Genomic DNA, 121,896 nt, shown 5'->3' with positions numbered 1-121,896 from the left:
CCATTTGATTAATTCATGATGCATCTTTGGCCTCACAGGAATACAGATGTTGTACGCAAACGGCCACAAGATGGCGCCTAAAACTCACGACGGTGGTTTGACGTCTGTCTGTGGCAAATGAAGTGATGACAATCGCTTATAAAGAGCTGGTACTGACAGAGTGGAAATTAAAGATGCATGTATTTTACTTTTGCTTTCTTTTGACATCAGAGGCTCCGCAGCACGGCTGCCTATTTATTTTGTGTGGGTTTGTGTCTCCATCATGTGAGGGCATACTGTAAATGATGACACAGAGTTCTGATAGTTCAGAAGTTGTTGCATTGAACGTGTTAATATTTCTTTCTGAACTAAACATTTCTCTTCTGTTGTTGCTGGCTTTTCTTTTTAAATGTAGTACTTCAATAATACTTGGATGAATTGAGTTGTATGCTTTTGCTCTATAATTATGGCCATGATGGTACTGTTAACATTACTGCTCTTGCCTGGCTAATTAGCTAACATTTCTTTCGATCTGATTATATTTTTTCTTTCTGGCGTGTAGAGGACAACAGATCACTCCTATTTTAAGAGAGTGGTGCTTAGGCAGAGGGTAGCTTCAAGTCCATCATCATCTCCTCATTTCCTGCAGCTATTTAAGACTATGCCTTTTCAAAATAGGCGCCCGATGACCGCAGACGAAGCTATCTGAGGACCTGCTTTCAAACTAATTTGAGGATATTAGGATGTCTCAGAATGTTTTGTTTTGACATTTCTATACCATCGTCAACCGTTGCGTACAAAGCGTGTGCCATCTGACTTAATGCCACTTTAGAAGTCATCTCTGATGTTTTAGGTTTCCATAACTATATATTGTACAGCTTGAGTGCTTTATAATTTCTATGCTGCACATTGTTATTTTGGAAATGTACTCGAAACCCAAAGTAAGGTTTAACTGACAGACAGGTCACACACAGACACACACACACACACACACACACACACACACACAAAGTGCAGCTCAGTGAGCCCAGACCTTCGACATCCCGCCCAAAGGTTATATTCTATTCGAAATGTTGGGTGTGTAGTAAAATACATGCTCCACACTGTCTGGCTCTCCTAATGAAGGGGTTTATGACTGGTAGTCCTGTGTTTGTACCATGTATCGTGCGCTGCTCTATCACTGGATACAAGGTCAGATTATATCTCATCCTATATCTGCCAGCAGTGCAAGTCTGCAATGAGAGCTCAGTTTATTAGACTCAGTGGCGACATTATTCCAGAATATGAAGCCTCTACCATATAAAAAAAAGAGATAGCTTTTGAGGCTTACACTTATATTTGAATGCTTTTTCTCTGCTGACATTGTTCATGACTTTATAAACAACACATAATATAGTTCTTTTTTACAAAAAGCCTCTCTTGTGTTATTCTGAGACGCAGCTGTACGTGGCTAGACTTGTCAGACTGAGAGCTTTCAGCACCCACAGTGTTAATGTATAATGTCAACGCAGTAGGGAGCCTTGTTAAAAAGCAATTAAGCCAAAATGATTTAAACATTGTGCGGTTTGGCCAATGGCGAGCCTCGAGGTACACACTGTGTTGTTGTCTTAAAATGAGAATTTCACTGTCTGCTCACACTGAAAACCGCTATTTGTGTGAGTGTAGCTCTAACCACACTTTCCCACACCCGCCAAACCATACCAAACCACAGACTTCAGATGAGTATGCTCACCACACACACTCACACAGAGACACACACACACACACACACACACACACACACACACACATACACACGCAGTATTCACATGAAGAGTAATTGAGGGGTTTGACTAGTTTTTGGTGCATTAAAACAGTAGCTGTTTTAAATGACAGGGGCTGAGACATACTTGCATTGATGTCTGTGAGGCTGGTAAAGATGGCTGATTACTCAAAGAGGACGTGGCATTCAGTAACTCTTATTATATTCCTCTTTATTCGGTGGAGTTTGACTGAATCAGACTGTTTAAGCTGTTCCTGACTGTATAACATTCTTAATCCAAGGCTTTCTTGCAAGGTACATTCGGTGCTTGAGTGATTTCAGGCACAAGCCTTTCTGCAAACAGTCTTGGTCTTATTTTTGATGAAATTATTGCTGACAGTTAAGAGTCTTCAACAGGCAACCCAGAGCTGTTACGTTGTTTGCCCTGTTTCCAAAGCAACAGCTCATCCCATATTCCATGTGATAATTTGCCATTCTGTGTGTAACTCTCAGTAAGTCTACCAGAGTTACGTAAGCAGCTTCAATTTTAGTTCCAGTGGCCGTTGTCTTAGACTTAGATTAGTGCTAGGCCATAGTCAGACACATTTTAGCTGTTGGCAGATTGTTAGCTAACACTTTGTGTGCAAATGTGCTCATCACAGCCAGACGGCTTGGATGTGGTTTTGAACATCTGTGTGGTCCCCACTCAGAAGAAGACAGACAGGAGAGAGACAGAGTGTGAGGAAAGGGGGAGGGGAGGGGTGGTGGGACCCCAGGGCTGCTCAGAAAGAAGCCCTCAGTTTTTCCATCGATGCTGTCGCCACCACCACGGTGGCTGTGTTGCCTGTGAGCAGAGCCAGGGGACAGTGTGTGGCAGATGCAAAGTATGTGTGTGTGTGTGTGTGTGTGTGTGTGTGTGTGTGTGTGTGTGTGTGTGTGCGTGTGTGTGCGCGTGTGTGTGGGAGAATAAGCGAAAGAAAGATGGAGGAGAGAAAGCAAGACGGGGACAAAGCGACTTGTGGGGAACTGTCAGTCTAGTCGATGACTGATGAAGTTGAAGGTTAGGTCTGGCAATTCATGGAGCTGCTGGTGGGGGCGGGGAGAGGGGAGTTGAAAGGAGCCTTGGTCCAAACCTGTGGTTGGCTCCCCCACCAGCAGCAGCAGCAGCAGCAGCAGCAGCAGCAGCAGCAGCACCACAGCCCAGCTCCCTGCCTGTATGCGTGTGGTGTTTATTTACGAGCCTGTTTAACCACGGCGCGGTCCCTGTGGTGGACTGACACAAGATGACAGCAGCCTAAATGTCTTGCCCTTTAAATCCAGCCTAATGGTCGCTTAGTGCTATGTAGACAGGCACTGGGATAGGCGCCTGGGGTCTTTTCATAGGGGCCCTCTGAGTAACACATCAGCTAACACATCTATGGGCCACCATCCAGAGCCTTATTACTACCTGCTTCTGCGGCCATGGCGCCACTGATTTAGCCATGGCTATGTGTGGGGGGGTGGGGGGGACAATGCGAGCATGGGAATAGACACCATCCACCTATTACAGCTGCTCTAACAATGATTTTGGATTTGAATGTCTTTTTAATATCTGTGCCTGTGGTGTCTGGGGCAGTCTGAATAGCCACTGGATGCCTGGTTATATGTAGAGTAAAAAAAAACAGCAATTTAATATGACGTTCAGGACGTCTGCGTTCCACAAGAGCTGAATTCCTAATTCCAAACCTACAATTTCATTTTGACAGCAGAACAAATGCAGTTTTTTATCGTTGTTATTGTTGTTTTTGTAACATTTCACTGCTGTCCAGACGAGAACACAAAGAGTTAAGTTTGTTGTGCTTTTGCCCGAAGTAACTCTGTGGTAAATTAATGGCAGATGTGAGTGTTATTGGGCAAATTGTTTGCAATATGAGAGCAAACATACACTTCACATAAAAACATCCTCCGTAAACACACCATTCATAGCTGCGTACCATTCTGTGTGGGCTTGCCTGCCAATGCAATTAGACGCTTTCTGAGAGGAAGAAAAGATTATCATCCAAAACCTTGTGCCTAGCTCAATTCGTGTGAAAAGAGAGATGTTTATTGTGAGTCAGAATCTCCCTGTCAATAAGCCACTTCAGATCTTAGTTAAAGTCATTCTGATCACACCTCTGGGATCTATGAGAGGAAATGGGCAGAGGGAAAAAAGTTGGCCACAAATCCCATGGGAATCCATCTCTGCAGAGAAGTCTTCTCCTGAATCACCTGTTGGCCTCGCTTTATGTTACCCCAACCTCAACGTGTGGCTCAATGAAGTGCACACACACACACACACACACACACACACACACACACACACGCGCACACACAAACACACACACACACACACACACACACATATACACACAAAGGCTTTGAGTTTCAATCTGCATGCTTCGGTCCTGTGCAAACACAGATCAGACCATACTCATTGGGCCGTGTCTCTAGCACTCATCGGGCTGTTTGTACTGCAATTTCCTCCCCGCTCTTATCCATGTTTTGTCCACTGTCATTCCAGCGGGATTATGGGATGCTTTCATCATGCAGGAACCTCAACTGAGGCAGTGGGGGAAATGCAAAGAAGGCATGTTGTTTTGCTCCTCTCATCACACGTAGTGTTATCATCACTTGCCTTAATGAATGCTGTAGTCTGGAGTTTTCCTTTGAGCTTATTATTATTGTGTTGCTGCTCTCCTGTCCATCTAAACAAATACAGTGTTTGAAGCAAGTTCATATTCACTCCACCTCCTCCAACTACTGGCAAATGCTGAATGTATTGTGCATGTGTCCTTAAAAGCTACAGGTATTATAGGTATTAGTGCAGCAAGAAAGATTAATACTGTACTAATACAATAATGATCAACCCACACATACATGTTTTTTTAGCAGCAATCATTCCAACATATTGGGCCTCATTCATCAAAAGGTCGTACACACAAATGTGATTTTGTGGGATCCAGCAATATTTTTTCACATGTTTAAAAGGCAGGAACGCAATTTTTCACTTTGAACCCAGAAACATTTTGGCTACCTTTGACCTTTCAAAGAAAGTACGTTATTACCAGCCATGACAGCTTGTGGCTGGTTATGTTGTCACCTTGTGTGTGTGTGTGCATGTGTGTGTGTGTGTGTGTGTGTGTGTGTGTGTGTTTGTGTGTGTGTGTGTGTGTGTGTGTGTGTGTGTGTGTGTGTGTGTGTGTGTGCGCGTGAGTGTGTGTGTCATCATGGCAAAATGTGGACACATCTCTGTTGGCTACAAGAGCTACACATGTATTTAAATATTCTGGAGACATGGTTTTGTGCAAAAATCTACCTTTGTTCTTACTGTCAGTTGTCAGCTTATCTCTTGCACTATTTGTAAAGTGCTGTATGCATACATTATACAATGTTTTTTACGGAAGCATATGTGCACCATTTGTGATCTTCTTCCTAAACTACAACACTGATGTCAAAAATCCTCATCTGCAAATTCTTAGAATAAATCATCAGTGTAGATTAAAGCTCTGTCTAGACACAATCTGTGGTCCGTGTTGTGTTTTCTCTTCACATTAGTTAAGGCTTTGGTGAGGTTAAGATTATCCAAAGACAGTGCTCCGAGGCTTCGGCCACTCGTGGCTCTAATCTGCGGAGGGACAGTTTAGTAGATTTGAGTCTTTGATGAGGTGCACTCCGTCTCCAATACTGATGAGCTGTTAGTCGTCACCACTGCCCAGCCTTGCTGCTGTGGTCAAGGCCTGCCGCCTCCCTTCTATCAAAGAGCCTCATTCATCCCAAGACAAACAGACACAGTCATTACAATTAAGCAGTGCTATTAAAGGGACAGGCAACTGGCAGATTAAGAAAGGAGAAATGAAGTGGATCTTTGTGTTATTACAAGCAGTCAATGCTTTAAAGTTGTGTTTGTTTGTCCTTAATTCTAAGGAAACTTATGAGCTTGCGTGTTGGGATGTGTGCTCCTGTCATGCTCCTGGAAAAAAAAGAAGAAGCTTGCACCGCTTTTGCCGCTTTATATCTCAAGAGCAAATGAAAACAGGCCATCGGAGACACAGAGGGCTCAGACTTGGTTCTTAAGGGGCCTTGAGACTTGAAGGATTAAGTTTTTGGGGGAGGTTCTTTTAAATGACTGATAGCGCAAAGTGAGAGAGGGAGTAAGGAAGGGCAGGGCAGGAGTCTGTGTGGCGGACCAGCAGCAGCTTTACTCTTCAATCAGTGAGATGAAAATTGCCACCCCTGTCAAAGTAGAGGTGTTTACTGAAAGGAGGACAAGGGAGAAAAAGAAATAGAGAGAGACCTTTTGAGAGGGAGAGTTATGCAACCTGTATGGTCCAGGGTTCTTATAGCGCAGGGCTGCTAAATTTGGCCAATCAGGGCAGAAATAGCAGAGGTGTCGAGAGGATTGGGTATGATCCTGCAATAACCAAATTGCACATCTGTGTGCAATTTGTGTGGCTAATGTTTTGTGGCTAAAATTTGGCAAACAGAATATTCTGGGAATACAAGTGACGCTTCGGGTGTTGGACAGCTGTAAGACACTCTATATCTCTTTGAGAGAGTATTTTCAAAGGGAAAGTGAGGCAGAAATGAGCCTTTCTTACTGTTTAGGGAAAGAAAGGCTGTCAACATGCAAATGACCTAAACTGTTAATCATTTATAGGGGTTTGGGCAGAAGGGATTCCTATTAGAAGTAGCCTAAATCTAAGCCTTGTGCAGTTTGGTATCATGGTGGTCTCAATGGGGATTTATGAGACAGTAGGACCTTGCGGCTGCGCGACCCGCGGTGTATTTTGAGTCTTTTGAGATTTCATTGATCAGTGAAGTGATGGAGCGATGCAGTCAGACCTCTTTGTCAGGACGGGATGTCATTGTTAGGGCGCGCCAGCAGTGAGGATCCCTGAAGTTGTATGACCTCTCTGGCTTTATGGATTTATTGTTTTAAAAAATGTATTTTTAAACGTGGGTTTCATTCAAATTCAAACTTACTTTCAAACTCTGCCATCACGTAAAAGAACTTTGCGGCCTCCATAATTCAGAGCAGTTTGCAATTTGATGTCACTAAGAAAGGCCGCTAGATTAAATGCTCGTTCATTTGGCTTTTGAGGGATGGAGTGGATCATATTTTTGTGGAGTGCATTGTGACATCTTCATAAATCAGCCTAACCATAGGGTTGTGGTACACCCCTGCTTTGTTTGTGTCTTTGTTAATGCCATGCACATGTGACCAATGACATGCTTGCATAGATGAGCGAGCGCCAGCGTGCTCTTTCAGTTGGAGAGGCGGTTTGACGTTTGCTCGCGTTCAAGAACATATTGTAGGGGGAACATGCCAGACGTTGTTTGGATGTTTTGCTGTGGGCTCTGGCATAAAGCAGTACTCCACATCTTAAAACTAACCCCGTATAATTTGTGCCTACATTTAGGCTTGAACTTACCTTTGATCACCTATAATGTCTACTTTTCTTTACATGCTGGCTCCCTACATGACTTGGTATCATACATATTTTTGCCCTGTTGTTGTTTCATACAGCAGACTATATTAGTTTATTCTCATAAAAGCACACAAAGAGCACCTTTATTGCAGCAATATATTTTACCAGGAAGAACTTGACTTGCTTCAGGCTAAATGCAGCTGGGCACCACATGCCTCATATCCTTGGTGCGGTTCATGAACCGATCAGACAAGATACTGCTCTCGTCTTTGTTTCACTTCTCGCTTATTCGTGTCTCTTTCCCTTATCCAAAGATACATATCATTCACTGTATCTACATGCTGCACCTATCATCAGACACTGCATTTAAGTTCTCTTTAAATACATCCGTGCTGCCTAAAGTGGAAGCAGGCCTCGTTTGTTTAGCAGCTGATGAACGCCGGAATGCTTTTGGTCTTATCACGTCGTCGTCACGATCGAGCCACAGCAGGCCGAGCCCGAGCGACGCACAAGCGAGACACGATGTCATCATAAACTGTGAGTCACGCTTTAAATCAACATTTGCCTCTGCTACTTTTACAGCTTCAAGTCACACACAAGCAACTCCTGTGAGAGCAAGGGTGCCACTTTTCATTTTTCGATGGATTCCTGCAGGAGCATCTAATTTATGTTTTTGTGTTGAATTATGGCTCATTTATGGTTCACAATCAAATAAAAATAGTTCCTTTAAATGTTTGCCATTTAAGTGCTGAAAATGTGTATTTTTTTTATTCTATTCAGATTATTATTTTTGGTTATCTTTTCAGGCTTGTTATGGACCTGTCTTTTAGCTCTTCGGTATCTCCAGCTCTGTGTGCTTGTCCCCTTTTTACTTTCAGTTGAAGAATCCATTTTTATAATGTTTTCTGCACAATGTTTCATAATAGAATGTTACTGCAATCCCTAATCCTAGTTAACCACATGAAGAAAATAAAATGTGAAATCCAGTGGGTGAATACAGTTGAACATTGTGGTTACCATCGGCCCAGTCACTTAAATATAGCTAGCGTTTTTTTCATACCCAGAGCACTGGTGACACAGGCAACAACAGTACGACTGGCTGTCTGTCAAAGTTTCCAGCGGTGGCTTGTAGTCTACGGTGAGCACAGATCTGGTTGTGATTACTATAACAGAGACAGTAAATCATGACGCAGCAGGAGACTAATTTGTGGTGAGGAGAAGAAAAAAAGACCCGGCCCTTTCTTTATGGAGTCGCAGTTAACTTCAAAAGACACAATAACGTGTGCAAAAGAACATTTCAGTTGAAAAAGAGCAGCCATGAAAATATCTATTATTATTTAATGCTCATGAAATAATGTACAGACAATTGGAGGAAAATGCCAACATCAGGCGCCTAGGAAAGGTTCTTCGCCACCATCACTGCCCATTAGCATGGATCCAACACGTCTGTGAACTCTACTCAAGGGAGGAAGACCACATTTTCAAGAGATATTCTCACATTTGATGTTTTGATGATGGTGAAGGAACATGTTTGTTAATGGGCTATGTTGGGGTTGTAACACATAACACACAACATATTACATAATGTAAGTTACGCATCCAACAAAGACCCTTTGTGTCCTGTTTATTGTGTTTCTCCTCATTTATGCAGGTTTGTCCTGTGTGTGTGTGTGTGTGTGTGTGTGTGTGTGTGTGTGTGTGTGTGTGTGTGTGTGTGTGTGTGTGTGTGTGTGCGGGTGGGTGGGTGCGTGTGCGTGTGTGTGAGTGTGTGCAATTAGTTTCGATACACCACTCAATCTTCGTAATCACATTGCAACCAACAAGAAGAATTGTAAAATGCAGAATGAGTCATCTTTGTTTTTTAGGTCACCTGGGTGGATGTTGTGGATTTAAACAAGAGTCCCTCTGTCTCAGACGCAGATCTAACAGTATTAAAGTCAGAATTTTCCACTCTGGTTGGAGGCCTAGTGAGTCAGCATCAATAAACTTTTTAGGGCCATCATGCTCTCTGAGAGCCAGAACGCTGCGCTGCAAACAGCAAGCAGATAAAGTGGGATTGTCTTGCATATCATCTTCCTAGGACAGCCTGGATGGCTTATTAGGACACTAAATCCCGGTCTGTTTGTTTTGGAATAAAACATGTTATTTTTTTTCAACTTTTTACTGTACAACCACAAACTGTTTGACATACTCCCAAAAAAGCAAGCTTTCAGTGAGGCTATGGGGCTATGAGATAACTAATAGGCATTGTCAAGACTCCTTAATTTATCGAGTCTCCCGTATGACACAAACAGTGTTTAGAAGTGCTCAGTCTGCCCCTTAATCGTTGGCTGTTGAGATGTTTTTGTCTCTCTGCTTTTCAGTTTTAACTCCTTTGAATCTTCCTCTCTGGGTCAAATGATTCCCTGGCTTCACATCAGTTTTGTGGTAGCTCCACTAATGGTGCTGTAATTTTGCATCTCTTTGAAGTTCTCCCCGACCGTTGTGTTACCTGAAGTCTACGCTTCTCTGAGGTTTTGGGATGGGGCAGGGTAGCTACCCTCTGCAGCCTAATTAAATGTAATTGCTCCATTTTGTAGTGGTGCCCGTGTGGAGAGGGGAAGCCTTGTAATAAGGGAGATTGCGTGAAGGGTCCGAGGATCACAGACGCCAAAGAGGAGCCAAGAGGAGACGATCGGAGACGCTTCCCCCTCTGTCGCCTCCTCTGTCCTGAGCAGACCTAGTCATTACCCCCTCCACTCTTTTCCTTCTGGCTCTGTCTCTCCTTTCCTCCATTGCTCTCCTGCTCCTTCATCCTCTCTGTCATCATCACTCTGTCTTCCATTCACAGTCATGCATAAACACAGGAAGCCCGTTTTGAATATTTCACTCAAAAACACGTTTCATACGCAGTTCATTTGTTGAACACCCTCATTTGTGTTATCTGGACATGAAAGAGATGCAGGTTGCTGCTGGGGGATGAATCTTGAGTGTGCACAGGAAGTGTCTGGTATGCTCTCTATGGCATTCCCTCAGGTGGCGTCACACTTGTGGGTGCAAAAGCAGGAATTCATGGAATCCTTCAGGCACCTTTGGGACTCCGTAACTGAGTCAGACACCAAAATGGGCTGTTTAGCCCCCTGACACTGACTGGCGGAGCGACAGGAGACACATTCTTTCCGGTAAAAGAGGAGAGGGAAGAAAGGAAATTACAGGAGAGAGACAACATGACACACAGAGAGAGGGAGCGCCAGCTTGACCGTGACCCTGTTGGATGACAGGCTGACAGGGGATGTGTGATGATGTGTGTGCTGTCGGTACAAAGGTGGGTACAAAGGTGGGTTAGATCGAGGGATAAGCATCATTCTCCCTCTCTGTTGTGATAATTTTTGTGAGGGGAGGTGTGGGAGGTGGAGGGGGAGAAGGAGAGGGGGGGGCCAAATCCCTCCTGTGAGGAAGATGGCATTCCTTTCTGCTGCTGTAGCATCACATACTTTTCCTGCGTCAGGCTGTCCTGCAATTTGCCTCCCTTGTCTTCCTCCTCCTCCACCACCCGACTTCTCCGTTCTGTGGTGCCAGCGCGTCTGCCACACGGCCCGTTAAGGCTAATGCGACACAGGCTCCGGATCACATTTCAGCCTCACATGAGCACCCCCCTCCTTGGTCCCCCCCCTCACCTCCCGCCCTCCTTTCCCATCCCCGTCCTCTCCACACCCTCCCCATTTCCTCTCTTCCACGCTGACCAGGCCTGACACAGGAAGGATCCATTTGATCGGAGCTCACAGATCAATAAAAGAGCAGGATACCAAAGCCTACATTTGGTGTTTTATGATCCAGGAAAGTGTCCGCTGAATGATTTCTCTGCTTGTTAAAATAGTTTTGTGAAGCTGGAAATGGATGGCAGTAGCCAAGCCTCTGCTCAGATGAAGCAGGGTGTGTGTGTGTGTGTGTGTGTGTGTGTGTGTGTGTGTGTGTGTCTGTGTGTGTCTGCTTTCCCTGACAGTGAGAGTAGGGGTCTCTCAAGGAGCAAAGATAAAAGTTGAGGAGGGAAACATCAAGAGTGCGGTGGGGAACGAGTGTGGTGAGATCGCACACAGTGCCGGGCCTGCTGTCTCTCTCATGACCTCCCTGTCATGTGGCTTCCATGAGAACCAAACATCCAGCCACAGTTGTTTCCATGCTAAACCAAGCTGCTTTGGTGATCCTAAAGCTTTTTCTTTTTTCTTTTTGACGACCACAAAGCTAATCGTTTGGCTGCTTCTGCACCACTGCGTTCTTCATCTTATCATGTGTGAAAGTCTCAGTATCACACACGGTGGCAGATTTTTTTTAACATTCTCACTGTTTTGCAAATAGTCACAGCTATCTGTGTAACCTCTTCACTGTGAGGCAAATGCTCTGTGCTATGTGGTCAATCCCTACATCACACATACTTATTCTGGTAAGCACAGTTGAACGATACCGGGAAAAAATCGCTTCAAAACATCAGTGGTGTGTATGTGTGCTACTGCTCCATAAATCTGCCAACCTTATCACGCTCCTGTTCTAAACAGGGGGCATAACCAATTAACGAGGCCTACACAGTAATTCGCTGTCTGCATGTTGAATAACTCCTCAATCCCAGTTCCCATTAGTGGCTTATAGCTGCAGAAGTTCATAATTATACCATGAATTGTATATGTGCTTGATTTGTAATTATACCATCTGTGTAATTATAGATTCAGGCTTCCTCTGCAACCTGTTTTGACACATATTTCTTGAACTCTTGTGATCAGAGCTATTAGTGTGTAAATGTTAGTGAGTCAGGGATCGCAGGAGATCTTTTGGCAAATGTTTTTGTTGGTTAAAAAATGTTTTGGTACTAAAAAGTGGAAATGCTTCAACTCCTTTTCTCTGAGGATGAGACTTACCATCCTTAAGAGTCGAATGGTTCTGGCTTATGAAAAGAGGACAATGCCCTTCACTTATTTTCTATTTTCAGAATCAGAATCAGCTTTAATGGCCATGTCAATTTTCCCGTACATGGAATTTGATTTCTCTTTGCTCTTCGTACAAATACAAAAGATAAATGTAAAAGACCAAAAAAAGACATCAAGAAAACAGAAAAACAGTAAACAGTGGTCCAGAAAGTGCAGATAGTGCAGGTGGAGCCAACGAGTCATGTGTTTAATTCTTCCGGGGTGACAGAACGGCAGCTAGGAAGTACTCACAACATAAAACTGCACATGTTCTAACCACGTGTCTACTCTACGTGTCTACGATGATTTTCACTTCACAGCCATATAGTCGGTGCGCTGGAATCAATGTAATTGTTTGATGTGTAAAGGGTAAAATCAGCATCAGATGAAATTCATTTTTGAGTTTATCAAATCCAGATGGAGCCATATTTTGCTCAGCGTGATTCAAATATCCATCTCTTTGAGTCTGCTTGCTATTAAACCATTCAGTGAATGTTTAACAGTCTGAGAAAAATCCAGCCTTTTGGAATCAGTGGGACACAAAGCAGGGTGAGCCGTTAACACCGGGAAAGACCACCCCTGATTTTGACTGTAAATGATATTATACGTCCGTCAGGGCTCAAAGTCCTACATCAAAGCAAAGCAGCAATACAACTGTGACTGGTTTTTGGCCTGTGTGAAAAAATCAGGAGTGTTTTGAGTGCTGTAGAGTAAATCTCTTCTTTGGATACACAACAGTGATGGCATTCCTCTGGAGGTACACTGTATGAAACACAGCCAATCAGGTGAAACATGGAGACAGAGCCAGCGGACAAATAAAAGTGCATTATGTGAAACTCCAGATGTTCTGTGAGATCGAGAAAACAAGAAGAATCCCTGTCAGAAATTGCCCCCGGCAACATGGGGTTGTAATTTCAACCCCATTAAGATGCATTAGTGTTAATTTGTTTAAAGACAAGGAGCTGTTGTGTTGTGAGAAGAAGGCCTATTGTGCTGAGAGTGGGTTGTGGACAGCGCCCATTAGATTTATCTGCAAATGTTGGCAAATGAAAACGTCAATCTTAACGAATGGAAAATGTCTGTGTGCAGTTGATTAAAAAAGAAAACCCACAGATACAATGAATCAAAATTGTGTGTTTGCGGCTCAAGAGTAGAAAGGCCAAGAAGAAGGGAAATAGTTTAATATCAAAGTGTAAACTAAATGACAGAATGGGGACTGCCTGTGATACAAATCATCTTAACCACATAATGAGATGGTATAAAAGGGTTTCTTTGAGATGACATTGCTAATCCTGAAGACAGCAAATCTGTTGTGTATCTTTCTCATGAAGTTCAAAAGGTAAAGCTGCTGATCAGGTGACAGGTAGCTTAAGGGGTTGAAACCTGCATTAAAGTCTCACTTTTTATTTCCTTTCACTTTCAAACATTTGCTGCCCCAAAATGGAGGATAAGGGTAACCTGAAAAGGAGAAATGCAAAATAAGGCAGAGGAAATCTGATATTTCATTTTCCTATTTTTATTAATAGGATCAGAGATTATTTTTGAATAAAATAAAAATGGACCATTTGATAGCATTTGGACTGAGTAAGTTCCCCCTAGGGACACATGTGGACCACTGAGCACTGGATAAGCATCACAGGGGTCAAAGGGGCAACATTTAAATGAGAGAAAAAATAAAATACGTTTCAGCCTCTCTCATTAGAGTGCAGTGCACCATGGGGACTTCCTGGGTTAATAACTGGGATGGGGTTTGTATTACTTTGTGTCTCAGCGGCAGGAGAGGAACACAACCCTTTAATACAGCAGCTTCAATTACACCACATCAGGAGAACGATGTCCCTTCAGATCCCATTAAGAAAAATAATACGTGTGTGTCTGGTGCCGTGTGTGTTTGTGCATGTAGCACACGCTGTGTTCTTTGGTGACTTAAATATGGCCCCTCAACTGGTACAACTGCTCCAGAATTCATACATTTGTCAGAACTGTCTTTTAGTCAGCGCTGGAAAAACTAATGTGTTTAAAAGTCCACCAACATCTGTTAAATTGCTGCCGTTGATAATCATCTAAACTACCGGCAAATTGCTGCATCTTATCGTGGGCAATTAACAAAATACGGAACTTCTAAAACACCCTCCGGCTGTCTTTTCTCTTCCTGAAATTCTCTCTTTCTTTTTCTCTCTCTCTTTCAGCTGCTCAGACATATGTGGCCTCATGTCAGGGGATGCCTCTTGTAGTGAATGCCCATTGAAGGAAGCTATTTTGCCAAATGCCAAAGCCATTGAGTTGCTTCATATCCTGTCAGATAAGCGGCCACAAAGAGCTCTCTTTTTTTTCACCCACTTCCAAACCTAACATCTCAACATCCTCCCCTCTTCCTCCCCGCTCCCCTCCTACTCCTCTTGTTAGTTGATAAAGAGCGTTGTAATGTCAGGAAGGACACACATTCCTTACAATGTACTCACAGATCTCCAAGGAGCAAGGGTTAGCTTCCTCGCAATGTGTGTGACAGATCAGAGGCAAGAAGGGAAGAAATAGAGAGACGGAGATGAGAGGAGCAGCAATATACAAGATTTGAGGGTAACTGTGAAATACATGAGGCGATAAACTTAAAACACATAACATTACCTTAGCTTCATCATACTTGAGCCAGTAAATCTTTTTTTTCCTTCTTAATTGCATCAGTTATTCTGCTCTGTGGCAAAACTAAAGCTTCGATGGCCACTTGGAATGAAATGTCTCACAGCTCCAAAGTGCACCAAGTTAAAAAAAAAAAACTTAAACTTTATGTGATTTTACCTCAGGAGTCAACAGTAGCAAGTTCTCTAATTCCATCAGTTTGATTGTAAATCACATGCATAGCACAACAAAACAGCCTCTGTGTCTCCAGTGAGCCAATGTTTCAAATTCTCCCTTGTGGCAACATTTGGACACTCCCCAAGTAAACGCTCAATAAAAAAGCAGACTTGGTACTCTGCCCCAAACCATTAGTAGTGAGCTGAGTCACTCGACGTGGTACACAGGCGTTAATTGCCTCGTTGCCTGTAACTTTTTTTGGAATCCTTTTTTAACGCTGTTGTTTTTGTAAACAAGGTTGTTTGGAAGAGATCGTAAACACCTGTGTGCTGGGAAATATTTTATGTGATCGGAATGCTTGGATGTTGGACAGTCTGTCTTGGGCAAATAAGTGAAACGCTACCAGTAATTGTTTGCAGGCTGGTGGTTTGTGTTATCTCACAGAAGCTTGTGGTTCTTATTGTGCAATCGAGGATCTTTTATCACTTTATTTTCTTTAATCTTGAAACCATGCTTTGGTTTCTTACACATCTTCTATTCCAAACCTGAAGCTGATCTGTAAACTGTCTCCAGATGCTCCAGTTGTTTCTGACTCTATTTGTCAAAGCAAGAAAACAAGAGGAAATTGCACAAATAACAATATGAAATGGCATATATGTATTGCACAATTCAGTGTTGTAATCACCATTCTTGAAATCCTTATGATAATAATATGTTTTTAAAGTTTTACTTTTCTTTCCATTCCTGCACAAGTCAACCTTTGCCTTGCTCATTAGATTTACAATCCATAACATTTTACAGTCTATGACTGCCTTGTGCTTTATTTGCACATTTTCAATTTGTCAACATGAAGTTTTTCAATTTAGTCGCCCTGCTGACTCTGCAAAAAAAATCCTTCTATATGTAATGCTAGCAGAAACAGTATGAAGCCTTCCCAGTTTGGCTCCTATCAAAATGTTTGAGATGCTTGTGGCTTTGTGATTAAGCTGCTGCAAACCACACAGCCCAGGGAAAGTAAACCCAACATTTAAACCAAAACCCAGATACAGGCAGCTTGGGCAACAACAGTGGCATATTAGTAATTACCCCAAGACAAAATGTCCGTCATTTGTGTGTAACCCACATTCAGGCAATTCAGCTTCTCAGCACATGGAATTAAGTTTAGGAGGCTTTCGGGGGTTTGAGGGGAGAATTATGCAGCAATGAATTGTCTGCGGGAATTAAGAAAACTGCCTCAGATGATTAATGTTGAGATTTTCTGCTTCACTATACTATCAATTTCTTGCATATTTTTCATTGTTCTCTCTTACGGTCTAAATACAGATCACCTTGTAGTTGGACTTCAAAGCAAGCAACAATTGGAGATCAATGGCATCATTACTTCCCAAGTCCCTGCGAATCCCTTTCTGGCCAGTGGGACCTTTTCTAGATGAGAAAAAAAAACCCATCTGTCCGGCAAATGCTTCCATATGGACACAAAGAGAGGGGCACATTCTTGTGGAAATGAAAGCAAGTCCTTTAATCTAAGAGACATAATCAATAAATGATAAGGCCTCTAGCCACAGGGAAAAGCAGTAGTTTGAAGATAACTAAAGACAAGATTAGTGATGGGACAAAACGGGGTGGTGGTGGGGGGGATGTTGAATTAAAACATTATGCATGGAGGACTGGACTTGCTTGGTAATCACGGGGTCCTATCAGCTTTTTAGATCACTTCCTGCAAGCTTAGCTCAGTCGTAGTCAAGTGATCATTGTTTTATCTGGAAGGAATGCTAATTGGAGTTGTATGGAAGCCAACCATTGCCAACATCACCAAAACACATTACGTGATCAGTTTAAATGAGACAATACATACATTCACAACAACTATTATGCAAAGGAGACATTGGAGTAACAATCCATCTAGCAAATATTTACCAACAGCCAAAAACGAAAAAGAGCCTAAAAGACAGCAAGTTAATGGGTATAGAGAAGGGCTGAAATGTACATTTCAGTAACAGGGGTTTAGACTGAGGCTTCTGAGCACGATCCAAGCCCCTCGGGAATGTGCTGTGTTAGACATTTAATGATAACCAAAGATAACCAAAGTAGTGGGCATTTTAAATCAACTTGGGCTTAAAGACCAGAATTATATTTACGTGCCAGAAGAGTTTGTTCATCTCTGGAGCTGTTTCTAATGATATGGAATGACCCAGACGCGTTCTACTGGTCTTAAAATCCCTAAAAATAGAGATGCTTATTTGCAATCCCACATTTGGACCATGCACACAGAGAATGGCAAGCTGTGACACCAGGCAGGGAGTCTAAGTTTACCTCTTTTATTGCTGAGTATTTGCTCGAGCAAGTCTGGCAGCCTTTTAAATATTAAATATGGAAATATAGCGTTTGACGTCTGTATTACTGGTAAAGAACAGCAGCAACACTGAAGGTCTATAGCTCTTGACATTTACGTTATGCTTTAATCTAGAATCATTCAAGGAAACTGTTCCACTGTCCCCTGTGTTTCTTTCTCTTTCATTCAATACAAAATATATCCACCTAGTCTTTTCTCTAAAGTGATTTATGCTTCTTCGGGAGGGGCGTTAAATGCAACAGTGGCTCTTTCCAACAGATGCATGTGTAGTTTGTGGTTTATACCAGCAAGGGTATTTGTGAACGGATCCTTTTGATGTCAACAGTTTATAAAATTAGTGGATAAGATGTCACATAAACATAATCCTGTGTCTCTGACTGTGGCTGACAGTGGATGCTTGAGTGTGTGTGTGTGTGTGTGTGTGTGTGTGTGTGTGTGTGTGTGTGTGTGTGTGTGTGTGCATGTGTGTGTGCGTGTGTGTGATTTATACCTTTCTCTAAAATGTCAGCTGTGAGAGTGACAGTAATATGACGTTTCCCACCCACAACGCAGGAACACACACATACGCATGTGCGCACGCATGCACGCGCACACACACACACACACACACACACACACACACACACACACACACACACACACACAGACAGCAACCTCAACACGGCTGTTTGCTAAGACTAGGGTGTTCCCAATAATTTTCTTGCCCACAACATAGACAATGAGTATGCTGCACTATTTAGGTTTGGTCCTGTGAGTGGATGAACCAGGGAGGTACATGAGGAAATAACGCAGATTTCAGCCTGTTATTTCTGGAAATCTTGCAGGAATTAACATCAAGACTTTTAAACTCATGCACTTGGGTTGGGTTTTACAGTAAATGTTGACAGTGATGAAGGGAAGAGCTGTGCAAACGTCTGTAGAAAGTCGTGAACTTGACCACTTTGCTTATTCAAATCCACTGGGTGTTGCTTTTTGTCAGCTCATTTAGGCTCCTCAGATGTTGGTGTGAACAAATCAACATTTAGATAGCGTACTAATGTGCGCCGAGAAGACCTCTGAAGATAACTACCTTTGATATGACCCCCTGCGACTCACACTGTCCCCAGCTTAGCCCCACCAGCAGGGGCAAGACAATCCAATCCATTTGCCCCCCAGAGAGATCAAAGCCCCAACCTCCTCCTTTTCATTCTTTTACCAAAGACTCCACCTTTGCAAAGTCCCGACACAAATGAGATTGTGCATCAGCCATTTTCTTTGGTGGGGTTAAGGACAGTGTTTTTGAAAGGACAGAAAACAAGCAGGGACATTAAAGACTTTGGATGATGAAGGAGAAGAGATTGACCGGGGGGAGGAGGGCGGTGTGGCATGAAAGAAGACGGCAAGTGGCAAGAAAAGGCTCTGATTAAGTCCTGTTGACTGTTAATGGGACAATGGTTTAACCGCTGTGGCCATTGTCTGATAGGGTGCTTCCCTATTGTGTTAAGGCCAGCCACTACACAACATTTGGCTTTTGATGCTCCTGCTTAAGCTCATTAAAGTTCGTCTTTATCCCAGACGGCCTCATCTCCTGTTGAGGACGTCTCACAAAATGAACCGAAGGATCAGGGACACCTATTTCCTGCCCCTCATAAAAAGTAGTCTGTGCGGAGCATACTGGATTAGGCATGGTAACCAGCAATGCCTATGGATGCCTTCCACTCATACTGGGGTTCGCCAATCATTGGTTAAACTGTCTCCCCATAGTACTATAAGGTAGTTTTCAAAGTATATGGTTTCTGTGGTCACCTCTATTCAATCAGCTGTGCTAATTGACTGTGACTCCAAAAGCCTGCCATCTTATATAACTGCATATAACTTTTTTTTTTTTTTTACTGAATAGCAACTCAGTCCGTGTTAGTTTTCCATCAACTGTCTCACTCTGCAATATATATTATTTTTGACTTCTTCGAAAACTACGTGAATAATGAGTAAATTATATGTGTGAAGCAGCTTTGCGCAATGTGGTTGTGGCTGAGGCAGACTTAACATAGCAGCCAGGAACTGAGCCAGCTCTGGCCCTGGCCCTTATCCGAGCCCCAGCCCCAAGCCGCCAGCATCAAGCTTCTGGACCAACCATAATGAAGAGTAGGCATTTTCGTCCCCAGCTGTACCTCTGCCACCCCTCCTGGTGCATCTGTTCGTTCCCACTCTTCTGGCAAAGTGGGCAGACATGGCATATTGAGATATTATTTGTTTAAACAATGGGCAGACTGTTTGTTTGCACTGAAGTGGTCGCAGCTGTGTAAGCACTGGGATCTGCTGCACATGGAGGGACTGGAGAGAGTGAGGGAATCCACCTGAAGGATGCAGGTGGTGGAGGAGGAAATGAAGTGGTCCTCAAGCCCTGCCACCCTCGGCTTTGGCGGAGAAGCTAAAAGCGAAGGGAAAATAAACATGTGCACGAATCCAGAGAGCAACGGAGCATGGCAAAACACATGGTATTGCGGTCAGGTATCTCTTTACTTCCCATTACACAACTTAATATGGCCATTTGTTTCTGTTTTAGTCCAACACCGTGGGCCAACCGTGGGCCTTTACAGTCAGAGCAGCCGAGTTACCTTCATGTGGTAAACCGGGACTCAAACATGGTATGACATCATCTGAGAGGGACCTGAGACCACAGAGGAGGTGTCAGCTGCAGATGGGAGGAACACCAGGATGGATCAAACCAGTCATTCATGAGCCTCCCCTGGTGAGCAAGCCCCGTGTCAGGGCTCTCTCCTGGGTAGAGCAGTCAGTTGGGCCTTCAGCGCCACACACAGTTCTTTCATTAAGTGGAAATGGTTTCAAAGCATCACAGAGAAGGAATAGTTCAAAGATCTTCGAAATAAGATTTTTCTCAATCTTGAAAGGAAGCGTATTTCCAAGATGTGTTGATTCTGAGGAAGATGAAAGCTGGTTCACTTAGCTTAGCATAAAGTCTAGAAACAGGTGGACACAGCTAGCCAGGCTCTGTGTGAAGCTGCACAGAAGTGCTGGATGAATTGTTAAACCGCTAACAAACAAAAAAGAAACAGCTCCCCCCAAAAAATATGTAGCCAGAGCCAAGCTAGATGTTTCCCATTGTGTCCAGCCTTTGCCGTAAGCTAAGCTAAAGGCACCCTGAGTCTCGTGAATGGTGTTGACGTTATCAGCTCACTCTGGGAAAGATTGATTTACCTTTTAAATAAAGTGCAAATATATGCAAAGAGAGAGAGAGAGAGAAAGAGAGAGAGAGGGGGGGGGGGGGGGGGGGAGTGAAATACAATATTCAAAATACGTAAGAGGTGAGTGAGAAATTGTCACTAGTGAATTACAGGGCATGTAACCTGAGACCCAATCGCAGTACAGTACGTCATCACCAAACCCCTTGTTTTTCTTGTTGTGTTGCCATCATCTAGAAGTTAAATAAGTGGAGCAAACCTGTTCTCCACCTGCATTCACACACTCAACGTATTGTGTTGAACGACTTCTCCTTTGTTTAATTATTATTTCCCAACGACAGGGAGATTTCCCTGTATTGCTCAATCGGGCAGAGATGAGTATTGAGATGAATGGTGAGCTTTGTGCTTTCTCTCCTGTACCCGTTTCAAAAAGTTTGACACCTCCCTGTTTCCATAACAATTTGCTTTTGATCCGTACGCTCATTCCAGAACTATGACATCTCCTCATCTGACAAATTTACGTGCGTTGCCTCTGTGTGTACACGGCTTCCTTTCTTTACCCTTTCATCTCTGGTGGTTCACTCATGACTGTTAAGACGGGGGTGTCTGTCAAGGGTGTTTGGCAGCGATGCTGGAATAACAATTGCAGATATGCCAGGTATATCCAGCATACTAGAGAAAAGCTTTATTGTACCTCTCTGACGTGAGATAGCAGATTTTAATGCAGCGGTATACAGAAATACATTCCGTGTTTTATTGCCCATTAAATGTTATCATATAACATTTCGCTTGACAAATATAAAACCAACTAAATCCGAGTATGGTTTGTGCTATGTTTGCAAAAAAAAAAAATACAATTAAAGTTAATCAGTGTTTCCTTGAATTGTAGCATGCATGCTTGAAGCTATAGCTGTATTTTTTTAGGTTTTTAGAAGCGCACAGTTGCATGAAAAAGCATGTCGATGGATATGCCAATTCATTCTTGCATTATGACAACACTAAATGTTGTCGGTAAGGATGCCTTTGTTTTGGCGGGCATGTTATTCAAAACACCTCACACTCTAAGAATTGCCCGGGCAGTATAAAGGTGTGTACAATGTGTGTGGTACGTGAGTAAACGTGTTTGTATGTGTGTAAATGACGTGAGGTGGCATGTGGGGACACGGTTGTGTGCGACTGCTATTGTGGATGCAGTTGTTGTTGCTGTTGTTTCTCTGAAGTCCACTCAATGTACCCTAGCTGTGCGTGTGTGAGAGTGTGTGTGCGCGTGCGTGTGCATGTGCTTGTGCTTGTGTGTGTGTGGGTATCACACACCCCAGCCTTTCTGGAGTTCGGGCACATGCTTGTGGCCTGTGGTTGGTGTAATGATGACAGGCTCACACACACATGCACACACACACACTCACACTCACATTTGGATTCCAGGACCCCCACAAACATGACTTGGCCGAGTCTGCATGGTATATTGTACTGCTGACAATGCTCCCATTACTCTTAATTACTCTGAAGAATGGACACTAAATTGTTTAAATGGAGTGTGTCTCTGTGTGTCTGCCTGTCTCATTGTCAGCACATTGCTTACATACATTCAGTTCCCCTACGTCAGAAAGATTTTCAACAACACAATGTATACAATACTCTAGTAAAAGTCGTATTTGTAACTTCAGTGATAGGTTTAAACATATTCAGCTAAATTAGTAGTATCATATTCATTACGCAGAATGGCTCTTAGCAGGGTTATATTTTTTTAATATGTTATAGTGTTGTGTCATTATGTCATATATATATGTACAGCAAATTTCAACTATTACTTTTATTAGTGTTGGGTATTTTAATGTGCTGTAATACAATGCAATGTATTTTATAGCCTCATTATAACTTTTCTGAAAATCTTTATCTGCTAAGTAACTGGTAGTAGCAGCTGCCAAACAAATCTTGTGGTTAAAAAAAGTACACAGTGCAATGTAGTTAGAAGTAGCGAAACTAGGAAATACACAAGTTAAGTACAAGTACCTCAGAATTATATTTAATTAAAGCACTTGAGTGAATGACATAAGTGACTTTTCAACACAGATCTGCAATGACAGTCAGACTTAACCTCACCATGTCTTCCTTTGCCAAACTTCAGACTAATGTCTGTGGAAGTAAACAGATGAAGAGGTTATCTGGCTCGGTCAGATATCAACACCGTCTTGTGCTCCTTTTGATCTGACATGAGAATCAGGAAGAAAGTACAGTAATTTCCTCGACATCTTCTAATCTAAACAGGTCTAATTACAGACACCAAGGTGTATTTGGGTGGATTCATAGCCTACACATTAGACACAACGATTGCACAACAGCCAGGAAATGGGGTGTGCTGAGCAAATGGACCGAATAAGAACCAAGATCTTTTTGTTGTTGTTGTTACATCACAAAGACTGCGGTGCACCTCATTTCATGAATCCTTGTGTAGATTGAGTAAGATGAAGTAATTAGAGGCTTTAGTTTGGATAACTAGCTATCTGCTCTGCTGCACATGAAGGCAGGGAAGTAATAGTATAATTAGAAACTAGCCAGCAACACCAAAGGGTTGTTAGGTGGCAAACACTGGCCAGGAGGACACACACACTTGGTTATTACCCCTTTGCAGTTATCATTGGATATGGCAGCATCCTGTCTTGTTTGTTTTTTTATCTTCGTCTGAAGACGGAGCCCTGATGGACCATCATCTGTTTCTATCGCAGGATGTGGCCCGTTGAGGCTCCAGTAATGACTCAAAGTTTGTTATGAGTATGTTTTTTTTTCTGAGTGTGTATCTGCACATATTCCAGCAACTGTGTGTTATGAGTTGGAGAAGCATATCTAGGCCAAACATTTAAACCAGCCACTCAGCCTCAACCACTGATTTGAGAATTCTGGGCTGTGAGCTAAACACCACCAAGTGATTGTTCAAATAACTCTTGCTTTCCAGAAACGAGTGGTTGTTATTTTGAAAAAAAAAAACATTTCTCACTTTAACTAAATGGTTTGGACCTTACCTGCTGCAAAATAGTTTACGTTCAAGACACTTTGAGTGAAACCTCAATCAAATAATTTCCCCAAAAACACGTATTTTGCAGCAAAGTAGATCAGAACACCATTGTCAATAAATGATTGTCAGAAAGAAGAAGTACGGTTATCACATGACGTTTAATAAAACAAATATATTCAAATTTTCTATTTATAACATTTTCTTATAAAAACAATATACATAACACATTTACAACACATGCAGCACCATGTCTTTATAATATTGGTGTTGACAGAATTCAATAGCTCAATTAAGTGCCACCTTAAGGATAATATTTACAATACAGTAATTTACTGCAATAACTGAGGCTTGAAGTTCCATAAAAAGAGAAACAAAACAGCTCTACCATTACCGACGACAAGTATCGATCTTCCCAAGACTTTTGAAATGTCCCTTCCTAACTTCCGACTCCTCATTTGTTGATGGGGAATTGGATCAGTCCATCTTGCACTGTTGCATCCCTCTGGGTGGATCACTTTTCCAGGAATCACGTCTATCCTTCCGGGGCTGTTTGTGTCAGCAACTTTGGCAGGAAAGAGTGTCTTAGGTGTTGGGTGTCTATGTGTATGTGTGTGTGTCAGCATCTCTGGTGTGTGGAAGGCTGAATAGTGTGTGTGTGTCAGTGTCTGTGACTGATTTGTGGGTTTGCTGGATGTGTGCGTGTAAGTATTCTCTGTGTGTTGGTGTCAGCGTCTCTGACAGGTGTGTAGGTTCCGGGCTGCTGTCCTGCTGATGCTGTGGTCTCGCTCTCCTTTCTCTGGTCGGCAGGCCAGACCGTTGCCACAGTCACAGCGCTGGAACAGCTCCAAGCCGTGGGTGCCTTTCCTGCGGTGGCGCGTACACACCTGGCCCTCCGTCAGCACAGGCTTACAGATGCGAGACCAGAAGTGTCTGGCGCAGCAAAGACCCTCAGAGCAGTCAGCAGATCTCAGGCAAGTGTCCCCCTCCTGGCCTGGGGAGAGAAGAGAATTTAAAAGTATGTTACCCAAAACTGACTTCACTGAAAACTGCATGTTTTTTTTTTGGGTGGAATGTAATAAAGATAGATGATTCTGAACAGGACGCTCACCTTTTGTAGCATGAGGCTGATTGTTGTGGGAAGTCAGAGGCTTCTTGCTGTGATGCTCCATAGTGTTGTTGTGTTTGTGCCAGCCAGTGATGATGGACGCATCTGTACCATCGATGTCATTTGCCTGGCAAACACCTAGAATGGTCAAAGGAGAGAAATTTGGTTAGGCTCTGTATTTACCAGTCAGTCAATATACAGACAGTGTGGCTACAAGCAAACTACGCCCAGCTATCAGAATGACCATCAACAAGATAGATATATAGATAGAGCCTCAAGTAGATCATGAATTATCTCAGTCATTATCTCAGTCAGTCATTATCTCAGATGGGGATGCCTCTGCTCACCATTGCTGCAGCGGTTTCCTGCGCAACACATGGAGTCCCGTGCGCAACGCTTCCTGCTCTTACGGCAGGGCAGGCAGGCGCCACGGGCGTCGTTGCAGAATTCATCACCTCCACAGTCTTCATCATCCGTGCAAACACCTGACTGCTAAAGTGTGATAGGAATAAAAGCAGCGTGTCATTGAAGTATTGAGGTAATACATATAAAAGATACAAAAGCGTAACTTTTGTCATGGTGCGCAGAACCGACTTTTACGCACGGGGAAGTTAATTACCTGCAAGGTGTCCACGGGTAATTTGTGCCCGACGCTCCCGGAGGGGGAGGTGCGCGGACTCGCACTGACGGTTTCGACGCCTTTGCCACCCGAAGCACCGGGCAAGTTTTTGATGGCATTGGAGTTCACCAGGACTGTCCCCGCGTAAACGTCCCCAAGGTATCCAAACAGCGTGAGACACACAGCCATGAAGCGACGCGCTGTCGGTAACTGCATGATTCTCCTGTTAAATTCGGCTGTGTTGCCAAAACACGGAAAAAGATCCCGTCTGTTTTGCTGTAAAAGTTGCAAAAAGGCTGAATGACTAAGTCCAAAGGGCCCTTGAATCCGGAATCACAACCTTTCCAGAGTGTTCGGCACGATGCTGTCGGAGCCTCCTGACTCTGAGCCCTCGGATGATCTCTTTATACATGTGGACCTGTTTGTCTTCCCGCCCCCTCGCTGTGCACAACAAAGGCGGAGGGGTGGAATTTCAAAGAGATTCTCCCCGCACAATGTTTGTGTAATGATAATGACATGCAAAGTCTGAATGACCACCGATGAGTTACGCATTCTGCGGAAAAATGAAAAAAGTATGTGCAGACAAGAAAAATAAAAAAAGTATTAAAACAAGTGTCATTTTCTGTCAGGTCCATCAGTTTGATGCCTTCTGCTGTGTTTCAACACTGACATAAGAGCAGTGCTGGAAAATGCATGTGATACCACATTGATATCACTCCTTTGATATATTATGGTTGCTTTTATTTCAAAATAAAACATCCACGATACAAATAAATACCCCCCACCCGTTTATTCAAGTGGAGCTTTTTCATTTGTTTTTTTTTCCAAAAATTAAAGCCAACAAGTTCGCCATTTATTAATTATAGTTTATTTTAATGTCTTTCGGACTAAAAAAAACGAAAACTATACAAATGCATCTGCTGCAGCACAATTCATCTTATTCGAAATTTCTCTTTAGAGCTGTAACGGAAACTCAACATTACGGATTGTTTCTTTCTTCATGCGCTCTGTTACGCTTCTTTATAAAAAAGAAAGCTGTTTGGTTCTTCCCGTTTCTTTGACATTCAAGTAGCCTACTACCCTTTGGCTGTGTGAAGACAGCGATTGAAGTTACTCGCGTCGATTAACTGGGTCTCCTTCATTTGATCCTTCTGATTGCAAAGGGGCCAATTATCCTCCAAAGTGTGCTTGATTACACCAGTGGCGGACATCAATGTGTGGGATATGCAGACCATTAAGGGGTGTGAAAAGTTTACCGAATTAATGGACTTCCGTGGAGAGGCCTTTCAGGGTTGACTGGCACTTTGAGATTAAAGGCATCTCTGATCTGTCCCGGTCTCTGACCCTTTGGGCTCCTCCTCGGTAAGACATGTCCACTCAAAGGGGAGAAAAAGTCCTGAAATATTCAAAAATAAGTCTTCAAAGTGTCTGTTTGACTCCAGTCCACCAACCGCCTATCAGAGCCAGACCTCCCCCTCCCCCCTCTTGTTTTTATCAGTACACAGTGGCCTAAATATGTTTTCTTGAATTAATTCCCATTTATCTGAACATCTAAATTGATGTCAAATCCCTGACTTTGCTACTGGGATGTCGAACTGCATCCGAGGACTCGATTTGTTGTTTTTTTTATTGCTTTTATTTCCAATATGCTGAGGAACACAGGTGCCGTAGTCCGGGATGGAAGCGAGCTCTTTAGTGTCTCTAAGAAGATTTCTTGGCACTTGGACGTCATCTGCTGGACACGTAGCTTTCGTTTGAGTGTGAGGATGTGTGTGCGTGTGCGTGCATATGCGTGTGTGAGTGTACGTGTGTGTGTGCGTGCGAGACAGATAGACACCTGACACACACACACACACACACACACACACACACACACACACACACACACACACACACACACACACACACACACACACACACACTGTAGCACTGTGCGCGTTTGAATTGCTGTATATCTTTTGAAGTAGAGCTTTTATCTCCACTTTACTAAATGTCAGTGCTGGTAAGGTGAGCTCCTTTGATGCACTTTGATCCCCTTTGATCTCGCAGAGGTGTCACCCTGTTGTTATGACTGAAGCCATTTCCCTGTCCCCCAAACAGATTTGTTGTGCGAATAACACTGAGACCAGAGAAGTTGAATCATCTGCACTTACCAGTAAGTGGAGGACATTAACTCGAGGACCGATTATTAGATCTCAGGCAACCTTAAAGCGGTTCACGTCAGGCTGAGCTGATCTATTTTACCTGCAGCTCCCTCTAGTGGCAACGGGCACACGGTGACATCTCCACAGTCACTCCGAAAAATAACTAAGAGACAAGCAGCACTCAAAAGTAATGTTTTTACTCTATAATTCTTTTTTTCAAAAATCTTACAGGTGGCACTCTGCAAAAACGACTTCACAGAAGAATACACAACATAACACAAGGCAAATATCAGGTCACATTGCAGAAGGCGGTCGATATAAGACTCAAAACCAGTGGTTTGTAAAGTGATGGCATACATAAGGCTTCGTGATAAACATAACCTGCCCTTAATACAGCAAACATACTTATGGTTTATCAACAGAAATATGATTTTCTAGCTCTCCATCAGCATCATTCAGTGATACATATACATATGCTATATATATATATATATATATATATATATATATATATATATATATATATATATATATATATATATATATATATATATATATAGCATGTCAGTGTGTCGGTCCGTTTGGCTTCCTGGGATGAAACATGAGTTAAGTTGTTATAAAATGATGATTTGGATGATACATGATTAATGCCAATATGTCATCATTTCCAATCTGTGAAATGTTTCAAACTGCAAATCATTCTTGCTATCTCTACATACTCAGATGTCCTGACACACAGGTGATGGATGGATGGTCCCTCCAAGCCTTGATTTACAGTTTATTATTCATCAGGCAAGTTGTGATTGACTTCATGAGACCATTTTACACAGTAGAGACCAGCATGTCATTGCAGCCGTATCAGGTGTGATTTATTTCTTTCCATAAATGAATATAATAATGTTCCTGTGAGAGAAATAAAAAGCAGGAAGCAGGTATTATATTTCATATGCAGTTTGGTCAGCCATCAAATGAAATTCTCTTTCCATGGTGATTCATGTATTTATTAGATATAACAAAGGATGAGAAGCAGCCATCTAAGAGGACACATACGTTTTTGAGGTGTATATGTGTTCATGCAGCATCGAATAGGACTTATGATGTTAAATTTGTATGCCATTGATTAAAGGCACTTACATTTCTTTAAATTTTATGCTCTGATTTTTGGACATGAGAGGTGCTCAGCTGGGTGAGAGATCATGGAGTTGAATTTGTGAGTTTAACACAATATAATCTGCCTATCATTCTCTCTTCTTTGTTTTTAGCAGACATTTTTCTCAAATATCCGAAAGATGAAGTTAAGTCAAGATAGTTATAATGTGAATCTGGTCTTTTGCCCCTCAAGACAATGATTGTTAATGTATATGAATGAACTCAACCTGTTTAAAAACCTTGAGAATACCACTTTGCACAATGTAACACAGTGCCACGTGATTCAAAACCAATCTTCACTCAAGTTTACAAAGTGACTCCCAAGTCTCCAATTTTCTAAAGAAGGAAGTCAAGTACGTCACAAAGGAATCAAGCACAAAAAAACACTTTACGAAACAAAAGCGTACTGTCATTTCACCATCGCTTATTATAATTTATCAATAACAGCACCAAAGACATTGAAACCATGTTCACAGTTATGTCAGAACTATACAGGGGCGAATTGAGGACGAGGCATTTGGGTGATTTAAAAACAAAATTAAGAAGTATGTATGTAGAGAAGCATTCATATGAGTGAGTAAAAGCATATTAAATAACCAAAAATAGACTGTAACTTCATTCAATGAAGCTTAAATTAGCTGTAACTGCTAATTTATTTTCAGTTAATGGTCTTAGGTGCATTATTACACATTTCTTTATGGAAATACGAGCTGATATTGTTTGTGTGTTGGTGTGTGATTCATTAAATATTAAGCAGGGCACTTTTAGAGTCGAGCCTCTTTCCACTGAATGCAGTGTTTGTGCTTTTCAAAGTAGGTTGATCTTAAACAAAGCATTTGATTTTGTTGTGGTCGTGTGTGTGAATGTAAATTCAAATACAATGCATGCTGTATGTCATAAGTATGAGCAATACAAAGAAAATTAGAGACATTCAGGTTAGTCTTGAGCACTTGATACCAGTTTTACTTGCAAACTGTAGTGTGTTGATCTCTGGAAAGTATCGGAGATTGCAGCAAACAGCTGCATGTCACACACCAGGGAGCAACTGCAGTGACATCTTAAACCCTCCACACATTTCACCAAATATTGCGGAGAAACAAACACGCACACACACAAAAAAAACAATCAGCCTCTCTTTTTGAGCAGTCCACTCAAAACCTTTCACTCTTATTTATATTCAAACCAAAACTTAGACAAACTATCCAACATTCATTCACCCGCAAAACATCTTTCCCTGTTTCAAAGGGAAAACCTGGCTCCATTATCAGCCTGTGTCGTGTTATGTGTATATGTGTGTCCCTGCACTTTCTCTGCTTTTTGAGCCAAGTGTAAGACAACACTGAAGAAGTGCTACAGCAGTCCCATTATAAATGCTTGATCCAGAGCCACAGTGAAATAAAGGCATATCGGTGACCCAGAGGGTTTGCCATCCATCCATCCGTTTATCTTCTTTTCCATATCCTCTCTTTCTTTTTAAAGCAGTTTTTTTTTTTTTACAACACAGCCATGTCCTCAAGACGGCCTTCAAGCCAACAAAAGAAGTGTTTCTTTTGGTTTTGAGTCGAGAGGAGGACTTCAAAAATCAACGTCCCAGCCGGAGTTGTCATCAGGCGGCGGGTCCTCGTTGTCCTCTGGGAAGCTGTCAAAGTTACTTGTGTCGACGGCTGATGTGACCTGGTGGAAAGACAGAATAATTATTCACAGGACGACTAAACAAGCAGACAAAAACAATTATTTTTAATATGAGATTGATTACAAAAGAGCAACTAGAAAGAAAAGAGTATCAGCAGCGTGCACTTACATTAGGGATGATAGGAGGTGTCAATGTCCCCTTCTTCAAGCCCTCCCAGTTAAAGCCCTCGAACCATCTAAAGGAAAAACAGCATTGCTTTTTAATTTAATGATTTACTGCACATGTATACTGGGAGAAATGGATAAATAAGATGATCATAATAATTTAAAGACATGCTTACTTGTGCTTTTGAATGTCTTTGACACCATTTTTCAAGTTTCCCAGTCGTTCAGAAGGATTATCTCTGCAATAGAAAAAAAAGAAACACATGATGATTCAGCATACAGACCAATTAAGTGAATAACTCTTGAGCTTCAACTATAGCTCGAAGCGTCGACACTTACCTGCATAGCTTTTTAATTAGGTTGGCAGCATTTTTGGTAATTTTCTTTGGAAATTCGATCATGTCGATGCCTCTCAAGATGATGTTGTAGGTTTTCATAGGATCAGGGCCAGAGAAGGGAGGGCTACATAACAGAGCAAAGATTGTTGTCTTCTTAATAGCATTTCATTCGTTGTAGATTGTTATGTTGTTTTGTATGATATTGATACCATACATGCCATCACAGGGAACACTAGCAGAGCGTAGGATTTGGTGGCATCAAATGGTGAGGTCGCAGATTGTGCCCAACTGAATACCCCTCCCCCCTCTCACCTTTACAAATGTGTCGGAGAACTATGATGGCTTTCAGCTACTGTTAAAAAGCCAACTCCCCAATCGAGAGCCAGTGTTTGGTTTGTCTGCTCTCGGCTAGTGTAGAAACATGGCGGCGACACACGGCGGACTGAGTACCTATGTAAATGTAAATGGCTCCTTCTAAGCGACAATTCAGGTAATTATATTCTAAGGAAATACAGTAGTTATCAATACAACTGTATTTCTGCCAGCAAATGCCCCTAAATCCTGCACACTGTTTCTTTAAGATATTAGTTTTATAGACATGTCCAGGCTTGTGTGTACCTGCCAGTTAAGAGCTCAAACATGAGGATTCCTAGAGACCAGTAGTCGGCTGAGATGTCATGGCCCTTGTTCAGAATGATCTCTGGTGCTACATACTCCGGCGTCCCACAGAAGGTCCACGTTTTCTTTCCAAATCCGATCTTCTTGGCGAAGCCAAAGTCAACCTAAGAAGAAAGTAGATTTTGATCTGTCAGTCAGATGAAGGCAACACAATGTCAACCTAATTTGTGTCAGATTCTTTACATTCTTATGTACAATGATGGCAAAATTTGTAATGGTGTAATTATTTCAGTATTACAGTGTTCATTTGATGCTTTGACATGGTGAAGGAAAGAGTTGAGCAGCCGGTTGCTGCTCTGCCAAAAGCAACAACCTGGTTTCTCCAGCAGGAGAGAAGGGAGTGGCTGCACCCCAAAAAACACAGAACTCGACTAAACCTCAATTAAACTTTTCTTTATACTGTAATTATGCTTTTATGTAGTGCCAACATGAGGCAAGTGAACACATTTCATTTGATCCTTCAGGGTAACATCAGGAAGATGAAATGTATCTCACAAAAGACACAGAATACACAATGTATTTGGGTGGTCATCCCTCTTTGGTCTCTTACCAGTTTGGCATATCCCCTGTGGTCCAAAATAAGGTTCTCTGGTTTGAGGTCTCTGTAGATGATTCCTTTGGAATGCAGGTAGGCAAAGGCCTCCACCACACAAGCCGTGTAAAACCTGGTGGTTGAGTCCTCAAATGAACCCCTGGAAACACAGCAGGACAAGAGATACTTGAGATTTTAGGACCATTACTGTCACTGAAACTCTATTCATGTTGTGGTACTTACAGTTAGTATTACTCACAGTAACAGGAATTTGACACAGGAAAAATAATTCACTCATATCACATCTGGTGAAAACGAGCTTACCTGTCTCGAAGAATGGTCCACAGCTCTCCTCCTAAACAAGCCTCCATCAACATGTAGAGGTACTTGCTGTCCTTGAATGTCCTGTACAGTCTAACAACGGAAAAGGTAATGTTAAAACAGCTTTTAAAAGAAAAGAAAAAAGATTTGGTGAACTGTCGAGTAGGAAAAGTGCAATTTATTATTATTCCAAAGTTAATCTCTTATAAAATGATTACTGACACAAATACGTTCACAAATATGTATGCATATGTATTCAAATGTGATTATTTTATTAACACAAATACCATTTCCAGTTATGTTTTATATCAAAAAACTATCTTTGTATGGCCAGAAAGAGAGCCGTTTTGTCGATAACACGAGACCTTTATACATGTGATATCGAAATAACAATAACTCTCATGTGCCTTCATATTTTCTTTCAGGGTCACAAGAGATTCAAGCGTCTTCCAGCATCCATAGAGCAAACTGATAAAGCATTGATCCTTGTGACATGAATGGATAAAAACAGCCAATGGATGAAGCTGCTCGGAGGGTGTACCTAACAATGAAGTCAGAGTGGGCCTCCTGCATGATGAGTTTCTCTGAACGAATGTGCTCCTGCTGTCTCGTGTCGACAATGTGCCGCTTCTTCAGGATCTTCATGGCAAAGGTTTTGTTCTCATCGCTCTTGAGCTGAACCTGCAGTGACAAAAGAAAGAAATTCAAGAACAAAGATGGGCGGCACATTAACCCCCACAGTCCGTAAAGATGATTGTGAAGCTGTTACTGTCAACGTGCAGCGGCCCCTACCAACTCAACGCGGCCAAATCCACCAACTCCAAGTGTGTCGATGATGTTAAAGTCGGCGAGGTTGAGGTTGAAGAAAAACGCATTCTCTGCTTCATATCTGTGGTGCCGGGACAAGATGGGGGGAAAAGACAGAATAGGAAAAGGATTAGCGATGATCTGAAGGATGAAAGAAGAGATAATCCACTTTCAACAACCTGAGACATAATATCTGTGTGCTCATTTGTTTGCAAATCTTAGAGGATTTAACTCAGAGTAATCTAACAAGGATGTTATGGAGGATGTGGATTGTATCAATGGGAACAGGATGTGTTTGAGAATAGTCCTCTGGTAAACTACTTTGACCTGTCTATGAACACATACTGTCTGTCCCCAGTCTTAATAGAAGAAAAACAAAGCTGGGACGTCCGGCACAAAAGCTCACTACTCATCTGGCTCTGAAGACATGCGTCGGCTCCGCCACCAAACACCCCAACATGGCATGGCAGACCTGCACATGCCGGCAGAAGAAGATTGCTTCAACGTGTCCAACCCGTACGCTCAGATGCCCTGTGTCTTTCCTCTTTGTTTGAAATGGACAGAGTCTCATCAGCTCAGCCTCTGGATCAGTGGGCTGAGGACAGTTCTGAGCCTCAACAGCCTTTTCTGGGTCAGTCAGAACAGACTATGGCCTTCAATGTCATGGCTTTCCTCGACCAGAAACAGCACAGCCGTCTTCCATTGGACATTTACCAAGAATTTCCCTACAAGGAATACTTGTTTAGATCAGTCAGAAGTCTTCCATCACGTTGCAGCAGGGACTACGTTTATTTACATAAAAGTTAAACAATGACTCAGTTCCGGGTTCAAATGTGATAAATGAAATGGCAAATGAGACCGTACTCTTCTGTGGCCATTTGAGATGTGGAAAGAGGATTTTACTCAGATCACCAGACACATCAGTTACACTGCAAGTCGGAACAACAAAACCTTTTCCCTAAGCTGCATACCAGCGGGCACCGTGAGGGCATGTGTTGGCAGGTTACTGAGCCACGATGTTTCGCAGAAACACAGTGCGTTTCTAGGACAGTCACTGTTTATTAGTGTTTAAATAGGCACTACTGCTAGCATGTAAGATTTGCAGGTGATCCTTTCATCTTTTTCTCCCCTCCAATCACCTGGAAGCAGGCCCAGAAAACACTCCAAATCCCTAAATGCTCGAACAAAAGGATGGAGAGATGCGACCGAGAGTACATGCATTCCTGTGTGTGGGACAGGATTATGAATAAGGTCGTGATGCCTGACATGTGCTCACACACATAGACTTACGACTGCTCTTAAAGAGGGAGGTCTTGTAAATTATGTCTCGATACAAAGGAGTCCGAAATGAGGGGATCCTTTTACATCATGCAGGACATAAAAACATTTTTTAAGTAATGGTATGATTTAACCAACAGATGGCAGCGTTGCTCCATACCGAGTATCAAGGTAAGGAGCAAATGTTTGTTGATGTACAATAACTTCAAGCTCCTCAAAGATGAACCGCAGAATGCTATTGTATTAAGTAGACAACGGAAGAATCAACCCATTTAGCCGAGGCTAATAGATGAACTCTTCTTTAAGTGAGACAACCTTGAAACCAGCTGGTGAAGTTATCAGAGCATGAACTGTCATGAATAGCTTTGTGACAGGAGAAATATTTCCCTGGGCTCAATGTATCAGCTGAGGACACAAACACTCGTACAGATTTTTCCCGATAGAAGCAGAACATCACTCGTCTATGTCCATGGACGAAGAAGCACTACGGGATACGACAGTGGCGAGTAAATGCAGTGTGACTGCAACCATACAGTAGATGTGATCATAATCTTGTAAAGCTAACACAGAGCTCAGCTGCATCGTACAACAATGCAAAATAATCTAGTATGTTTTTACGATAGTGCAAACTGTTTATTTATAATTATTCTTGGATTTCTAACAACAGCAGGCAAAGTAACTGCAGATGAAAACTAGTCTTTCAGCTAACTCGGGTACATTTACATTTATATGAATGTGGAATAACGCACCTATTGTCCCTATTCCAATAAAGAATATAGAATTGAACCGTGGTAAGTTACATTTTGGCTTTGTTCATTTTGAGATGCTTTACAAGAAGTTGGAACTGTAGCTTATTACTGTAAATCTGTTACTAGCACTGCAATACAAGTGTTCCTATACGGGTCAAATAGTGCCCTGGTGGGTGATAATCTGTATCAGTGAACGGATGAGATCATAGAAAATGACGCAATCCCTGTGTGTCTAAATGTGTGCGTGAGAGAGAGTGTGTGTGTGTGTGTGTGTGTGTGTGTGTGTGTGTGTGTGTGTGTGTGTGCACTATTGTCCTCATTTACTTTGGTCTAGCCTGACTCAGGGGACAGCATATCTGACCTTAAAGCTGACTCTCATTAAATGTCCCTATTATTTACCAGTAATTCTCGCTTATTGAACTGATACACCTGATCAACAGACACTGGACGTGCCGTGTCCTTCTGGGTTCATATGTATATCTTCATCATGATAGAAGGGCTACGATTAGTAGTAAGTGTAAAGTACAGTATTTATACTAATCTGCAAGTTTATCACAAAAATAATGGAAAACAAAAGTAGCTGTTGAGCCATCAGAGGACAGTTTAAATTACCTGGTTCATTGAAGAACCTGGAAACAGAAGTTTAAAAAAACATCTTGATGGCATTGTATGCCATTGACAGATGACAGAGGATAAGGGAGGGAGAGTTCAGGAAGAGAAATGCAACAAGATCCCTAACCGGATGCAAACCAGAGACGTTGCAGTTTAAGGTAGGAGGAGCTATAACTTGCGGCCTGAAGTTTTAAAGACTTTTGCAACTGTATTCAAAATATGGGAATTTAGATAAGAAAAAAAACAATTCTCACCTACAGACTCTCATCTTGCCTTCCAATAAACAAAATATTTAAATCTATGCTTTATACATGCAGAAATACATGAAAAACATCTCAACAGAGACAAATTGGTATTGGCTTTACTTTAAGTAGCAGGAAGCTCCTCTTGCAGAGAGAAGCAGCGTCTTGATCAAAAACAATGTGCATATGTAGCACACAGCAGTGAGGTAGGCTTTGAAGAAAAGATGTGTCAACCTCACAGAGAGCAGCTGTATTAGTTGCTGTATAGTACTGCTGCATAGTGTTTATCCGCTGTGACCAATTAGAGGTAGTTTCCATCACCATGGGATCCTGACTCAGGCTTTCCTTACGAAGAAACAAATGGGCTCTGTTGGGCGGGGAGCATCAGTACAAGATGAGACACACGCGGCGGCAGAGAAAGCTACCTTAATCAGGGTGGAAACGGCTTTGATGTGACAGATTTTAGGGAACAGAGGAAGAGAGTGGCTTTAAAAAAAAGAAAATGTGATAAACTTCTGTAGCTAATGGGGTTGATTATAAGGTTACAAATGACCATGATGTGTTGCATATTTGCATGAAATCAGTCTTAAATTAGCTTCCCTACAGACCGAGGGAGGGATGGGGTAGAGAATGCACACTGCCAGTCTCTGTCTAGTCTATCACACATCTTTGCTGGCAATAATCAGTGGTAGTGAGCCATAAGGGGGACCTGGCGATGGATGAATGCCACAGGCAAAAACTAATGAGGCCACTCCCATTATACCCGCCCTAAAAGTCTTTTCTCTTCCTTAAGTGCCTCTGTCCAACACACAGGTGTTATGTTCCACTCTTTGCTTGCTGAACTCCACTGGTTTGCAAAAGATGACCGACGCTCTCGGCACTCAGCTAGAACTCCAAAGCATCGAACGGAAGTTTGGTCTGCTTTGTCACCCGTGTTCTGTCTTTCCTTTGGCCCTCCATCTACATCTCTCTTCTCCTTTCTGGGGCGATAAGCTGTCCCTTCTCTCTCGCTCGTTGTAATCTGTATTGAGCAGGTGCTTGTTTCAACCCACCTTGACTCACAACATATCACCGGGTGAGCGAGGTATTAGATTATGCCAATATGTAGCTGCCTGTACCCCAAGATGCCCATTATTATTACCTCATTGCCAAGGTGCCTTCTATAGTGCTATGCTCTTGTTTCCATAGTGATGATATAATAGAGTACATATCAGTTCCTCCAGAAATAGAGGCGAAGGTCATAGCCTCTGTTTCTGGCCTGCCACATGGGTATTGTCTTGTTATGTAAAACACAATATATTAACAGGTGGCCTTGAACACATTTTATCATAAAATGTTGCCGCTGGTCGGCAGTCACATTATGGTACAATTCGTTAGGCTATATTTAATCTAACAATTACTTTGCTAATGTAATTGCTTGAAACTACATTGAAAATAAAAATAAAACCTAAAGCAAGCCCTAAGCAAAAATGTATATTTGCATTGTGGGTATTTTAATTAATTTGTGCATACAATTATAATTATCTTACCTGGCTTTGACATCAGCATCCTCATGGCCTTTAATGGACACATCCTCGAAACCTCCAATCATGTGCTTGAATGAACTGAAACACAGACAGAAATGGTTAAAACAGCAAACGTGTAGGATTTGTTTTGTTCGAGAAGTCACAGTATGTAATCAATGCAGTTTGCATACGGCAGGCGATCCATATAAGTAGCTCGCGCAATAAATGGCCTGCCTGTCATTAAAAACACTGCCAGTTACTATTAAATATTCATCAGGCTGCATTTAGAGACGAGCCTCTAAAATTCACTGTGGGAGAGATGAGAAGACGGAGCGACCTCGAAGCGGTGTAAAATAGTGTGATAGCAGACGTGGGATGAGTGGGAGTTTCGGAGACCAAAGTAGAGGCTGAGAAGAAATGTTTTAGTGAATGAATTATAGAATAAAAAACATACTCTGCTGAGAAAAGAATTCACTGAGAATCATGACCAGTAGACATGCATTTCCATAAATGTATTTTACTGAAAGAAACAGCACATTATTACAATTACAGTAGTTAATGAAACAATTTAATAGGTTGACTGTAGCATAACAAGCTACATAATATGCTAATTTGCTGAAATAAAATCCTCCAAAGTTGCACTCCTGGGGAGTACATGTACATGAAAAATAATAACTATGCTTGGGTTCATTTCTATCTGAAATATGACTGTCTAGAAGAACATCTAACTGAGCTAGTGTTCATGCGGGGCTCATCAAGCTGTCAGCCAGAGGATGTAATACATCTGGTGTTTTCTCCTGTTGAGACCATATTGTCAGTAAGCTGGGACTGCTGCATGCTGAGCTTTTCTTTAAAGTGTTTGGCTGCTTACAGTTTCAATTGCACGAGTGAATTGTGACTTCCTGCCGTTTGTTTTCATTCCCCATCTCTTTCCAAATGTCTCAATCTCTTTCGTTTTCTGCTGCGATTATCCTCATTTTACCTCTTAAGTTCCACTATTTTATTTGGATGCATCACAATTGAAGAAAACAATTACATGCACACAAAATGTTTAAATAGTATTACTTAGAATCTGCACTAAAACTGTCTTGGCAGGACACACACACACAAACACACACAAACATACGTGTAATAAGCTAGTATTGGGGGCAGCGAGAGCATTGGCTGCTCGTATGACAGGCAGAGTGAGAAGCAGTGATAATCTCTTGTGCTCGATGACTCACTCACTCACTCACTCACTCACTCACTCACTCTGAGGATGCCGTGCTCCCTGAGGCTACAGGGAGGCCCTGGGTAAACTGATACCATCTCCTGCCTATGCCCAATCCATCTGTCTCTTTATTCTCACCACAATACTTAATCCTTAAGATAGTGAGTGACCTCAGATAAACTTATGTGGATCGACATTTTTAAGTACCACGAAAACATGATAAACATTGTGTTCAAATGTTAAACCGTGCCACTGCAATGCAACGCTAAAAATTTGCTTTTGCTCTTTGATAATCTCCTGACAAACAGCAAAAGAAAATTTGCCCTTGCAGAATTTGGCTTACATTTAAATTCTTTGCTGGAGTTGATTTACAATTCAAGACATATGCCTTCTTGATGTCACTTAAAAGGTAGATCTATTAATTTTAGATGTTTGAGTGATTAGCAAACATTGACATGAGAACTAGGTGAGTCCTGAACATAGAAGCTGGTGATGACGTGATTGACTCTTAGGACCCCCAAACGTGAGCAGACAATCAAACAAGACAGCGGCGGTGAAGTGAAAGAGACGCATCATCCTGGAAATGCACAATTTATGGCTTACATCACATTTATTGAATTTGCAGGGATGTAACATATTGAATCATGCAGGATACATTTATTGAACTATTGATTGAAAGTACCGACACTAAATGTGTCGTGTTCATCCAAAAGGTCCAGAAGTGGGTTAATGTTGATGTGTTGTCTTTGTCTGATCATTATGAGCAACGCAGAATTTGTGGGCTTGTTTAGCCTGGATGCTCATGGCGGACCACTTTAATGCTAAATAATCAATAATGTATAACAGCCATTATGTTTTGTGATGGAAAATCTTATTCATACTCACTCTCTATCGATGACTAGACAGGTGACTGCCTCTGCTGCAATGACGTTGGCTGTCCGGATGTCCTCCCTGGACAAAAAGATCATACAACACGATCAGACATAGGAGTAACATTGGCACATTTCATCCAATAAACGCACGCTGCGGCTGTAATTGAATCACATTATCATTGGATTGAAATGCTTTATCAGAGCTGTGATGATGGAAACAGTCAAAACTTAACACATGCCTATCAATTATGTCTTATTCAACTCCATTCATTCCATAAATGCCACTGGTCCACACTGGAAACTTTACTCTGAACAGGCAACACACATCACTGCATGATCGACATTACTCTTTATTATATTTGACATCAAGTTTGTCTTCCTCTGATGACGATGCTTCTTCAGAGGAGTCGCCCCAAACGCAGTCCTCAGAGTCTGTATCCCGAGAATCCATCCTTCACTGTGCAAGATTTTCCCACAAGGGATGAGCTCTAACTCTGAACCAGCACACTGCCCAGAGCAGCTCTCCAACTGAAGACACGGCTGTCGTACTTATACATTAATCTCCAATCCAATTGTAGTGTTATCCACTTTAACACAGACTAAAATATTACAAAAAGACGGGAAATTCTTCAAGGGATGTCCCATAAACAGATTATGCTGTGCCCCATTTCTTTGAAAAAGACAAAAATACACACTCTGGACGAATGTAATATCCCAGTGGGGAGCAAAAATGAAATAAAAACAGATTCTAGATATGAAAAGTTGATTCAATTAAATTTAAGTGCTGACAGTAGCTGACAATCACTCTCTGCGTCTGATCTGAACTCAGACACATGGCAGCCTATTTCAATGAGCTGAGGTGACAATTCCGCCTCATGGCATGTCAACTGCCTCTGCCTCCCCTCCTCCAAACACACCCCTTCCCGAGCACAAACTCACACACATGCACTCACTCTGTCTGCTGACCCCTTTGAATAAAGGACACAGCTGGTGGGGGAACAACACATTTTGAAAGGTGAGGACCAGAGAGGAGATGAGTGCAGAGGAGTGTTTGTCAAGGGGCAAAGGATACATTGGAGCCCATGCGCTATCATTGTTGTTACAGTATTTCACTCACTGTCTGATAAGCTCCTATGGCCTGCATCCATGCTCTTAAAACACAATACCCTGGCAAACACTGTGCCACCTGTTCTTGTTTGCCCACAACAGAAATCAAAACTATTTGAATAAGCGCACTTACAGTTTAACTAGGCTAATGGGTGAAAGCATGTAATGTCCCTGTTTGGATGAAGACACCATGTTACACAACGTGGTTGTCATTAGTGATTATGTGAGGATTTGTTTGGAACAATAGGCGTGCTGATTGACAGTCAGTGGGAATTATTTTTGCCCAGCCTTACACACACACTATGTTCATATTTTTGCACGTAAATACAAAGTGATCAGATTAAGATAATTGATTGAGACAAGTGCAGTGGGGTATCCCCATAAGCAGAATTAATGAACAATAAAGCTAAATTAATGAACGTGCGGGGTCCAGCCAGCAGCCTCAGAATCCCCAAAGTCCAACTTGCAGCCTCACTGCAGCTTCCAGATTCCCCAAAGTCCAACTTGCAGCCTCACTGCAGCATTATGAATCCCCGGGTCCAGCCTGCAGCCTCACTGCAGCCTCCAGAGTCCGGCCTGTAGCCTTAATGCATCCTCCGGAGTCCCCGGACTCAACCCACTATTCTGTCATATTGCATTTGAATCCTTTCACCACCCGTTACATAATTGGTTGATTATTATAATATTCAGAAACTGAATAAGAAGTGAACTTGCTCTGTTAAGGGCTGTTGAGGCACACATGCTTGTGACGTCCCAGCCGTGAATCCGCCAGCTGCGGAGTCATTTTTCAAAAGATTTCGCCGTTACTTCTCCAAATTTGCCTGCCTGTCAAGTAATTTGAAGAAGCTTTTTTAATTCGTGTCAAATATTGCATGTATTACACCCACAATCTGTTACATGGGTTAATGTGTCTCATAAAAGAGAGCATACAGTGTTGGTCTCATTGACTTACCATGGCAATAGAACAAAGCAACACAACACTTTGGCTGTATTGAAATAGTGATTGAGCATGAATTATCCTTTAGAGACCGCAAGGGTTTCATGTTTGAGAGCAGCTTGTTACACCTGTCCCCTGCTGCTCAAGTGTGGCTGAGAAAAACAACTTAGTGTGCCATTGCGTTGCGATGTTGTATGCGAAACACAATCGCTTCACAATATGTGTCAGAATGATTAATTTACATGCTGCTGAGCCTAAGTTATCCACTAAGCCAAAGAAGGCTCTGCACTTGTTAAGTGCAGCGCAACAAGAAACGCATTGAAAAAAAACGACACACACACACACAGATGCACAAGCAGAGACGCACTAAAAGCAGCTGCATGCTGTGTCTGAAATGTCCTTTGGATGACGTACACAGAAGGAGGCCTGCGGTGTTGATTTCCAGTAGATAGTTGAAATGAACCAGGTAATTGAACAGTGATCTTGTGTCCCGGAAGAGGGTTATGAAAATAACGTACAGGCTTGGAGGCTGAGAGTGGGCAGTAGCTACGAGGCTGCAGTGAGAAGATATAAAGCCCGGGTCGGGCCCGGGGCGAGAACAAGAGGTGGCTGTGGGATACACAGCCAATAATGTGCTTCAACTCTGTGACTGAGAGAGTATTCAGGTGGGCCTGGATAGTTGTTTCACAGATTTCTATTAAAGCACTTACGTAAATGACTGTGCAAGTGTTTGTGCAGCTTTTTTCCATTAACTACAATATTGAGCATTTCACACTTAACTGCAAAGTATGACCACTTTCCACTTTTGTATTAATATATTTATCCTACTCTTCCAGGCACCCACTTTCACACGGGCTGGAAATTATTCATTAGGAAAAACCAGGCGGCAACCTCATGTTCTGCCAAGCGAAGCCATGACCAGATGTGTCTTAAAACTTGCATTCCCTCCACTGACTAGCAGGAGAGACTCGCAAAACAAAGTCAGATTGTATTTAAGGGTGACGACGAAATAGCTGAACTCAAGGCTTAAAAAACGGCAGTCCACAAATCAATTGGTGACATCCCAATGAGGACGTCAGCTTCTTATATACAGTCTGTGGAAACAACCCCTTGATATGCGCCATCTCATTTACAATCAGGTCCTCAACAACAGTACCACAGTAGCACATGAGCAACAGTACCACATAAACACAAAACTACATAACTAGAAGCTACAAATGTGACAAAAATAAATAAACAAAATGAACAGATATCAAGTCAAAAAGGTCAAACTGGGAATGGAACATGCATTCATAGATCATAGGAAAGTATTAAAGTAAATGATCGCATGAGTAATACAGTTATAAAACATAGCAATAAAGGTGTTATTATTGAAATATGCACAAGTGATCTAATAATAAGAATACTTTTTTCCCCATGAAGTGGAAAGAGGCTTTCGGATTGAATATTTACAGGTACATTATTCCAATTACTTAAAGATTTAAGTGTTAGCTTATGAATAATATTTCAGGAATACGTTATGTTGTCGATAAACCAAACACACAAATGATAACTTTGAAAGGTTACTCTTGAGTCTCAAGGGCTTGCCACAGACACATGAAAACATTAACAGGGAACCAGTGTTTCTCGTGTATGGAAATGATTTCTATCTGACATAATAGGGCATACTTGTGAAATTGTTAGTTATTTTGTGAATTCAGGGCACTAGCTGAAGCTGACTCTTATTTCCTTATACTGTTTTTACTTCTCAATCCCCATCTTCCCTTGGGTTTCAACACCTAAAATACATATTTTGGCCTGAGGGAAAGTCCCTGTTTAAAACTGCATCTCAACACAACAATTGTGCATTTTTCCAAAACAAAAAAGGGCAACATGGGATTTACTCTGACAAGTGCTTCTCAAGCTGTCTGAAGAAAGCTTCACATCTTTGGTGGTTGATTTGCATCCTGCGACAGTATCAGCTGTGAGCATGTCTTCAGACTAAATATCTATGCTTTGAAGAAAACAAAAAGTATACACAGGATATGGACAGGAACATACAGCAGCAATGAGAAATATACAGATTTCTAGTTAATAACAGATGGCAGAAGTTAATGTTTTTACTCGTGGAGGAAGAGCTATTAAAAGACTGAGGGTACGGTTTGAACTGCAGGGAGACGGGGGATTCTACAAAGCAGCATTGAAGCTGACGAGCACTTCATCAAAACATGTAGCATTGAGTCAGACCAATGTGTTGTGCATAGCCAGAAAGGATGTGCAAGGCACGGACCAGGTAAGATGAGTCTCTACAGTCATGCGATCACCTCTTTTGGGTTGAGCTAAATGTTAACATAAGCATGCCAACGTTCTTAAAATAACAATATCTACTAGTGGTGGAGCAGATCATGAAACTCAGATCGTATCACGAATCAGTCACGGTTCGAATCACAGATCGGATCAGCACAAAAGAATAAAGAATACATAACGTTTAGAGATCCCTGCTCTCGTTTTCTTTTTTTATGCTGATGCTAGTTGTTGATCATTGATGATTCATATTGATAAATACCGATCCCTTTTGTTTGGTTAAAGCACCTCGTCTAAAAGGCTTCCGAGAATCTTTTTTTTTTGTCATTTTCCCAAAAATAATTTCCACTTCTCTAAATTCAGTGTAAACCATAACAAATACAAAATATTATCTTTTTACTTTGTTTTAGTAATTTACTCTTTTTTTAAAATTCTAATCTTTATAAAAGCACACAGTTCACAGCCTGAAAATAATTTTGTAAATGATGGTTCCATTTAATAGATGATAAAGAAGGGTACGCTTTGGCGATTGACAGATTACTACCAGAGCTGGATACGCTGGTTAAACCACAACATCACTCCTCCGCTGTGCCAATATGGTCACTACCATTCACTAATTGCAAAAAACAAAGATGGCGACCACAAAAACCCACGATGGCGAGGCTTCAAAACCGCAATCCACAAACCAATGGGTGACGTCACAACGACTACTTTAAATTCTCATCTACAGTCTATGATACAACCAATGTTTGTCTCGTCTTCTCACCAGTACCTACAGTACCAAGTCAACACTAACTCAGCCTCTCAGGGTGATTTATACACCAAGTACACACCAAGTACACTTGGGCAAGAAGGCCAGGGCACATATTGTCTGTGCTACAGATGGCTCTACACCTCAACGGGGAGTTCACACTTCCCCATCACAGGAAGAGTGTGACATGAGATATGCTGCTGGTCCACCATTTCCTGGAACATCCACCTACAGTACGAAAGTATTCATTAAGGGCCATCCTTGCAGAGAAAACATGTACTGGGATATTTTTTCTGCTGCTATAATGAACACACGGGCTCGAACAAAAATAATTCCATCTGTCACCGGCAGGAGAACAGACTTTGATTTGTAAATATGTTGTTCTCACAGATCAAAGGCAACGTCTTCAGATGGACACAGCAGCCTTTGAGTAGGAGCTATTGAGTTTCATGAGCAAGGACGGACAGTTAACTTTGGATTATAAAGATGACCCTGCGGAAGAGCCCTCTGATCAAAAGCCTACTTCCAAGATGGCCAGCATCGCAATCATGTAAATTAACGAGACATGCTTGACTATCAAAGGTGTAGTTGAATAGGCTTCTCCCGCTCAAGACACTCCGAGACAAAAGGCGGCGAGGCCAAAAGATGATTACAATACCAAGCGGATGCAGAGGTGGGGATCGCACTTTGTTTCAGTGGGATGTGGAAACGGTATGGTTGTCTTGCTTAAACAAAGCATGAGATGCTCTTGAAGGTGCTTTGAAGAGATTTTTAAAAATGTTCCATTCTGGGAAACGCTAAATGTATTGGTATATTTAAGGATATGTGTGATATATCATGTATTTTTGATTCCATCTGTATATTTTTTCCATCTGTATAATTTATATACTTTATTCCATCTGTATATTTTATTCCATCTGTAAATGTAATATTCCATCTGTATAATTTATACCATCTGTAAATGTAATATATATATTTTTTTTTACTGCTATTTTTCTCTTCTTAAATATTTAATCTGTTTATTACCATTCTACTGTATTTATATTACTTGTTTCTTTTATCTTATTACTTATGACTTGGGAGCAGTGCTATGGTAATCCTGTAATTTACCCACTGAGGGACTAATACAGGGTTATCTTATCTTATCTCTTATCTTATTTATAGACGCATACAGCATGCACATGTGTGTGTATATGACAAATCAGCATGATATGTCAAGACTTTTAGGGTCTTTCTTTTAAATAACAATTCTGTGGAAAATTAAAAGAGTTCAACACAAAAGTAGCACAGCTGCTGAATCCATAATAGATTAGTAGTTTGTGTCATGATCTCATTCATCAAACAGCACATCTCATCGGGGTAAAGTATTGAATATCTGTTTGGAACGACCTACTCCTCCCACTGCCAAGAGATCAAGCTTCCCATGCCTCACATGTTCTGCATGCATATTAATGCTCTGTCACTTTTTATATCCTATGGTTGTTAACTTTAACTTATGGGAAGAGGCCCAACCAGCTGCGCAATTCCAGCTGTCGCCTGAATCTCACATCTAACATCTGGAGTGTACTTGTTCAAAAATAAAAATAATGATTTACAGTTTTGACTGCTGCTATGTATTTTTTCTAGAATACTGCTTTGGTATAATTAAGGTCTCTTTGTGTTTCAAGGTGTTAATATATGCTCTTGAGACGTGCTTGTTAAGGGCTTAAGATTTAAGATTTCACATTTATCAGCCACAAGATGGCGACATCTGCATTTTTTTTTATGTTGACACATTGTCTGTGTGCTTGCACGCATTCAGATGTTCTCTCATGAGTGCATATGTCCTCTGTTTCTACCTGACCCCTCACAGGTATAATACACTTTTCTCTTGCCTCCCTCGGTTTAAATAAAACATTGTGCACAGAGGCACACACACATGAAAAGACAAGACAAACAGCAGGGTAAAAATATCCCATCAGGGCACCGGGCTTTGATTCCAGGAGCCATATAAAATGTTTTTATTACACTGAAGTGTCCTTTCAGTGAGAGTATTTGAGAGCTTAGATGCCACTGAACGTTAGCAGTACAGCAGCAGTGAGTCATCTAATCCCTTCAATCTATAGAGCTTGGTTACTTTATACTTGCCTCAGAATATTTTCAGCGCTTGACATTTCTCGCCGAGAAGTATAAAGTGTGATGTTTGTATTACATGTTTTCCTCAATTAAAAAAGGCTTCTGTGTAAGTCAGAGCCACCATGCTCACATACATAACACATATGTTCATAAAAGATAGTGAATATTACAGTCTGGGACACCATAAAGATGTCCATGGCCCAATCACAATGTTCACCCAAAGGCCATAAGCCCTGAACCCTCAGGAGTTTAACTGACTGTCACCTAGTAAATGGTGTGTGAGGCAGTTAGGTCATGAAATGGTTTAAATATGAGTGGGACAGCACTGTGCAGCCACATACCCAACACCATGACAACATCGTAACACATGGTATGTACAATTGTGGGTTTTTTCTTTTATGTTTTGAAATGCCTGATGTGAACATCTTTCATGTACTTGCTTTATGAGACAAGAGGCATTTGTCAAATAATCAATGTACTTTGTCAAAATAGCTTGAATAAGCAAAAATATAAGAAATGGTTGATGAAGAAACCAGGTGTGTAATATAGCCTCTGCTTGCATTCATATAATTTCAAACTTACATCCTTAATGTTAAGGTGTCTGTGTAAAAGTATTCCAGGCAGAACACCCATGTGCCATCCTCTTTGTTTACCTTTTCTTTCCCTTATGCTTTCCACGTTCCCCCCGGTAACATAGTGGTTAAGGTCACAATACTATGAGTTGCTGTATAAATGCGGACTGAAAGATCAAGATGTCTGTGAGAAAGCCCTCAAACACCTGACGATTCGATAGTGGGACAACCCCAAGCCCTCAGGGACTTTACGGGAATGCGTCTGAAAGTCTGACTCTGTGAGTGTGGAGATACGGATTGGGCGCTTGATATGGCAACCAAGACATAAAATGAGAAGAAAAGACAAAATGATTGAAGAGACATATTGTTATTATTGTCGAAATGAAATGGAATAAGCCTCCAGCTAAGGGCACACTATACGACAAACACAAAAGTCAACTCAAAATAATAACTTTTACCCTGACGTTTCTGTGTGACAAGCTGTTTGCAAAATAAGCGCAGACGGGTTGTGAGGGATCTCCACTGTCCGCTGAACATTCACACTTTTTTCTTCATTTCATTTGGGAGACATAGACAGCTTGAGAAAGAGGAGCATGCATCAATAATTGTATTTGCCCTCATTTTTACTTCATCAAAATAAGCTCGGAGGTAAAATTGCTGCATCTGTAGATATTTGGCTTATATAGTTTCAGCAGGGAATACAATGCCATACTCATCATCATTCATAAATGTCTGCTGCTTAAAATGTATGTCGATGTATTTGCAGTTGCAGAACAAAATAAAATAGGACATACTTATTAAAAAAAAGAAAATTTGTGTTTCAATGACTTCTTCAATCTGATCAGGTCAGACGAAAACTTTTTCATCTGATTCCAAGATAGAAACACTGTGTCTGGAATAGCTACAGTAAATCAGGCCTGTTGCGTAATGTGTGGCTCGGCTTTAATTTCCAAACACTTCACAAGTTATCATGCCTCTCAGGACGAGTGAGTGGTGGGAAAAAAATCAGGACAGGCTAGAGCTGGAGGCTGATGCTAGCAAATTAGAAAGGATAGATGTACGTTAAGTACAAGAGGGAGCATATTAAAGAGAGGTTGCGAGTGAAAACTAGAAGGTGTCAGAGAAGCAGACAGAAACAGCAAGATAACAGAAGATTTAAATTGGAAGAGGCATTGTTATTAGAAGCAATCTTACCCTTGCAGTGCTTTCTCTCCAAACCAGTCTCCTTTTCCGAGGCTGCGCAGGTAGACAGGCTCTACATTGGGCAAGTCTTCCCTGGTCACATTAACCTGGCAAAAGGAAGAAAATGCAGGCGCAGGAGAGTTAAACAGAACAGCAGTGTGACAGGGAGGAAGTTGCGAAACCAAAGAAGGCTTGATGTATTACTGTATGAAGATGTGTGCAAGTACAGGAGAGGACATTTTTATGTATGTATTACTCAAAATGAAAGTCATAGTATATGATCTCTCACTGTGGCAGGTAAATCACACTATTACAAACAGGAGGCGGATATCTCTGTTCATGGGTGGTCTGTCACACATTGGTGACTGCCACTTCATTAGCCAGATGACATGTGAGTGATGGCACTGCGCCGTGCCAGTTGACATTACAAATCAAAGTGCTGCTGCGTAGATTTTAGAGGAAGTGAATAGAGACGGTTGTTTCGCCTAATGAAGGATCTTGTCTTCATCAATTAGTCAGTCCTGCACAGGGGTAGCAGCAGCGTATCCAGCACCAGCACACTGACATGCTGCCAACACCTGAGTGACAGCATTGTTATTCATGATCTAATATGATCATGTGGGGGCGGGGAAAAAAATAAAATGATGCTAAAATGTGTCGTCTGAAAGCTCGGTTGTGAGAGATGCTGAAATTTGAATGAATGAAGTTAAAAAACGATTTGGGTGAAATTAAGTTTAAAAAAAAACATGTGGTTGTGGAGATAATCAAGGAAAAGTTAAAAGAAAAAAATATATACATTTTCGTCCGATAATGGACGCGGGCGGGTTTTGGTGGGCGTGGTTCAAAAAAGGTTGAACCAACAGAATTATGTTGTTATGAATGCAGATAATGAGGAGGAGGAGGAGGAGGAAGAGGAAGAGGAGGAGGAGGAAGGAGACTGGAGGACCAAAATTAACAGTAGAAAGAGGATCAACAAGATGAGAATGAAGAGCAGAGAGAAAATAATGGAGGAAGCATTGCTGCATCAAAACATGTTAACAATACACATGAAAGCCCACCAATGGTCGAGACAGCTCGTCATCTGTGCTTGGTATGAAAGCCAGTATTAATGACAGAAAGGTGAAGTAAAAGGGACTCCACCCTGCTTTCTAGATGCGCCAAAAGCATCTTCAAGAGATGATGACAGACGCAGCTTCTCCTTTAGCTTGAGATGATTGATGACAGCCAACTTTCACCCAAAAATACTACCACTTTGGTGGTCGGCTTCAAGGACTGTTCTCACCTTTCCCTTACTGATGATGAAGAAGGTGTCTCCTCTGGCTCCCTGTCTGATGATGTACTCTCCATCTCCATAATGTGTCTGTCAAAAGAGAAGACCAGAGAAGAGAAGTGTTATTCAGGCACGCTGTCATTCTTTTGTCTCCTTTCTCACATTGCGAGTGAGACCTCTGTCACTCCAGACCAAAATGTACCCTTCAGAGGAAGTGAGGCTGAATTGGGTGCAGTGAGATACATTACAATTAGATGTTTTTCCTTGTTAATAGCAGAGGGGTTCTCTGCTTTTCAACCACTGCTTGCTTGGACATGGACCGTGACCTTGAATGAGCAGGTACAGACAAGGAGTGAATAAAATGAACAGTACTGCATCTAATCTGAAGGCAAATCACATCTTCTTTCCAAGAGCAAAACTTATATATACAGCCATCAATCCTTTTTCTACACCAAGTATTCCTGTTGAGGATTGCTGGTGCCGGAGCGTATCCCAGCATGCATTGGTTAAGCAAAGAAAAACACTTTCACACACACACATATTCCTGTATAACCTTAAGAACCTGATAAGGAAAGCATTTGCTTGCCTGCCTGATGCGTGGGATGTGACATAACTTCATGTGATGTGAAAAAACCCTTGTGCCATGGATAAAACTGGATACCAAGGCATACCATGATGATGAACCAAGGCACAAAAAGCGAAACAAAGTCACCATAATGTTTATACCGAGGGTTAACAAGCATCTGTTTTTGATTTTCATAATGCAAGTTCTGGTGGGATTTTGACATTCCCAGCTTAATATATACACAATATGCTGCACTACGCCTAGACTGAAGACAGATCTCACTATTTCCTGTCCAATCATAAGCAGACTCCACACTGTACTTGACATTTGCCAGGTTTCTATACTCACACAATTTCACCTATCGTGCCTCACATCTTAGTTCACACTGAGCAGTGAGTGTAGGATTAATTTCTGATGTGTGTCTCTGAAGAGTAGAGCTTCTTGTTAATAGTAGGTTGCAGGTATGATGTTTAGTTCATCTCTATTTATATGATGTGGCACCTTTTCTCAAGCACGTTTTCAAGGAGAGGAAAGCTGAAGAAATAAATAGCAGTCTAATCAAAAATCAATCACAGATCAAATTGATCTATTTTCGTGGAGGACAAGACATAGGACAACATGATGGATTTAGCCATATGTGCTCCACCAACCTATAGGACCTCTGCTTGTGTGCACGGGCCAAGGTAAATATCATGGTAGATTGTTCATGGGGTGACAGCAATTAAGCTAAAAAATAAAAAAAAATTCAATCAACTTCCAAGCACTTATATTTCTTCAGTCAACATTCCAAACGTATGAATCAGAGTACATTTAAAAGGCATTTCAAGAATGCCATCCAAACCATCACATCTCCTAAGGGTTAATTAGCATAGCGCATTCTCCGAGCTCACTCATACGTGTCCTCCCTGTACTAAACCAAAATGATTATCTCATTAATTTTATTGCCGGAAAAATAGTTTGCACTGTGGCTATGGAGGATTTGATTATGGAAATGTGAAGGTTGTCTGACAAGACTGTGGGTCACTCGCCTTATAGCGTCACACAGGCCTGTTTTAGTTAGACACCAACAGAGATCTTGAAAATCCAAAATCTGTGTAGCTGCTTTATGTTTGCTTGGATTACCCACATTTCCTTATCGCTTTCCTAACAGTGTTTCTCCTATTTTACACTTTGCAATTCAGCCACGCACACTGTTTTGATGTGGGCTGCATAGCTTGCAGCATCCCCCCCACCAATGTACTTTCCCACAACCTTTTTCGTTTCCTACATGGAGTTCTAGAGGTTGCTATGTGGATGCTCATAGATTGCCTTTTCTTGCTTCTCTTGCCTATCAACACCCCTGCTGCTTCATCCTTCTGAACTGAACTCCTTCCCTTAAGTCTCTTGCTCTACTGACCCTTTTAACCGATAGGTCTTTGAATTATTTTAAATTTTACCTTTTAACACTTAGAGCAATGTTCTTTACTGCAACGGTCTTTGTGGTTGTACATTCAAGTATATAAATGATGTACTTAGTATTCACCATGGCATACATACAACATAATGGTATTAGCCAAGGTCTAAGTCACAACACTGAGCTGTGACATGGACGAGTATGTACTGCCATGGTACAAAAAGTCAAACCACAGCAGTATGTATGTTCATATGCAGTAGATTTTGCAGTGGTGCTTTATTGATGAGTGTATAATTGACACCGTGTGTCATGTTCTTTACTTATGTAGTACAACATGGTACATGTATGTTACATGACTATATGTTTATCAAGTTGCTGTAAACGGATAAACTATTTTAATAATTACATAGGTGTATGGTTTGTTTACAACCCCACCTGATGGCAGCAAAATAATAGGTTCTAGTCATTAAGTAATTCTGTATCAATGCGTGACATAGCTAATACATCCTCAGATCTTGCTTTTTATTCATAGTTTGTCTACAATCTAAAAAAAAAAAGTGTTTTAATTGCACTTAACTTAAGAGGCTGTTATGAGTGGATAGTCTCCCACACAATGTCAAGTGCCCAGAGTGTGTGAAAACAACAACATGCATGCCGAAAGCCATTGACAATGAAAGCGCTTGCCACAGATTTTATGCTATTGGGCTGATTACCAGTGGCCTCCTTGCAATTTAAGAGGCTATATGCCAAGTAGACTGTTGTCGACACTGGCAGTGGGGCATGTAGTAGCGAGAAGTTAGAATGTATTTTCAAAGAAGATAGATAGCGAGCCACGGGTTATTGCTATAAACCAAACGCCTGGTATAATAGTAATACATATATTTTCTAAATACTCAAAAACGCTTTTCATTTTTTTATTTATATATAAAGTATAAGTAATCAGATTTGAAAGGTAATTAAAAGTATTCAAAATGTATTTAAAAGGTATTTAAATGTATGTCAAAGTATTTAAAGGTATAAATAATCAGATTTAACGTGGAGTGGTTCTCCAATAGTTAACTGCTGGCTTGTCAGAGAGGACGTTTCCCGTACGTTATTGGAAAGGCTTGGTGCCTGGCTAAACAACAGACTTTCAGGATCTCAAGCATTTTTTTGAGAAGATTACCAAACTTGAAAGCAGCAGGACGATGTAGTGAAACTTGGCTTGCCTGGCAGAGCAAACTTAGCAAAGAGCTACACAAACTGACAACACATGCAAACGGTTGATTGAGCAGTATAACAACAAGCTGAGGGGAATGAGCCCAGTCAGACTCACATATGTGTTAAACTATGAGGGAAATAGCATATTATGTCAAATTGTGTAATGTTCTGGCTTTGCATCTGTTTAAAGTTGTTGTTTCCACTGTTCCACTATTATGATTTGATACAAAGATGATATGATAACATGAGGAATTTAATTGAATGCAATCTTTTCGTTCATTGGGGAACTAAGTGCAAGTTCAAAATGTGTCTGTGTGTCGGTTCTTAAGGTTAGCGGTAGTCACCGTTTGGCGGGAATATTTGCAATTATTTATGTTCATATTAAAGAACAAAAGTACAATAAATCTCTAATTTGCAGACTACACAACTAAAAACTCCTACCCTAAACCAGCATGAACATCACATAGTCAAATTGCCTCTGGATGAGTCTAATATTTAAAATGTCTACAACAGATTGAATAATCAATGTTTTTTTATCGTTTCAAAGCAAAAGTATCTGGAACAAATGAGTCGTTCATACTTGATTGCACCTATAAACACATTGACATTGATTAACATAAAAAAGTAGGAAAAAGGCCGTATTCGAATGCAATTCAACATATTGAAAGCCTCAATGTTAGCAGCACACATCAAAAGTGTAAATGAGAATGTGTTTGCATAACTAAATTATGCTGGCAAACACATCAAACGAAGCGGTGTGCACATGGACAGAAAATGTGATATTGAGAAACATCTCAAAACACACATCGAAATCAGCATGGAAAAAACATGCTGCTGTTAAGAGGACTACTAATTATTCTGCATATCTTAGACATATTACAGCTGCTGTCCATTTGCAAAGCGTTGAAGCCTTTCTTTGAGAATTGGTTTGGATTACATTACAAAATACATTGTTCACTTTGCGATTATTAAGTGGTTTTAAAGTAGGTTCCCGTGGTGATATTTAATGAATGCCAACATACTTTATTAAATACAATGGAGGGCCCCAGCTTGCCCCTTGATACCTCAAATGCTTCTGGCAGCAGTATACTGACCTCCTGTACAGGTTCATGAAATTAACTGTCAGTTAGTAGGTGGACTATTTGGTTTAACATCACAATGCTGAGCACATACAGAAAGAGCAACAATTACTCTGAAATCGCAACTATGCACACTTCATCTCCCCCTCCCCACACACACACACACACACACAATCTGCACCTGCCTTCACCCATAGTTTACTATCTGGATTATGTCTTTATTCCCTCTCTGACTCATCGCTCTCACTGCAATAAAGGCAAAGGCATATATGGAAATCTATTAAGATGTGTGGAGTAGGCTTGTGACATCTGCTTTGTGCTGCAGGTGTCATCGGCTCTAGAACAAGGCACTTACCTCCTCAAGGACATCGGCAAGCTTGCTCAGAATATCTTCCTGCAAGTCGTGGAATGTGGGAACACTGCAGGAGAAAGAAAATAAAGTGCTTTTAGATTGAATATGTATTATATGTCATATGTATGAACCATACAGACGTATATGACTGATTAAGACTTTTTTGTTATAAGAAAAAAATAGAAAGCAGCGTGGATGGCGGCTTAGTATAATTATTGGCTTTGAAAGTATTGATGGCAATCAAAGCAGGCCTCTGATCTGTAGAGAATAACATGACAACAGGCAACAGGAACACGTAAAAATCAATATGATGATATGGCAGTTGGTCTGTATATTGTATTACAGATGGTGTATATAAATATTTCAGCATAAGCTGGGCAACGTGTCTGGTTACGCAGCAGGGAATCAGATCCTAGGTTGCATACACCAGTGTGAGGCCCACATGTTTGTTGTGTTTGCTTCCTGGCAGCCTAAATGAACGCTATCTGCCTCTTATCTAGCCAACTAAATAAAACTGGCCCAATGTTTATAAAGGAGGAAATAACCCTTGTTGGTGAACAAAAGGCATATCTCCCTGTATCATCTCTCGCTGTGTGTATTTCTCCATCTCCCTCTTCCCCCTCATTTTCCATGCTTTATTACAGTAATCTGAACCATCTCGCCTTGGCCCCCAACCCGGGCCCTAGTCGCTATGTTCATCTTCAGGTTCTCGCTTCCTCCACAGAGGCCCGAGTTAATCAGCTGACCCTACTTTAAATAAAACATATGGAGTTTAAATCCCTTGAGCTGCGAAGCTGTTGACACAAATGAAAAGCCTCGGTCAAAGTAAACTCCAATCCAACAACTCAATCGGGTTGTAGAGAAATTAATTAATTATACAAGGCCAGTGGGGAAATACAGCTTCACTAATGTGGTGTTTTTGATCATTTGAAAACATTCTAACATCATTACACTCATAGCACTGTGCCACTGTGAGCAAAGCATAAGACAACCATAACTAATTTTAGCTGGCAATCCTGGAAAGCGCCTTGAGAAACCAGCACTTCCTTGGGGTCTGATTAATGCTCTCCAATTCTCATTTCCTGCGTCCTTTCACATATTGTTTAGCAGATGGCTGCCTGCTTTGATGCCATGCCTTATAGCTAGACTCTTACCCAAAGTGGAAGGGGGCAGAGAGTAGATTAATAGCCCAAAAATCTTTTGAAAATCTAATTTCACAGCAATATTCATTTTGTAAATCTAGGGGATGTTTGTCAGTTCATCACACATTACCCTCTCAGTTGCTCTTCTGGAGCGATGTGATCCGTGATTTCTAAAACATTACAGAAAGAGGTAATAAAAAAGGTCTTCACACTCACTCACTTCCTGTATGTAATACCATGTGGGATTTCCCTGTCAGATTCCCCTCTACAACTTGTGAGAGCTACTATATAGTTGCACAATTTCAAAGTAGAAAGCAGAAATAGGGACCAGCGTGTTTGTGCTTACGTTTAAATTAACGACAGCTCTTTTATTAGACATGCTTCTTGGAAGAAGCACATATAATTATTTATATTACAATAACAAATTATGCTATAAATAGCTAATCCCCCTAGATACCTCTTTATAAACCAAACACACATAGAGTGAGCCCAAACCAAGTAATATCTATTAAATATTTACTTCTCTGTTGGACTGTTACATAAGCGCTGCTGAGAGGCAAAAGCTGCCATACAGGACATGCTCACATACTCAGTGAAGAGATAGCAAGAGTCTTTCTTTAGTCAAAGCCATCACTAAAATGGCTTCAGTCTAAGGACAATAAAGTAAAATTAGTAGATTGTTTTTTTTATGTAGTTGGAAATATATTTTAGGAATAAAATGTCTTCCTTTGTGGCGACATGGTACTGAAGAATGTGATTTTATTATGAATGCCTTGCAAATGTCACAGACTGTTTATACTGTCCAGGGAGACTGTCGTGCCAGAAAAACTAAAGTGTTAGTCATGATGGTCAAACATTTTAAGCAACCTGTATTTATGTTTCCCAAACCGGCAATATCTTACATTACAGTGAATATTACAGCCCACTCGCAAAAGCAAAGGCAGAGTCAGTGTGACATTGTTATACTGCTGCACAAGCAAAGGAGTTAAAATTGAGTTTACCCTCGCCCTTACATCGAAGGGAAGAGGTGAAAGTGAATGGCAGGGGTTTGACTTTACAAAGTAAACAATGGAATCTTTAAACCACGTCTGTGATCTTTCCATATCATTAATAAGCTAGTATAATTTCCAAAACATAACTATACCTTTAAGGCTGCGTATCACATAACCAGAATAGGAATAATTTCTGGAACAGTCTAACGAGTTGTCTTGGAAGGTACTGACATACAACCTGTTTTGTAGTGTAGGTTTGATGATGTGTTGGAAATACCGAGTGAAAAGTTGGCTTCCTGTCTGCCTTGAACCAACTCTGTCAAAAAGTGTCAGAGTTTGATCATGATCACAGCTATTCACGAGGCCTCACACAGCGGAAAAAAAGCTCCTCGGCAGAGTGTGTGTGCTCATTGGCTACTTTAAACATAAACAGAAATGTATGAGAGGAAGTGAGAAGACAATAGACTAGCTTCTAATATGGGCCATGAAACAAAGTCATGAGAAAATGATGTGGCATTTGAAATGTAGGGAAGAGGTGATATAATATGCATAATTGGCTTGATGAAGACCAAAATGGACGATAGAAAAATAGGAAAGTCGAACAGAAATAAAGGAAAAGAGAGATTTATACTGCAATTGAATCCCCCATGCATCCTTATCACTGCACACTGCTCTCTGTGGCGGATACATTATTTTATTACTCTGGTAGTCTTTCCTTTTATCCAATACTCCATGTAGGCCTTTTAAGTGATTATAAGCTTCTGGTGGTTAGGCTGCAAGACATTAAGCAGCCCTACATACAGGAACGAGGTATTTGACACCTTCAGTAACAAGATAGCAATTCATTTAAGTTAAAGAATAAGGAATCCTCAGGGAAACGGCTCACACATATTCCCCTTTTACCATTCAGTTAATTCATTCATGGCATGTCAGATCAAAATCCTATCCAGGGTCATTTGTCGGTTTTGTAGGACAATAAGGCTTCCTCACCTTTTCAGAAACTCCATATACTCTGTGTGCTTGATAAGACCCGTCCTCATCATGATCGTCTGAAAACATTGTCGGTCGATGGCCCACAGCTTCACATTTGTTAGCGCTGGAAAGAGGAATACACAAGAGAATGTTATGAAAGACAGTTTTTAGCCTCAGGCATTCAGATTACCAACACATTTTATGCAATATACATTAAACATCCACTGCAACAGCGAACTGTTGCTTTGTACATGAAGCATTTGGATATAGTGAACATCATATGCACCTTAAAGCATTTTATGTTACATTTGAAATGTGAGAATAATCATAGTTGTATCATGGCATGGAGCATGTGTGAGTGAATTTAAACTAAATGCCATCTGAAGTCACTGGTCAGAGACAAGGTGGGGGAATCTGTGGACTTTTGTGTTTAGGTACTTTTCTCTCGGCAATAACTTTCATCAAAATGTTTTCTTTGGCTGCTGATCGGGCCTTCAAAGCAAGCTGGAGGGATTTGTGATAATCAGTCCTAGTCTGCGGTTAGAGTTAATTGGTATTATTGGAATACTTTGCATGGGTGGCTTGCTTGAATTCACACTACAGCAATGTAATTGGTTTAATGTCAGGAGTCTGACTTGATTATGCTCAAGTCTTTTTATTGGGTAAGCCCCTTAAGTTACTAATTGCTCAGTGTATTATTGACAATTATCAAAGTGTGTGACAAAGTTAAGTTTCAAAACACAAACAGCCAATGCTGATTTGTCTGTACAATTTCTTACAATTGTTCCACCACTGACTTCAATCTGTGTTGGCCTTGAGGAACCAACTCCATAACCATAATACTCTCTATACTTTCAGGAAATGGAGATTAAAGAGTTTTTCTTTGTTTCAATATTGCACGGTGTCTCATAGCATTGTTCCATGAAGCAACCAGACTACTACAATACTTTGTCTTTTGAGAGCAGCGGTCTCTCTCACGGGCAAACTCATGTTTGGTGATTTTCTTATTGTGGAGTTTAGTCCGTGCTAGAGATGCCCAGAATGCATCGCTGTTACGCTACATTTGTTTGACACCTCCTTGAATAATAAAGGTCTCTTGCAGCAATCCTTACCCAGTGGCTCAAAGATCAGAAATAGTGCTGAATTTCTTGCATTTCTTCCCATTCTTTTGCTGTACTGGTGATTGATGGAGGCAGGGGTCTTTAAAAAAAATTCCCTTTCTTTCCATTTTCAGTGATTTTGAGCCTCAACAGCTTTGAGGTTCCTCTATAGTCACTTTTAATCAGAATATGTTTCACCTCAATAGATCTCTGTGGTGAAGAGCCTCTGTTGGAACCAGTCCATGCAGGTTTTCATCTGGGCAGTGGACCTCTAACCCACACCTGGATGGCCATGATATTTCCGAGAAGAAATTGGCTTGTTGGAGCATAAACTTTATAACAAAACATGTCAAAACCCCAGATTTCATTTTGCTGAGCCAAATTGGAAAGTAACTTCCTGAATTCAGTGGTTCACTGTGTTAATAGCAGTTCACTATAATTATATGGAAATACTTTGGAGTATTTCCCAGGGTCATTAAGACATGCTCTCCTTTTAACTCCACGACTTTAATTTTGCAGTTTTACAGCTGACTCTTAGGCAGAATGAAAAGAGAGAGGAATTATCCAGTGTGACCCCAAAACAAATCTGGAGATTTCCACAGAGGCTTGTGTCCACAGGGACGTGTTGTAATATCAGAAGAAAATTCATCAGATAAGAGTCAGACTGCTTGGTATTTTGTCTGAGCGTCTGTTGCAGAAGCTCTTCCTTCTATCTCAACCTCCCAGTCCGACTTGTGTTCATCAATAGTCTTTAAGATAATATATCCAGTGTTGTCAATATCAATGAGTTATGTGTTGATCATAGGAGAATAATTTACCTGTCACTTGGAGTTTTTCTGTCTTTTTGTCTTATCTTAGTGTTCATCGAGTGCAAAAAGGACCAAGTAAGACTGCGACATCAAATCAGGAAAAGCAGACAAAATCAATGGCATTGACCAAGAAACAGCCACAAGCCTGAAAACCAAACTTATATTATAAAAAACGATTTATATTAGTTATACTATATTAACTTAAAAAAAAAAATTAAAATTACAGAATCGTATCCATCCCCTTCCTTTCAAATACAGTTGCAGCACCAACCTGACGCAGGGCAAAACGTGTTCACTGTTTTTATTCTTTCTCAGTCTCAATATGATCAAATGTTTGCATTATGAGTATGTTGTGGTCTTATTGTTTTTAGTGTGTAATGTCTGAAGCACTGGAACCAAACCAATTTCTCGGTGTCGGATGGTGAAGCTGATGTGAATCTATCAAGTCACAGTCCAGGCTTAGCGACAATAAAAGGACATCTGCAGCTGATGGGGAATCAGAGTGTCAGTGCAGGCAGATGGGCCTGGCCTGCAATTTAATTCATTCCCTAATAGAGTATATCTGATACAGACTACACTTAATAAATGTGATGTCTACTCACGCTAAAACACACAGCAAAACAGCGTTTGTTTCTAAACTCGTGAGTTTGGAGGTTTACCTTCAGAGCGTAAGGATATTTTGTGATTCTTACCAGTTGTCTTCATGGGAATAGTTTTGTTTTATGATGTATTTTAGGTAAGGATAACAGCGAATGTAACTGACCAGATTAGGATTAATATTAGAGTTGAAAATGTCAGCGATCACCTGGACATAAATATGTCTGCACACCTGTGCTAATGCACAAACTCTTATACTCATGGTATTTATGTACACCCACACACACACACACACACACACACACACAAACCCCACAATGTTTTCTCTGCTGGCCAAGAGTTTGACAGCGGTTTAAAATGGGGCCAAACCACAGGAGAAATGTCCTCATTAAACAGCCTGACACGGTTTTTGGTTTGATACACTCAGGGAGGTGGGCGACTGTGTCTTTCGATCAGAGGGTCAGTGGTTTGAGCCCCGGCTCTGCTAATCCATGTCAATGTGTCCTTGAGCAAGACACTTAACCCAGAAATTGCTCCCCGTCGCTGTGTCTACGGTGTATAGAGCAACAATGTAAGTCAATTCGGATAAAAGCGTCAACTAAATGTAATGTAATATATTTTTTTGAAGTGGGAAATATCTAAAAACATGTATTCAGACACAGATAAACATCAGATGCATAGGGTCGTGCAATATTAATATAAGAGATATCTTCTCAGATTTTGGATATCATAATATGGCAGTGGCCTTTTTCTCTGTTGCGTTACAGTAAAGTGATGTAATTTCTTGAACACATTAGATTATTCTAGCTGTTCTATTAATTGCCTTAACCTACATTGCTGTGTGCAGATATACATGAACCCACGCAGAAGCTAACAGTAAGCAATTATCTGACACTGAGTAAAAATGTAAAATTATACATCGTGAAATACAGGAACACTGTAAAACTGTTCCACAATTATTTCTCCTCCTCCTTGCAAACAATCCCAAAGGCATAGCTTTAAAACAATTACTTTGTATCTAGATATTGTTATGTCTTTTTTTTAATCAAAAGGGATATTTCTGTAGGGGTGATGGCCCAACCAACCTCGTATATGGAGACAAGTCTAGGGAGAAATTAGCGAGTAGCCTTCTAATTTGACCCCAAAGCAACAAGAGTGGGAGTTTAGACATCACTATGCAGTGGCAAAGAAGTGTTTTGGCGTGTGGGAGTGTGGGGCACTGGGAAATAAGATATGTAGGGAGCCTGCAGCGCACCACAGTAGGTAAACGTATTATTCGGAGCCTTAACTAAATTGTGTTGAGACTTAGGGAGCTAGTTATCCTGTAGTGAGGGCGCAGATGAATGTCATAATGCTCATGGGTTACCGACCATTAGCTTCACAGCTCATATCACCCCAGGCAGCACTGAAAAGATTAAGGGATGTTGTCTGTAAAAAGGTTAAGAGGAATTTGGCAGTTTGTTGATCCAATGGGAGAAGGCTTTGACTGTCATGCAATAGTGGACTGTAAATACATGCAACATTAAACATGTACTGTCTACAGGGGTAAACAAAAAAACAAGAACACTTGTGTAATGTAATCCAGCTGAGGCCTGACAATAAGTGTTATTTTTAAGAAAGTTGGTAGTGAGCACAGTTACGGTCTGTTGCTCTGGATTACATTGTTTTCCATCCATCCATCCATTATCTCAACCGCTTATCCTCATTAGGGTCGCGGGGCGTTGGAGCCGATCCCAGCTGTCAAGGGGCGAAGGCAGGTTCACCCCGGACAAGTCGCCAGTCCATCACAGGGCAGACATATAGACAGACAACCATTCACGCTCACATTCACACCTACGGGCAATTTAGAGTCCAATTAACCTATGCAGCATGTCTTTGGACTGTGGGAGGAAGCCGGAGAACCTGGAGAGAACCCACGCTGACACGGGGAGAACATGCAAACTCCACACAGAAGGACCTGCCAGACCAGTATCCGAACCCCGGCCTGTATCTGCTGTTGTCATGCGCCCACTTCATGTAATGCACACCATGTTAAGTCTTAGTCTGTAAAATGTCAGTTGTTTCTGTTTCACAGTAGATATGGTAGTGAAAAGTTGAAGATACGCACATCCATTCTCAGACACAACACACACATTGACAAAAGTAATCAAATGGCTGTTATTGTGAAAAGATGCACCACCTGTCCTTTTATGTGTGTAATATGCAACAGACGTTTATTGTTTAGTACTCATCTCAAATATCACATTATGATAGCTGCTTCCAACGATGGTTTGTTTTTGTATGTGCACGTAAAGTGTGTAATTGACAAATTTGGATTAAAGATTTTGCTCCCTAAATTAAAAATCCCAATATCCCTTACTGTTTAGCACCTATTTTCTCTTTGCCTCTTGAACGCTCCTCTAAATTGAATGTAATCCCACCTCGAAATAAAAGATGGCTATTCATAGCCATGCTGCCAACAGCCGAGCACATTGTCATTATCATTTGTTCGTCCTCGTCCTTTCCTTTCCTCTCCTTGATGAAATGATTGTAATTCCCGAGCCTTCAACTTCTCCCCATTATTTGCAACAATAGATAATTATTGTTGATTGTGAATACTGACAAAACTAGACAACTACCTACTTTAACATGCCAGGGCCCGAAAGAGAGGATCTTTATTTAAACTGAGGAAAACAGTGAGAGGTAATATACATATGGATGTCGCCACATGATAGAGTGCAGGACAAGGCCTCCCCCATTCGTTTGGCTCAGTCATAATTCATTGTAACTGAATTTCAGCCGAGGGGATTATGCAAATGCTGCATGTGTGTTTGTTCTTGTAATCTAATTTTGGCTCATTAAATGACATAAACATGGGATGAGCTCAACAATGTTTCTTCTCTGTATTTAGGTCATGACAGTTCACATCCACAGAGTGTGTGTGTGTGTGTGTGTGTGTGTGTGGGAGGGGGGGGGGGGGGTGTTTGGAAACATCAGAACTTGCATTAGATCGCTACTGTGACTGCAATCTTGATCTTGGTTGGGAGTGCCATACGCTTTAATGGTGTTTAAAATGTCTCAAAACAGTCTACGTCTGGCCCATGGTGATTAGCTGAAACTTTTCCAAAAGCACCACAGGGCTACATGGAAGTGGTACTTAAAGAAGATTGGACAAGAATCTCAAGTAGTAAAGTCTGTACAGAAACGTGTGCACTCTGATGACAAGAAACATTAGTGTTAATATAGTTTTAACAGTTTAATGCACAGCTCAATGTACTGTGTAAACATTTTACGAAAGAAAATACGTTAAAAAAGCTACTTCTCTCTCTTTCTATGTCCATCTGTAGAAAGATGCCTACCGTCGTCTCCAGAGTAGTAGATGATCAAGTGTATTTTGTTATTTACAGAAAAGTGCTCACACTTTGACATTATTGTCACAGGTGAAATAAAATGTATTAGAAAACTGTGGAAATATTTATCGACATGTGTCTTTGGTGCCATGTTGGTTATTAGGATGTGCTTGGTTGTGAAATATCCTTTTAGCACTTACAGATTATTAACTTGGGTTCCAACACAGCTCTGAGACACGGAGCGGCGTCTCCAAACTAATCAGTGGGAGCACCCAACAGAATAATTTTAACCATTAAATATAATTTTAATGTTTGGGTTTGTGAACATTCGAGTTGGTTTTTACCGTCACTCTTTAAACTTTTCTGTTAAATCTTTAACTTGCCTACTCCTGCAACTTAATTTCTCTCATTAACATTTATTCCCTAAACATAATCCCCTCTTCCCGGTAATGTCTAAAAAAAAAAAAGAAAATCAATCACACACACACACACACACACACACACACACACACACACATGCACACACACACACACACACACTGTAAATCACAGCCATGTTAACTTTACTCCTTGGAGACCTTGTTTTTGAAAGCGTTAAGAGAGCTCTGCTGTCAGGGCGGCAGGTTGGAAGAGTCTAATCTCGTTCCCCCCTAAGTCATTAATAATATCAGCCAAGTCTGATTACATCTGGATGAGCTCTTCACAGCGTGAGAAAGCAGGACAGGTCATTTACTCCAGACAGTGTCAAAGAGGAAGAAAAAGAAAACATTGGAGGAATTCTCCTCAAAATTATGGATGTAATTATTATCATTTTTCAGCTGTAAAGAAACACAAGATAGTGTATGAAATACAAATCCCCCTCGTTATCTCGTGCATTGCCTGTCTTGAGGTAAGGCGCTAATGTGTGCTCTTATGACAGCTTTCATATCCCAAAGAATCCCAACATAGAACAATCAGATGCCGTCTCCAGCTGCCAGCTCGATGCTCGCCCCATGTGGGAGACAGGAGACCATGGACTTTGAACAGCAGCTGCTTGAGAAATATTGAGCTCAACAATATACCACCCGCCATCCACCCACGTTATGTTGTATAGAGGATAACCCATCTTTTGTTTGAGAGAATAACTGATTCCATTGGTGTTACATCCAGGGTTTCTATTTCAGCTACAGTGACATGAAAAGTGTTTTGTTTTTTTTCAACGATCAGTGTCTAATTATGTCCACCATTCAAAATGAAACACACACTTTGAAGTGTGGAAGTCATAATATCTAAATGCATTTTAAATGCATTTTTTGAGTGGAAACTTCCTCTCGAAGGCTGATTGAAAAGGAGTATATCTAAAAGGCTATTGGCTAATCTCTGTAACAGTAACAAACCTCACGCTCCACCTGTGTTTATCAAATATTTGTTTGTGATCTACAGTTAGCCCTGAGATTTAAGATGTGATCTTGTATAGTACTTTTGACAACTTGAGCATTACAAATATTGTGGCTACAAAACGCATTATTGTGTGAAAGTTCGATTGAGTTGACCTCATCGTTATCTCTGATATCATCTACTAAAGTCACTCAAGGAGAAGCGTCTCTAAGAGGGATGTGCTGTCTTTGTAGACAATCATTCATAGCGGGCGACATTGTCACAACAACAAAGATTTTTTTTAAATTTTCCATTACCGTACGTTATTTTAAAAACAGTGTTGTCGCTTGAAGTTCACTGGTCACATTTCAAATAAGCAGAGGGGAAAACAAATTACATAAGGTCAACAAAGTAGAGGAAAAATGTAAACAGCAAGGTTTCTACCTCAATACCACAGAAAAAACACAATTTATAAGGAATGTATAGGTTGATTTGAAAATGACCGTAGAGCGGTGATAATATGTTTTCTAGTACGATAAGACGAGTGCAATCCAATCTTTTGAGTCATGGTTAATAGACCTGAGTAGTATTGACATTCATGGCGACTGGTGGAGAGTTTTGTGTTTGGTGCAGACTGAAAAAAATCATAAACCTCTAAAGGATGGGAAAAACAAGCCAATAGGTAATTAAAAAATGTAAGGAAATATAATATAATATGTAAACGCTTAATATTTGTAGGCGGGTATTGTAATAATGAGGATAAACTAGTGAAACAACAAAACAAGGCCCAAACCGTGATAGTAAAATAACATTTTTTTTTTTTGTATGTATTTAATGTCTGGAAAGTGGAATTTATCTTTGAAGAGTAATATCATGAATGGTAGAAAACAAAGACAGAAATTAATAGGAATGAAAGAACACTGCATTACATTGAAGAAAAACTAAACCAACTACTATGTTGTTCTTTCTGAAGCCTTTAATCAGTCCAATCAATGTTCAAAAGGCTCCTGTCTTTTGTTAAAAAAAACAACATTTTCCATTAGAAGGAATTCATCTTTTTTTTCTTCCTCCCCAGATTCCATTTCATGGTGTCATGATTGAAGCACTGGTACCTGAGCTGATGACTTCAAAAGGAAAACTCTGGTCCTGTGAGGAACAACCTCTGCCGCATCTGCACGCCAATAAAACGTTACCTTTCCGCACAAGTTGCTTTCTCGTCGGTTCATTTTGTTGTCCTCGTCTTCATACACAAGCATACAGAAACTATTTGCCACGGAGGAAATCAGTTGGAATAACCTGATAAGTTGCAGCCTGCCGGCTGTAGAAAATCAAACGGAGTTCTGTTTGCTATTCATCAGCACAAAGGTTATTTTTAGGCCCTAATGCAGGTTGTATCAGGTTATATCAGATGACACATTTCTCTATATAGCTGCTTCTGCGGCCTACTCAAACTCCACAGTGAAATCTGACAAATTACAGACTTTTCAGGGAGTCACATATGTATTTCTTTATACAGACAAATGGTATGCTGATCGCAAATAGTGACCAAATGTGTGTTTGCCATTTTTCTAACGATTTTGATTCATTAACATGTGCATGGTGGTAATAATTACATGGCACAGTGTGCATGTGTTCTGTATCCTGACGGTAACTTAGGTGTGTCTACGCACACATTAGTGAATGAGGCATCCATATACACTTTAAAGATGTAACAACCTTTTAAATCACAAGAACTCCAGACATTGGTGGGTATTGCTAATCCTGCTCTTTGTCTTTTGGTATAATTTAGTTCAATTCTGAGTGTCTTTCTTGTTTGTGCTATGTGTACACTAAAATGACATCAAACTTGTGAGCTCTTGTTTCAGTTCCGACAAGAAGAAATAACTTCTTCTGTCATTGTTGAATTTCATCAGGCTTTCTGTCACTCAAGGTGGATGTTTTGAAGCCTGCTGAGGCAAAAGCTTTGAAACTCAGCACCCAAAAACACAGAGCAAAGCCGGTGTGATAATTTTCCCCCCCTCCCACATCCTCCTCCACTGCTTTTCCAGAACGTGATGTGATGAAAATACGTTTCTGTGACTGTGTGTGCGTGAGTGACTGCATGCCAGCATGGGTGCGCATACTCATTGTATATGTTTGTCTACCTTTTTTTTTTTTTTTTTTTTTTACGAGGCAGCAATTATTCTGACAAGAGGCTCTTTACTCTGCAGGAGTCCTGGATTCAACTCAGCTTCCCAAACTGTTCATTATAGGAGGAAAAGATGCATAACCGTGCAAATATTAATCAAACCAATGAGCGGCTCAGATATTACAGATGGCTTTCTCTGTTCAGTGAGTTTGTGTGATAAATGTTTGAAATACAACACAAATTACTTACTAAATTACAACTTCAAGCGCACACAGTATGTGTCCTTTAAGAAGTGGCCTTACCCTTTGTACACTACCTCCAACCTATTGGTCAACACATGTAAAGAGTTATTATTCTGCCTCCAACAGTTAGTCTGAGTTTAACAGTCTGTTGCTAGTAGCAACCAGTACCAGAACAGCCGAATGCAGTTTATGATTAGTACATCCACCGTTTTGTTAGACCTGCGACCAAGCAAATATTGACAGGTATCTTTTAACCCTCTCCATGCCATTGTTGGACTATCATTTGAACTTCATTTCCGAGGGCATCTGGTTAGGCGATAGTTATTATGTCCGTGGTGATCCTTTGTATGTTTATTCTGCAACCCTGTCTCCCAGAAATGGGGTTTGTATGTAAACAATGTCCAACTGCAAATGGGTTTTGAGAGTCACATAATGCCATTTGAATTTTTTTGTATTCATTTAATAAGTAAAAGCTTTTTGATGAACATATATGTAGAATGTTTATACTGAATGTGGCAACAAAACAACATACTTTAATTTGTTTTCCCTGCAACGTCTGCACTTACAATACATTTCTACATCTCTGCTTGTAGCAGCTATCATGAATGCATTGTATGTGTAGGCACTCAATGCACTTGGTTAAGGGAAAGATTGTAGTCGCTGTTATATATTGACAAACAATCAAAAGACTTGGAGGCCATCCCCTGACTTTAACCTCTATTGGAGGTGTGTTCAGCTTATAAAGAAGGCAGAGGTATCATAGCTAATAAATGATGGAAAATAATACATCCTATTTACCATCATCCACTTCTCACCGGGCATGAAATTAAGCTTGGTTTTGGGAGGATGAAGGTCAGCAAATGGAAATTTCATTGCCTCTCAGTCAGTTACTTTAATTGTATTGCTATGGTCCCAAACATCAGAGCATCTTTACTGCCTCAGACCAGAATCGGCAATACACAATTTACTTGATGAAATTGTGACGAAAGCAAGTGGGAAAGGAACTATTGTGTGGAAAGATAGCACATAAAAGCGAGTTTATGAAATGTTTTTTTTTTCTTTATAGAGGTGTCCCCGACTGAGAATTAACAGTCAAATCTGATCGCTCAAGTCTTGCCTGTAGTCGACTGATCATTGAAAATTTGAGAAAAAGTTTCTTGCGCTTTGATCCCCCCTCTGTATCTACAGAAAATAACTATCGCTTGTGTATGTGAGCGCGCGTGTGTGTGTGTGTGTGTGTGTGTGTGTGTGTTTCCTTACTGTCGTAATCCACAGACAGAAGAGAATCAACAGGGAAGTGAAGGCACGGTCAACATTAGACAGTGGTTGAAGCCTCAGACAGCTGTAATATACACTGTTTGCACAGCTGTCTCTCCACGCCTCCCCCAGCTGAGAGTTTTTTTTTCATGAATTCAAAATAGATCTAGCACACTGATAGTTAGTGGTGTCACGGACCAGAGGGGTTAACCAGTTAACCATCACAGTGTGAAATAAAGTTTAACTGATGAGCTCTAATAATGTTACATTGGAAACAACCAATTTGTGCTTAAATTAACAAAAATGTTCCATTTAGTTACATTATGATGCATTCAGGCTCCGGTCAGTGAAAATTAGTATTGATCGAAGGTCAATTATAATGTTATCATGATGTATTCACATGTAATCACTTAAAATGTACTGTTGGTGAGAAGGGGTTGCAGCTCATGATACATAATCAAAACAGCTCATGACAATAAACATGACATCAAAATACTATATTTTATATCATTTGAATGGTGTGCCTTTCTGGAAAAAAAAATAATATTACAAAGTAAAAGGATAACATTTTACATTTGAATGATTTTTCTTGACTACAGAGAAGTTTAAATGATTTTTGAGACTAATGAAAAAAATGACTTTGCTTCCTTTTTATCTTTTGTGCTGATCTGATTTGTGATCCGATTTGTGACTGATCGTGATTAGGGATGGGTATCGTTAGGATTTTATCGATACTAGTAGAAGTGTCAATCTATTATTTATCCTCTTTTTGTGAGTTTTTGTTTTTTCTTAATTAAAAAAGAATCACCATTTATTTATTACATGTGAACAAATAGTCTTTCTTGAAGGGCAACGGCCGAAATGTTGAAATATCTCACTCACAAAACAAATGTGACTTTTAGAACATTCCTATGGGAGGGGCATATTTTGAGTTGAGAGCTTTGGTCAGATGTGTTGGTTGGAGTGGAACTAGCAGCTTCAAAATAACTTATAACAACACAACTAACTATGTATCAAACAACTCAACGTACACTGACAGACGTATGAGTCGTCACTTAAATCCCTTCGACTCTACTGTTGCGTATGGGTGCAGGCCTCTGACAACTGGACAACAGCCCCATGACACTCGTCTACCCTCCGGAGCTGGTAGAGAGAAGGGCGGTGGGTTGTGTCGTGGACGCAGCCTCAGCCCGACAATATAAAAACTGTTCCCAAATCTTTTAAATACAGTCGCAGCTTAACAATAAGTTGGGCGATTTGCTTTCATTGATTAGCCTATTCTCATCGGCACACTCCATATGGCATCGCTAACGTTGACTGCAGTGGAAGAGGATGGACAGCTGCTCGGCAAACAAACACTCCTGCAGATTGATGGTCTGCGTGTTCGCTAAATGTTTTGACAGATTGCTGGGATTTCCTTCCTTACTTTTAAGGGTTTTATTGCATTTGACACGACGAGAGTTCTTCGCATTTACTGGAATGAGATGGAGCCACACTTTTGATCTTTTCCTTCTCTCTGCCCGTGATGTGTGTCTCACGCTGTAACGAGCAGGAGTCAGTGAGTGTGTAGGAGTAACGCACGAGAGAGAGAGAGAGAGAGACAGAGAGAGAGAGAGAGAGAGAGAGAGAGAGAGAGAGAGAGAGAGAGAGAGAGAGAGAAAGAGGTTTGCTTTGCAACTGAGTTTTTACGATTGCATTTTTCATCTAACAAACGATAATCAATCCTTCTCAAGGGCAAATGTCAGTCCCACCTCTCTCAGGTTTGCTCAACAAATAGTGAATAATTGCAACATTGTATGTTGTCTGCATCCTTATCCTTAGAGATATCTGATCTTTGTATTGGAAAAAATCGAACTCCACAAGAACAAGCGTCTGGTTTCACGCTGATCAACTTTAATTCTTGACGTTTTCTACATTGTGTGAGAAACAGCTCGCTTACAGAATATTTGCCCCAGTTTCGTCTATGAAGGATTATGTTTCATGTTCCTCCCAAGCATCATCTTCAAAAGATCCCTATATGTATCTAAGACCCCTTTAACACTCACCATTTGAAGTGTCTTGCAGCTGATAAGATTTAAGGCTCTTCCATTGACACCGTGCCACATTTATGCACCTCCGTTGGCCAGATCATAAATCTGATTGCAATTCATCTTTTCCCACAAATCCGCTTGTAAATCTGGGTCAGAAATACCAAAAGTCTAATATCTTCCACACTTTAGCAGGTTACTTATAACCCCAGAGAGAACCCTGGAGAGTCTACTTGTAGTTACACACGGACAGACAAATGCTTTTACACCTTTTCAACATTTCAATTCATCTCCAGAGGCGGTTTGAGTGAGCCAATATATTCATTACATTTAGTAAAAGTTTCAGTGGGTCGCAATCTGCAACCTCACCCCGAGATACCACCAAATAAAACACTGCACCTCGAAGTGTGACTATGTGTAACTATTGTATAAATATTGTATAAATACAGTATATCGTACAATAGTTCTTTTGACTGACTGACTGTATATTGCTGCTGTCTGAAGTTGCCTCTCTGGGTGTTTTAACCTTTCAAGCCATCTAAAACCCCTGAAGAGCCTCTCGCTGCGGGATCACACCTGCGCTCCAGCGGAGAATCAGGACAACAGCAGCAGCAGGGGCCCTCAGTCTCGAAGGCACACGCACGCACGCACACACACACACACACACACACACACACACACACACACACACACACACGCGCACACACGGCACTTACATACAAACGCACATACAAATTAAGATACCGTCATCGGACGAGGAAAAACTACATTGTCAAATCAAAGGCACCAGACAATAATACCTTAACTTTAAACAGCTGGGTGGGGGCTTCCCAGCCACCATCACCATTGTTTCGCACCACAATTCTAGCTGCGCTCTGGCAACAGTGTTACCATGGCAGCCATGGAAACAGAGAAGATTTCTCTCCTGCTCCGTCCCACTGGAATTCTATCTGCCAACGTCTTCTTCTCTGTGCCCGCTCCTGCCTTTTCTTTGCTTCATCAATGAAACCCTTTACCACAATGCGTGCAATATGTCACTCATGAAGCTCTGCATACATCTGCACAAGGGTGAGGGAAAAACAAAATGATTGTGCGATACTTTTGCAACCAATTATCTGAACAAAATTACGGACTCACTAAGAGTCAGTAGTAGTTTCTATTGTTTTGTACCATGTTAGATGTGTTTTCTCTGTTTGTCTGCTCGTCTAAATGCCAACATGTAAAGCATACTGTTTGCTATTTCTCTCGTTTTTACATTTGCATGTTTTGTCTTTTGATGCATTTACACGTACGTCCATCTCTCATTTCCCTGCTTTGGGATGCATCACTAATTGTGTTGAGTAGCCTTCAAAGACCCAGCAGCAGAATAGATGGTTCCTCTGTGCTTCTTGTTCAGAGTGCACTCACTAGCTTTCCTGAGCTCTTATCTCCAACTCTCTACAGCCCGGCCCTGCTGAAGGAGCGCAGAACCTCACACGCAAGCCCATTTGGTTAATAACAAATAGTTATTTGCCCTTTCTCTTAAAATCTCAGGTGGTTTTGAACCTCCAAGATATTTATTTTATACTACTTTTACTGCAGGCATACAGAGCATCTCTGAGGGCATCTGTCCATTTACTCAATGTGCACCATCTTCAGCAAAAGAGCCTCTTGCCTCAATACACAGGGGAACTTAACATGCCAATAGATACTACACTTTCAATATATGTATCGTCATATGCACAACAACTAGAGAGGAGCAGCTGTTGGCAATTTCATCTTAAATCTCAGGCTTCTTCCAACAAAAATCATAAAATATGTATAAAAGGAAAACGCCACAAGTACAAAACATGTATGAATAATATACATTGGTATAGTATATCTTAAATAGAGTGCATTGTAATGTAAACAGAAATGTAGTAAATGTACATGCATAAAGATAAGCGTTTATACATATTAACCTTTACAAATTACTGTAATAGTCAATCAAAGATGTAATATATACAGTATATTATATTCATTCTGCTAGAAAACATGTCCAGCTGATTAAATACAGACATCCGATTCTCAGCGTATAAAATGTACTGCCTGAACAGGAATAAAAGAGGCTAACGGCTGCCAAGCGTATCAGGAAACTAATGCTTATGCTTACATTATACCAGCAAAGTAATTCTCATGCTTACACTATACCAGCAAACTAATGCTGTATGCTAGAATGTTAAATGTGGGTTATGTTGCTGCTCACGGTTTGCGAATCATCAGAATGACTTTAAGACGACACTTACTCCAACGTATTTCCTATGTTGACATGCAAGACACATTGTGGAGGACAGAGCTGTGACATTGTTCTAATATTCAGCTGAATTTATCGACATATTTCAAGTGCAAAGTGAAAGTGCACATTCTGGTTTTCAAAAAGCACAGAAGTGATGCCTTTTGTTTTGGAGGTTGCTTTTATATTCGGCACTCACTTGATTTTAATCACAGTGAAAACAAATTGTATAAAAATGCTGCTGTTTTTCTCTGCTGGCAAAGCAAACAGCCGGTGCTTGGTATTCTGTGCCAGATTCGACACGAGATTAGTCCCTACGAGTGAGAAGAGGCCAAGACCTGGTCCTAATGTCGAGCAATCATACTGCTGGGTCAAAGAAAGGCTGGAGGTGATCTCACAGTTCATTACCGAGTCATGTGAACAAGGGAAAGTGCAGAAACAATGTTTTCTAAATAGTATGAATTCGATTACTTTGAGGGTTTAAGTGTACGGGACCAAGAGGGCACACTGACAGCCACACAATCAACATGTTTTATGATATATATACACAACAGAGTCCGCAGCTAAAGCCACCATTCTCTATCAGTCATAATGTTTAACTTGGTGCCGGTTCTCCAAGGAGTCTCATACCTGTTACTTATCTCGTTCTGCCAAAACAAGGTTCACTGTGAACAGGGCGATTCCTGAGACTGAGCAGACATAGTCTACTCCACACACCCGCACACATTTACACACACTGACATGCACATTTTCCTCCCTTAGATTGATTAGAAAGACGACTGTTTGCTCAATCCCCAGCGGAAGGAAGGGTTTTAAACAGCTGAGCTATCATTCTGTCACAAAGGCCATTCTCAGAAGTCTCCAGCACAATGCTGCTGCGGCTTAATTTGTCTTTCTGTGATACCGTGATACAAAGAGCTTTTTTTAGTAACACGTGTGCGTATGTGTGTCAGTGGACACTGATGCCCAAACACTGAGCTTGTACTAGCTGTCAGGTGCTGTCTTTTTGGGGTTTGAGGGTGCTTACAAAAGCTCACAGGAATGAATGCAGTAGGGGATAAACAACAGGATTTTGTTCAGAGGAACAAAACAAAATCAGCAGGAAATGAAAGTTCCTCGTAACAGCATTAACTTGCAGAATATAAAAACACATTTCTGTTGAACCAGACAATTGGTGTGTTCACCCCAACAAAAGATCCTGGATGACTTTTCAATTACACGTCATTTTAAAACAATGCCAGCCACTACCATCTAATGTGCTGTCAGCAGGTGGTGGTTATTTCAGATCAGGCTGTGGGAAAAAATAAAGATGACGAATAAAAACAAGCTTTTAACTACTGGCAGAACAGCTTTTAGGGCTCCATTTTCATGAGTCCCACTCCTCAAGATGTATACCCTTTTGAACATAAAGCCTGTAAAGCTAAATGACAGATTTAGTCATGCCTTGGACGGCTGCAAAATATATTAATTAGGAGATTATAAATGTCAAATAATAGGAATCACAGGAGAAAGGAAAGGTCAATTGGAGATTGGCATTAAAGCTGACTTTGAGATACATATTTAATAAGTATTATATAATGTATATGTATGAACTGGTTGGCAGTGTTATGCATCTAATACGTGTATACATAATGAGACAAAGTAAAGTATGTCATTGATTTCCAATCTTTTAAGTGTGATGCAACCCTTCACCAACCACAAGTCAATGCATTTAAGACCATATTTTTTCAGTAGCTCTGGCCAAGTTTGAGTTTAAAACCAAATGTTTCAATCATTCAGTTATTTATTCAGGCTTCTTTGCACACTTGGTAAAGACTTGTAACCATCTTTGACTACAATACATTGTCAACATATAAGAAAGAATAACACTATGTACTGATATAATTAATTCATTGATTATCATTCAAATAGCTGTACTAATTCCAGTAATATGATATGTTACAATTAATAGGGATATGTTTTACTTGAATGTGAATACATAAAAAATGTAATTGTGAATTTATGGCGTGACCTTCAGGATGACAACGATAACACTAAGCCACAAATCAAGTTGTAGCACTTTAATAGCAGTTTAATGGCACTAACTTATAGCACTCTGTAGTCTGGCTTTCTTGAAGAAATTGTACTTTATTGATTCTTGTTGTTCAGAGTTCGTACTCTCATGGTTGAATGCACTTATTGTAAGTAGCTTTGGATAAAAGTCTCAGCTAAATGAAATGTAATGTTTGACATTGTTTAAATTATACAGACAACAAACTACATTTTGACTTGTTTGGTGGGCAGAAAAACTATCTTACCATGCAACAGCTCTCATTTAGTTTCCAGTCCATTTAATACGATCACTTTCTTAGCAATTCTTGTTTTCCCCTGCGATACCAAAAGACCACGTGCACCTTTGAACATCTGAGGCCTTGATCTTCTTGAAATTTGATGTGAGCATCACAGACGTTCCAGTGTAAAAACTAACCAACCCATATTAGGACATTGAACATCATGAAAATAAATAAAAAGCTGACTGCATTATAAAACATTTGCTTTGTATGCGTGTATGTCTAAGAGAGTGAGCAACGGTCTCTGTCACTCAAAGTGAGAAATATGTGTGAAAGGAGTGTGAAATGAGTGTGAAGTGTGCGTGTGCATGTGTGTACTGTGACAGTAAGTTTGATCAGTAGAGCTGAATAGGATTTCCTATCACGCTGCCGCTCCAATCTTATCTGGATCCCCCTTTAAACGCTCAGAGTACTTCTTAACGTAAATTATACATATTGTTTTAATTCCAAATGTACAATTTAGTCACATGTTAAAGTATTCATGTGCAACAGAAAGTTCTGCTCAGTTTCTGAAGAGAGGTCGGAGACATGTTTTACCACCACGATCATTAAGCTGGAGCACACTGATAATCAGTCTCACTGATTAAATTAGTAGTGACTGGCAGTGACATCACTCTCACTCTACGAGTCCAAAAACAATGTCAGGATTCCCGACACTCCTTTAGAGCTACTATGAATAAACAAGACGCCTTGTGTTCGACAGGATCTGGGATCATATTTGTTAGAGCCATAATGTCTTTCTTGGTTTTTCTATTTCATTTGTGAGTCATAAAAAAAGACTATATCTTAATAATAAAATGAATTCTTCGTTCTTTTTTCCAGAAAGACCTTGAGAAGTAGTTGAAAGCTAAAGAAAAGAAGCTCCTTTTTAGGGCGTAAAAAGGTCAATTTTTCTAGTGTAGAAGGTTGAGAAGGACCACTTCTGAAGATTCTGCTTGTGATCGGTTAAGATTTAAGGCCAGTACATCTCAGAGTGACGCTTGTTGGCATCATCTCTTGAGATGAAACTACAGAGCTTGCAGAGCATATTTCACTCGTGTTTGACAAAATTTAATGGAGTAGTTATGAAATCATAAATTCATTAATTGAAAAATAAATAAGTAAATAAGTAATCTGCAACTATATTAGTAATGAAGTCATGTTTCAATTAAAAATGCAAGACACTACATACCGGTATAGTTACAACTTCTCCAATGTGATAATTGTAAACAAAATATCTATAGTTAGCTGTAAAACAAAATGTTTTAAAGAGATTTGGTAGACGTCACGCGTGGGCTGTAGAAAACTGTTCATTTTTCTCTATTTAAAGAATTGAGAAAAATAATTGACAGCATAGTCGATCATGAAAATGGTCGCTCTTTGTAGAGTTGAACCATGATTTTGAAATTTGCAAATATATTCTTGGAAAGAAAAGCCTGAGCCACAACAACAATATGCAATTATTGCTTTCCTGCTGTTGTCATGTGTCGCAGTGATGCTCATCACAGTCAACTGCTGCACAGCTTTATGCCGCACCATGCTGAATCGCATCCTCTTATGCTGTCTCAGTCTTCAGGAGAAAGTGACATTTTGTCGCTATAAAAGAATTCCTTTAGCAGAAGGCCACTGTCCGTCACGCTGCAGACAAAAAAATACTAATTTTGTCCCACTTCCCCTGAGGTGAGTTCCTCATTTTGTTGTCACTGCTGTCCTGTATTTGCCAGTTCTCTCTTTTGTGGCTCACTCCCACCCCTTTCTTACTCTTTAATCTTCAGCCAACATCCTTCCAATTGTTATCGAGTGAAAATGATCTGATATGAATTTGATGGCAAGGAAAACGTTTTCCTCTCAGGCTGCATGTGAAATCACACCTCATTCGCCAAGACTGGTAAAGCCAAACCCCAAATGTGTCCACAATTCTGCACTTAAAGTGTCCGTATCCTGAAACTAAACATAACATATTGATTGTCGGAGATTGTCGGGGACAATGCGCTACTCCAAATGCTCAAGTTAGGGCTTACTTACAGGATCCATTTCTCTTGGGAGAGTCCAAGCATGTGCTCACATAGAAATCCCCTAAAGGCTGTAAAGGAGTGGGGTTGGTAGAAAGCAACAATCTTTGTAAGTCTCTCCAGGGTTTTACATGATGTGCAAGAATTAATACAAATTCAATCAATTCTTGTATTATTTTGAAGGGCTTACAACTTTGTCTTATCCTTGCAATACAGCCACTTTGAATCCTGTAACAGTTGCACAGTTTTCCACAAAGTGGTCCAACAAAGATTTTTGAAACAATAAAAAAAACAAAAACGTATTGATTTTGTGTGTTATTTGCTGGTTTTACTAAGCCTTCTGTCTGTATGTTGTTCTAATTTAATAGACTACATCCGTCATTTTTCATATTAGTCGTTATATTATAAATTATGGATTACTGTGTCGACCATTTTTCAAAAATGTGTTATTCCTCCTTCCAGGCAATCACTATTCAAACCAGTGTAGTTTGACAAACAACTTCCATAGAATTGAAAATAAAGTGTGTGATAGACAATCAATCACAGTGAATATTATGTCTGCTTGTATTATCCTCACAGTCATGTCAACATTGTTGCAAGTGCAAATTGATTTGGAGAGCCAGCAGACAGACACTCGCCGTGATGGATTTACAAAATCTTGCCAGTTTCAAGTCAGTGACTTTTTTAATGTTCTGAAATGAGTAGAAACCAAATGATGCCTGGAGGATTATAGAAAAGATGCAATGAAAAATCCAAAACTCGGTGGAATGCTTTGGAAAATGGTTCACACTAATTTACAGTTAATGGTCCAAAATATGCCGGTATGGCACTTAAAGACTAAAAGCAGCTGGATTACAAGGGTGCAAGCTCATTGGACTGTTGCTGGAAGGAATTACACCATGTGTTCATGTTACCGTGAAAATTCACATCAAATCTTTCTAACCACAAAATGTTGCATACTGCACCACAATTGAAACAAAAGAAAAAGTCATCATTATGTTTAAATCATAACAATTTCAAATCAAACAATTTCTCTATATTAGTTATACCACATAATGCATTTTCATTGGTTCTGTGAGTTTTCCTAATAAACAACAGTCTCTTCATTATCAAAGTTAACAATAATGTCATTACATTTTAAATTTTCTTTGCAGTTAGCCATTTACATTCTACTGAGATGTAATTATTCATGCATATGATTGAAGAAACCATGCAATGTATTTTAAGATTACAGTGAGGATATATCCTCCTACAGGATTGCACACATAGATCAAATTAAGTGGCTGATTAGAAGCTAATCCCTCATGCACACTCATTAGCTGGTTGCATGATTTACATTAGAAGCCGTCACTTGTAATATCCTGAATCCCGGCTGAATTCCTCTGTACCCTCTTGTGTAAAGAGATACATTAAAACAAAGACAACCACCCTCTGAGAGACTACCACACTGACCCTGGTCGACTGTAAACAGTCTTCTCCCTATGTAGACAATTACATCATTTGTTCCATGCAGAGTTTTTATTCAGCCGCCACATCACCAGCAAAGCGCTGACGTACACTTCTAAAGTCTGTGAAAGGAAGTTCACGCCGGTGGGCCATGTGGCAGGCAAAAGAATTTGCAAAAAGAAAAAGGCAGACGCACTGTCGCCTGTGGGAAGGGGAATATTTGATCCCTTAAGAGCCGGCTCGACTCCCTGTGGGCACCTGTTGCCGTAGCAACGGGAGCTGGGAGTTTCCCTCAGGTTGGCTGGTCAGCGGTGACGGACCAGAGGACGCGAGAGGGGACAGTAAGGGGAGTGCAACCATCAACCTTGGTTTCCTCAACACTCCAACCGGCGCTTCTCCGCCTTCGTCCATGGGCCCGAGGGACCCCACCTGCCCTTCATACCTGGGGCACACGCAAAAATAAACCCACTCCGCAGTCTGTGGAATTATTTACCAGGTCAATGGAGATTAAACTGAACTATGATACCTCAAGCGCCAGCTGGAGCACTTACCCAGACACTTGATTTCAACTGCATTCATCTGCACAGAAACGCTTTCACCCGTGACACCTTATCTCACCTTTTTTCCCATTTAATATTCTCTCCAAAGACGTATTCACAGCTATTCCCTATTTCCTGCCTGACATAAACACACATATTTCATCCTGACACACTCTTCGAACACGCTACGTCTCAGATGTGCGTAGTCCACCATCTGTCCTGTCCTTTTTCATTCTCTTCTCCTTACTCTACACGGCTCAAATCAGTCTGATAGACCACCTACTCCCCCCACTGTGCATCCTACAAAGATGAAGCTTTAACACATGAATGAGTCAACCTTGACACGCGAGCTAGGAACAATGCTATCTGTGCGTGACAGTTTGATCCTCCTCTTTGTGTCAGCGCAAGACTGATACCTTACAGGCAGAAAGACCCCTAATCCTCCACACTGAGGGAGCAGATTTCAGTTGATGTGTGTATGTGTGTGTGTGAACAGGTGACATGATCTGCCTCCCGGGGGACCTGTGGACATTCTACACAAAATGATGTGAGCACTTTGGATGTTTTTTCCAGGTGTCTGTGGAGACTCACTCTTGACAGTGGCGGTCCTGGTGCAGTTGTAGAGAATAGCAAGCTCTCCGAACACTTTTCCTGGCCCCATGGTGCAGAGCTTCAGGCTCTCCTTCGTCACCTCCACCTTTCCATCTGAAACATGCAAAGAAATACAGGCACGCCATTAAGCATCATGCTATTTAAATTGCACGTTCCTTTGTCCGCACGATTACCCGAGTGTGAGAGTCCTCTGCTACATTGAATATATGCAGCAAACAAAGTTTCAGTGATGAAATGGAGTGGATGATAGGCTTTTGGTTCATTTTTTGGGGCCAATCAGCCAGTGGCATTGACTCAGTGGACTGGAAAGAAATAGATTATTTTGCAATGGGGAGTTTCCAAGGGCCACTGGCCACCTACCAAGCCTGTGTGGGGTTAAGGTTATCAATGTGTGAGAATTCTACTTAAAGCTTAACACTCCATAACTCAGAGACACAGTATGGTACGCCTTGAGGTAAGGACCGGTTCAAAAAACACACCAAGAAGGCTCTAAATTATAATTACTGCAGTATGGATTGATTCACATGGTCACCATTAAGATCAGATACTTCTGCATTAAAAAGCATTATGCCACTTCACTTACTTTTAACTTATGAATCTAATATATTCTATTATTTTTATATACAAAATCACGTTAAATAAAAAATTAAAGCTGGAGAGATACATCGTAAACGTCTTGCTGAACGTACGCAGAGAAGAGTATTAACGGTGAAGGAAGGTCGATGAAGAGCCAATGTGCACACCTCTCAGAGATCAGCAAGCTGACAGTTTGGTCCTATTTTTTCGCCACCACAGTACTGTCCCAACTGAGCAATATTATGGTGAAACGTACACAAAGCAGAGGATTGGGATCTTAAGTTCAACGCACGTCACAGCGTTGCTCTTCCTGTCGATGACTCGTACGTTTATGTTTATGAATCCACATTCTTTCATGCTGGATTTTCCCAGATGAAGCAGCTTATTTCCACCTTCACCAGAAGGAAAGTGATTACATGCACATTTTCTTCACATGGTGGTTTGCTAAACTATGACACTGCTTCTTAGTACGTACTTTATTTACTTTGAGCTCCCCAATCTGTACAAGCGTAAAAGAAACACACATATGAAGGTGTCTGAATATCACCTGAGTAAAGTATGTTCGTAAAAATGCAGCCCAGAAAAGCTTAAAAAAATGCAGTTTTCTAAAGCAAGTAAGTCTATATTTTTTCCTTCATAACACTGTATCCATATTTTTCTTCATAACACTGTAGGAGGCTCTGTGCCCCTGTGACAGGGGGGTTTGCCGTGGCCAGTGTGTTTAGAGAAGCTTCCTCAAACTTGTGTACTTTCTTGGACACTCAGAATTCCAGCAGGACCATAACTCTAATTCACAGAGAGCAAAAATCCTAAAGAAAACAGTCAAAGTTGGCTCTAGGCTACAGGTGAAATATGGCAAGATGATGAGAGCAGGTGAGTCATCTCCAGAGGAAATGGTATGACACTATATGTTGTTAAAGAAGATTGTGAACTCCTTTGACAAAAAGTCTCCAGAAAACTTGCCATGAGTCAGGACAAATTATACTCTCCACTTTGTGTTTGGTCCACGTCGTTGGAACGATTTTCCTCGTGGTAAACAATGCATCATCCATTAACTCCCAGGATGAAACCATGCATGTAATCTGTAGCTCTTAAACTGTGTCACCATCTTACTGTCTACTTCCCTGCTGTTTTAACGGCCCATGCTTCAAAGCATTTCTTTTGTGTCTTAGCTTCCTGCAACACTGTCATTTCCACTCAAGAGGAGAAATAGCTGGGGATAAAATTTAAAAAAAACCTAGGATGTCTCACCATTCAGCTTTTTAACAATGTGTCTATTTCTTCATTATCAACTGGAGAGCTTCCTTGACTAGATTAAAAACCCTCTTTTGGCTCATATTCACCAGACTCTTTTCAGAAAGCTGGTGTGAAACATCCATTATATATTTACTTGTTGTGAATCTAATAAAGGACAGCTGCGGGTGCTACGCTTTTGAAGTTTGAGTGTTTCTCGATGCACATATACAATATGACAATGTTCCTTGTAGATGGTTGTATCTTGTAGCTTGTATTTCTCAATCTATTTTCTACTCCAGCCAAACAAACTCATGTTTCTGCTTTCATGAGCATAAAATAGATAACTTCCTGTGCACATTGGGATTTCTCGCAGAAAAAAAGGGAACACTTGTTCACTAGAGCAAATGTAATAACGTGAAAAAAAGCTGAATTTCATTTTTGTGAGTGTCAATCAAGCTTTGCGTAGTGGAATGACTGTTATTATTGACTCCATGAGCATAACAAATATGTGCTAAACTAATCAATGGACTGTGAGAGATTTTGAGATTTGAGTCGTCATCTCCCAAAGGCCCTGAGCCCTTATTCCAAATATCTTAAACATCGGTATAACAGATAGTAATGCCCATATTGGTCCAGTTTGAAAATTGTAAGCAAAGACAAGAGCCTGCATGACTGTTGGTTAACTAACCAGGTGTAGAACATGGCTTATACTGGTTTCTATGTCTATCAACAATTATGACCTCGTTTTGAAGCGCTTATTAAGCCTTCCCACATCACAATAAAACACACATGGTTGGCTTCGATCCATCAGTAGCAACATTGACATGTTGTTCCAGGAGAAAGAAACAAAGTAAGTCCCTGCAGTGAAATTGATGGTGCACTATTGTTCATAAGTTTGGAATTGCCTGCCACAAAAGCTTGATGTGTTACAGTCAGATGGCTGAGACGACTACTCAGTATGCTTTTTAATTTAATCTTGAATTAAAACGCCTCATTCTCCCAGGCATGTAACACTGTGGGGACATTAGCTAAAAGTATGTTTTAATACTTTAATTCTTTCAGCTTTCGGGGCCAAAACTATTTCAAATTTCAATAATACATTTAGTGTATAAATAATGTGATACTTTATGATATTATTAAAGCAAAGAAGAAAAACATCAAGTGACTCAAAACTTGTGCAGTGTATATCTGTATCAATACAGATAATAGCTGTCCTTGTCAAAAGGACACAAGACACAGAACTTCATTAAGTGCAATGAAGGGCGGTCTGAGGTTTAAAAACAGCAGTGTCTTGTGGATGGGTTCATGTCAGGACAAAGACAACCATACATACGGCAGAAAAAACGTAACGCTCGACTATGGACAAAGCTAATAATTTCCTGTGGATAGCCATATAATTAATCCTGAGAGAGATGAGGAGTTGGAGCACAATGCTTGTTTAGGATAACTTGCTGGCTGAAGGTTGTGAGGGAATTGCTAGGAAATTAAGTAATCCAATTATTAAATGATTAGCAATTTATAGCAAAGAAATTGCCATTTAGATGTTCCCATGAATCTATCCACACATGGCAACATGTGATCCAGCTAATTGTCTGTATTTGTATTCAATAATATCTTATTTTGTTCACACTTCTTTATTACAATAGCTCCACATTCATTTGTAATTCACCTCACATTTGCAGGTTCTACTCAAATAATATTCAAATAGCAACACCACAGGCAATGACACGCCTTTTCCAGCAATATGAAAGAACAGCAAATTTGCGTCTCACAAAGCCATTTAACAACAGTTGTTTGCTGTCCTGTCTGAAGGCAAATTCCAAACGCAATAAGACGAAGAGCAAAAAAGCAAAAAATAAGACGAAGAGCAAAAAAGCAAAAAATCTAAATGCATAAAATAACACCTGTATAATGTTAACCATCATTAGAGTTGTTTCCTGTCAATGTATTCCAGCACATCTTCTCCCCCTGAGGTGGTGTAGCTGTGTTAACGGCTGATCATTTGAATGCACACACAGCGGGTTATTAGGACAGAAGGACGAAGCAGACTTCCCTCTGGCTCCAGATCAGATGCCATTCTGGCTGCTTCCCAAATCATAAAGCTGCTGTCTCTTGGGTTGACTTTATCTTGCACGTGCTGACGATTTTACCGATGAAAAGTTAACGCAAATGTGCTCCCACTAACCCTCTGACAGGAGTGATTTAAATAATCCTCTGTGATCCGAAGGATATCTGGCCAAATTAAAAGATATTTTCTATTCAGATAACTGTCTTTCAGACTAAACCTTATGGCTACAATTAACACGGTGAGATTAAAGATAAAGGCATGTTTGTAATGAGTCTACTCAGTTGTGCCTCTGTGAGCTGCATGTAACACAACGTTCTCAAAGGGACATCTGTTGATTTCCACGTGAAGTCTTTCAGGTCATTAGGTTGCTTCTATAAATAAAGTTGTCGGGGTCAGGCGCAGGATACGGTTTAATTCTTACTTCCCTTCTTTCATTGACAGTTTTTATGTTTTTCAAGCAGCACAAAATGGACATCAAGAAACAGGATGTGGGGGAGTTGGAAATCCCAACAGGATAACACATAACCACCATCCCGTCTTGTTGGGCCTTGTTCTTCTGCCACTACTCAGGGGTCTGATTTCCCCGATACTATCCCTATCCATTAGAGCAACACTGAAAGTAGATCAAACAGAACATTTCAGCATCCTGCTCCCACTGGACATATGGGGTCATTACCACTGAAGGTTTGAGATGGTACAATTCTAAAGTTGACGCTTCGCGAAAGAGACTTTAGTTGAGCAATAGAATGTCTGTGAGAAAAAGCGTTGAGTTGTCTCTGACAGTTTGAGTAGTTTTGTGCAGGAAAAACCCAGTGTTGTCGAGGGTGGGATCTATTCAGAAGGGACTTAAAGGGCTTCGGAAAACTCCCCATCTGTTTTTTATTGGTTAAAAAATAGACAAGGTTTCAAAGCTCTCACAAATAGCAGCCCATTTTAAACGTTCGACTGAAATAGGCCTGAAGTAGTAGCATTTGATTGTGCATGTGCTCTGAGCCGCTGTTTGCGTTTTCACCTTGTTTTTCGAAAGAACACAATGTGACCTCTCAAAAAGCCCATTCAGCAGGACAAATATTCATTGCAGCTCAGTCATGAAAAATGGCACACATGAATCAACAGAGTGGGCAGTTGTCAGAAAATGAAACATAAAATAGATCTCAAGATGAAAGCAACAGCACAGAAGAAGAATAAAGACATTGAAAGAGCTGGATATGAAATGATTGTGTTTGGGTTGGAAGCTACTTAATGGCGTAATAAATGAAAACATTTTTATATTTAATTGCTCGTTCCTCCTGATTACAGAACTATGACCTTGCAGCGTTCAGGTACAAAGCACGCTCCAGTTCAAAATGAGCACAAACCCAAATTAAGCTGGAACCAATAGCAAGAACTAACACAAGAAAGAGAAAAAGAGTACGAGCACTGTTGTGTTATTAATCAGGGAAGACTGGCCCATAACGGGAGAGACTTGTATTGTGTTTAAAGTGCCCCGGTGCTGAAAGTAAAACACACTGAAAGCTGATGTTTCAGAGAATCCCTCTGTGTATAACTGCAGGCTGAAGCAATACAAGCAGCAGGATGATTCATAGCTGGTGACCGCCAGTGTGTGAGGTGTGTTGTCTTTGACTTGTGGAATGTGAATGTTAAACTTTGAGACAGTGACTGTTTACCTTTGAACCTGACACACGGCGGTGTTGGTGTGTCTTTTGAATGTGCAGCAGCAGCAGGGTGCAAGTCTGCTTTCACGGCCAACAGCGACATACAATTCTACTTTAAACAATAAAGCCGTACCCTACGCTGCAGGATGCTGCAGGCTGCTGCTGCTGCTGCTGCTATTTAGTTCATTCCTATCATCACTTAGCTGAGGTAGTCTTTATTTGTTTTTGGTTATTTTGTGATCAATTTGAATATTTTCTATCTCTAAGTTATGGTCTTTTACTTTGTTTATCACTCATTAATCACTAAGCCAAATTAATTGTATGTGTAATGTGAAAGGCAATAAAACTGTTTCTGATTGTAGTCTAAAAAGGTCCAATGTGTAAAATATGGCCCGATTTCTTTTGAAAAACATACAAAAATAATCTGTGAAAACGTCACAGTTTGAGTCAAAACAGATGTAAGTATTGTGTTCAAGTAATATCTACTAAAATGCATGTGCTAACCGATTGGACTCAGCCCGACATGTCTTGTAAAACCACCCGTTCCTCGAGAGGCGATGGTGAGTCACCGCAGTGCCAGCCTCCCTCCATGAGAACGAAGGAGGAGAGCTGCACAGAGGGCTTGTCATTAATAAATCCATGACCCAGCAAACCTTCTGTAGCTGCAGTTCAGTTTCATAGGTTTGACCCTGCACTCCAAGAGCCTGCTGTGACTCCTAGCACTGGGGTCGGTGCTGGCTGAATTTGACTTGCTGCAGCCGCTGCTGGGGTCCGTCCGCCAGAGCTGCCGAGTGCCGACTGCTCTCCTCCTGGCAGGACGAGATAAAGTTGTGGGTCGTTTTCTCATTTCTGCCCCTCTGGATTTAAACCCCCGGTCAGTGGCACAAACATACAGATGGCTATCAGCAATTTGCTTGGATTTTGTTGTTTTTTTTACCCACGACCGAAGTAAAATGCTGCCCACTATTTCTTTGTAGCAGGTAACTAGGCCAGTTTTTTGTTGAATATGTTTTAGAGAGAAATTCATTCAACTTTATTATTATATAGAAGCTGATGTTTGTGGCTCTAGTCTTAGCAGTATACTGAGAGGTGTTTCTAATATTTTGTCCATCCCATTTACATCAATAAATGCAGGTTAAATAAACAAGTTTTATTATCCAGCCAGGGCTAGTGAAGTATGATAGTCAGCTAAAATTGTTATATTAATTATGTTAAACTGCTTTTCCATTCTTTAAACTTTGAGCCATATACCTAGCTCCATGATGATGTGGCGGAAAGCTGCAGCCTATAAACATAAAGAGAGTTTGATGTTTGCCCAGAGTCCTCCAGCCCTTTTCCACAGAGTGGCACGTCTGCATCATCTCCCAACAAATGCCCTTGTTGACTGTCATCAGCTGTCTGTCAACAAGCTTGTGAAGCAGGCTGTGTCAGCTTATGTAGCTTCTCAAATCTGGAGATGGAGGGAGGAGATTGCAGTTCCTATACTAAAATCCACTTATGTTGAAAAAGGTGGTGCCAAAATAGTTTTACTTCAAGATTCTTTGTGAATATCATTGGTCGCTGTTGTGTCAGTGTTTTTCATAAAACTTCTCGAGGTAGAATCCAGATTCAAAATAGATTTCTCTCAAACATTAGCTGACTGACGAATGTTGCACAACGTTCATCTGTTATGGCTGCAGTGCACTCAGATTTTGTGCCACCGTTCCTTCTAAATTAACGAGAGCAGACAGTTGCGTTTTTATTCACCGCTTTACATGTTGGCTCCCAGTTCAAACTAGCTGACGCGAAACCCTCAGGAACAACAAAAGGCAAATGAAAAGGCTTTGGAAATGCAAGTGGGGTGAGAGATGTAAGAAGGCAGCGCTGAAGAGAAACAGAGGGGAAGGCAGGGAGGCAGAGGCAGGGAGACAAGAACGGACACCTGATGCTATAGATGAGCGATGCTGAACATCCCATCATTTGAGATGAAAGCAATTCACATATTTTTTTTCAGTTCAACTGAGGCACCCTCATGCAGGGCTCCCTGCACTGCCGTTTCTGTACAAGTGGTTTGTGACACACGAAAAAAAAAAGCGTGTTGACGATGGGATATGGGGGCCAGCTGGTTTCATCCTTTTTACATCATTTTACCTTAGAGACAAGGATTCAGCATGAACGTGTACGCGTCTACCTTTAGAGCCTTTCAACCTTACACTCAAGACTTCTTTCACTCAGGGAGAGTAATAGGACATGTGAGCTGAGACAAGACGGTTAAATTCCAATGTCTAGGACCCTGCTCCTATCGTTTCTTTCATTAAAACATTAAAACAGTCCTGGTTCCCTCCCTGCTAGTCATCAAACTCTGATTATCGCTGTTGTTTTGACAAGCTGATTGATAGCTTAAGCAGGGGGCAGTGAAAATTATCATTTTCCGTTCACAGGCGAAATCACTGCGTTGTAATTAGCGGTTAGTGTCCATGTGCACATACTGCAGCGTTTCTTTTATGCAGACCAGACTTAATTAGACAGCGTCAACATCAGAATACAAATTAATATGACATCTGAAGTACGACAATATTGGGCCTCTCTCATTTCCGCAGCCTCTTTTCATTTCAGTAGCCACTGTTTCGCTACAAACTGAAGAAGGCATTTACATGGAAATTTGTATTCCCAGTTAGTGTTGTCAAAGTGTTGGGGACGCACATATCTTCATAAACATACACATTGAATATGTATTTCCATGCATAATATTACAATCACAAATACACCACAAGCCTAGGTGCGAGACTTGCCAGCGGCTTGTGAGCAGCTGGTAAGGCTGTGCAGTACAGTTCAATGCTAACCTGCTCATTTTTAGCGGAGTGGAATGACAGTGGTCTGCAACTTATTTAGCATGTTAGCACAAATTAGCAATAAACACAAAGTAAAGCTCAAGCTGGTGGGGAAAGTCATTAGCTTTGTAGGTGTTTGGGCATAAATGTTATGACTTTCCTCCCCCTGACTCATTAAAGTTTGCATGCAACATGATGGACTGAAAATTGAAAATCTTTCCTGGCTAATGTAATTAATTTAAAAAATCCCTTCATTAAAAATGCTTTGTTATCAAGCTTGATACATGCCCGTTTTTCTTTGTGTCTGAAAAAGGTGAGATAATAAAGATAAAAGCGATATGCTCCTGTCAACTTGTAACACTCAATTGTACTTTGCACAACACAACATGTGAGAATGCCAACGCTGCCGTGGAGAAAAAGGGCAATCAAAGTAACAGAAACAAAAAATATAGATCAAAGAGATTAATTTTAACAGAAGAGACTCAATAAAAAAGTCTGCAGTGAGAAAAGAGTAATTTAAAAAGAAACCCTTATCTGACAGTCTCCTGTAAGCCTTGACTCCAGAGACACTGATTGATGAACTGGCCTTTCCAAGCTCACCGTATTCAGTTTTTCTCAATAAAAGTCATGAGCACAGACCAACTTTGAAGGTATGATATTGTCCTCAGGTGGCAATGTGGTTTAGAGCCAGAACAAACAATATTTTCTTTATTTCTGCAGCTATATTAAGTGCCTACAGTATGTATGTGTGCAGTCAGTGGCTGAGCCAGTCTTAAATGCAACCCCATTATTTATCTAAGGGAAGCGAAATCATAGTTTTCCGACCGAATGTTTTGTCTTTTTTAAACTTATCAACATATAGTCCCCGCAATCGCGTGATAATATTAAAGCAGCCTATAGTGATGACCATTTCAATGTTGTCAGCAACTGACAAAAATAAGTAATGACACATTTTTGAAGATCAAAATGCTCTCTGATCTTTTGCTCTACAATGCTTTGGCTGTCAATCACAGTCTGTCAATCCACAAGAGTCTGAATGCTTGCAAAGTTAAGAAACACGCCATTAAGCTTCACTGTGATCATGGACTGAAAACATAACATAGGAAAAGATATGCTAGCGTATGTTAAATGAACTCGCTTGGACCACTTTAAATTGTGTTGTTGAATTGTCGGCTAATTTTGCGTGTCAGCCCACCAAACATTACCTCGATAAACAGACATAATTCAACTGTGAAGATGGGAAGTTAGCAAAGGATCCAATTCAAAGAGTGAGCTCTTTAAAGTGTTACATAGCTATTTATATTCTGCTATTTTTGGTTTTCAAAGCATCCTCTAAATATCTAATCTAGGCAAGTGAAGGTGTCCATCTAAGAGACCAGCTGGTAAAAATGCAGGGAAATTTGTTTTAAATAAAAAAAACAAATTCAGGGACCGGACAACCAAAACAGGACCAACACATCGATGATGTATCTTTTGTAAGTCCGCTCCCCCATTTTAAAACATAACCAGACGCCCATGGAAGGGGGCGGGGGATTCATCCATCACTGTAGCAGAGCGTATTATGTGTGCCCTATCTTGTATCCTCATGTAAACCTCAGCAAACACAGCTTATCCAGTCAGAGCAGACTCTCAGAATCACTCCAAGTCTATCGCCACCGCCTCCACAGGCACGCACGCACACACACACACACACACACACACACACACACACACACACACACACACACAACGATAAACTTACACAATACCTATCTAAATGAAAGCAAAACATTTAGTTTATAAAATTACATTTGCATACTACGTAATGGTGTTTGTGAGCTCTTCTGTGACCTCCTCCACTCCTTTTGTCACACACACACACACACACATGTGCACACACACACACACACACACACACACACACACACACACGTGCACACACAAACACACACAGCTTTCATTGTCTTTCCAGATGAGGAACTCTCAAAAGCGTTTTTAACCACAAAGGAGTGATGAAAGCTAAAAGGATTGTTCACAAATCACACAATAATTCCTGCTCTGATGTGTATTCATCGGCCACTGACAAGAGAAAATGAGGATCAATTCTTATTCAGGGACCAACGAAAAAAGGCCAAGAGACAGAAAAGAAAGGGGGTGTAGAACGGCAAAGAGCATCAAGGGAATAGCAGAATGAAAATGAGGTAAGACGGACAGGTGGGTGGGTGAAGAGAGACAAAGAAGAATAAGACAGTTGTGGAAAAGTGAAAGTGATGAGGAAAGAGGTGAAAGATGGTGACAAGAGGACAGATTGGGGTCAAAGTCGGTAAAATGTGAGGGGGAGTGACGGAGGGGAAACTGGTGCATGTTTCTGGTTTTGTTTTTGAGCATTTTGAATTAATAACTTGAACCTTTGTGTGTGACAAAGGGAAGGATGAGGGCATATGAGGAAAGACACAAGGCAGAGTATTTTCACTATAGGTGTTATGGGCAGATGGTGCACTGCTCAGCGTAGGTGGGGTTATTAGTCTGCAACACACGCATGCACAGCATTTGCACATAAATGACACATTAGCGGACGTTATATTCATCTTGATAGAGGTATTTCAGATCATTAAAAGCTCTCAGAAAATGCTAGAGGATGTTTACCTTCTTGAAAGTCAACAAGCCCCCTGAATGTGGCGTAGCGTGTAGAAATCTGTCCAACTGTTTTCATCTCTTCTCGGCGCTTTTCATGAATAAAAAATACATTTCTGATATTGCGTTGAACTAGAAAGCCTTTGCATCTAGTTAAAAGTCAGCTTTGAATCAAAAAGCAAATGGAAAAGATTCAAAAAAGTTTTTAAATTTCACTGTAATTGATTTTTCATGGCTGAACAGTTGCCAACAGTCATGTGATTAAATAGGATTTCACACGCACATACACACATGCCGTATATATTTCTAAAGGTGCCAGAGAATTATTGTATACATCTCTGTGACATATCCAACACGGAAAAACGTCATAACACGTGATTCTATTTAATAATGCGCAACTTTGTCACCCTACTTCCTCTGCAATTGCTTTCATTTCATTAAAAACGTGGGCGACATTTAAGTGGACAGAAAAAGGGCTTCCACCTGTGACAGTTACTTTTAACGTGTGGGAGATAAATCGGGAGTGTGTTTGGATGTCATTCCAATTACAGACCTCTCACCTTTCTCCAGAGGATGCCTTTATAACCTCATTAGGGTTATCATGAGCACCGACAGGCTTGAAGTGTGCCAGCTACAGCATGTGCGACTCAACCACGTGGTCATGATAGAATTGCATTCCATTTTCTTAAGAAAAACACACACACACACACACACACATACGCAATATATCAATCCTCAAATTGATTTCCGTCCCGAGTAGTTGACGCTGAGTTCTCTTGAGAAGCCTTTTCAGCGGGCGGGCTGAGTCTGAGCCTCAGCAGTGGGTTACAGTTCATTATTGAACCACAACTAGCCGCTGCACAGTGCTGTCGAGATGCAACAGGCAGCCGTTGTTGTATTGAATGTGTGCTACATGCTGTATTCTCTGGGGCCAATCAACTCAAAGTCTGGGAGCGTTTTACTTTCCTGAGCTGCATTAGTTAAGTTGCCAGGCAACAATGTGGTGCAGTGGGTTTGTGCGTTCACATTTCTGCAACCCAACGCATGCTCTTTTTTTAATATCAGCTTATTAATATGCGAATATATCATAATAATAAGTGGATCAACAGCAGTAGCTACAGTAGTAATTTGCCTCGTGTCCTCTCACACCTACAGTGTGACAGTGAGTCACGCTCAGGTGCTCCTGTCGATTACGTCTTTTCTCTCTGCTCAGGATGAGACAGGTGATCTCCCTTCACTCCGCCTCATAGGCCGGTGAGCACAGAGGGGATCTCTCCACCGACTCCAACCTGTCGCATAGTGAGAGGACGAGTCCGGCTGTCACGAGTCTCAGACGGAGGCATCCATCTATCGTATTCCTGACAGACACTTTAACGAACAGTTGACACCAGATCAGCTGATAGACCGGTTGGTCTTTTGGCTGGTTGCTATTAAGTTTGGATCATTTTTTTAGGTTGGAAAAAAGTAATATATGTTATACGGAGGCTGATGATGAAGTATATAAATAAATGTCGAGAAACTCTGGAGATTTGTTTTCATGTCAGGTTTGAATAACTCTGCCTGTACGAGGTAACAGATAAGATGAAGTGCTAGTAGTGGAAGCTACAGGGGATTATTAACAGGATAAAATAAGCCATGAAATGAATTGAACAGACACATGTTCCTCTCATTTCCAAGTGCTGTTTCTATTTGATTAGAGATGCAGGCAAACAGATCAGTGTCAATGCTCACACATACACACACACACACACACACACAACCATGTCTTGAGTGTCAAGGAGTCAAAAACCAGAAAGAGTACTCCCTTCGAGGAAAAATAGTATCGAGTCACAGTGAGTAAACATCGCCATTCATTGTTATTCAGAGGTATATCTCAGTAAAAGGAGCAAAAAAAGAAAAGTTTACTGACAGGAGTAGTTCGGAATAAGCCTCAAAACTGCACATTCGTCTCTGTCACATTCAGACAATGAAAGGATGCCATTTAATCCTCACTTAAACTTGAAGTTTTATTGAAGACATCTGTCAAAATATTATATTTGCGTTGCATAAGAGCAGGACAAATAAAATAATTGGGACTCTATCCAATTTGTGTAGAGAAAGTGCCAAATCCTCGGCGTCTCCTCAAATCCCCTGAACATCTCCAGCTGAATAAAATGGTCTTCAGAGTATCCATGGTTGCATTGAATATGGTAACCTGTCAGAGAAGCTGTCGATGTACTGTGAACACCTTCGGATTTGGAGCTGACTCAGACTGTAACATTAACACTCCTTCGCCTCACTTTTCAGTCTGCCCTCCCGGTAAATGTAGTAAAACTAAGAACACATGAGGGCCGACAGCTCCTTCTCCCTGAAAGATAAACAGTAAAATATATATAATAAGTAGTGTCAATATTATGCCTGCATCCTCCAGGCCAGGCATTTTTTGACGATGAATGCGTCTATACTTGTTTCCCAAACAGGCTGAGAGAAAGAAGAAGAAAAAAGCAAAGAAGGAATCCTACATTAAATTCATACCATTCACATATAAAATTGCAAAGTTGGCAAAAATGAAACCTAGTTAGGAGAGACCTCATACGTCCTGTTATCGCAACAGAGCTGACAAAACTGTTCAGAAAAGATTCCCTCTCCAAAATGTAGTTATGTGCAGACAGAGAAGTACTCTGATATTAATAACATGAAACCATTTAACTTAATCATCTCAAGGCCTATGTCTAGACATAACTAGGACCAAAGTGATTCAGTTGAGCTGTTTTTTAAAATGCCCCAAGTTCTGTTGTTCCAGCTTCTCAAATGAGGATAAATTAGATAAAATATGTAAATTAAATACAGGTGTATTTAAATAATTTAAATGATTCATCAATGATGAAAATAGTCTTTACTCGCAGCACCAAATATAAATATGGTGTAAATGAAACTGAAAGCTATCCTTCAGTGCTGACAGATTGATCAGTTATTGTAACTCAACCTTAAATTAAACTTTAAATGTGACCTTATTCAAAATGGTTTTGTGTTAACACAAAACCATTTACTTTGAGCCATTTTTTTTTAACTCCTCGGCTGACAAGTGCGATGATCCCAATTCTAATTACAAATTAAACTAAACCGATTATGTCCCTTTTACATGCACGTCCATTTGCATTTTGGGCTCCACTGCTGAGATTTTGTGTTTCTGTCATCCAAAATGATCACGATATGAAAGCTGAGGATGGCACCTTGTTGCACCTTGCCGTGTTACTCGTAACATCGTCTACACGGTGTACTACTACAGCGGGAGCCGGGGCTTCCTCTCAGCAAACATACTTTCATTAGATTAAGTTGAGTTATGACGACAAAGGAAATCAAGGGGGTTTTACTGTCATGGCAATACTTGATAGTAATTGGATGTGATTATACTAGTTATTATCATCATTAGACACCTGTACGGGTCTTCACGGACGACACATCCAATCAGAAGCCTCTCTTGTCTCCATGGAAACGTGAGCTATTGTCTCAGTTGCAATCAGTATGTTAAAGTGGACCGTCAGACACAGCCCAGTGGATGTGAAATACAACAAACGTTCATTCAGGCAGCTACGGCGGTAGATCCCTGTGACAGGATAATTTCTGTTTCTTCAGCTCCTGTTTTGTCTGATCGCTCATTATCAGGTGCATCTGCGACAAAAGCAAAATGCTCTGAGGTTGTTTGATAAGAAAGGCTGCGATGTCTGTCTTTTCTTAATTATAGGGGAAAATACATCACGTATATGCCTTCATATATAGATAAAGACCACAATTATTCTATGTTGTGTATTGTGTAGTTTACTTGTGCCTCATTTGGTTATGTGATGCTTGAAAAAATGATATCAGCCTCGTGGCAAAACGTTAATGATTAGCCTGCCAAGTCTCACTAACAAACGACGGTCGTGGCTGAGCAGTGAACACTTTGTCTGCTGGGAAAATGATGTACAATGTTGAGCAGACGCAGCTGTAAGTTTTACATGGCAAGGCAGAGTCAGACTTCCCGTCAGTGTGCGTTTAAAAGTCACAGACTGTGATGGGCCCCCACAGACCGTGACACAAAGTCGTCAACCCCTGGGCCGATGCTTTTAATGCAAAACAAATCCAGGCCAGTTAGGATGAGAGCTGCAGGCAAGCGAAGTGAGAGAGAGAGAGAGAGAGAGAGAGAGAGAGAGAGCGAGAGAGAGAGAGAGAGAGAGAGAGAGAGAGAGAGAGAGAGAGAAATGTGCAGACGAACAGAGGGTGGAGTAGAAAAGAGTTTTGGAGCCGCAAGAGAGAGCTCACAATGTTCAGTGAAGATAAATATGTTAAGCTTCCCTTAGGGATTTGAAAATGGAAATCAATTAACCAAACATTTGATATTAGTGGCACATGAGCACTAGTATTTTAATGCATTTCATAGGTCTTTCCTCGATCACTGTCTGTGAGGAAGTCACAGAGCCTTTGAACAATTATGTCTCTTACAGATTTGCATCTCGTGCTCCTCTCTTTCTGCTGCAGTCAAGAGGAACGTATTCATCGTGTCATTGTGCCGCTTGCTCATTTGTGACCTACAGCATGACGAGTCACCGCTGGTACAATCGAGTTCTCACAGCCTTAATGACAGGGAGAGATTACAATATGTTTAGTAACTACTAAATGGTATTAATCTTTAAAAAAAAAAAAAAAAAGGCCACCGATTTCAAAATGCTCTTTCAGGTGACTTTAGTACAGGACACAGTTGGGTTTTGCATTTCATTTGCATGACGCGCGTCACATGTTAGACTCTTTACATATCTGACTCTCTGCAGTCTCCAGATAAGGACAACAAGTGCAACAGTGATGAGAATGGAGACACTCAGATCCTTCACTGGAGTAAAAGTATCAAACCCACTTTGTAAAGTAGAATTAGTGAAATGTACGTCCACCTGCAGAACAATGGCCCCGTAGACTATCATATACGAGTCTACAGCCATTCTAGCGTATCTGTGAAATGAAAAATCAACATGCTGACATTACAAGGTAAACATGCTGATGTTTGATTAGCAGGTATAATGTTGAACATGTTCACCATCGTAGTTTAGCATGGTAGCATGTTAGCGTTCAAGAATTAGCAATTTACCGCAGACACAAAGTACAGAGGAAGCTGATGGAAATGTCATTAGTTTAGCAGGTATTTTGTCCGAATGTCAGAAGGATTAATCTTCTTTTATAATTGGATTGTCCTGGTTTCCAAGCTGGTGTCCTGAGTTCTAACATCTGGAAAACACTCAAACGTCCCTATTATCAAAATTAATAAACCACATTGTCCTGGTTTTTTCTACCAATTGAAATACTTGTTTTCAGCCCTCACATAAATGTTTGTCATGCTCTATTCTACTCATTATTATCTGTCCCAATATAAAAACATAAACAGTGAACCACGTGTTTGAATTTAATGCGGATTTGTCTGAGTGTGTGTCAATCAATCAGTGTATCGTTGTCAAGGCTGTTGCTCTAATACTTCTGGCTCTTTCTGACAGAAGCTGGCAGTAGGCAGGCTAACGGTGAACTGTCACGCTGAAGAGAAAGTCTGTCTTTCTAAAGAGCTCCAGGAGGCTCACTGCTTCATAAAGGACCCGACAATGAAAATGCTGTTTCTGCAGACACTGAAAGACTACATTCGGTCACCTACAGTGGAATATAATAGGTTTAATAGATGTCGGCAGGCAGATACAAATATACCATAGCTGGCAGAGAATGTCAGTCAGCCATTTAGTCGCTTTTGCACACTCGCAAAGTCTTTTTAGTTATAAAAGGGGATCTGATAATCAATAAATATGTTATATTACACAAATGCAATCCTTGTATTTTGTGTTTACGAGTGCTATTAGACAATTTTCAAAAAAAACTAGGTTTTGTTGAATTTTGAAAGACAAAATGTAGTTTTCCATCTGCTGTCCATGGAAGTGGAAAGATGTGCTCAGTGCTAAACACTGAACTATTTGATTGGTTAACCTAAATTAATACATTATGCCTTTGTTTTACTGTACTTAATATAATTATACTGTATTTGTTTCTCTTAGATGGCAGTAGACAGAGATATATCTGCTGGTCTACGAATCAATATGACTGAATCAGCTCCCTAACACAATAACCTTTAAAGTCACAGTTCTTAGATTGGCCACAAAAGGTCTTTGAATTCAGAGCCAGGGACTTACTAAAGACCAGATGAAGATTGACAGCAGCCATAAAACTTCTCCTGGCATCCCAACACAGACACCGTCTGTCTCTGAAGCCCTTTCCAACGTGACAAATCCTACCTGCCTCAGCTTGAAGAGAGCCAGCACAGAAAATCCTTTTACAGAATTATAGATTTGTAATAGACCTGAACTTTAAAAAATAAGTATTTTAGTTTTGTATATTTGCTTTCTTGTTATTTTGATTCTAACTTCCTAACAAGGAAATTGTCTTTCCAACTCAATAATTAAAATAGTAGGCGGCCGATATGAAACAACGGGGCAACAATCAATATCAGCGCTCTTCCGACTAAAGTATTAACCTTTAAATGCCACTGCCTATATACCAACCAAAAAGATTCAAGCTTATGGCTTCTCTTTATTCTGCAATGTTGTTCAGGTTTAGAGGAAATTATTTCCACCATGAAACATTTTCAATTCATAATAGATCAGTTACACTGTCCATGCAATTGTATGCGAGAGCTAAATGCAAGTAATTATAGTTTTAAAGAGGGAGCAAGCAATAACAGTAATTTAGACGTTTTATATTTTTATATTTTAATCTATATTAAGTTGGTGAATGTCTAACGTTAACCTCTATGTAATGATCAGTTATATTGTGCAAGCATTGACCGAGGCCAGTTTCCCTGAGGTCAAACGTATTGTCATTGACTCTCAATGACTCTCTGAACATTTTGTAGCTGTATTGGTTGTGATAAATCATGAAGCAAAAATGTCCCATCACAAATCCCATCAGCGCCAGGCAGCGTGGACTGTTGTTCTTGTCATCGGAGCTCTCACACTGATACACTCAGGCTCATTTCGCCCCCCCCCCAAAAAGAATCAGTATAAAAAACGCATGCTGAATGGGAATGAAATAGAAAGGATCACAGCATCCCACAAAATAAAATCAATGGGACATGAGTGAATCATACAGCATCACAAAGTGAAGTTTTTAATTTTAGTTCATCGCTCTGCCGAAACCCATCAATAATGCCCTTTCATTTATTTTCTGTCATTGTCATGCTGGCGCTCTTAAACCAGACACAGCCCGACAGAGCCACTTGAATCGGTTTAAATAGAGTAGCTACTCTTTATAGGGTGAGTCTGCTTTCATCTCATTGCAGGATGGACGGCTTCCTTGGTGCATGTGCTCTTACCTTCCATGACGTAGACCAGCGAGCCCACATCGCCTTCCTTAATGATGCAGCTGTCCTTTCCATAATCCACGGGGTACATGCAGTCCACGATCTCTTGAATCTGCGACAGCTCCAGGTTCTTCATGAAGTCGTTATCCAAGATGGCCTCCTTGATCAGATCCTTGGACCTGAAGACAAGGAGAAAATGAGACCATCGCTGACATAGATTCATATGGCATTGGATTTTACTTTAGAAAAGTATCATTACGTAGGATTAGGGATATCAATCATTATTAGAGAGTCTAAATGTATCACATATACACATGCTACACACATCTCAAGCAAAAACCTTGACTGAGACTAAAATATTGTCGTAAATCCATTGAAGGATGTTGACCAGTTCAACAGGCAGGCATGTCAATTATTTCGAAGGAAATAGCAATTTCACTGAAACTGCAGAGCAGCTTTTCAGAAAGCATATCCTTATTTCAAAGACATTGAGATGGAACCATTTCCTTCCCTTTCAATGCTGCTACAAGTCAATAAATAGCCTTTCTAAATCTGTGCGGAATGGAAGCACGTTGTTTGGATTCAGGGATTCACTTCTGAGAGCCAACAAGACCTTTAGACTGCAGAGCCATTAGGGCATTCCACAGGTAAGTATTTTTTTGCCATTACTATGCACGGAAGGAAGAAAATGCAATTAAGTGTAAAACGTGCAGTCACCAAGGTGCAGCTCGGTGCACAGAGCACTCTGTCAGGCGGCCTTAAAGGAGACATTATGTTAAATTATCATTTGAAAAAGGAGTGCAGATTAGATACTAATTATGAACCATCAACAGAGAAGGGACATTTGTTCATTAGAGGTGTCCATGTGAGCGAGAGCCCGGCGCAGTGAAGGTTTGAACCATCAAAGCAACAGTCCAAGTGTCCAGAGACGGGAGAGAAATTTAAAGCGGACCCCACTCAAAAAAGTGAGTTCAGATCACTCATTCATTGAAGCATAGAATCATCAGTCACAGTTGGTCGTCTGGCCAGTTTTAACAAGAGTGTCAGCTGGACGAATGAACTTTTAAAAACAAGTTTCCTCTTGAGAAGCTAAACTTGTATAACCTAAAAGCACTCTCAACCTCCTGCAAATAGGATTCAAGGGCAGTGGCGAACTGCCTTTGCCTCTGTGCCCTTTTCAGAAGCTGATTTCGGGTGCATTGTTGACGCTGATCACCCGAGGAGCTTAAAGCTTAAAGGGCAAATAACCTGGAAGGGATTTATGAAGCAGTGCTCCCACAACCCACAGGTTTCTCTGACATGCTGCCAGCCCAAAGCAAAGTCCTGCACAGAACACACAGCAACACAAACTTCAAGCTCTTACACTTCAGTGCCTGCGAACCCCTCTGCACATTCCTGATGTGAGGTTCGGCATCAAAGTCAGTGTCTTACTTCTCCTTAAGGGATCTTGAATTTTTAAGGTCACACGACCGCTTCTCCCTCAACATGTGAGACACATCAAATCTTTGAAGAGACACTGTTGTTTCTTCAGATGAAAAACTGCCAAAACTGTGAGTGATGCTCTGAATTACAGCCCTCTTAGCTGGCATGTAAATGTTCTGCCTTGGCCAGGCCTCTACACATCAGAATATTTCCACCATCAGCTGAGTGATTAGTTTTGGTTTGAGTCTCAAAATAGAGTGCTATCAATAATATCAAAAAACAAGATTCTCATAATGAGTGCTTTGTATTCAACAGGCTGTTGAATTTTCACAAAGAGTTTCAAGGCCAACTCTGCTTTTATGCTCTGAGATTAGTGATACTTGTGGATAAAAGCAAGGAGCTGCATCACTAATCACCAACATTAGCTTGTTGTCACAATCTACTGGGAACACACCAATTACTTGATTAGTTATTTACAGGGCAAACACTTGATTGATTGGATGATAATATCAGTGGCAGGTCAGAAATACTAGTTCATTGAATTTTCACCATATAAATGTCAGTGAAAAAAAGGCACATTTTTAGACGCCTTCTTATGGTAACATCATTATCCCAGATGTTCCTGTTATTTGTGGACATGCCTTTTTAGCCTTTACCAAAGGAAACTCCTTTGTTAGACACAGACATGAGAAGGAAGAAGGAGGCAGGGTGGGGGGAACAAGCATCCAGGATCAGGATATTCATCTATTTGAACTTTAGTTCCAAAGGCTCCTTTGTATATCTTTTTTGCCCTTGAGCATCAGAACAAGGTAGTCCTCGGAATTGAGTAAAGAAGACGGAGATGTTGCACCTATTTTTAAATTCCCATCCTGCAATCTATGTTCTTCAAACCTCCTTCTTTTCAAACACAGACTACGCACAGAGGAGACAATGATTTAGATTTAACCACTGCAGTTCCCATTGAAAACATGCCTGTTCAGAACAGACCGATTGCTTGGCCTTTGGTATTGCTGTCTGCAGCTTTCTCTAGAACCGCTCATCCAAACAATTCGCCATCAACAATGCGCTGCCTTGGGTCCTGAGCAATACATCTGCCATTTCTATGTCACACACCCAAGTCACCTTCAGAAACACTAGGGAAATACAACCTGGCGGGTTTTTCCCCTGAGAACTAGACATTGCTGTTAGGTCTGGGGCCGCCAGCTGAAAGGGCTCTGATCAACTACAGATTTATATTGATATTGAGGTATGAAAAATGTTGCTATTATTCTGACTCATTGTACCCTGAAATAATTTACAAAAGGCCGCCAAAGAAATATGCAACCCACCTATATAACGTTACAGTTTACTGACTGTACACTTTCACTATTTTGCAAATTGAGATACCTATATTTCTTATATTTTAGGCCTTTTCAAAGTCATTCTGTTGCTAGGGCAACAGATCTGGTCTAAGTACTTGGCCTTGCTGTCTACTTCCTGTCAACTGCACTGACAAACATTACTACAAGAAATACAAAGGGGCCCATTTTGAATGCTTATCATTTCAAGCCTGAAAAGGTCTATTCAAGATTATGTGTGTGTGCAGGTGAAAGCTTTACCTTGAACCGGAGTTCAAAATGTAAATAGCGTTTCATCGTACTGATATGCCTCTCTGTCTTCCATCGATTAAAATAAAAAATAATTAATTAATGATTGAAAGCAGGCCATTTTACGTTGCTGTATTGAAATATTTTCCAACAATTTGGATTTTGACTGGAGATTGTCTCCACACAGCTGACCTCTCTCAGGTATCGGTGCAAACAGCTCAGCCGAACAAGCTAACAGCACGAGCGGTTCAATGAACGGCAACAAGGTGTGTGCTCGCTAAAATTGTTACACCCAAGTGGGGACCGGCATGAACCGGTGGGTGGTCACAGATATTACTTAATGCTAATGTAATAGTGTTAAAAGTTTGAATGGCAAGTTTACACATCGAGTGTGGTGTGAGTGACACTGCTCCTGTAGGCTATTCGCTCACGCTCATTGACTCCAGGGAAGTGAAGAAATGTTCAGTTTCAGCGTTATTATATCCAGCACCCATGTGTTAGCTGACTATACCTGCAGCAAAAGTGACCTGAAGGCCAGTAAGGTACAACTAATTTCTTGTCAGTTAATTCAACTAGTATTGGCACTTTGTTTAGCTAACGTTAGCCAGCAGTATCTGCTGAGACTTACATTCATTTGGAGATAAAATTGTTCATGTTTGTAAGAAATAACCCGCATTAAGTGCAAACAAAACAAAATTTACAGCCTATATGATTAACTGCAGCCTGTTGTAGTCAAAGCCATTAATACATTGCTCTGGTTATAATTGCAGATTGTACAGTAGCTAATAGTTTGGTCATGTAGCATGATGTAGCTATCTTGAGATGAGTTTCATGTAGTTTTTTAATATTACCACCATCTGAAAAACAAGGACTGTATAGATTAAAAAAACATGAGTCGACATCACATAAAGTGTTATTTTTATTTTAAGCATTTTTTTTTGTTAAAGGTGAAATACTACAGATATGATGGTTTATAGTGGGACTTGCTATGCCCCCTATACACTTTGTTAAAAAAAAAAGAATAATTTCAGGTTGGCTTTTTTTTTTAAATCCTTCCAAAAAGGTTTGTGGTTAACACAAGCTTAAGAGATTTTAACATTTTATTCTGAGACATAATAAACGTTAGTGAGTACCCAAGTCGTAAATGTAGAAACTTATAATGTGTCTTAAAAAGGCAGTTGCTAACATGAGGCTAAATGTGCCTATAAAACATCATCACGCCGCATAATCCACCTAAAGCTGTTATGTGAAGGTTGTGTAGTTTGTTTACAGCCTAACGTTAGTGTAAGAGCCATTTTGTGGGGTTTACATCATGTTGGACCACTACAGTTAGCTTTTTACTAACTGCGTTAATATGCATTAAAAGTGAGGTTCTTTTGTGTTGATTTTTGTACGGAACAAAATGTGTAAGTGTCATGAACGTTTGTTTGTCACAGAGTTTATTTTCTACAATAATACAAAATGTCGGGGGAACCTGTGCGACATTAACTTCCCAATAGGCCTCCAAAAATACTTCAGCCTTACAGCACTCTAGCCAAAGAACGTGGCGCCTCGCCAAATTGCACCAATTTACACAAAGCACTTCCTCTGGTTCCCAGGAATACAACTGCTAAATGTGAAGTAAATCGGATGGACAATTCTGGAGATAGATTCTTTGCTTTGTAGCTAGATGTTGGCTTCTCTCATTAGGTTTAGGGAGTGAGCATTAATAAAGGTGTGAAGTGATAGTCTAGACTGTGATGATTCTTGTGATGTTCCAACTGAGTTAATGATGCTTTAACTTTCCTTAATTGTATCAGTTGTATAGCAAAACTTTGCATATCATTAACTTAGCTTACAAATTGGAAATCCATTATTTTCCCAAAATGTGCGTCATTGACTCTCTTTTTGTTACTTTACTCCCCGGAAATTTCTGGCCTTCTCAACCAAGATCTGGAAGCCCCCACTTGAGCCTCTGATAGCAACGTTAAGCAACGTCTTCTAGCCAGACCCTTATGAAAACATCTGCCTTCCTCTCCTTTGTGAGGATGATATATGTGCCTTCATCCCATCGTGAAGTTTAGGGCTGAGCAAGTTCAGCCTTCCTTAAAAGGAGAAAATATGCTCTTTTGGGAGGAAAAAAGAAGTGGGGTGGCAGAAAAATGGGAGAGGCTAACCCGAAATATGAGGCAGACAGGAAAAAGGAGTAGATTGCATATGTGTAAGGAATGGTCTATGGGTCCTGTAAAGAAGATAAAGTGGGTGAGAATTAAAGGAAAATCGAAACATTTAGCCAAATCCAAGAGACATTTTTGCTCTACTTCAATAACCAAAACAAAATGAAAACATAATGGAGCTGTTTTCATCTCATGGGGGCACTTGCGTAATTTATTGAAAAGAAAAGTGTTCTATTCCTATTCATCTCTCTCTATCTAGTGATAATAATACTAAACTAATAATAGACCATTGCTCAAACATGCTCAAGTAATTAGCATTAAACAGTCGGCTTCTTTACAATCATAATCTTTCATGTATCTGTGCATTAGAAGAAGGCTAAATGTCCCGTATTAAAAGGTCTGGCTGACACTCAGAGCATCAAGGCTGTAGTTGAGAGACTTTGATGGAAGTTTAAACTGATTCTTGGTAAGAAGCAGTTCATTTTTACTTCCATCATTGAACAATCTCTCAGGGTCCCTGTGGGGATCTATCATTATCTACCCTTTGTAATTGACAATGAGAAACTAAGAGTTACAGATACATCCAAATGGGTTGTTTGAAAAATGTCAATATGCAGGACAAAGGTTGTACTTTACTTACTTTTCTTTTTTGCAAAAGACTGATAATTGAATTACCATCAAGGTCTCACTAAAAGCCTCTTTGGGAAATCCCCCTAATAAAAATATGTACACAATGCAAGCTTATTATCATAATGAAATGGTCAAGATGTCCAGGGTCGCACGCTTACAACGAGGCAAAGAAAACAAAACACAACACAGGGAACCAGTGAGCAGTCTGTGTTTTTAGCCACAGCTGAGCTGTCAGGTATAACAAAGACTAATGGCTTTTTCCCGCTCAGATATAAAGAAATCCCCTTCATGTTTGAATCTTTTTTCACGAAATCCTTGGACTTTTGTTTGTTTGCATGTCTCGAGACAAATGACAATCATACCTGACACATTTGATCTCTCTGCAAAGTCTGAAAACAGCAACACATTTATGTAGTTATTTCATAGTATGTATGTCAAAGTATGAACACTCTATTCTTTGTGATTTGACATCCCTGGTATGCATTTCAAAGCTGTATTTAGTTTTAAAATGTATCAATTATACTCAATGTGCTAACAGAATTAAGGCTGTAGAATGTTTGTCCTGTCCACCAGGGGAGTAAGTGTATTGATTCATAACGACACAACCTTCAAGTTCAAACGCAACAGACAGCTGGATTATTTCACAACAGATGGCTTGAGTAGAACATACCTCATGGACGGAGCTGAGCAGGAGAGAGATGTTTGGGTGAGAGTTTGAAAAGAGGAAAGAGGGAGAAGGGAGTTCTGGACAAATCATAAGGTAAACATGCACAGAGAGCCTGTTAGGACTGCCTGTCACAGAGTCTGCAGCTTGTATAAAATTGACACTGGTACACAAAGCTGCCATCACTAGCTCTCTAAACCGATAATTCACATCACTGGATGGCATTTCATTTTTTCTCGTAAGCTTTGATCAGGCTTATTGATATCCAGCCTTTTATCACCAAGCTGCTCATAATCCGGTTGATCACTGACTGTCTGTGCGCGCGTGTGTGTGTGTGTGTGTGTGTGTGTGTGTGTGTGTGTGTGTGTGTGTGTGTGTGTGTGTGTGTGTGTGTGTGTGTGTTCTATAGAGCCTCATCCATATTTGCTACAGGTGCCGTACCTGCTGCGCCACACGTAACATTACGCACAGGAATCAGAACGGTGACAAAGGGTGAATGAACTCATACTGGATGAAGATGAACATTATGCCTTTATAATTTGGACACCTACTGTGGGCTTTTGGGGTAGAATGGTAGGGTGACATGGCTAAGATCCTGGATGTCGAAGGCTGTGGGTTCGGCAGAAATTGCCTGCCTCTTGGTCCGCTGCTGCTCGTGCAGCTCGTTCTGCTTGTTGACCTGCTGGGTTACCGGTTTGATAACGGAGCGGTATTTGTCCAGCTCGGTCTGTAGTTTCTGTATGAGCTCGTCTTTCTGGTCGAGCTCCAGCTCCAGCTCGTCGATGAGCGCGTCCCTCTGCCGCAGCTCCTCAATCTTCTCTTGGAGCGCGTACTGGAGGTCACGCAAGGTGCCCATTTCAGATGGCGGCGAGCGACTTCCCGATAAGTTTATCGAAAGGTATGCAGGCGAGTCTTTGTCCCCTCTCCTCTCTACCACGCTGCTCATAAACTTTATCCGGCATGAACAGCTCCAGAGAATGCAGCCCCGTCTCTCCTGCGGGGGGGAAATCCTCGCCGCTGCTGTCCGTCACTTGCGGATGTTGGGAATGTAAGCGAAGGTATGTTCGGCGGTTGACGCAAATTTCCAAGGTGAGCCCGAAAAGCGTCTCGACCACTATCACGTAAAGTTTGCCCCCTCTCTCGCTCTCTCTCTCTCTCTCTCTCGCTCTCTCTCTCTCTCTTTCTCTCTCTGTCTCTTCCCCTGTCTCCTCCCTCCCTCCCTCGGCGGTGTGACAGCGGAGGACCGTCCTCTCCGAGTGCGTCAGGCTGCGACCCGGAGAGAGCGCATGGAGAGGAGGGCGCCTACAGGAATCCGTGGCACAGTGCAGTCTGCCACTCCAGTGTGAGAGAGAGAGACGCGCTCCTCTCACATGAATAATGGACTCGTTGAGAAAAGCCACTGCTCGGAGAACCATGCCATCATAGCTCAGCGGTTCGCCCCGAGGGCGGCTGAGTTACAAATAGATGAGCACCGGAGCCTTAATGGAAGTTGAAGGTGATGGAAACTTAATGACCCTCGGTGTTAAAATAAACAACGCGTTTTTTCTTCTTCTTCTTCTTCCATCTTTTTGGGAAGGAGACTGCATGCATTGTGTCGGACTCCCTGTGTATTTTTGTCTACATGGACAGAAATGCAATGCTCCATATTTGAACCCAAATTACGCTTTGGGCACATCGTGTATTTTAACGTGGAAAAGAATATTTCCGCTTTTCCCAAATCCCTATCAACTGTTCATTTTGTGACTGACTCCAAGTCAAGGTGCTAATGGCAAAACATTATAGCAGCAGCACCAGCAGACATGAATATGCCAAACTATACAGAGCCTCACGACTCTTCACAGCAGCCCCACATTCCTCTTTGCATCTGTCTGCGTTGACTGTGAGCGCTGCCGCTGTCTGTCTACATTATACCAATGAGTCATCCCAAGCTCAGCGAACAGCATTTGGCCTCATGTGCTCCGGACACATTCAGACGACGGTTTGCTGCCAAGGACAATCTGATAGGGTGAGGAGCCACAGCAGCGATTACTGAGCTGAGAGGTGGGGAAGTCGCTGACTGTGAGGACAAAAAAAGGAGAGTGAGGGAGATGTCTTTGGCTGGTACGATGGGTGTTTTTGCTCCGGGGGGGTAAAAAGCATCTTTTCCTGACAAAAAAAAGCGTGTAAACAACCCTGGAGATAGACAGTTGATCTAATAATAGATCGCAGCTGCCCTCTTGTGGTAGGAAAAAGCATCGACTCAGGCAAACAACAACAAGGTGCCATCGTGTGCTCTGCAGGCAAACGTGCCCAACACTTAATGATGATATGGTGAATGTATCATTGCCTTTGCTGAAATAGGTAGCCTTTACTTTGTGTAATGAACAAATATGTGCGTTTGCCCTGTGTGTACTACATGTGAAACAAGTGCACATTGAAGCAAAACCTGCTTTCAGACATCGGCGTAATAAAAAAAGTATGACTGCGATAAAGCAACTGTGAGGAACATCTGTTCCACAAACAATTCTGTTTATTGCCTGTTTGAATCATTGAAGTGATAGTTTTATATCGTCCCCCCCCTCCAAAGGGGTGTTTCAATTAAGACCAGGCAGCCTTTCTCCTCTGGGTCAATTAAAAACCATCATATTTTCTTTTAATCTCTGTCAAGGGAAAGGCGCAGGACACAAAGCCTGATCAGCAGCAATGTTTTCTTTATATCAGGAAACAGCAGGTGCCTGGAGACTTCAGGCTCTCTCCAGTCCAGTGTTGCATCCCCACATCCTCCCATCATCAAGAGGCCCTCCCACATGTCCTTCAAAGCACCTCTGCGCTTTAAATTTCACCTCTCCAACCATCCAGCTCAGCCCTTTTCCTATACAGATCAATAGAAACAGGATCCTTTGCTCCATGCTGCGGTAATCCGATGAGCGGGACGCCGGCTGGTGCCACGTCCTGACTCTAATGGGGGTCACACTGTCTCCGACCCCGCAGCGGCCCTGCGGGCACGGCAACTCAGGCGGAGCCCCTCCTCCAGACACGGGCACTGCCAGAGCATTCATGTCACCTTACAAACGCAAACAGGTTTACTTCCGTTGGACTGCACAGAGGGTATGGACGATTAGCCAAGTTGTCCACTCAAGGCTCATTCAAGCACTTATTGTGCCTCATCAGCGCAGTTTACTCATTTGACCATTTTCAGAATGAACCCTGGTCCTGCAGCAAGGTTGAGAAGGGATGATTGGCCTTTGAGTGTATAGCTTTTTAGCCATTGTTTATGAATGAACCTTGGTCATTCATGACCTTCGTACTTCATTCTTAAGTATTTCTGATTCATCTTTTTCTATAGAATTCTGAGTTGAATGCACACTGATCACCAGTTGACGAGTGCAAATGAGGAGCCTGCCCGGTCTGTGGGTTAATATTACAAAGAAGGGAAATTGTCTAGCCGTCTTAATAAAATTAACCCAATTGTCTATTGCATCAATTGAGTCAGATTTTTGTATGTGTGTGTGTGTGAGAGAGAGAGAGAGAGAGAGAGAGAGAGAGAGAGAGAGAGAGAGAGAGAGAGAGAGAGAGAGAGAGAGAGAGAGAGAGAGAGAGATCACTACAACAAGTAATTTTACCCGATGAGATTGTAATAATAGGAATCGGGATGAGAAGAAATTAAAAGAAGAGGACAAAGAGGGTCAAACTTTCTGACGGCAGAAATTACAGAAGAAGAAGAAAGTATGAGATAACAACTGATTACTATACAGGTTCAGGACTGATTTGAAACCCTCAAAATCAGAACAACCATATTGTGAAGCTAAAACGAGCACCTAAAGGTGATGAAGGAAGCATATGGTCAAACAAAGCGTTTTCTAATGGAGTATTAAATATCCTCAGACATGCACTTCGGGTCCTCAGCGTCCAGCTACTAAAAGCCAATAATGCATCGCACTTCCTCTTGTCTGTGTCCTGTGGGACTGCCTTGATGGATCTGATCAATTAGGAGCTCTTTCTGGAGCTCGCCTTAGAGCTGCGTCATCGGCCCCCAAGAATGAAAGTGCTCGCCCATTCATGGCAAACGTCTCCATCGCTCATTTAGAAAAAAAAAAAGAGTAAAGATTGAACACAGACAGAGAGAAAAGCTTGGTGGGGAGACAGGACACGGAAGTACACAATAATCGGCGCGCGCGTGTGTGTGTGTGAGTGTGTGTGCGTGTGTGTGTATTTGTGTGCGTAGAGTTACCATCAACACATGTACATTTATCTCCCAGCACATTTCCATTGAGAGCGACAGAGTTGTGCTTCCCGATTACAGATCCGCACGACCCAAACATTTTGTTTCCGGTAGTGGAGAGAGAAACACTCAGAAAAGATGTTTTAAGATGGGACACAAAGTTGGCACATGGGCGTGATGCCGCAAATAAAGCACAGATGCGCCTGCTCTTACCAGTCGGACTTGGCATATTTCCGGAACGCCTGCCGCGACAGGTCCTGGTGCGTCTGCGGCTCCGCGGAGATGCCCTGCGCTCTGCGGGTCCTCGGTCCAAGAAGTTGCGCGCTGGGCAAGACGGACTGACATTTGTGTAGTTTTCTCTTCAGCTCTTGAATCTCGTCCTCCCTGTCCGCCAGACGCCTCTCCAAGTCCCGTATCCTCTCCTCCTTTAACAGTAGGATCTTGGCAAAGTCGTCCTCCAGGTCACTCATGTTGAAATCTAACGTGAAACTTTGTCCGCGATTCTTCGCGATGACGGGCAAAACAACAACAACAAAACGACGAAACCCCCAGTATTCGCACAGGTTGTGAAAACGGACACAAATCGCGCTCTAAAATACGCACAGGGTGGTGATGCTCCCTTCACTGTCCACTTGTTTATCTCAGGAGGAAGGAGCGGAGCGGTGTTTAACGCCGGGGAGCGGACGGCTGATAGAGCAGCGCTGCGCTACAGTCCACTAACCCTCCGGGGAGCCGCTGATGATCCTTCATTGAGAAACCAATTACAGCAGTTCTTTCTCTCCGAGGACGCGGGCAGGGCCGTCAAACTGGGCACTAAAGAGCCGAGACAAGTCCTGTAGTTCACCGCCTCACGCGCTGCAGAGGAAGCCCAGTTGTTGCTGCTGCTGCTGCTGCTGCTGTCCAATATTTGTTTACCATCTATCTGCACAACCCCGAGCCCCCTTTGAGCGCAGTGTTGAACTCCCGGATCACCTCCCCGACCTATTGCACACACAAAAAATCAATTGTCCCGCTCCTGCACTCCTTTCGCGGGACAGTGGACTGGACTGTAGCTTGTTTGCAATGGCCACATGGTGCAAGCACACACGAGTGAGGGGAGAGCAGGAGACAGATGGCCGTGCACTTCAGTATAGATGTGAAGTTTATTTTACTTAATATCCATGTTTTATGGGATTAACGCACTTTTTTGTGTCGAGGTGATTGATTCTATCTTATTTGAAGCTAAATGATAAATAAAGTAGTTTTTTTAAGTGCTTTGAACATGAAACATTACATGCAGACCCGTTTAATAAACAAAAAAGTCTATAAAGTAACATTTGAAATTTAAACGAAGTGGATGATTCAAAGTTGCAGATGATGCAAAATAAAAAAGGGTCTGTTATCATAATGCATCCAGCATGAAGTAAAGTTAATTACACAACAGATCCGGAGCCTGTTGTCTTCATGATTAGAGTAATCAGTTTCCATACTTTGGCAACAGCGCTCATCACTTTCATCTTATGCTCTGCGGACTGAGGAGAGTCAGTAATAGATCATCACTTCTCACTGTAATATTAATCTTCAAACCCGGCCTGTCATTTCTATGCACCATCTTTCATTCTGCTGCCTAAATCTGTTTCAACTCAATGAATTCATTGAGAGGGGGGTGAGGAAGCTTATGGGCGCTAGGGGGATGTTTCATTAAGATTCTGAGTTAAAAATAGAGCGAACAGATCTTCCCTTTGCTGGTGTGGTTTAACATATCTCACCCTTGTCTACTACTTGCATTCTTATACTTCTTCCTGAACGCGTGGCTGTATAAGTCTATTTCCAGAGTTTTAATACGCCTCGTTTTTCTTTTTCTTTCCCATTTTGAACCTGCGGCTCTCCTTAATGCGTCCAAGAGGAATATATCCCCATATCATGGTCGTACACCCTCATCTCCCATGTGAGACTTGAGATAGCCACCTCAGCTGATGAGAGCTGGCAAGTTGCAGTGGCTGTCATCATGAAACACATATAATCTATATAATCTGCTTCTGCTGCTTCTCTCTGTGAGTGTGTTACATGTCTCACGGTAATGATGAGCGGCAAAGTGAATGCACTCATCATTCAAAGACAAGGTGAGGACCCGGGTCGTGTTGTTATCAGTGTGCAAAACAGTGATTGATTAATTATGTATGCGGCCGACACTGTGCCCATTATGACAGTGGTAAATTAAGTGTCACTCTCCGTGACCCTGTCCACATGCACTGAGATTAAGGGTGCACTGAGAAAGCCCTGCTGACATCCGATTCACAAAAAGGGCATTCATGCATTCAGACAAAAAGATTCAGAATATCATCAATCTATAATGTCTTTAATCCTATGTTATTACCACAATAAATACCCCCACCACCAGCGCCTGTACGTACATTCTGATTACATCATCACCATGACTATATATCATCATCATGAAGAGGTCTATATGTTGCCTACTCGCCTGTTCCCCGTGTTTACACAGAGTGAGTAATGCTGCACTACCAGTTCTAGCTTGTGTTGTCTGAACACTACATAGGCCATCTCCCTTGGATGTTGTGGGTTAAGTAATATACGCCGAGGTAAGTCCATTGCACCCGGAGATATAGATGCTCTGACTGCGTTGCGAAAGTGGCCGTTGAACGGTGTCACTGAGGTCATGATAGCTGAGTGTGGCCGGGCTTTACTGAAGGCTACATGTGCTTGTCTTTGCTGTGTTTCTGAAGCGTCTGGGCAGAGAAAAGTCGGTGCCCTCTCGTTCGCCTCAGGGACAGATCAGCTTACGGAAGAGACGAGGGCAGACATTAGTCACTGTTTTCCTGTAATACACACACACACACAGACGAGAGAAGTATCTTGGGTATTCCCAGACATATGCTTGCACATCATTATCACCCACGCGCACACTCTTGCATGCAGAGATTTATGTAACCATTCACAAAGCTAAAATCCCTGCAGACCCCCCCCCCCCACACACACACACACACACACACGATCATGCCAGTATGGAAACCGTAGACGGGATTACTGTAAGTGCAAACGGTAGGAGAGGTATGCTGCTGTGTCTCTGGAGTATCTGTTACTTAAGCCCCTGATGTCTTTGATACTACATCTGACTGTGCTGTCTGTGTCTCTCTGCTGCCGTCGGAGTGAGAGACAACCAGCTGGCCACCTGCCTGGGCCTGTCATCCCAGGAGAGGTGATATGAGCGCTGGGAGAAGGCAAAAGACGGAGAGAGACATCCTGGGATGAGGATGGGAGAGATGCTTCAGCCCGAGGGCAATCTATTTCCGAGCCTCCACAGTCCTGTAAAACACAACACAGCAAATCCTGCACTTTAGCAGCACTATCATCACAGCGCTGTATAGTCCCACATTGTAACATGATATCATATCGAGAGCTGCAGATTGATCACTCCGCTCACGCCGGAGATGGATAGAACCGTAGGTCAGGAAATTGACTTGACGATACTTCCTGCTTTCCTGTATTAGCATCATCAAACTCAGATAGGTGACCGGTCATCGTTTCCTGGGCTGCAACTAACAATTACTTTCCTTATTCATTCATTTCTCAATGAATCTCTGTGAAGATTCTCGGTCAAAGCTAACTTGACTTCCACTAGATTATTTAGGAAAATATTTACCATCTTTAAAGTGGATATAATCAATAGTTTTATATTAACAGCGAATCCCTCCCTTGGCTTTAGAGAGTGTTGTAGAATCTTTTAACTCGTTCTTTAATTGTTTTATAGTTTTGCTTCACTCTCACTGCTGTCAGATCTGTTTCTACAATACAAGAGATCGCTGGTGTTGCTCCATATTTGTTGGATGTGTAATAAAGCAACAGTTTGCTATCTCCTCATCACCATATTACGCTTATAGGAAATAGTATGTCAAGGTTTACTTTTTTTTTCCACTGCCCAATTTTCCAGAGAGCTAGTTGACATCTTTAAATTGCTTGTTTTTTTCAAAATAATTATCCATTTTAAAAAATAACTAAAATCTCCACATTTGAGCAAATAATATATTTATATTTGATATGTCTGTTACGAAAAAGGTAAGATTATTTATGTAGCTTTGGAGAGAAAATCGAGAGAGAAAAAGAGGCCGAGGTAAGACAAATGATACTAATACTAATCAGTCAATCAACTAATTATTTCAGCTCCAGATACTGCTTAAGCAGAAAAGGTCTAATTAGAAAAAATAAACTATTCTGTGATGAAAAGATGATAGTGAGTGTGAGAGTAAGCTCTAGTTCTGGTACGACAGAGAGGAGAAATGTGTCTGTGAGGCAAAAAGGAGGTCAGGGGTCACAGGTTAAAATGCTGCGTTCCAGGTGTGCTGGGTGACGAAGGCCCAATCCCAATCTCCACCCTAAACCCTCAAACCTTCAGGGACTTACTGACGTCAGCTGCTAAGTGGTTGAGTGTGAGAGTCTGTGAGGGCTTGAACTGGTGTAAATATTGTGATGTCTTGAGAGGTTGGGATCGTGAGGTGAGGCGTGGGTACACAAGTCAAGACAACAGGCGATGGTTCCTTTAACTCAAAGTTCTGTATTCAGGTCCGTTTTAAGAAAAAGGTAAACTTAACGCCAACAAAAAGTCATTGTACAAAACAAACATAAGTACTTCAGTTTTCTCCTGGTTCATTGTCTTTAACGCATAGTCATGACTCTCTTTCCTCCCCTGTGCTCCTGTCCTCTGGTCACACTGATTTCAACCACCGGGAAGGAATGTACCTCCCATTAATTACCGTTTGTCTTATGACATCACAATATGAATGGAACAGCACTTTGCTGCAACATTACGTGACTTCATAAAAAATATTGTGTAATAACTGTCTATTTATTTTATACTTGTTATTCACTGATTTGAACGTCTTCCTAACGAAATGAGAAGTAATTTTAAATTATATATTTACTTGTTTTTGTAAAAACTAAATGTTTGATGAATGTTAATAAATTATTATATATATATATATATATATATATATATATATATATATATATATATATATATATATATATATATATATATATATATATATATATATATATATTCTGCTTGCATTCCTCTGATTCATGTGTTTTTATGTTCCATTTGTAATTCGTAATGTTTAAGTGTAAAAGTATCACATCGGGCTAAACGCCCACATGCCTCTTTGTTAACCTTCTTTTTTTTACGTCTCCATTCTTCCATTGGGAACTGCATGTTTAACCTCACATTGCAATGCATTGTGGGTTATTCCCTTAGGCAAAGTCAGCATCTAATGCTGATTTACGGAAAGGGTCCAAAATGTCTGCCACAGAGCCCTCGCACTCGACAATTTGACAGTGAGACACCCCGCCTCAGTCATTAATACGGTGGTGGAAAGATATGGAGAAACAGAGACATGTGTAGCAAAAAGTACAGCAAACATAAACTAAGTTTAATCTTAGGTTAAACATTCTGATTTCATGATTGAGATCATATTGTAAAATATTTGCTGACGTTTGCCGAAATAGCCTCCAAATGAACTCAAACTGGAAACATATGCTAACAAACATACACAATTTGGTAATTTGTATACTTAGTGTGGGCTAACCGGTAACTTTGTGTTATCTATCCATCCAACAATCATAAGGGTTTGTATCTTATAACAAGGTTATCCCTAATTGTTTTTGCTATTTCCAATGAATATCTAGCAACAAGTGTCAATACATGCTTGTTATAGTCTTTTCAAAATTAACTTTCTCTTCACAGGAAACAACTTTGTTTTGTTTGACTAATTTGGGTTTGGGAAAAGGTCAGGGTTGGTCTTGAAACAACTACGGAAGCTGCGTGACAATAAATCAACGCTGTGACTTCTGGTTGAGCACAGGACATGCACTGTGGTCTCCTGAATAAGAGTCTGGTGTTTTACCCAGCCATCTACCCAAACCTCTCTAAGCCCCATCTGTAGATTTGCATTACATTTTGCTATGCTGTGTATTTGTTCTCACATCGCTTTGTTTTGTCTTTTTGTGTTTTCTTTAGTTGCATGTGTTGAGTTGTGTGTTGTTTTAGTAATATAAAATAAATTGGCTTTAGTACATGAGAAGACTTGGCTGTCACACTCCAAGTAATAAGTAAAATGCTCTGAAGGTGTTAGCTGTGTGGACACATCAGGTGAAAACATACAACAGCCAGACGGATATCTTCATCAGCTGTTGTCCCTCATGCCTGACTCCAGATGGTTCCATAATCAGCTCACCTTTCTTGGGAAAATGGATATTGTGCCACTCTGCACTTGCTCGCTCGAAACAGGATTATGTTTTGCTCCTCTAACAACTCTCGGGTGAAACAGAGGTGTCTCTTTTCACGCCTGTCCCAAGCTGTCTGACACTTTACCATCGAGGAGCAGGGACAAAGGAGTTGTGATGTACTTTCTGGATCCTTGCCTGTGTTTTAGGGCATTTGATGGAGGAGTGGACCTCTGTAAATACAATATTATGGTGGTCACCCATTTTACAGACAAAATGGTGTCCGTTTGTGGTGTAAATATGGATAATTATTCATTTTAGTCACAGGCATCTTGGTCATCAGATCGTGTCTATCTCACTTTGCATCAGGTTTGAAATCCCTGACTTAATTGATATCCATCTTCAGTCACGGACAAAGCCCTCGATGTGTTGAATGAAAAGGGACATATTACATAAGCTGTGGAGAATCCCTCTCATCGCTCAGGCTGCGAGACAACGAGTAGCCGTTTCTCATCCCCAGCTGGCCGTGCAGCAGCTGCACTAAAGCAACAAACTGACATAGCAGTAGAGCTTGGATGTAATTGATGGTTTTGAGTGAAATGAAATGACCCCGTTGACATCTTTAGCTCACCTCAGGCCTTTCAACAGCACACAGCTCTACTCTCTCTCCATCTCTGCCTCTCTTCCTTCGTGTTTGTGTGAGCGAAAGCACGTGTTTGACAAGGTCGTCACCTGCGACACATTTGCGATGAATAACCCGCCTGAGAGGATGAGCTGCTTTGACTGATTCTTGGAGCTCGAAACATGTGTTACAAAGTGAGGTAGTCTGTCTCCAGAGAAGCTTCTTTTCCTTGTGTAACCAGCTGTAAACACACCTGAGATATGAGTCACATCACTATAGGATCTTCTAGCGTGCCATTATCAGGCTGTTAACAAGGAATGCGTTTAATGGAAGCTGGTATGAGAGAGCACGTCCCTCCCCTCGGTGTAAACCATACCATATGGAGGCTGTATGCCAAGCGCTCTTCTGTGAGGGTCAGGGAATAAATCTGCACAACATTTCCACAGACGATGAGTTGATTCTACTGGTAATAATGATCTTATCAACCATTTAGTAGAGCACATGTTAAGCTTTGATATCTTAACTTGAGCTTTACCCAACCTGACTGATCATCTCCAATAAGTGTAAATGAAGCACACATAGATATATCTATCGATCGATCGATCGATCGAGAGAGAAAGAGAGAGAGAGATGATATTGCCATACTACTACTACTATCACTAATAATAATAATAATAATAATAATAATAATAATAATAATAATAATAATTATACAGCTTGTTTGGTGTACCAGACTTAACTATCAGCTAATTTACATCTGTAGTCCCTGGCCAGGAAAACTGAGATAAGGAAAAATGGAAACTTACACCCAAAATGTGGATTTCGACTGAAGCAGGAAATCAAGTCAAGAAGAAAACAAAAACACCAACAACTGTGTGGTCAGTTGAGTGTTTGTGCCAAAAAGAACTGAGAAATATGAAAACATCTTTTCTTTTTTTATGGGAAAGAAATTCCTTTTAAAAATCTGATTTTTTTTAAAAGCTTTTACAAGTCACCTCAGCTTGTTATTCAGACTCAGGTGAAGGCCTGCTATGAAAAGGGAAAGATGTTTTATGTAGCCTATTTTAAAAATTGGGAGTTTTCTTTAGAGATATACAGTCTATGAGCTCTCCACCTCCCGCTGGAGCTCCAACTGAAGGTCAAAACGGGAGCAAAGCCAACGTTGGGTCCATCTGCTGCGCCTCCAGAGGCCCCAGTGGAGTCTGATTTGAAGGAGTTTTTGTAAAAGCATTATTTCATTTGGTTTTGCAACCTTGTGGCCCACATGATAAGGTCCAGATATTTAGAAAATAGCCAATCTTCTTGCTGACGGCTTCGTTTACTTGTGCTGGCCATGGAAAGGCATCAGTAGGCCATCAAATTGAGAGCATTTAATTACCATTTAGAAGTTATCCAAAGTAACTTTCCCCTATAGGTGTTAAACAAATGCTGTGAAGTAAAAAGTACAATTTCCCCACTCTGGTTTGAAGTGGAGCAGAAGTAAATGCAATTCATTGGAAATAGTTAAGTAGAAGTGCAGCACTTAAGTTAATGTTCTGCTGGCTAGCTAGAAGACATTAGCAGTTGTGTAAAATCACAGCAATTGGACCTCTGAATTCCTCGGCCCTTCACTTTAACAAACTCGCGAAAAGTCTGCATGCTAAAGATAGACACGGGCGGTCAGAGGCACACAGCAATAAACCAGGAGGAGACCCCCAGGGGCCCTCTGATGCTGATTAGCTTGCTGTCACAGAGCTAAACCCTTCCTAACATGTCACCTAAAGACCCAGCAGTGGAAAATACTCTGAAGCGTGTTCTGGTGCTTTGAAATCCCAAACAATGACATGAGGATGCGTCATATCCCGTTAATATACTGACAGTATTAGCGTTAGCTTCGTAGAAGAACGCTCTCCGGTCTGCACGGCTGATCCTTACACCTCGAGGGCCTCCACATTCCTGGCTCAGCTGGACATTCAACAGGCCACTACCTGCGGCATGTCAACAAACTGCACGGGGCTAACAATCCCCCTTCACTGTGAAACCATTTACCATCACCCAAACTGAAAGGTGCTGTAAAAATGTGTCTTAAAGCACTCACAGGACCTGTCGGTGAACGCTGTCCAGTAAAAATAATTGTAAAAAATAAAAACATCAGAGTTGAAGAGAGGAGTAATAGAACATTTGTATTTTTAGGATGTGCAGCAACACAAAACGAAGAAATTATGAAGCATACACAATACATGAAGAGATGTTGAGGATACAGTTGGCGCTCAAAACAAAAAGCTTATCTTTTCATGTATTCGACTGACCACCATGGGCTGTGAGGGCTTACAGTGGGAGAAGGAAAGACACGCCGTCTTGCCTCAGCTGTCACTTCCGAGCCTGTGGTGGAAAAACGTGAGAAAAACAATGCCCACACTCTCAGTCACCCCCACAAGCTGAGATCCCCTCTCCACCACAAAAATAAAACCACAGTGGCACATCCTTTGTTCTATTGTCTTGTTCTTATTGTTGTCTCGTTCAGATTGGTGTGAGTCAGTGTGTGGCTGTTTAAGAGTTTGAATGTTGGGTTTAGTCATCTTGTTGAGCAGTCAGTCAAAGACAGACAAAAAAAGACACCGTTTTTTTTAAATCGGATAAACGCTCCGATTGGCTTTACTGTCTGATTTCAGAAACCTCCAAGACGGAGTTGATTTACTGTGGATTAAGTGCAAATGTGATTTCCCAATTTGCATAACAAAGACTAGACTGATTGAGATTGAGATCTTATCCCCTGATTTGCGCTTTGCTGCAGTTGCCTAGTAGCCGGCGACGCCATCTTCATTTCCAATCGACATCACATGGCGCCAGAGGATCTCACCCAGAATAACTGGACGGGCCTCCAGAGGCAACTGCTCACTAATGTAATATGCACGAGCTGAGTGGCCATCTCTTTCTTGGATTTCACAGATAGTCTGTGAGATATTAACAGAAACAGAGAGACTTCCTTCACAGATGCTTGGATGAATCTGTGCCCATGTTGCGTAAGAGCGTACAGTAAAAAAATTGGACCACGTTTTCTGGGTGAGCGCACAAATCTGGTGGATGACTCAGCCTGAAGGAGCGCTTGGAGATATCTGGTAAAACGTCAGGCATGGCTGCCAAACACCCCTCGTCTTCATGTTCCAGGCGTGATCCCTCTTTGTTTGCGTGCGCTGCAGTGAATCAGCCACGCAGGCCTCCATTATGGAAAAACCTCTGACCTTGTGCGTGCTCACCAAGACAAACCGCGTCCCTCATCATCCACATAGATTGAGATTCCAGCTGCAGTGTTTCTCTATTTTCTAGCGTCATTGCTTCTGTGGTCATGTCAGACGATTATATTTCATTTTTATATGATCTCTCGTCACACAAACCTTTTTGTATTTTTCATTGTAGAGCTAAATGTAATGATCATACGGAGAAGAGAGTATGATTACTTAACAGAGTGGACTTGAGAGGATCATGTACATAAATCAGTTTAAAATAAAATACAGTGAAGATAAGACAGGGGCTGAACCTACTTGCAGGCTCTACTTTCGAAACCCTTGAGTGGAGCAGCACATCAGAACAGAGTCGCCTTTGAATATCACAGCTTACTGATTCAGATCAAATGATCAAATTAACAGTGGTCTCGAAGATTATTTGATGGGTTGAGATCTCTTCAGCTCTACTAAACTATAGATCATATCCTGGAGCACCTCTATAGTGCTCCAGGATAGTCCTCAGGGCCACTTGTGCTCTCTGGCTTTAACAGCCTCATTACTCCCTATATAAGGTCAGTATTGAATCCCTGGTCATACTTTGTTCTTCTTGCCATCGCAGAGCTAAAAAGTCACTATGACTTGGCTTATTGAGGCTTTTGACATCATAATAATCGGCGTGGAGCAGCCCGTCACAGCGGGGCTCGATGCGAAGAACCAGAATACAAAAATCATCATCAGAGCTACTCACCAACACACTGAGAATAATCAGAGGAGGACAAAATAGGAGGATGCAGGCCTGTGACTTTCAGTCAACGTTGCAGCCAGCTGCCCTACTTTAAAATCATTCTCCATTGATTTGCTCCCCCCCCCAATGGGCCTTTCAATGCCCGCTCAGGTCTGGATTTTTCATTGTGGGCTTTTACAGGAAGTTGGGAGTTTTTTTCTAACGACCAGCAAGAAGTAAGCCAATAGTTTCCCAGAATACCTTGAGAGCCATGTAGCAATCGTTACGTGTGTCAGTTCAGTTGACGGGCCTTGACTCCACAGCGGGGAACGCTACCAGTCCGCATACTGCTGCTGAGGTCAGGAGCAACGCACGCACCCGACCGATGAAGCCCAAGACGCCCCGGATTCAAATGTCAAGAGATGTTCTGCCTACCAATAGTCAGCAATTAAGCCCAAATATTTATGGATTTTCTTATATTTACTATATTAAATCTGCTCTATGATAATAATAATAATATGTATTGATATTTTGACACGAATGTGGAACGTGAAAGGAGTCACTTGATGAATCAAGATTTGCAGTCCCCCTGGTTGTTTTGGTTTTATGGCCCGCAACTTTACAATTTTGGTTCATTCTCACCGCTCTCGTCAGAGCCAATTTAAGAATTTCAAGTTTACTAATTTACGTTTACACAATTAGCGACTAGCTGGGGAACATAGTGGAGGATTTATCTGTCAAAAAGTCAAAGATTTAGCTTAGTAGTTGCTTGAGACCAAAATCAGAGTTTAAAGCGAGTGAATATTGGATATCCATTCATTAACTTCCAATGAATGCTGATTCATATTCAGCTGGGTGTGTCAGTAGGTTACCAATATATTATTAAACTAATCACATAATAACCTTCTTATAAAGGTTGTAATATGTCAACGTTGTGTTCACAGCTTGTTGTACTGCGCCCAAAATTATTACATAATAACATAAGCATGTTCGAAGAGTAATTTAGCATCCCATGAAAATATGAAAATGTAGTTGTTTGCCAAACTCCAGCAGTTTAATAATCACCTTGATGCAGTGATGGACAAACATACCCCAGAACCCTGTGACATCACTGTTGGGTGTTGGTGTAACAAAGCACCCAGCCAAACATTGCTTTTTATCCTGGTGTCAAGTTACTCTTGAAAGAAAGGCACATAGTAGTACACAAATAAAAACATGAGAAACTAAACCCACATTCCAGGGATCAATAAATGCCACTAGAGCCACAGCGTAGCAGATAGTGGTCTCTATCTCAATGACACTTTGACAACAAGGATCTGACGATAATCGGTCTGCCATCTGCCCGTCCGAACATCACGGAAACATGGCCCGCTTTCAAAATCCATCAACAAAAATAAACTACTCAGCAGCCATAGATCAGAGTGTATCTTGAAGGATGATGCATTAAAAATGAGCCTCACAGGTAAAGAGATGGGAATACTGAGGACGACCGTATCTGCTCGGTCTGCTGTCCCAGATCTGGTGGCGAGCACCGTGGGCAGATGGCACTGAAACTATTTCCAGAGAGTCCCCTCAGTTGGCGTGAGTGGACTTTTGACTTCTTACATCACACAGTATGTCGCTCTCTCTCTCGGGTAGGAACTCCAAAACCTGTAAGATTAGAGACGGGAGAGGAAGCAATGTCACAAAATGTAACCCAACTCATCCACACCGCCTGAGCTGGAGTTTCTCAGCCCTTCTTAGAGCGCAGCGTGTCCCGAGGGTAACGTCCGCCACTGAAAATCACCTTGTCATATTGGCCGTTATGCCAGTTACTGAGTCACCTCTCTCGTGGTAGATGGAAACTGCAAGGCAATTTCAAGTGGTCAGAGGCCAGAGGGAGAGTTGGCCGAACTGACAGAGCGTGGCGAGATGAACAAGCTCTGAAGCGAGGATAAACTTAAGTGGTTAGCGGGCAAGTGGAGGGGGAGGGGGCGGGGCAGTCATTTCATGGTCTCTTAAGATGTGTGTGGGGCCCTGACGGTGGAGAGGGTGGTATTACATCTCACTGATAATGGTGTGTGTGATGAAAATAACCATCATCATTACAACTTTCATCGTGTTCGGCAGCAGCCACATTCGTTCTGGGTCTGGAGTGCTTCGATCACATCACGTCTCGAGAGGGAAGTGTGCTGTTGTCGGAGAAGGATTGTGTTGTTTCTCTCCTGACCTTGCCGCACGTCAAAAATTGTTGGCAATAAAAGGGATATAAAAACGTATCTTGTGGGGTTTTTTTTATTGATGATATTTTAGCCTTTTTGCAGGCCTTCAAATTGCAGCAAGATAAACCGAGACAGCACAGAGAAGGTTAAGCTGTTGTACGTAAAACCTGAGGTCAGCAACTTTGGAGAAAACCAGCTAAATTTAGATTTTAGAAATCGTCCAATCGAAAGACCCAACCCAGTTTTTGTCAGAGCATTTCACTTACTGCTGTCGGTAGGCAATGAAAATTACAACAACAAAAGGTTGGCTGCAATCAATAGTTTATGATAACAATGGATCAACTGACAATGGGGAAGGGGTCACTTATTGAGTCACCTCTCTCGTGGGAGAACGAAACTGCAAGGCAATTTGAACTTACAGATAAATACCACTTGAATCTGCAGCTCCTCTTGGCTTTACGCAGCTTCATCGTGAGTTTCAGCTCAGCTGCCCGGCACAAAACTTCCCTGGTTTTCTGCGAGTAAATATTAGACTTATAATCATCAGGTTGAAAAGAGACAAGACTCTATGAATAATCCTGTTGTTGTGGAGTCTTACAGCTGGATGTGAAACTAAGCAACTGTTGACTGACAAGTTCACAA

At 41.1% G+C, this 121,896-nt stretch overlaps 2 protein-coding genes across 4 annotated transcripts; both read right to left on the bottom strand.

Moving 5' to 3' along the window:
- Positions 1 to 23,785: 23,785 nt before the first annotated feature.
- LOC137780132 (dickkopf-related protein 1-like) lies at positions 23,786 to 25,581 on the bottom strand. The gene is given in 5 exon segments (XM_068568490.1): positions 23,786 to 24,436; positions 24,554 to 24,688; positions 24,898 to 25,042; positions 25,170 to 25,503; positions 25,505 to 25,581. Coding segments are annotated over 5 exon segments (957 nt in total). The 3' UTR covers positions 23,786 to 24,170.
- Positions 25,582 to 27,881: 2,300 nt separating this feature from the next.
- Positions 27,882 to 108,949, bottom strand: LOC137780088 (cGMP-dependent protein kinase 1). 3 transcript variants are annotated; one of them, XM_068568425.1, is made up of 18 exons: positions 108,502 to 108,949; positions 97,642 to 97,808; positions 79,309 to 79,422; positions 57,334 to 57,439; positions 54,213 to 54,276; positions 49,633 to 49,710; positions 48,363 to 48,457; positions 39,417 to 39,482; positions 37,346 to 37,420; positions 32,921 to 33,017; positions 32,670 to 32,809; positions 32,132 to 32,221; positions 31,826 to 31,967; positions 31,216 to 31,379; positions 30,599 to 30,721; positions 30,436 to 30,498; positions 30,264 to 30,330; positions 27,882 to 30,136 (listed from the first exon to the last, which is right to left on the bottom strand). In XM_068568425.1, the coding sequence occupies exons 1-18, from the start codon at positions 108,756 to 108,758 to the stop codon at positions 30,038 to 30,040; spliced, it is 2,007 nt and encodes a 668-aa protein (XP_068424526.1). In that variant the 5' UTR covers positions 108,759 to 108,949; the 3' UTR covers positions 27,882 to 30,037. The 3 variants fall into 3 exon arrangements, with proteins under 3 accessions (XP_068424526.1, XP_068424525.1, XP_068424527.1); XM_068568424.1 differs by lacking the exon at positions 108,502 to 108,949 and adding an exon at positions 104,639 to 105,259; XM_068568426.1 differs by lacking the exons at positions 48,363 to 48,457; positions 49,633 to 49,710; positions 54,213 to 54,276; ... (2 more) ...; positions 97,642 to 97,808; positions 108,502 to 108,949 and adding an exon at positions 39,751 to 39,801.
- Positions 108,950 to 121,896: the final 12,947 nt, after the last annotated feature.

The sequence above is a fragment of the Clinocottus analis genome, unplaced genomic scaffold, assembly GCF_023055335.1.
Source record: "Clinocottus analis isolate CAN_PGR_092001 unplaced genomic scaffold, fCliAna1.0.p SCAF_8, whole genome shotgun sequence".
In the NCBI taxonomy this organism is placed as follows: domain Eukaryota; kingdom Metazoa; phylum Chordata; class Actinopteri; order Perciformes; family Cottidae; genus Clinocottus; species Clinocottus analis.
Note: the sequence above shows the minus strand (reverse complement) of the source record. Positions and strands in the feature narration are given on the sequence as shown.

Coding starts and splice junctions, on each gene's coding strand:
- LOC137780088 (XM_068568424.1), bottom strand. CDS start 105,033: ATGAGCAGCGTGGTAGAGAGGAGAGGGGACAAAGACTCGCCTGCATAC. Junction 32,810..32,920: donor GATTTGGCCGCGTTGAGTTG/GTAGGGGCCGCT, acceptor TTGTCACTGCAG/GTTCAGCTCAAGAGCGATGA. Junction 30,499..30,598: donor CTAATTAAAAAGCTATGCAG/GTAAGTGTCGAC, acceptor TTTCTATTGCAG/AGATAATCCTTCTGAACGAC.